Raw genomic sequence first — 144,179 nt, 5'->3', positions numbered from 1 at the left:
AACTACTTCTGAGATTACAGAGCTATTTCTGAGGTTAGAGAACTACTTCTGAGATTACATAATTACTTCTGAGATTACAGATCTACTTCTGAGGTTACAGAATTACTTCTGAGATTACAGAACTACTTCTGAGATGGCAGAACTACTTCTGAGATTGCAGAACTACTTCTGAGATTGCAGAACTACTTCTGAGATTGCAGAATTACTTCTGAGATTACAGAATTACTTCTGAGATTACGGAATTACTTATGAGATTACAGAATTACTTCTGAGATTGCAGAATTACTTCTGAGATTACAGAGTTACTTCTGAGATGACAGACCTACTTCTGAGATTGCAGAACTACTTCTGAGTTGACAGAATTACTTCTGAGATTACAGAATTACTTCAGAGATTACAGTATTTCTTCTGAGATTCCAGAACTGCTTCTGAGATTAAATACCTAGTTCTGAGATTACAGAATTACTTCTGAGATTACAGAATTACTTCTGAGATTACTGAAATACTTCTGAGTTTACAGAACTACTTCTGAGATTACAGAATTACTTCTGAAATTACGGAATTGCTTTTGAGATTACAGAGCTACTTCTGAGATTACAGAACTACTTCTGAGATTATAGAATTACTTCTGAGATTACAGAGCTACTTCTGAGATTACAGAATTGCTTCTGAGATTACAGAGCTACTTCTGAGATTACAGAACTACTTCTGAGATTACAGAATTACTTCTGAGATTACAGAGCTACTTCTGAGATTACAGAGCTACTTCTGATATTACAGAATTACTTCTGAGATTACAGAGCTACTTCTGAGATTACAGAATTGCTTCTGAGATTACAGAGGTACTTCTGAGATTACAGAACTACTTCTGAGATTACAGAATTACTTCTGAAATTACAGAGCTACTTCTGAGATTACAGAATTACTTCTGAGATTACGTAACTATTTCTGAGATTACAGAGCTACTTCTGAGATTACAGAAGTACTTCTGAGATTACAGAACTACTTCTGAGATTACAGAATTACTTCTGAGATTACAGAACTACTTCTGAGATTACAGAATAACTTCTGAGATTACAGAATCACTTCTGACATTACAGAATTATTTCTGAGATTACAGAATTACTTCTGAGATGACAGACCTACGTCTGAGATGACATACCTACTTCTGAGATTGCAGAACTACTTATGAGTTGGCAGAATTACTTCTGAGATTACGGAATTACTTCTGAGATTACAGTAGTACTTCTGAGATTCCAGAACTACTTCTGAGATTACAGAGCTATTTCTGAGGTTACAGAACTACTTCTGAGATTACAGAATTACTTCTGAGATTACAGATCCACTTCTGAGGTTACAGAATTACTTCTGAGATTACAGAACTACTTCTGAGATTGCAGAACTACTTCTGAGATTGCAGAACTACTTCTGAGATTGCAGAACTACTTCTGAGATTGCAGAATTACTTCTGAGATGACAGACCTACTTCTGAGATTGCAGAACTACTTCTGAGTTGACAGAATTACTTCTGAGATTACAGAATTACTTCAGAGATTACAGTATTTCTTCTGAGATTCCAGAACTGCTTCTGAGATTAAATAACTAGTTCTGAGATTACAGAATTACTTCTGAGATTACAGAATTACTTCTGAGATTACTGAAATACTTCTGAGATTACAGAACTACTTCTGAGATTACAGAATTACTTCTGAAATTACAGAATTGCTTTTGAGATTACAGAGCTACTTCTGAGATTACAGAACTACTTCTGAGATTACAGAATTACTTCTGAGATTACAGAGCTACTTCTGAGATTACAGAGCTACTTCTGATATTACAGAATTACTTCTGAGATTACAGAGCTACTTCTGAGATTACAGAATTGCTTCTGAGATTACAGAGGTACTTCTGAGATTACAGAACTACTTCTGAGATTACAGAATTACTTCTGATATTACAGAGCTTCTTCTGAGATTACAGAATTTCTTCTGATATTACAGAGCTACTTCTGAGATTACAGAGCTACTTCTGAGATTACAGAATTACTTCTGAGATTACATAACTATTTCTGAGATTACAGAGCTACTTCTGAGATTACAGAAGTACTTCTGAGATTACAGAACTACTTCTGAGATTACAGAATTACTTCTGAGATTACAGAACCACTTCTGAGATTACAGAATTACTTCTGAGATTACAGAATTACTTCTGAAATTACAGAATTGCTTATGAGATTACAGAGCTACTTCTGAGATTACAGAACTACTTCTGAGATTACAGAATTACTTCTGAGATTACAGAGCTACTTCTGAGATTACAGAATTGCTTCTGAGATTACAGAGCTACTTCTGAGATTACATAATTACTTCTGAGATTACAGACTACTTCTGAGATTACAGAATTGCTTCTGAGATTACAGAGCTACTTCTGAGATTACATAATTACTTCTGAGATTACAGAGCTACTTCTGAGATTACAGAATTGCTTCTGAGATTACAGAGGTACTTCTGAGATTACAGAACTACTTCTGAGATTACAGAATTACTTCTGATATTACAGAGCTACTTCTGAGATTACAGAGCTACTTCTGAGATTACAGAATTACTTCTGAGATTACAGAACTATTTCTGAGATTACAGAGCTACTTCTGAGATTACAGAAGTACTTCTGAGATTACAGAACTACTTCTGAGATTACAGAATTACTTCTGAGATTACAGAACTACTTCTGAGATTACAGAATTACTTCTGAGATTACAGAATTACTTCTGAAATTATAGAATTGCTTATGTGATTACAGAGCTACTTCTGAGATTACAGAACTACTTCTGAGATTACAGAATTACTTCTGAGATTACAGAGCTACTTCTGAGATTACAGAATTGCTTCTGAGATTACAGAGCTACTTCTGAGATTACAGAACTACTTCTGAGATTACAGAATTACTTCTGAGATTACAGAGCTACTTCTGAGATTACAGAGCTACTTCTGATATTACAGAATTACTTCTGAGATTACAGAGCTACTTCTGAGATTACAGAATTGCATCTGAGATTACAGAGGTTCTTCTGAGATTACAGAACTACTTCTGAGATTACAGAATTACTTCTGAGATTACAGAGCTACTTCTGAGATTACAGAATTACTTCTGAGATTACAGAACTATTTCTGAGATTACAGAGCTACTTCTGAGATTACAGAAGTACTTCTGAGATTACATAACTACTTCTGAGATTGCAGAATTACTTCTGAGATTGCAGAACTACTTCTGAGATTACAGAATAACTTCTGAGATTACAGAATCACTTCTGAGATTACAGAATTATTTCTGATATTACAGAATTACTTCTGAGATGACAGACCTACTTCTGAGATGACAGACCTACTTCTGAGATTGCAGAACTACTTCTGAGTTGGCAGAATTACTTCTGAGATTACAGAGTTATTTCTGAGATTACAGAAGTACTTCTGAGATTCCAGAACTACTTCTGAGATTACAGAGCTATTTCTGAGGTTACAGAACTACTTCTGAGATTACAGAATTACTTCTGAGATTACACATCTACTTCTGAGTTTACAGAATTACTTCTGAGATTACAGACCTACTTCTGAGATTGCAGAACTACTTCTGAGATTGCAGAACTACTTCTGAGATTGCAGAACTACTTCTGAGATTGCAGAATTACTTATGAGATTACAGAAATACTTCTGAGATTGGAGAATTAATTCTGAGATTACGTAATTTCTTCGAAGATTACAGAAATAATTCTGAGATTGCAGAATTACTTCTGAGATTACAGAATTACTTCTGAGATTACGGAATTACTTCTGAGATTACAGAATTACTTCTGAGATTGCAGAATTACTTCTGAGATTACAGAATTACTTCTGAGATGACAGACCTACTTCTGAGATTGCAGAACTACTTCTGAGTTGACAGAATTACTTCTGAGATTACAGAATTACTTCAGAGATTACAGTATTTCTTCTGAGATTCCAGAACTGCTTCTGAGATTAAATAACTAGTTCTGAGATTACAGAATTACTTCTGAGATTACAGAATTACTTCTGAGATTACTGAAATACTTCTGAGATTACAGAACTACTTCTGAGATTACAGAATTACTTCTGAAATTACAGAATTGCTTTTGAGATTACAGAGCTACTTCTGAGATTACAGAACTACTTCTGAGATTACAGAATTACTTCTGAGATTACAGAGCTACTTCTGAGATTACAGAATTGCTTCTGAGATTACAGAGCTACTTCTGAGATGACAGACCTACTTCTGAGATTGCAGAACTACTTTTGAGTTGACAGAATTACTTCTGAGATTACAGAATTACTTCATAGATTACAGTATTTCTTCTGAGATTCCAGAACTGCTTCTGAGATTAAATACCTAGTTCTGAGATTACAGAATTACTTCTGAGATTACAGAACTACTTCTGAGATTACATAAATACTTCTGAGATTACAGAACTAATTCTGAGATTACAGATCTACTTCTGAGATTACAGAATTACTTCTGAGATTACAGAGCTACTTCTGATATTACAGAATTACTTCTGAGATGACAGAGCTACTTCTGAGATTACAGAATTGCTTCTGAGATTACAGAGGTACTTCTGAGATTACAGAACTACTTCTGAGATTACAGAATTACTTCTGAGATTACAGAGCTATTTCTGAGATTACAGAATTACTTCTGATATTACAGAGCTACTTCTGAGATTACAGAGCTACTTCTGAGATTACAGAATTACTTCTGAGATTACAGAACTATTTCTGAGATTACAGAGCTACTTCTGAGATTACAGAAGTACTTCTGAGATTACAGAACTACTTCTGAGATTACAGAGCTACTTCTGAGAATACAAAATTACTTCTGAGATTGCAGAACTACTTCTGAGTTGGCAGAATTACTTCTGAGATTACAGAATTACTTCTGAGATTACAGAAGTACTTCTGAGATTCCAGAACTACTTCTGAGATTACAGAGCTACTTCTGAGATTACAGAATTACTTCTGAGATTACAGATATACTTCTGAGATTGCAGAATTACTTCTAAGATTACAGAATTACTTCTGAGATTACAGAATTACTTCTGAGATTACAGAATTACTTCTGAGATTACATAATTACTTCTGAGATTACAGAATTATTTCTGAGATTACAGAATTACTTCTGAGATGACAGACCTACTTCTGAGATGACAGACCTACTTCTGAGATTGCAGAACTACTTCTGAGATTACAGAGCTACTTCTGAGATTACAGAATTGCTTCTGAGATTACAGAGCTACTTCTGAGATTACAGAACGACTTCTGAGATTACAAAATTACTTCTGAGATTACAGAGCTACTTCTGAGATTACAGAGCTACTTCTGTTATTACAGAATTACTTCTGAGATTACAGAGCTACTTCTGACATTACAGAATTGCTTCTGAGATTACAGAGGTACTTCTGAGATTACAGAACTACTTCTGAGATTACAGAATTACTTCTGAGATTACAGAGCTACTTCTGAGATTACAGAATTACTTATGATATTACAGAGCTACTTCTGAGATTACAGAGCTACTTCTGAGATTACAGAATTACTTCTGAGATTACAGAACTATTTCTGAGATTACAGAGCTACTTCTGAGATTACAGAAGTACTTCTGAGATTACAGAACTACTTCTGAGATTACAGAATTACTTCTGAGATTACAGAACTACTTCTGAGATTACAGAATTACTTCTGAGATTACAGAATTACTTCTGAGATTACAGAATTATTTCTGAGATTACACAATTACTTCTGAGATGACAGACCTACTTCTGAGATGACAGACCTACTTCTGAGATTGCAGAACTACTTCTGAGTTGGCAGAATTACTTCTGAGATTACAGAATTACTTCTGAGATTACAGAAGTACTTCTGAGATTCCAGAACTACTTCTGAGATTACAGAGCTATTTCTGAGGTTACATAACTACTTCTGAGATTACAGAATTACTTCTGAGATTACAGATCTACTTCTGAGGTTACAGAATTACTTCTGAGATTACAGAACTACTTCTGAGATGGCAGAACTACTTCTGAGATTGCAGAACTACTTCTGAGATTGCAGAACTACTTCTGAGATTGCAGAATTACTTCTGAGATTACAGAATTACTTCTGAGATTACAGGATTACTTCAGAGATTACAGTATTTCTTCTGAGATTACAGAATTACTTCTGAGATTACTGAAATACTTCTGAGTTTACAGAACTACTTCTGAGATTACAGAATTACTTCTGAAATTACGGAATTGCTTTTGAGATTACAGAGCTACTTCTGAGATTACAGAACTACTTCTGAGATTATAGAATTACTTCTGAGATTACAGAGCTACTTCTGAGATTACTGAATTGCTTCTGAGATTACAGAGCTACTTGTGAGATTACAGAACTACTTCTGAGATTACAGAATTACTTCTGAGATTACAGAGCTACTTCTGAGATTACAGAGCTACTTCTGATATTACAGAATTACTTCTGAGATTACAGAGCTACTTCTGAGATTACAGAATTGCTTCTGAGATTACAGAGGTACTTCTGAGATTACAGAACTACTTCTGAGATTACAGAATTACTTCTGAGATTACAGATCTACTTCTGAGATTACAGAATTACTTCTGAGATTACAGAACTATTTCTGAGATTACAGAACTACTTCTGAGATTACAGAAGTACTTCTGAGATTACAGAACTACTTCTGAGATTACAGAATTACTTCTGAGATTACAGAACTACTTCTGAGATTACAGAATAACTTCTGAGATTACAGAATCACTTCTGAGATTACAGAATTATTTCTGAGATTACAGAATTACTTCTGAGATTGCAGAACTACTTCTGAGTTTGCAGAACTACTTCTGAGATTGCAGAACTACTTCTGAGATTGCAGAATTACTTCTGAGATTACAGAAATACTTCTGAGATTGGAGAATTACTTCTGAGATTACAGAATTTCTTCTGAGACTACAGAAATACTTCTGAGATTGCAGAATTACTTCTGAGATTACAGAATTACTTCTGAGATGACAGACCTACTTCTGAGATTGCAGAACTACTTCTGAGTTGACAGAATTACTTCTGAGATTACAGAATTACTTCAGAGATTACAGTATTTCTTCTGAGATTCCAGAACTGCTTCTGAGATTAAATAACTAGTTCTGAGATTACAGAATTACTTCTGAGATTACAGAATTACTTCTGAGATTACTGACATACTTCTGAGATTACAGAACTACTTCTGAGATTACAGAATTACTTCTGAAATTACAGAATTTCTTTTGAGATTACAGAGCTACTTCTGAGATTACAGAACTACTTCTGAGATTACAGAATTACTTCTGAGATTACAGAGCTACTTCTGAGATTACAGAATTGCTTCTGAGATTACAGAGCTACTTGTGAGATTACAGAACTACTTCTGAGATTACAGAGCTACTTCTGAGATTACAGAGCTACTTCTGATATTACAGAATTACTTCTGAGATTACAGAGCTACTTCTGAGATTACAGAATTGCTTCTGAGATTACAGAGGTACTTCTGAGATTACAGAACTACTTCTGAGATTACAGAATTACTTCTGAGATTACAGAGCTTCTTCTGAGATTACAGAATTTCTTCTGATATTACAGAGCTACTTCTGAGATTACAGAGCTACTTCTGAGATTACAGAATTACTTCTGAGATTACAGAACTATTTCTGAGATTACAGAGCTACTTCTGAGATTACAGAACTACTTCTGAGATTACAGAATTACTTCTGAGATTACAGAACTACTTCTGAGATTACAGAATTACTTCTGAGATTACAGAATTACTTCTGAAATTACAGAATTGCTTATGAGATTACAGAGCTACTTCTGAGATTACATAACTATTTCTGAGATTACAGAGCTACTTCTGAGATTACAGAACTACTTCTGAGATTACAGAATTACTTCTGAGATTACAGAACTACTTCTGAGATTACAGAATTACTTCTGAGATTACAGAATTACTTCTGAAATTACAGAATTGCTTATGAGATTACAGAGCTACTTCTGAGATTACAGAACTACTTCTGAGATTACAGAATTACTTCTGAGATTACAGAGCTACTTCTGAGATTACAGAATTGCTTCTGAGATTACAGAGCTACTTCTGAGATTACAGAACTACTTCTGAGATTACAGAATTACTTCTGAGATTACAGAGCTACTTCTGAGATTACAGAGCTACTTCTGATATTACAGAATTACTTCTGAGATTACAGAGCTACTTCTGAGATTACAGAATTGCATCTGAGATTACAGAGGTTCTTTTGAGATTACAGAACTACTTCTGAGATTGCAGAATTACTTCTGAGATTGCAGAACTACTTCTGAGATTACAGAATAACTTCTGAGATTACAGAATCACTTCTGAGATTACAGAATTATTTCTGATATTACAGAATTACTTCTGAGATGACAGACCTACTTTTGAGATGACAGACCTACTTCTGAGATTGCAGAACTACTTCTGAGTTGGCAGAATTACTTCTGAGATTACAGAATTACTTCTGAGATTACAGAAGTACTTCTGAGATTCCAGAACTACTTCTGAGATTACAGAGCTATTTCTGAGGTTACAGAACTACTTGTGAGATTACAGAATTACTTCTGAGATTACAGATCTACTTCTGAGATTGCAGAACTACTTCTGAGATTGCAGAACTACTTCTGAGATTGCAGAACAACTTCTGAGATTGCAGAATTACTTATGAGATTACAGAAATACTTCTGAGATTGGAGAATTACTTCTGAGATTACAGAATTTCTTCGAAGATTACAGAAATAATTCTGAGATTGCAGAATTACTTCTGAGATTACAGAATTACTTCTGAGATTACGGAATTACTTCTGAGATTACAGAGCTACTTCTGAGATTACAGAGCTACTTCTGATATTACAGAATTACTTCTGAGATTACAGAGCTACTTCTGAGATTACAGAATTGCTTCTGAGATTACAGAGGTACTTCTGAGATTACAGAACTACTTCTGAGATTACAGAATTACTTCTGAGATTACAGAGCTTCTTCTGAGATTACAGAATTTCTTCTGATATTACAGAGCTACTTCTGAGATTACAGAGCTACTTCTGAGATTACAGAATTACTTCTGAGATTACAGAACTATTTCTGATATTACAGAGCTACTTCTGAGATTACAGAAGTACTTCTGAGATTACAGAACTACTTCTGAGATTACAGAATTACTTCTGAAATTACAGAATTGCTTTTGAGATTACAGAGCTACTTCTGAGATTACAGAACTACTTCTGAGATTACAGAATTACTTCTGAGATTACAGAGCTACTTCTGAGATTACAGAATTGCTTCTGAGATTACAGAGGTACTTCTGATATTACAGAACTACTTCTGAGATTACAGAATTACTTCTGAGATTACAGAATTACTTCTGAGATTACAGAGCTTCTTCTGAGATTACAGAATTTCTTCTAATATTACAGAGCTACTTCTGAGATTACAGAGCTACTTCTGAGATTACAGAATTACTTCTGAGATTACAGAACTATTTCTGAGATTACAGAGCTACTTCTGAGATTACATAAGTACTTCTGAGATTACAGAACTACTTCTGAGATTACAGAATTACTTCTGAGATTACAGAACTACTTCTGAGATTACAGAATTACTTCTGAGATTACAGAATTACTTCTGAAATTACAGAATTGCTTTTGAGATTACAGAGCTACTTCTGAGATTACAGAAGTACTTCTGAGATTACAGAACTACTTCTGAGATTACAGAATTACTTCTGAGATTACAGAGCTACTTCTGAGATTACAGAATTGCTTCTGAGATTACAGAGCTACTTGTGAGATTACAGAACTACTTCTGAGATTACAGAGCTACTTCTGAGATTACAGAGCTACTTCTGATATTACAGAATTACTTCTGAGATTACAGAGCTACTTCTGAGATTACAGAATTGCTTCTGAGATTACAGAGGTACTTCTGAGATTACAGAACTACTTCTGAGATTACAGAATTACTTCTGAGATTACAGAGCTTCTTCTGAGATTACAGAATTTCTGCTGATATTACAGAGCTACTTCTGAGATTACAGAGCTACTTCTGAGATTACAGAATTACTTCTGAGATTACAGAACTATTTCTGAGATTACAGAGCTACTTCTGAGATTACAGAACTACTTCTGAGATTACAGAATTACTTCTGAGATTACAGAACTACTTCTGAGATTACAGAATTACTTCTGAGATTACAGAATTACTTCTGAAATTACAGAATTGCTTATGAGATTACAGAGCTACTTCTGAGATTACAGAACTATTTCTGAGATTACAGAGCTACTTCTGAGATTACAGAACTACTTCTGAGATTACAGAATTACTTCTGAGATTACAGAACTACTTCTGAGATTACAGAATTACTTCTGAGATTACAGAATTACTTCTGAAATTACAGAATTGCTTATGAGATTACAGAGCTACTTCTGAGATTACAGAACTACTTCTGAGATTACAGAATTACTTCTGAGATTACAGAGCTACTTCTGAGATTACAGAATTGCTTCTGAGATTACAGAGCTACTTCTGAGATTACAGAACTACTTCTGAGATTACAGAATTACTTCTGAGATTACAGAGCTACTTCTGAGATTACAGAGCTACTTCTGATATTACAGAATTACTTCTGAGATTACAGAGCTACTTCTGAGATTACAGAATTGCATCTGAGATTACAGAGGTTCTTTTGAGATTACAGAACTACTTCTGAGATTGCAGAATTACTTCTGAGATTGCAGAACTACTTCTGAGATTACAGAATAACTTCTGAGATTACAGAATCACTTCTGAGATTACAGAATTATTTCTGATATTACAGAATTACTTCTGAGATGACAGACCTACTTTTGAGATGACAGACCTACTTCTGAGATTGCAGAACTACTTCTGAGTTGGCAGAATTACTTCTGAGATTACAGAATTACTTCTGAGATTACAGAAGTACTTCTGAGATTCCAGAACTACTTCTGAGATTACAGAGCTATTTCTGAGGTTACAGAACTACTTGTGAGATTACAGAATTACTTCTGAGATTACAGATCTACTTCTGAGATTGCAGAACTACTTCTGAGATTGCAGAACTACTTCTGAGATTGCAGAACAACTTCTGAGATTGCAGAATTACTTATGAGATTACAGAAATACTTCTGAGATTGGAGAATTACTTCTGAGATTACAGAATTTCTTCGAAGATTACAGAAATAATTCTGAGATTGCAGAATTACTTCTGAGATTACAGAATTACTTCTGAGATTACGGAATTACTTCTGAGATTACAGAGCTACTTCTGAGATTACAGAGCTACTTCTGATATTACAGAATTACTTCTGAGATTACAGAGCTACTTCTGAGATTACAGAATTGCTTCTGAGATTACAGAGGTACTTCTGAGATTACAGAACTACTTCTGAGATTACAGAATTACTTCTGAGATTACAGAGCTTCTTCTGAGATTACAGAATTTCTTCTGATATTACAGAGCTACTTCTGAGATTACAGAGCTACTTCTGAGATTACAGAATTACTTCTGAGATTACAGAACTATTTCTGATATTACAGAGCTACTTCTGAGATTACAGAAGTACTTCTGAGATTACAGAACTACTTCTGAGATTACAGAATTACTTCTGAAATTACAGAATTGCTTTTGAGATTACAGAGCTACTTCTGAGATTACAGAACTACTTCTGAGATTACAGAATTACTTCTGAGATTACAGAGCTACTTCTGAGATTACAGAATTGCTTCTGAGATTACAGAGGTACTTCTGATATTACAGAACTACTTCTGAGATTACAGAATTACTTCTGAGATTACAGAATTACTTCTGAGATTACAGAGCTTCTTCTGAGATTACATAATTTCTTCTAATATTACAGAGCTACTTCTGAGATTACAGAGCTACTTCTGAGATTACAGAATTACTTCTGAGATTACAGAACTATTTCTGAGATTACAGAGCTACTTCTGAGATTACATAAGTACTTCTGAGATTACAGAACTACTTCTGAGATTACAGAATTACTTCTGAGATTACAGAACTACTTCTGAGATTACAGAATTACTTCTGAGATTACAGAATTACTTCTGAAATTACAGAATTGCTTTTGAGATTACAGAGCTACTTCTGAGATTACAGAAGTACTTCTGAGATTACAGAACTACTTCTGAGATTACAGAACTACTTCTGAGATTACAGAGCTACTTCTGAGATTACAGAGCTACTTCTGATATTACAGAATTACTTCTGAGATTACAGAGCTACTTCTGAGATTACAGAATTGCTTCTGAGATTACAGAGGTACTTCTGAGATTACAGAACTACTTCTGAGATTACAGAATTACTTCTGAGATTACAGAGCTTCTTCTGAGATTACAGAATTTCTGCTGATATTACAGAGCTACTTCTGAGATTACAGAGCTACTTCTGAGATTACAGAATTACTTCTGAGATTACAGAACTATTTCTGAGATTACAGAGCTACTTCTGAGATTACAGAACTACTTCTGAGATTACAGAATTACTTCTGAGATTACAGAACTACTTCTGAGATTACAGAATTACTTCTGAGATTACAGAATTACTTCTGAAATTACAGAATTGCTTATGAGATTACAGAGCTACTTCTGAGATTACAGAACTATTTCTGAGATTACAGAGCTACTTCTGAGATTACAGAACTACTTCTGAGATTACAGAATTACTTCTGAGATTACAGAACTACTTCTGAGATTACAGAATTACTTCTGAGATTACAGAATTACTTCTGAAATTACAGAATTGCTTATGAGATTACAGAGCTACTTCTGAGATTACAGAACTACTTCTGAGATTACAGAATTACTTCTGAGATTACAGAGCTACTTCTGAGATTACAGAATTGCTTCTGAGATTACAGAGCTACTTCTGAGATTACAGAACTACTTCTGAGATTACAGAATTACTTCTGAGATTACAGAGCTACTTCTGAGATTACAGAGCTACTTCTGATATTACAGAATTACTTCTGAGATTACAGAGCTACTTCTGAGATTACAGAATTGCATCTGAGATTACAGAGGTTCTTTTGAGATTACAGAACTACTTCTGAGATTGCAGAATTACTTCTGAGATTGCAGAACTACTTCTGAGATTACAGAATAACTTCTGAGATTACAGAATCACTTCTGAGATTACAGAATTATTTCTGATATTACAGAATTACTTCTGAGATGACAGACCTACTTTTGAGATGACAGACCTACTTCTGAGATTGCAGAACTACTTCTGAGTTGGCAGAATTACTTCTGAGATTACAGAATTACTTCTGAGATTACAAAAGTACTTCTGAGATTCCAGAACTACTTCTGAGATTACAGAGCTATTTCTGAGGTTACAGAACTACTTGTGAGATTACAGAATTACTTCTGAGATTACAGATCTACTTCTGAGATTGCAGAACTACTTCTGAGATTGCAGAACTACTTCTGAGATTGCAGAACAACTTCTGAGATTGCAGAATTACTTATGAGATTACAGAAATACTTCTGAGATTGGAGAATTACTTCTGAGATTACAGAATTTCTTCGAAGATTACAGAAATAATTCTGAGATTGCAGAATTACTTCTGAGATTACAGAATTACTTCTGAGATTACGGAATTACTTCTGAGATTACAGAGCTACTTCTGAGATTACAGAGCTACTTCTGATATTACAGAATTACTTCTGAGATTACAGAGCTACTTCTGAGCTTACAGAATTGCTTCTGAGATTACAGAGGTACTTCTGAGATTACAGAACTACTTCTGAGATTACAGAATTACTTCTGAGATTACAGAGCTTCTTCTGAGATTACAGAATTTCTTCTGATATTACAGAGCTACTTCTGAGATTACAGAGCTACTTCTGAGATTACAGAATTACTTCTGAGATTACAGAACTATTTCTGATATTACAGAGCTACTTCTGAGATTACAGAAGTACTTCTGAGATTACAGAACTACTTCTGAGATTACAGAATTACTTCTGAAATTACAGAATTGCTTTTGAGATTACAGAGCTACTTCTGAGATTACAGAACTACTTCTGAGAATACAGAATTACTTCTGAGATTACAGAGCTACTTCTGAGATTACAGAATTGCTTCTGAGATTACAGAGGTACTTCTGAGATTACAGAACTACTTCTGAGATTACAGAATTACTTCTGAGATTACAGAATTACTTCTGAGATTACAGAGCTTCTTCTGAGATTACAGAATTTCTTCTAATATTACAGAGCTACTTCTGAGATTACAGAGCTACTTCTGAGATTACAGAATTGCTTCTGAGATTACAGAACTATTTCTGAGATTACAGAGCTACTTCTGAGATTACGTAAGTACTTCTGAGATTACAGAACTACTTCTGAGATTACAGAATTACTTCTGAGATTACAGAACTACTTCTGAGATTACAGAATTACTTCTGAGATTACAGAATTACTTCTGAAATTACAGAATTGCTTTTGAGATTACAGAGCTACTTCTGAGATTACAGAAGTACTTCTGAGATTACAGAACTACTTCTGAGATTGCAGAATTACTTCTGAGATTGCAGAACTACTTCTGAGATTACAGAATAACTTCTGAGATTACAGAATCACTTCTGAGATTACAGAATTATTTCTGATATTACAGAATTACTTCTGAGATGACAGACCTACTTTTGAGATGACAGACCTACTTCTGAGATTGCAGAACTACTTCTGAGTTGGCAGAATTACTTCTGAGATTACAGAATTACTTCTGAGATTACAGAAGTACTTCTGAGATTCCAGAACTACTTCTGAGATTACAGAGCTATTTCTGAGGTTACAGAACTACTTCTGAGATACAGAATTACTTCTGAGATTACAGATCTACTTCTGAGATTGCAGAACTACTTCTGAGATTGCAGAACTACTTCTGAGATTGCAGAACTACTTCTGAGATTGCAGAATTACTTATGAGATTACAGAAATACTTCTGAGATTGGAGAATTACTTCTGAGATTACAGAATTTCTTCGAAGATTACAGAAATAATTCTGAGATTGCAGAATTACTTCTGAGATTACAGAATTACTTCTGAGATTACGGAATTACTTCTGAGATTACAGAGCTACTTCTGAGATTACAGAGCTACTTCTGATATTACAGAATTACTTCTGAGATTACAGAGCTACTTCTGAGATTACAGAATTGCTTCTGAGATTACAGAGGTACTTCTGAGATTACAGAACTACTTCTGAGATTACAGAATTACTTCTGAGATTACAGAGCTTCTTCTGAGATTACAGAATTTCTTCTGATATTACAGAGCTACTTCTGAGATTACAGAGCTACTTCTGAGATTACAGAATTACTTCTGAGATTACAGAACTATTTCTGATATTACAGAGCTACTTCTGAGATTACAGAAGTACTTCTGAGATTACAGAACTACTTCTGAGATTACAGAATTACTTCTGAAATTACAGAATTGCTTTTGAGATTACAGAGCTACTTCTGAGATTAAAGAACTACTTCTGAGATTACAGAATTACTTCTGAGATTACAGAGCTACTTCTGAGATTACAGAATTGCTTCTGAGATTACAGAGGTACTTCTGAGATTACAGAACTACTTCTGAGATTACAGAATTACTTCTGAGATTACAGAGCTTCTTCTGAGATTACAGAATTTCTTCTGATATTACAGAGCTACTTCTGAGATTACAGAGCTACTTCTGAGATTACAGAATTACTTCTGAGATTACAGAACTATTTCTGAGATTACAGAGCTACTTCTGAGATTACATAAGTACTTCTGAGATTACAGAACTACTTCTGAGATTACAGAATTACTTCTGAGATTACAGAACTACTTCTGAGATTACAGAATTACTTCTGAGATTACAGAATTACTTCTGAAATTACAGAATTGCTTTTGAGATTACAGAGCTACTTCTGAGATTACAGAACTACTTCTGAGATTACAGAATTACTTCTGAGATTACAGAGCTACTTCTGAGATTACAGAATTGCTTCTGAGATTACAGAGCTACTTCTGAGATTACAGAACTACTTCTGAGATTACAGAATTACTTCTGAGATTACAGAGCTATTTCTGAAATTACAGAGCTACTTCTGATATTACAGAATTGCTTCTGAGATTACAGAGGTTCTTCTGAGATTACAGAACTACTTCTGAGATTACAGAATTACTTCTGAGATTACAGAGCTACTTCTGAGATTACAGAATTACTTCTGAGATTACAGAACTATTTCTGAGATTACAGAGCTACTTCTGAGATTACAGAAGTACTTCTGAGATTACAGAACTACTTCTGAGATTGCAGAATTACTTCTGAGATTGCAGAACTACTTCTGAGATTACAGAATAACTTCTGAGATTACAGACTCTCTTCTGAGATTACAGAATTATTTCTGATATTACAGAATTACTTCTGAGATGACAGACCTACTTCTGAGATGACAGACCTACTTCTGAGATTGCAGAACTACTTCTGAGTTCGCAGAATTACTTCTGAGATTACAGAATTACTTCTGAGATTACAGAAATACTTCTGAGATTCCAGAACTACTTCTGAGATTACAGAGCTATTTCTGAGGTTACAGAACTACTTCTAAGATTACAGAATTACTTCTGAGATTACAGATCTACTTCTGAGTTTACAGAATTACTTCTGAGATTACAGACCTACTTCTGAGATTGCAGAACTACTTCTGAGATTGCAGAACTACTTCTGAGATTGCAGAACTACTTCTGAGATTGCAGAATTACTTATGAGATTACAGAAATACTTCTGAGATTGGAGAATTACTTCTGAGATTACAGAATTTCTTCGGAGATCACAGAAATAATTCTGAGATTGCAGAATTACTTCTGAGATTACAGAATTACTTCTGAGATTACGGAATTACTTCTGAGATTACAGAATTACTTCTGAGATTGCAGAATTACTTCTGAGATTACAGAATTACTTCTGAGATGACAGACCTACTTCTGAGATTGCAGAACTACTTCTGAGTTGACAGAATTACTTCTGAGATTACAGAATTACTTCAGAGATTACAGTATTTCTTCTGAGATTCCAGAACTGCTTCTGAGATTAAATAACTAGTTCTGAGATTACAGAATTACTTCTGAGATTACAGAATTACTTCTGAGATTACTGAAATACTTCTGAGATTACAGAACCACTTCTGAGATTACAGAATTACTTCTGAAATTACCTAATTGCTTTTGAGATTACAGAGCTACTTCTGAGATTACAGAACTACTTCTGAGATTACAGAATTACTTCTGAGATTACAGAGCTACTTCTGAAATTACAGAATTGCTTCTGAGATTACAGAGCTACTTCTGAGATTACAGAACTACTTCTGAGATTACAGAATTACTTCTGAGATTACAGAGCTACTTCTGAGATTACAGAGCTACTTCTGATATTACATAATTACTTCTGAGATTACAGAGCTACTTCTGAGATTACAGAATTGCTTCTGAGATTACAGAGGTACTTCTGAGATTACAGAACTACTTCTGAGATTACAGAATTACTTCTGAGATTACAGAGCTTCTTCTGAGATTACAGAATTACTTCTGATATTACAGAGCTACTTCTGAGATTACAGAGCTACTTCTGAGATTACAGAATTACTTCTGAGATTACAGAACTATTTCTGAGATTACAGAGCTACTTCTGAGATTACAGAAGTACTTCTGAGATTACAGAACTACTTTTGAGATTACAGAGCTATTTCTGAGGTTACAGAACTACTTCTGAGATTACAGAATTACTTCTGAGATTACAGATCTACTTCTGAGTTTACAGAATTACTTCTGAGATTACAGACCTACTTCTGAGATTGCAGAACTACTTCTGAGATTGCAGAACTACTTCTGAGATTGCAGAACTACTTCTGAGATTGCAGAATTACTTATGAGATTACAGAAATACTTCTGAGATTGGAGAATTACTTCTGAGATTACAGAATTTCTTCGGAGATCACAGAAATAATTCTGAGATTGCAGAATTACTTCTGAGATTACAGAATTACTTCTGAGATTACGGAATTACTTCTGAGATTACAGAATTACTTCTGAGATTGCAGAATTACTTCTGAGATTACAGAATTACTTCTGAGATGACAGACCTACTTCTGAGATTGCAGAACTACTTCTGAGTTGACAGAATTACTTCTAAGATTACAGAATTACTTCAGAGATTACAGTATTTCTTCTGAGATTCCAGAACTGCTTCTGAGATTAAATAACTAGTTCTGAGATTACAGAATTACTTATGAGATTACAGAATTACTTCTGAGATTACTGAAATACTTCTGAGATTACAGAACTACTTCTGAGATTACAGAATTACTTCTGAAATTACATAATTGCTTTTGAGATTACAGAGCTACTTCTGAGATTACAGAACTACTTCTGAGATTACAGAATTACTTCTGAGATTACAGAGCTACTTCTGAAATTACAGAATTGCTTCTGAGATTACAGAGCTACTTCTGAGATTACAGAACTACTTCTGAGATTACAGAATTACTTCTGAGATTACAGAGCTACTTCTGAGATTACAGAGCTACTTCTGATATTACATAATTACTTCTGAGATTACAGAGCTACTTCTGAGATTACAGAATTGCTTCTGAGATTACAGAGGTACTTCTGAGATTACAGAACTACTTCTGAGATTACAGAACTACTTCTGAGATTACAGAATTACTTCTGAGATTACAGAATTACTTCTGAAATTACAGAATTGCTTTTGAGATTACAGAGCTACTTCTGAGATTACAGAACTACTTCTGAGATTACAGAATTACTTCTGAGATTACAGAGCTACTTCTGAGATTACAGAATTGCTTCTGAGATTACAGAGGTACTTCTGAGATTACAAAACTACTTCTGAGATTACAGAATTACTTCTGAGATTACAGAGCTTCTTCTGAGATTACAGAATTTCTTCTGATATTACAGAGCTACTTCTGAGATTACAGAGCTACTTCTGAGATTACAGAATTACTTCTGAGATTACAGAACTATTTCTGAGATTACAGAGCTACTTCTGAGATTACAGAAGTACTTCTGAGATTACAGAACTACTTCTGAGATTACAGAATTACTTCTGAGATTACAGAACTACTTCTGAGATTACAGAATTACTTCTGAGATTACAGAATTACTTCTGAAATTACAGAATTGCTTTTGAGATTACAGAGCTACTTCTGAGATTACAGAACTACTTCTGAGATTACAGAATTACTTCTGAGATTACAGAGCTACTTCTGAGATTACAGAATTGCTTCTGAGATTACAGAGCTACTTCTGAGATTACAGAACTACTTCTGAGATTACAGAATTACTTCTGAGATTACAGAGCTATTTCTGAGATTACAGAGCTACTTCTGATATTACAGAATTACTTCTGAGATTACAGAGCTACTTCTGAGATTACAGAATTGCTTCTGAGATTACAGAGGTTCTTCTGAGATTACAGAACTACTTCTGAGATTACAGAATTACTTCTGAGATTACAGAGCTACTTCTGAGATTACAGAATTACTTCTGAGATTACAGAACTATTTCTGAGATTACAGAGCTACTTCTGAGATTACAGAAGTACTTCTGAGATTACAGAACTACTTCTGAGATTGCAGAATTACTTCTGAGATTGCAGAACTACTTCTGAGATTACAGAATAACTTCTGAGATTACAGAATCACTTCTGAGATTACAGAATTATTTCTGATATTACAGAATTACTTCTGAGATGACAGACCTACTTCTGAGATGACAGACCTACTTCTGAGATTGCAGAACTACTTCTGAGTTGGCAGAATTACTTCTGAGATTACAGAATTACTTCTGAGATTACAGAAGTACTTCTGAGATTCCAGAACTACTTCTGAGATTACAGAGCTATTTCTGAGGTTACAGAACTACTTCTAAGATTACAGAATTACTTCTGAGATTACAGATCTACTTCTGAGTTTACATAATTACTTCTGAGATTACAGACCTACTTCTGAGATTGCAGAACTACTTCTGAGATTGCAGAACTACTTCTGAGATTGCAGAACTACTTCTGAGATTGCAGAATTACTTATGAGATTACAGAAATACTTCTGAGATTGGAGAATTACTTCTGAGATTACATAATTTCTTCGGAGATCACAGAAATAATTCTGAGATTGCAGAATTACTTCTGAGATTACAGAATTACTTCAGAGATTACGGAATTACTTCTGAGATTACAGAATTACTTCTGAGATTGCAGAATTACTTCTGAGATTACAGAATTACTTCTGAGATGACAGACCTACTTCTGAGATTGCAGAACTACTTCTGAGTTGACAGAATTACTTCTGAGATTACAGAATTACTTCAGAGATTACAGTATTTCTTCTGAGATTCCAGAACTGCTTCTGAGATTACAGAACTATTTCTGAGATTACAGAGCTACTTCTGAGATTACAGAAGTACTTCTGAGATTACAGAACTACTTCTGAGATTGCAGAATTACTTCTGAGATTGCAGAACTACTTCTGAGATTACAGAATAACTTCTGAGATTACAGACTCACTTCTGAGATTACAGAATTATTTCTGATATTACAGAATTACTTCTGAGATGACAGACCTACTTCTGAGATGACAGACCTACTTCTGAGATTGCAGAACTACTTCTGAGTTGGCAGAATTACTTCTGAGATTACAGAATTACTTCTGAGATTACAGAAGTACTTCTGAGATTCCAGAACTACTTCTGAGATTACAGAGCTATTTCTGAGGTTACAGAACTACTTCTAAGATTACAGAATTACTTCTGAGATTACAGATCTACTTCTGAGTTTACAGAATTACTTCTGAGATTACAGACCTACTTCTGAGCTTGCAGAACTACTTCTGAGATTGCAGAACTACTTCTGAGATTGCAGAACTACTTCTGAGATTGCAGAATTACGTATGAGATTACAGAAATACTTCTGAGATTGGAGAATTACTTCTGAGATTACAGAATTTCTTCGGAGATCACAGAAATAATTCTGAGATTGCAGAATTACTTCTGAGATTACAGAATTACTTCTCAGATTACGGAATTACTTCTGAGATTACAGAATTACTTCTGAGATTGCAGAATTACTTCTGAGATTACAGAATTACTTCTGAGATGACAGACCTACTTCTGAGATTGCAGAACTACTTCTGAGTTGACAGAATTACTTCTGAGATTACAGAATTACTTCAGAGATTACAGTATTTCTTCTGAGATTCCAGAACTGCTTCTGAGATTAAATAACTAGTTCTGAGATTACAGAATTACTTCTGAGATTACAGAATTACTTCTGAGATTACTGAAATACTTCTGAGATTACAGAACTACTTCTGAGATTACAGAATTACTTCTGAAATTACATAATTGCTTTTGAGATTACAGAGCTACTTCTGAGATTACAGAACTACTTCTGAGATTACAGAATTACTTCTGAGATTACAGAGCTACTTCTGAAATTACAGAATTGCTTCTGAGATTACAGAGCTACTTCTGAGATTACAGAACTACTTCTGAGATTACAGAATTACTTCTGAGATTACAGAGCTACTTCTGAGATTACAGAGCTACTTCTGAGATTACAGAATTACTTCTGAGATTACAGAACTATTTCTGAGATTACAGAGCTACTTCTGAGATTACAGAAGTACTTCTGAGATTACAGAACTACTTCTGAGATTACAGAATTACTTCTGAGATTACAGAACTACTTCTGAGATTACAGAATTACTTCTGAGATTACAGAATTACTTCTGAAATTACAGAATTGCTTTTGAGATTACAGAGCTACTTCTGAGATTACAGAACTACTTCTGAGATTACAGAATTACTTCTGAGATTACAGAGCTACTTCTGAGATTACAGAATTGCTTCTGAGATTACAGAGCTACTTCTGAGATTACAGAACTACTTCTGAGATTACAGAATTACTTCTGAGATTACAGAGCTATTTCTGAGATTACAGAGCTACTTCTGATATTACAGAATTACTTCTGAGATTACAGAGCTACTTCTGAGATTACAGAATTGCTTCTGAGATTACAGAGGTTCTTCTGAGATTACAGAACTACTTCTGAGATTACAGAATTACTTCTGAGATTACAGAGCTACTTCTGAGATTACAGAATTACTTCTGAGATTACAGAACTATTTCTGAGATTACAGAGCTACTTCTGAGATTACAGAAGTACTTCTGAGATTACAGAACTACTTCTGAGATTGCAGAATTACTTCTGAGATTGCAGAACTACTTCTGAGATTACAGAATAACTTCTGAGATTACAGAATCACTTCTGAGATTACAGAATTATTTCTGATATTACAGAATTACTTCTGAGATGACAGACCTACTTCTGAGATGACAGACCTACTTCTGAGATTGCAGAACTACTTCTGAGTTGGCAGAATTACTTCTGAGATTACAGAATTACTTCTGAGATTACAGAAGTACTTCTGAGATTCCAGAACTACTTCTGAGATTACAGAGCTATTTCTGAGGTTACAGAACTACTTCTAAGATTACAGAATTACTTCTGAGATTACAGATCTACTTCTGAGTTTACATAATTACTTCTGAGATTACAGACCTACTTCTGAGATTGCAGAACTACTTCTGAGATTGCAGAACTACTTCTGAGATTGCAGAACTACTTCTGAGATTGCAGAATTACTTATGAGATTACAGAAATACTTCTGAGATTGGAGAATTACTTCTGAGATTACATAATTTCTTCGGAGATCACAGAAATAATTCTGAGATTGCAGAATTACTTCTGAGATTACAGAATTACTTCAGAGATTACGGAATTACTTCTGAGATTACAGAATTACTTCTGAGATTGCAGAATTACTTCTGAGATTACAGAATTACTTCTGAGATGACAGACCTACTTCTGAGATTGCAGAACTACTTCTGAGTTGACAGAATTACTTCTGAGATTACAGAATTACTTCAGAGATTACAGTATTTCTTCTGAGATTCCAGAACTGCTTCTGAGATTACAGAACTATTTCTGAGATTACAGAGCTACTTCTGAGATTACAGAAGTACTTCTGAGATTACAGAACTACTTCTGAGATTGCAGAATTACTTCTGAGATTGCAGAACTACTTCTGAGTTGGCAGAATTACTTCTGAGATTACAGAATTACTTCTGAGATTACAGAAGTACTTCTGAGATTCCAGAACTACTTCTGAGATTACAGAGCTATTTCTGAGGTTACAGAACTACTTCTAAGATTACAGAATTACTTCTGAGATTACAGATCTACTTCTGAGTTTACAGAATTACTTCTGAGATTACAGACCTACTTCTGAGCTTGCAGAACTACTTCTGAGATTGCAGAACTACTTCTGAGATTGCAGAACTACTTCTGAGATTGCAGAATTACGTATGAGATTACAGAAATACTTCTGAGATTGGAGAATTACTTCTGAGATTACAGAATTTCTTCGGAGATCACAGAAATAATTCTGAGATTGCAGAATTACTTCTGAGATTACAGAATTACTTCTCAGATTACGGAATTACTTCTGAGATTACAGAATTACTTCTGAGATTGCAGAATTACTTCTGAGATTACAGAATTACTTCTGAGATGACAGACCTACTTCTGAGATTGCAGAACTACTTCTGAGTTGACAGAATTACTTCTGAGATTACAGAATTACTTCAGAGATTACAGTATTTCTTCTGAGATTCCAGAACTGCTTCTGAGATTAAATAACTAGTTCTGAGATTACAGAATTACTTCTGAGATTACAGAATTACTTCTGAGATTACTGAAATACTTCTGAGATTACAGAACTACTTCTGAGATTACAGAATTACTTCTGAAATTACATAATTGCTTTTGAGATTACAGAGCTACTTCTGAGATTACAGAACTACTTCTGAGATTACAGAATTACTTCTGAGATTACAGAGCTACTTCTGAAATTACAGAATTGCTTCTGAGATTACAGAGCTACTTCTGAGATTACAGAACTACTTCTGAGATTACAGAATTACTTCTGAGATTACAGAGCTACTTCTGAGATTACAGAGCTACTTCTGATATTACATAATTACTTCTGAGATTACAGAGCTACTTCTGAGATTACAGAATTGCTTCTGAGATTACAGAGGTACTTCTGAGATTACAGAACTACTTCTGAGATTACAGAATTACTTCTGAGATTACAGAGCTTCTTCTGAGATTACAGAATTACTTCTGATATTACAGAGCTACTTCTGAGATTACAGAGCTACTTCTGAGATTACAGAATTACTTCTGAGATTACAGAACTATTTCTGAGATTACAGAGCTACTTCTGAGATTACAGAAGTACTTCTGAGATTACAGAACTACTTCTGAGATTACAGAGCTATTTCTGAGGTTACAGAACTACTTCTGAGATTACAGAATTACTTCTGAGATTACAGATCTACTTCTGAGTTTACAGAATTACTTCTGAGATTACAGACCTACTTCTGAGATTGCAGAACTACTTCTGAGATTGCAGAACTACTTCTGAGATTGCAGAACTACTTCTGAGATTGCAGAATTACTTATGAGATTACAGAAATACTTCTGAGATTGGAGAATTACTTCTGAGATTACAGAATTTCTTCGGAGATCACAGAAATAATTCTGAGATTGCAGAATTACTTCTGAGATTACAGAATTACTTCTGAGATTACGGAATTACTTCTGAGATTACAGAATTACTTCTGAGATTGCAGAATTACTTCTGAGATTACAGAATTACTTCTGAGATGACAGACCTACTTCTGAGATTGCAGAACTACTTCTGAGTTGACAGAATTACTTCTGAGATTACATAATTACTTCAGAGATTACAGTATTTCTTCTGAGATTCCAGAACTGCTTCTGAGATTAAATAACTAGTTCTGAGATTACAGAATTACTTCTGAGATTACAGAATTACTTCTGAGATTACTGAAATACTTCTGAGATTACAGAACTACTTCTGAGATTACAGAATTACTTCTGAAATTACATAATTGCTTTTGAGATTACAGAGCTACTTCTGAGATTACAGAACTACTTCTGAGATTACAGAATTACTTCTGAGATTACAGAGCTACTTCTGAAATTACAGAATTGCTTCTGAGATTACAGAGCTACTTCTGAGATTACAGAACTACTTCTGAGATTACAGAATTACTTCTGAGATTACAGAGCTACTTCTGAGATTGCAGAACTACTTCTGAGATTGCAGAACTACTTCTGAGATTGCAGAACTACTTCTGAGATTGCAGAATTACTTATGAGATTACAGAAATACTTCTGAGATTGGAGAATTACTTCTGAGATTACATAATTTCTTCGGAGATCACAGAAATAATTCTGAGATTGCAGAATTACTTCTGAGATTACAGAATTACTTCAGAGATTACGGAATTACTTCTGAGATTACAGAATTACTTCTGAGATTGCAGAATTACTTCTGAGATTACAGAATTACTTCTGAGATGACAGACCTACTTCTGAGATTGCAGAACTACTTCTGAGTTGACAGAATTACTTCTGAGATTACAGAATTACTTCAGAGATTACAGTATTTCTTCTGAGATTCCAGAACTGCTTCTGAGATTACAGAACTATTTCTGAGATTACAGAGCTACTTCTGAGATTACAGAAGTACTTCTGAGATTACAGAACTACTTCTGAGATTGCAGAATTACTTCTGAGATTGCAGAACTACTTCTGAGTTGGCAGAATTACTTCTGAGATTACAGAATTACTTCTGAGATTACAGAAGTACTTCTGAGATTCCAGAACTACTTCTGAGATTACAGAGCTATTTCTGAGGTTACAGAACTACTTCTAAGATTACAGAATTACTTCTGAGATTACAGATCTACTTCTGAGTTTACAGAATTACTTCTGAGATTACAGACCTACTTCTGAGCTTGCAGAACTACTTCTGAGATTGCAGAACTACTTCTGAGATTGCAGAACTACTTCTGAGATTGCAGAATTACGTATGAGATTACAGAAATACTTCTGAGATTGGAGAATTACTTCTGAGATTACAGAATTTCTTCGGAGATCACAGAAATAATTCTGAGATTGCAGAATTACTTCTGAGATTACAGAATTACTTCTCAGATTACGGAATTACTTCTGAGATTACAGAATTACTTCTGAGATTGCAGAATTACTTCTGAGATTACAGAATTACTTCTGAGATGACAGACCTACTTCTGAGATTGCAGAACTACTTCTGAGTTGACAGAATTACTTCTGAGATTACAGAATTACTTCAGAGATTACAGTATTTCTTCTGAGATTCCAGAACTGCTTCTGAGATTAAATAACTAGTTCTGAGATTACAGAATTACTTCTGAGATTACAGAATTACTTCTGAGATTACTGAAATACTTCTGAGATTACAGAACTACTTCTGAGATTACAGAATTACTTCTGAAATTACATAATTGCTTTTGAGATTACAGAGCTACTTCTGAGATTACAGAACTACTTCTGAGATTACAGAATTACTTCTGAGATTACAGAGCTACTTCTGAAATTACAGAATTGCTTCTGAGATTACAGAGCTACTTCTGAGATTACAGAACTACTTCTGAGATTACAGAATTACTTCTGAGATTACAGAGCTACTTCTGAGATTACAGAGCTACTTCTGATATTACATAATTACTTCTGAGATTACAGAGCTACTTCTGAGATTACAGAATTGCTTCTGAGATTACAGAGGTACTTCTGAGATTACAGAACTACTTCTGAGATTACAGAATTACTTCTGAGATTACAGAGCTTCTTCTGAGATTACAGAATTACTTCTGATATTACAGAGCTACTTCTGAGATTACAGAGCTACTTCTGAGATTACAGAATTACTTCTGAGATTACAGAACTATTTCTGAGATTACAGAGCTACTTCTGAGATTACAGAAGTACTTCTGAGATTACAGAACTACTTCTGAGATTACAGAGCTATTTCTGAGGTTACAGAACTACTTCTGAGATTACAGAATTACTTCTGAGATTACAGATCTACTTCTGAGTTTACAGAATTACTTCTGAGATTACAGACCTACTTCTGAGATTGCAGAACTACTTCTGAGATTGCAGAACTACTTCTGAGATTGCAGAACTACTTCTGAGATTGCAGAATTACTTATGAGATTACAGAAATACTTCTGAGATTGGAGAATTACTTCTGAGATTACAGAATTTCTTCGGAGATCACAGAAATAATTCTGAGATTGCAGAATTACTTCTGAGATTACAGAATTACTTCTGAGATTACGGAATTACTTCTGAGATTACAGAATTACTTCTGAGATTGCAGAATTACTTCTGAGATTACAGAATTACTTCTGAGATGACAGACCTACTTCTGAGATTGCAGAACTACTTCTGAGTTGACAGAATTACTTCTGAGATTACATAATTACTTCAGAGATTACAGTATTTCTTCTGAGATTCCAGAACTGCTTCTGAGATTAAATAACTAGTTCTGAGATTACAGAATTACTTCTGAGATTACAGAATTACTTCTGAGATTACTGAAATACTTCTGAGATTACAGAACTACTTCTGAGATTACAGAATTACTTCTGAAATTACATAATTGCTTTTGAGATTACAGAGCTACTTCTGAGATTACAGAACTACTTCTGAGATTACAGAATTACTTCTGAGATTACAGAGCTACTTCTGAAATTACAGAATTGCTTCTGAGATTACAGAGCTACTTCTGAGATTACAGAACTACTTCTGAGATTACAGAATTACTTCTGAGATTACAGAGCTACTTCTGAGATTACAGAGCTACTTCTGATATTACATAATTACTTCTGAGATTACAGAGCTACTTCTGAGATTACAGAATTGCTTCTGAGATTACAGAGGTACTTCTGAGATTACAGAACTACTTCTGAGATTACAGAATTACTTCTGAGATTACAGAGCTTCTTCTGAGATTACAGAATTACTTCTGATATTACAGAGCTACTTCAGAGATTACAGAGCTACTTCTGAGATTACAGAATTACTTCTGAGATTACAGAACTATTTCTGAGATTACAGAGCTACTTCTGAGATTACAGAAGTACTTCTGAGATTACAGAACTACTTCTGAGATTACAGAGCTATTTCTGAGGTTACAGAACTACTTCTGAGATTACAGAATTACTTCTGAGATTACAGATCTACTTCTGAGTTTACAGAATTACTTCTGAGATTACAGACCTACTTCTGAGATTGCAGAACTACTTCTGAGATTGCAGAACTACTTCTGAGATTGCAGAACTACTTCTGAGATTGCAGAACTACTTCTGAGATTGCAGAATTACTTATGAGATTACAGAAATACTTCTGAGATTGGAGAATTACTTCTGAGATTACAGAATTTCTTCGGAGATCACAGAAGTAATTCTGAGATTGCAGAATTACTTCTGAGATTACAGAATTACTTCTGAGATTACGGAATTACTTCTGAGATTACAGAATTACTTCTGAGATTGCAGAATTACTTCTGAGATTACAGAATTACTTCTGAGATGACAGACCTACTTCTGAGATTGCAGAACTACTTCTGAGTTGACAGAATTACTTCTGAGATTACAGAATTACTTCAGAGATTACAGTATTTCTTCTGAGATTCCAGAACTGCTTCTGAGATTAAATAACTAGTTCTGAGATTACAGAATTACTTCTGAGATTACAGAATTACTTCTGAGATTACTGAAATACTTCTGAGATTACAGAACTACTTCTGAGATTACAGAATTACTTCTGAAATTACAGAATTGCTTTTGAGATTACAGAGCTACTTCTGAGATTACAGAACTACTTCTGAGATTACAGAATTACTTCTGAGATTACAGAGCTACTTCTGAAATTACAGAATTGCTTCTGAGATTACAGAGCTACTTCTGAGATTACAGAACTACTTCTGAGATTACAGAATTACTTCTGAGATTACAGAGCTACTTCTGAGATTACAGAGCTACTTCTGATATTACATAATTACTTCTGAGATTACAGAGCTACTTCTGAGATTACAGAATTGCTTCTGAGATTACAGAGGTACTTCTGAGATTACAGAACTACTTCTGAGATTACAGAACTACTTCTGAGATTACAGAATTACTTCTGAGATTACAGAATTACTTCTGAAATTACAGAATTGCTTTTGAGATTACAGAGCTACTTCTGAGATTACAGAACTACTTTTGAGATTACAGAATTACTTCTGAGATTACAGAGCTACTTCTGAGATTACAGAATTGCTTCTGAGATTACAGAGGTACTTCTGAGATTACAGAACTACTTCTGAGATTACAGAATTACTTCTGAGATTACAGAGCTTCTTCTGAGATTACAGAATTTCTTCTGATATTACAGAGCTACTTCTGAGATTACAGAGCTACTTCTGAGATTACAGATTTACTTCTGAGATTACAGAACTATTTCTGAGATTACAGAGCTACTTCTGAGATTACAGAAGTACTTCTGAGATTACAGAACTACTTCTGAGATTACAGAATTACTTCTGAGATTACAGAACTACTTCTGAGATTACAGAATTACTTCTGAGATTACAGAATTACTTCCGAAATTACAGAATTGCTTTTGAGATTACAGAGCTACTTCTGAGATTACAGAACTACTTCTGAGATTACAGAATTACTTCTGAGATTACAGAGCTACTTCTGAGATTACAGAATTGCTTCTGAGATTACAGAGCTACTTCTGAGATTACAGAACTACTTCTGAGATTACAGAATTACTTCTGAGATTACAGAGCTACTTCTGAGATTACAGAGCTACTTCTGATATTACATAATTACTTCTGAGATTACAGAGCTACTTCTGAGATTACAGAATTGCTTCTGAGATTACAGAGGTACTTCTGAGATTACAGAACTACTTCTGAGATTACAGAACTACTTCTGAGATTACAGAATTACTTCTGAGATTACAGAATTACTTCTGAAATTACAGAATTGCTTTTGAGATTACAGAGCTACTTCTGAGATTACAGAACTACTTCTGAGATTACAGAATTACTTCTGAGATTACAGAGCTACTTCTGAGATTACAGAATTGCTTCTGAGATTACAGAGGTACTTCTGAGATTACAGAACTACTTCTGAGATTACAGAATTACTTCTGAGATTACAGAGCTTCTTCTGAGATTACAGAATTACTTTTGATATTACAGAGCTACTTCTGAGATTACAGAGCTACTTCTGAGATTACAGAATTACTTCTGAGATTACAGAACTATTTCTGAGATTACAGAGCTACTTCTGAGATTACAGAAGTACTTCTGAGATTACAGAACTACTTCTGAGATTACAGAGCTATTTCTGAGGTTACAGAACTACTTCTGAGATTACAGAATTACTTCTGAGATTACAGATCTACTTCTGAGTTTACAGAATTACTTCTGAGATTACAGACCTACTTCTGAGATTGCAGAACTACTTCTGAGATTGCAGAACTACTTCTGAGATTGCAGAACTACTTCTGAGATTGCAGAATTACTTATGAGATTACAGAAATACTTCTGAGATTGGAGAATTACTTCTGAGATTACAGAATTTCTTCGGAGATCACAGAAATAATTCTGAGATTGCAGAATTACTTCTGAGATTACCGAATTACTTCTGAGATTACGGAATTACTTCTGAGATTACAGAATTACTTCTGAGATTGCAGAATTACTTCTGAGATTACAGAATTACTTCTGAGATGACAGACCTACTTCTGAGATTGCAGAACTACTTCTGAGTTGACAGAATTACTTCTGAGATTACAGAATTACTTCAGAGATTACAGTATTTCTTCTGAGATTCCAGAACTGCTTCTGAGATTAAATAACTAGTTCTGAGATTACAGAATTACTTCTGAGATTACAGAATTACTTCTGAGATTACTGAAATACTTCTGAGATTACAGAACTACTTCTGAGATTACAGAATTACTTCTGAAATTACATAATTGCTTTTGAGATTACAGAGCTACTTCTGAGATTACAGAACTACTTCTGAGATTACAGAATTACTTCTGAGATTACAGAGCTACTTCTGAAATTACAGAATTGCTTCTGAGATTACAGAGCTACTTCTGAGATTACAGAACTACTTCTGAGATTACAGAATTACTTCTGAGATTACAGAGCTACTTCTGAGATTACAGAGCTACTTCTGATATTACATAATTACTTCTGAGATTACAGAGCTACTTCTGAGATTACAGAATTGCTTCTGAGATTACAGAGGTACTTCTGAGATTACAGAACTACTTCTGAGATTACAGAATTACTTCTGAGATTACAGAGTTTCTTCTGAGATTACAGAATTACTTCTGATATTACAGAGCTACTTCTGAGATTACAGAGCTACTTCTGAGATTACAGAATTACTTCTGAGATTACAGAACTATTTCTGAGATTACAGAGCTACTTCTGAGATTACAGAAATACTTCTGAGATTACAGAACTACTTCTGAGATTACAGAGCTATTTCTGAGGTTACAGAACTACTTCTGAGATTACAGAATTACTTCTGAGATTACAGATCTACTTCTGAGTTTACAGAATTACTTCTGAGATTACAGACCTACTTCTGAGATTGCAGAACTACTTCTGAGATTGCAGAACTACTTCTGAGATTGCAGAACTACTTCTGAGATTGCAGAATTACTTATGAGATTACAGAAATACTTCTGAGATTGGAGAATTACTTCTGAGATTACAGAATTTCTTCGGAGATCACAGAAATAATTCTGAGATTGCAGAATTACTTCTGAGATTACAGAATTACTTCTGAGATTACGGAATTACTTCTGAGATTACAGAATTACTTCTGAGATTGCAGAATTACTTCTGAGATTACAGAATTACTTCTGAGATGACAGACCTACTTCTGAGATTGCAGAACTACTTCTGAGTTGACAGAATTACTTCTGAGATTACAGAATTACTTCAGAGATTACAGTATTTCTTCTGAGATTCCAGAACTGCTTCTGAGATTAAATAACTAGTTCTGAGATTACAGAATTACTTCTGAGATTACAGAATTACTTCTGAGATTACTGAAATACTTCTGAGATTACAGAACTACTTCTGAGATTACAGAATTACTTCTGAAATTACATAATTGCTTTTGAGATTACAGAGCTACTTCTGAGATTACAGAACTACTTCTGAGATTACAGAATTACTTCTGAGATTACAGAGCTACTTCTGAAATTACAGAATTGCTTCTGAGATTACAGAGCTACTTCTGAGATTACAGAACTACTTCTGAGATTACAGAATTACTTCTGAGATTACAGAGCTACTTCTGAGATTACAGAGCTACTTCTGATATTACATAATTACTTCTGAGATTACAGAGCTACTTCTGAGATTACAGAATTGCTTCTGAGATTACAGAGGTACTTCTGAGATTACAGAACTACTTCTGAGATTACAGAATTACTTCTGAGATTACAGAGTTTCTTCTGAGATTACAGAATTACTTCTGATATTACAGAGCTACTTCTGAGATTACAGAGCTACTTCTGAGATTACAGAATTACTTCTGAGATTACAGAACTATTTCTGAGATTACAGAGCTACTTCTGAGATTACAGAAGTACTTCTGAGATTACAGAACTACTTCTGAGATTACAGAGCTATTTCTGAGGTTACAGAACTACTTCTGAGATTACAGAATTACTTCTGAGATTACAGATCTACTTCTGAGTTTACAGAATTACTTCTGAGATTACAGACCTACTTCTGAGATTGCAGAACTACTTCTGAGATTGCAGAACTACTTCTGAGATTGCAGAACTACTTCTGAGATTGCAGAATTACTTATGAGATTACAGAAATACTTCTGAGATTGGAGAATTACTTCTGAGATTACAGAATTTCTTCGGAGATCACAGAAGTAATTCTGAGATTGCAGAATTACTTCTGAGATTACAGAATTACTTCTGAGATTACGGAATTACTTCTGAGATTACAGAATTACTTCTGAGATTGCAGAATTACTTCTGAGATTACAGAATTACTTCTGAGATGACAGACCTACTTCTGAGATTGCAGAACTACTTCTGAGTTGACAGAATTACTTCTGAGATTACAGAGCTACTTCTGAAATTACAGAATTGCTTCTGAGATTACAGAGCTACTTCTGAGATTACAGAACTACTTCTGAGATTACAGAATTACTTCTGAGATTACAGAGCTACTTCTGAGATTACAGAGCTACTTCTGATATTACATAATTACTTCTGAGATTACAGAGCTACTTCTGAGATTACAGAATTGCTTCTGAGATTACAGAGGTACTTCTGAGATTACAGAACTACTTCTGAGATTACAGAACTACTTCTGAGATTACAGAATTACTTCTGAGATTACAGAATTACTTCTGAAATTACAGAATTGCTTTTGAGATTACAGAGCTACTTCTGAGATTACAGAACTACTTTTGAGATTACAGAATTACTTCTGAGATTACAGAGCTACTTCTGAGATTACAGAATTGCTTCTGAGATTACAGAGGTACTTCTGAGATTACAGAACTACTTCTGAGATTACAGAATTACTTCTGAGATTACAGAGCTTCTTCTGAGATTACAGAATTTCTTCTGATATTACAGAGCTACTTCTGAGATTACAGAGCTACTTCTGAGATTACAGAATTACTTCTGAGATTACAGAACTATTTCTGAGATTACAGAGCTACTTCTGAGATTACAGAAGTACTTCTGAGATTACAGAACTACTTCTGAGATTACAGAATTACTTCTGAGATTACAGAACTACTTCTGAGATTACAGAATTACTTCTGAGATTACAGAATTACTTCTGAAATTACAGAATTGCTTTTGAGATTACAGAGCTACTTCTGAGATTACAGAACTACTTCTGAGATTACAGAATTACTTCTGAGATTACAGAGCTACTTCTGAGATTACAGAATTGCTTCTGAGATTACAGAGCTACTTCTGAGATTACAGAACTACTTCTGAGATTACAGAATTACTTCTGAGATTACAGAGCTACTTCTGAGATTACAGAGCTACTTCTGATATTACATAATTACTTCTGAGATTACAGAGCTACTTCTGAGATTACAGAATTGCTTCTGAGATTACAGAGGTACTTCTGAGATTACATAACTACTTCTGAGATTACAGAACTACTTCTGAGATTACAGAATTACTTCTGAGATTACAGAATTACTTCTGAAATTACAGAATTGCTTTTGAGATTACAGAGCTACTTCTGAGATTACAGAACTACTTCTGAGATTACAGAATTACTTCTGAGATTACAGAGCTACTTCTGAGATTACAGAATTGCTTCTGAGATTACAGAGGTACTTCTGAGATTACAGAACTACTTCTGAGATTACAGAATTACTTCTGAGATTACAGAGCTTCTTCTGAGATTACAGAATTTCTTCTGATATTACAGAGCTACTTCTGAGATTACAGAGCTACTTCTGAGATTACAGAATTACTTCTGAGATTACAGAACTATTTCTGAGATTACAGAGCTACTTCTGAGATTACAGAAGTACTTCTGAGATTACAGAACTACTTCTGAGATTACAGAATTACTTCTGAGATTACAGAACTACTTCTGAGATTACAGAATTACTTCTGAGTTTACAGAATTACTTCTGAAATTACAGAATTGCTTTTGAGATTACAGAGCTACTTCTGAGATTACAGAACTACTTCTGAGATTACAGAATTACTTCTGAGATTACAGAGCTACTTCTGAGATTACAGAATTGCTTCTGAGATTACAGAGCTACTTCTGAGATTACAGAACTACTTCTGAGATTACAGAATTACTTCTGAGATTACAGAGCTATTTCTGAGATTACAGAGCTACTTCTGATATTACAGAATTACTTCTGAGATTACAGAGCTACTTCTGAGATTACAGAATTGCTTCTGAGATTACAGAGGTTCTTCTGAGATTACAGAACTACTTCTGAGATTACAGAATTACTTCTGAGATTACAGAGCTACTTCTGAGATTACAGAATTACTTCTGAGATTACAGAACTATTTCTGAGATTACAGAGCTACTTCTGAGATTACAGAAGTACTTCTGAGATTACACAACTACTTCTGAGATTGCAGAATTACTTCTGAGATTGCAGAACTACTTCTGAGATTACAGAATAACTTCTGAGATTACAGAATCACTTCTGAGATTACAGAATTATTTCTGATATTACAGAATTACTTCTGAGATGACAGACCTACTTCTGAGATGACAGACCTACTTCTGAGATTGCAGAACTACTTCTGAGTTGGCAGAATTACTTCTGAGATTACAGAATTACTTCTGAGATTACAGAAGTACTTCTGAGATTCCAGAACTACTTCTGAGATTACAGAGCTATTTCTGAGGTTACAGAACTACTTCTAAGATTACAGAATTACTTCTGAGATTACAGATCTACTTCTGAGTTTACATAATTACTTCTGAGATTACAGACCTACTTCTGAGATTGCAGAACTACTTCTGAGATTGCAGAACTACTTCTGAGATTGCAGAACTACTTCTGAGATTGCAGAATTACTTATGAGATTACAGAAATACTTCTGAGATTGGAGAATTACTTCTGAGATTACAGAATTTCTTCGGAGATCACAGAAATAATTCTGAGATTGCAGAATTACTTCTGAGATTACAGAATTACTTCAGAGATTACGGAATTACTTCTGAGATTACAGAATTACTTCTGAGATTGCAGAATTACTTCTGAGATTACAGAATTACTTCTGAGATGACAGACCTACTTCTGAGATTGTAGAACTACTTCTGAGTTGACAGAATTACTTCTGAGATTACAGAATTACTTCAGAGATTACAGTATTTCTTCTGAGATTCCAGAACTGCTTCTGAGATTAAATAACTAGTTCTGAGATTACAGAATTACTTCTGAGATTACAGAATTACTTCTGAGATTACTGAAATGCTTCTGAGATTACAGAACTACTTCTGAGATTACAGAATTACTTCTGAAATTACATAATTGCTTTTGAGATTACAGAGCTACTTCTGAGATTACAGAACTACTTCTGAGATTACAGAATTACTTCTGAGATTACAGAGCTACTTCTGAAATTACAGAATTGCTTCTGAGATTACAGAGCTACTTCTGAGATTACAGAACTACTTCTGAGATTACAGAATCACTTCTGAGATTACAGAGCTACTTCTGAGATTACAGAGCTACTTCTGATATTACATAATTACTTCTTAGATTACAGAGCTACTTCTGAGATTACAGAATTGCTTCTGAGATTACAGAGGTACTTCTGAGATTACAGAACTACTTCTGAGATTACAGAGCTTCTTCTGAGATTACAGAATTAATTCTGAGATTACAGAATTACTTCTGATATTACAGAGCTACTTCTGAGATTACAGAGCTACTTCTGAGATTACAGAATTACTTCTGAGATTACAGAACTATTTCTGAGATTACAGAGCTACTTCTGAGATTACAGAAGTACTTCTGAGATTACAGAACTACTTCTGAGATTACAGAGCTATTTCTGAGGTTACAGAACTACTTCTGAGATTACAGAATTACTTCTGAGATTACAGATCTACTTCTGAGTTTACAGAATTACTTCTGAGATTACAGACCTACTTCTGAGATTGCAGAACTACTTCTGAGATTGCAGAACTACTTCTGAGATTGCAGAACTACTTCTGAGATTGCAGAATTACTTACGAGATTACAGAAATACTTCTGAGATTGGAGAATTACTTCTGAGATTACAGAATTTCTTCGGAGATCACAGAAATAATTCTGAGATTGCAGAATTACTTCTGAGATTACAGAATTACTTCTGAGATTACGGAATTACTTCTGAGATTACAGAATTACTTCTGAGATTGCAGAATTACTTCTGAGATTACAGAATTACTTCTGAGATGACAGACCTACTTCTGAGATTGCAGAACTACTTCTGAGATGACAGAATTACTTCTAAGATTACAGAATTACTTCAGAGATTACAGTATTTCTTCTGAGATTCCAGAACTTCTTCTGAGATTAAATAACTAGTTCTGAGATTACAGAATTACTTCTGAGATTACAGAATTACTTCTGAGATTACTGAAATACTTCTGAGATTACAGAACTACTTCTGAGATTACAGAATTACTTCTGAAATTACAGAATTGCTTTTGAGATTACAGAGCTACTTCTGAGATTACAGAACTACTTCTGAGATTACAGAATCACTTCTGAGATTACAGAGCTACTTCTGAGATTACAGAGCTACTTCTGATATTACATAATTACTTCTTAGATTACAGAGCTACTTCTGAGATTACAGAATTGCTTCTGAGATTACAGAGGTACTTCTGAGATTACAGAACTACTTCTGAGATTACAGAGCTTCTTCTGAGATTACAGAATTAATTCTGAGATTACAGAATTACTTCTGATATTACAGAGCTACTTCTGAGATTACAGAGCTACTTCTGAGATTACAGAATTACTTCTGAGATTACAGAACTATTTCTGAGATTACAGAGCTACTTCTGAGATTACAGAAGTACTTCTGAGATTACAGAACTACTTCTGAGATTACAGAGCTATTTCTGAGGTTACAGAACTACTTCTGAGATTACAGAATTACTTCTGAGATTACAGATCTACTTCTGAGTTTACAGAATTACTTCTGAGATTACAGACCTACTTCTGAGATTGCAGAACTACTTCTGAGATTGCAGAACTACTTCTGAGATTGCAGAACTACTTCTGAGATTGCAGAATTACTTACGAGATTACAGAAATACTTCTGAGATTGGAGAATTACTTCTGAGATTACAGAATTTCTTCGGAGATCACAGAAATAATTCTGAGATTGCAGAATTACTTCTGAGATTACAGAATTACTTCTGAGATTACGGAATTACTTCTGAGATTACAGAATTACTTCTGAGATTGCAGAATTACTTCTGAGATTACAGAATTACTTCTGAGATGACAGACCTACTTCTGAGATTGCAGAACTACTTCTGAGTTGACAGAATTACTTCTGAGATTACAGAATTACTTCAGAGATTACAGTATTTCTTCTGAGATTCCAGAACTTCTTCTGAGATTAAATAACTAGTTCTGAGATTACAGAATTACTTCTGAGATTACAGAATTACTTCTGAGATTACTGAAATACTTCTGAGATTACAGAACTACTTCTGAGATTACAGAATTACTTCTGAAATTACAGAATTGCTTTTGAGATTACAGAGCTACTTCTGAGATTACAGAACTACTTCTGAGATTACATAATTACTTCTGAGATTACAGAGCTACTTCTGAAATTACAGAATTGCTTCTGAGATTACAGAGCTACTTCTGAGATTACAGAACTACTTCTGAGATTACAGAATTACTTCTGAGATTACAGAGCTACTTCTGAGATTACAGAGCTACTTCTGATATTACATAATTACTTCTGAGATTACAGAGCTACTTCTGAGATTACAGAATTGCTTCTGAGATTACAGAGGTACTTCTGAGATTACAGAACTACTTCTGAGATTACAGAGCTTCTTCTGAGATTACAGAATTACTTCTGAGATTACAGAATTACTTCTGATATTACAGAGCTACTTCTGAGATTACAGAGCTACTTCTGAGATTACAGAATTACTTCTGAGATTACAGAACTATTTCTGAGATTACAGAGCTACTTCTGAGATTACAGAAGTACTTCTGAGATTACAGAACTACTTCTGAGATTACAGAGCTATTTCTGAGGTTACAGAACTACTTCTGAGATTACAGAATTACTTCTGAGATTACAGATCTACTTCTGAGTTTACAGAATTACTTCTGAGATTACAGACCTACTTCTGAGATTGCAGAACTACTTCTGAGATTGCAGAACTACTTCTGAGATTGCAGAACTACTTCTGAGATTGCAGAATTACTTACGAGATTACAGAAATACTTCTGAGATTGGAGAATTACTTCTGAGATTACAGAATTTCTTCGGAGATCACAGAAATAATTCTGAGATTGCAGAATTACTTCTGAGATTACAGAATTACTTCTGAGATTACGGAATTACTTCTGAGATTACAGAATTACTTCTGAGATTGCAGAATTACTTCTGAGATTACAGAATTACTTCTGAGATGACAGACCTACTTCTGAGATTGCAGAACTACTTCTGAGTTGACAGAATTACTTCTGAGATTACAGAATTACTTCAGAGATTACAGTATTTCTTCTGAGATTCCAGAACTTCTTCTGAGATTAAATAACTAGTTCTGAGATTACAGAATTACTTCTGAGATTACAGAATTACTTCTGAGATTACTGAAATACTTCTGAGATTACAGAACTACTTCTGAGATTACAGAATTACTTCTGAAATTACAGAATTGCTTTTGAGATTACAGAGCTACTTCTGAGATTACAGAACTACTTCTGAGATTACATAATTACTTCTGAGATTACAGAGCTACTTCTGAAATTACAGAATTGCTTCTGAGATTACAGAGCTACTTCTGAGATTACAGAACTACTTCTGAGATTACAGAATTACTTCTGAGATTACAGAGCTACTTCTGAGATTACAGAGCTACTTCTGATATTACATAATTACTTCTGAGATTACAGAGCTACTTCTGAGATTACAGAATTGCTTCTGAGATTACAGAGGTACTTCTGAGATTACAGAACTACTTCTGAGATTACAGAATTACTTCTGAGATTACAGAGCTTCTTCTGAGATTACAGAATTACTTCTGATATTACAGAGCTACTTCTGAGATTACAGAGCTACTTCTGAGATTACAGAATTACTTCTGAGATTACAGAACTATTTCTGAGATTACAGAGCTACTTCTGAGATTACAGAAGTACTTCTGAGATTACAGAACTACTTCTGAGATTACAGAATTACTTCTGAGATTACAGAACTACTTGTGAGATTACATAATTACTTCTGAGATTACAGAATTACTTCTGAGATTACAGAATTATTTCTGAGATTACAGAATTATTCTGAGATGACAGACCTACTTCTGAGATGACAGACCTACTTCTGAGATTGCAGAACTACTTCTGAGTTGGCAGAATTACTTCTAAGATTACTTCTGAGATTACAGGAGTACTTCTGAGATTGCAAAACTACTTCTGAGATTACAGAGCTATTTCTGAGGTTACAGAACTACTTCTGAGATTACAGAACTACTTCTGAGATTGCAGAACTATTTCTGAGATTGCAGAACTACTTCTGAGATTGCAGAACTACTTCTGAGATTGCAGAATTACTTCTGAGATTACAGAAATACTTCTGAGATTGGAGAATTACTTCTGAGATTACAGAATTTCTTCTGAGATTACAGAAATACTTCTGAGATTACAGAGCTTCTTCTGAGATTACAGAATTTCTTCTGAGATTACGGAATTACTTCTGAGATTACAAAATTACTTCTGAGATTGCAGAATTACTTTTGAGATTACAGAATTACTTCTTAGATGACAGACCTACTTCTGAGATTGCAGAACTACTTCTGAGTTGACAGAATTACTTCTGAGATTACAGAATTACTTCTGAGATTACAGTATTTCTTCTGAGATTACAGAGCTACTTCTGAGATTACAGAATTGCTTCTGAGATTACAGAGCTACTTCTGAGATTACAGAACTACTTCTGAGATTACAGAATTACTTCTGAGATTACAGAACTAATTCTGAGATTACAGAACTACTTCTGAGATTACAGAATTACTTCTGAGATTACAGAACTACTTCTGAGATTACAGAATTACTTCTGAGATTACAGAATTACTTCTGAGATTACAGAACTACTTCTGAGATTACAGAGCTACTTCTGAGATTACAGAACTACTTCTGAGATTACAGAATTACTTCTGAGATTACAGAGCTACTTCTGAGATTACAGAATTGCTTCTGAGAGTACAGAGCTACTTCTGAGATTACAGAACTACTTCTGAGATTACAGAATTACTTCTGAGATTACAGAGCTATTTCTGAGATTACAGAGCTACTTCTGATATTACAGAATTACTTCTGAGATTACAGAGCTACTTCTGAGATGACAGAATTGCTTCTGAGATTACAGAGGTTCTTCTGAGATTACAGAACTACTTCTGAGATTACAGAATTACTTCTGAGATTACAGAGCTACTTCTGAGATTACAGAATTACTTCTGAGATTACAGAACTATTTCTGAGATTACAGAGCTACTTCTGAGATTACAGAAGTACTTCTGAGATTACAGAACTACTTCTGAGATTGCAGAATTACTTCTGAGATTGCAGAACTACTTCTGAGATTACAGAATAACTTCTGAGATTACAGAATCACTTCTGAGATTACAGAATTATTTCTGATATTACAGAATTACTTCTGAGATGACAGACCTACTTCTGAGATGACAGACCTACTTCTGAGATTGCAGAACTACTTCTGAGTTGGCAGAATTACTCCTGAGATTACAGAATTACTTCTGAGATTACAGAAGTACTTCTGAGATTCCAGAACTACTTCTGAGATTACAGAGCTATTTCTGAGGTTACAGAACTACTTCTGAGATTACAGAATTACTTCTGAGATTACAGATCTACTTCTGAGTTTACAGAATTACTTCTGAGATTACAGACCTACTTCTGAGATTACAAAATTACTTCTGAGATTACAGATCTACTTCTGAGGTTACAGAATTACTTCTGAGATTGCAGAACTACTTCTGAGATTGCAGAACTACTTCTGAGATTGCAGAACTACTTCTGAGATTGCAGAATTACTTCTGAGATTACAGAAATACTTCTGAGATTGGAGAATTACTTCTGAGATTACAGAATTTCTTCTGAGATTACAGAAATACTTCTGAGTTGGCAGAATTACTTCTGAGATTACTTCTGAGATTACAGGAGTACTTCTGAGATTCCAGAACTACGTCTGAGATTACAGAGCTATTTCTGAGGTTACAGAACTACTTCTGAGATTACAGAATTACTTCTGAGATTACAGATCTACTTCTGAGATTGCAGAACTACTTCTGAGTTGACAGAATTACTTCTGAGATTACAGAATTACTTCTGAGATTACAGTATTTCTTCTGAGATTACAGAGCTACTTCTGAGATTACAGAATTGCTTCTGAGATTACAGAGCTACTTCTGAGATTACAGAACTACTTCTGAGATTACAGAATTACTTCTGAGATTACAGAACTAATTCTGAGATTACAGAACTACTTCTGAGATTACAGAATTACTTCTGAGATTACAGAACTACTTCTGAGATTACAGAATTACTTCTGAGATTACAGAATTACTTCTGAGATTACAGAACTACTTCTGAGATTACAGAGCTACTTCTGAGATTACAGAACTACTTCTGAGATTACAGAATTACTTCTGAGATTACAGAGCTACTTCTGAGATTACAGAATTGCTTCTGAGAGTACAGAGCTACTTCTGAGATTACAGAACTACTTCTGAGATTACAGAATTACTTCTGAGATTACAGAGCTATTTCTGAGATTACAGAGCTACTTCTGATATTACAGAATTACTTCTGAGATTACAGAGCTACTTCTGAGATGACAGAATTGCTTCTGAGATTACAGAGGTTCTTCTGAGATTACAGAACTACTTCTGAGATTACAGAATTACTTCTGAGATTACAGAGCTACTTCTGAGATTACAGAATTACTTCTGAGATTACAGAACTATTTCTGAGATTACAGAGCTACTTCTGAGATTACAGAAGTACTTCTGAGATTACAGAACTACTTCTGAGATTGCAGAATTACTTCTGAGATTGCAGAACTACTTCTGAGATTACAGAATAACTTCTGAGATTACAGAATCACTTCTGAGATTACAGAATTATTTCTGATATTACAGAATTACTTCTGAGATGACAGACCTACTTCTGAGATGACAGACCTACTTCTGAGATTGCAGAACTACTTCTGAGTTGGCAGAATTACTCCTGAGATTACAGAATTACTTCTGAGATTACAGAAGTACTTCTGAGATTCCAGAACTACTTCTGAGATTACAGAGCTATTTCTGAGGTTACAGAACTACTTCTGAGATTACAGAATTACTTCTGAGATTACAGATCTACTTCTGAGTTTACAGAATTACTTCTGAGATTACAGACCTACTTCTGAGATTACAGAATTACTTCTGAGATTACAGATCTACTTCTGAGGTTACAGAATTACTTCTGCGATTGCAGAACTACTTCTGAGATTGCAGAACTACTTCTGAGATTGCAGAACTACTTCTGAGATTGCAGAATTACTTCTGAGATTACAGAAATACTTCTGAGATTGGAGAATTACTTCTGAGATTACAGAATTTCTTCTGAGATTACAGAAATACTTCTGAGTTGGCAGAATTACTTCTGAGATTACTTCTGAGATTACAGGAGTACTTCTGAGATTCCAGAACTACGTCTGAGATTACAGAGCTATTTCTGAGGTTACAGAACTACTTCTGAGATTACAGAATTACTTCTGAGATTACAGATCTACTTCTGAGGTTACAGAATTACTTCTGAGATTACAGAACTACTTCTGAGATTGCAGAACTACTTCTGAGATTGCAGAACTACTTCTGAGATTGCAGAACTACTTCTGAGATTGCAGATTTACTTCTGAGATTACAGAAATACTTCTGAGATTGGAGAATTACTTCTGAGATTACGGAATTTCTTCTGAGATTACAGAAATACTTCTGAGATTGCAGAATTACTTCTGAGATTACATAATTACTTCTGAGATTACGGAATTACTTCTGAGATTACAAAATTACTTCTGAGATTGCAGAATTACTTCTGAGATTACAGAATTACTTCTTAGATGACAGACCTACTTCTGAGATTGCAGAACTACTTCTGAGTTGACAGAATTACTTCTGAGATTACAGAATTACTTCAGAGATTACAGTATTTCTTCTGAGATTACAGAGCTACTTCTGAGATTATAGAATTGCTTCTGAGATTACAGAGCTACTTCTGAGATTACAGAACTACTTCTGAGATTACAGAATTACTTCTGAGATTACAGAGCTACTTTTGAGATTATAGAGCTACTTCTAATATTACAGAATTACTTCTGAGATGACAGAGCTACTTCTGAGATTACAGAATTGCTTCTGAGATTACAGAGGTACATCTGAGATTACAGAACTACTTCTGAGATTACAGAATTACTTCTGAGATTACAGAGCTACTTCTGAGATTACAGAATTACTTCTGATATTACAGAGCTACTTCTGAGATTACAGAGCTACTTCTGAGATTACAGAATTACTTCTGAGATTACAGAACTATTTCTGAGATTACAAAAGTACTTCTGAGATTACAGAACTACTTCTGAGATTACAGAGCTACTTCTGAGAATACAAAATTACTTCTGAGATTACAGAATTACTTCTGAGATTACAGAACTACTTCTGAGATTACAGAATTACTTCTGAGATTACATAATTACTTCTGAGATTACAGAATTATTTCTGAGATTACAGAATTACTTCTGAGATGACAGACCTACTTCTGAGATGACAGACCTACTTCTGAGATTGCAGAACTACTTCTGAGTTGGCAGAATTACTTCTGAGATTACAGAATTACTTCTGAGATTACAGAAGTACTTCTGAGATTCCAGAACTACTTCTGAGATTACAGAGCTACTTCTGAGATTACAAAATTACTTCTGAGATTACAGATATACTTCTGAGATTGCAGAATTACTTCTGAGATTACAGAATTACTTCTGAGATTACAGAATTACTTCTGAGATTACAGAATTACTTCTGAGATTACAGAATTACTTCTGAGATTACAGAATTACTTCTGAGATTACATAATTATTTCTGAGATTACAGAATTACTTCTGAGATGACAGACCTACTTCTGAGATGACAGACCTACTTCTGAGATTGCAGAACTACTTCTGAGATTACAGAGCTACTTCTGAGATTACAGAACTACTTCTGAGATTACAGAAATACTTCTGAGATTACAGAACTAATTCTGAGATTACAGAGCTACTTCTGAGATTACAGAATTACTTCTGAGATTACAGAATTACTTCTGAGATTACAGAAATACTACTTCTGAGATTACAGAATTACTTCTGAGATTGCAGAACTGCTTCTGAGATTACAGAACTACTTCTGAGATTGCAGACCTGCTTCTGAGATTACAGAACTACTTCTGAGATTACAGAAATACTCCTGAGATTACAGAAATACTTCTGAGATCCTTTCAAGTGACCTCTTATCTACACAGCAGGAAACTTCTCCTGCCCTGGTACAGAGAAAGGGGGAGAGGGGGCGGTGGCGCAGTTACTGGGACCCCATGACAATTGGGAATCAAGGGGAGACAGATTTAAGAGAGAGTTATAGGGAGAGTCACAGGGAGGGACAAAGTAAGAGAAAGAGTAACGGGGAGAGTCACTAAGGTGGGAAAGGGATACGGGAATGGGGCAATTTGGACAGCGAGTCACCGGGAGTGGAGAGTCACGGGGAGAGTCACGGGGACAGTCACGGGCAGTGGAGAGTCACTAGGAGAGTCACGGGGAGAGTCATGGGGAGAGTCACGGGGGAAGGAGAGGTAAACGGGGATAGAGCAACGTGGAGAGAAAGAAATAGTTACAGGGAGAGAGTCAAGGGGAGAGGAGAGTCACGGGGAGAGTCACGGGGAGGGTAACGAGTTAACGTGGAGACAGGGTAACGAGAGGACAGGGTAACGAAGTCGGAGAGAGATTCCCTGTTTTGTAGGACGACAGAAGTTGACCAAACGTCTGTGCTCATCTGTCGAGCATTGAGCAGCTCCATTGACAAAACCCCGTGGCAGAGAAGAGTCATTCATAAACAACAACAACAACAAATCAGGTGCGGGGGGTGGGTAGAATCGCATCCCTGCAAATGTCTGGCTCTGGCCCCCGCCGGCAGAAGGACTTCCACGAGACGGCAGCTCTCAAGAGGGCCCTCTGCTCTGGGTCCACTCTGTCCAGCTGGCCACTGCGTCCCGGCATGAGATGGACAGTAAACCCACGCGTGTACCCCCCCCCCCATCCCACCAGACGCGACCTCTCGACTGCAGCCGAACCCGATGACGACTACGACGACGACTACAGCACTCCTCGGTGGCACAGAGGCGGCGGAGATGGAGGGGAGGGGGGCACATTAAACAAAGCATTGACAAAAAAACGAAATGATGAACGAAGCAAAGTGCCGACTACACCAAGCATCTTCTTGTTGCCTCTGATCGTAAAATAAAGAGAGGGGGGGGGCGGTGGTGGTGGTGGTAGAGGGGGGAATTGAAGACGCTTGCACCGGGAGACGGAATCTAAACGCGTTCGACTTTCGTCGTTCGCGTCGCAGAACGCGGCAGTGCGAAGCCGCAGCGCCACCACCGTCAGCGACACTCACAGCACGCCCCGACTCTTGGGGACGTCCGTAGATTGAAAGGGGGGGGCGGGGGCAACTCACACCGTGTGGAGCCCTACCGACTAGTGCCGGATGAAGCGAGTGCGGGGCCTGTAACATGTGATGTTATAAAGGGGCCCTGAATGGAACGAAAAAAAAGACACGTAAATATAAAAAAAAAACTTGCACAGTAAAGTAATTGTATTTTTTTATTGCTATTACAGCCAGATAATACGACCGATCTTTAACCTTAAACACCCAGTTGTTCATAAAAGTTGAAGGCGGTATAGTACTATAGTAATAGAGCAAGTGCAGAATCACTGAACCGGGATTGATAGCGTGAAAGCATTTAGCGCGGGGCCCTTGAAAGTAGTAGTAGCTACTACATATGTAGTAGTAGCTACTACTTCTACATATGTAGTAGTAGCTACTTCTATATATGTAGTAGCAGCTACTTCTATATATGTAGTAGTAGCTACTTCTACATATGTAGTAGTAGCTACTTCTATATATGTAGTAGTAGCTACTTCTACATATGTAGTAGTAGCTAATTCTATATATGTAGTAGTAGCTACTTCTATATATGTAGTAGTAGCTATTTCTACATATGTAGTAGTAGCTACTTCTATATATGTAGTAGTAGCTACTTCTACATATGTAGTAGTAGCTAATTATATATATGTAGTAGTAGCTACTTCTACATATGTAATAGTAGCTACTTCTACATATGTAGTAGTAGCTACTTCTACTACTTCTGAGATTAGTAGCTACTACCGCCAGCACCACCAACCGCCAGAGGATAATCCGGCTCTGCTATCGACGCCTTCAATCTCAGCCGGAGAGTGTTCCGCCTGACACCGTGACGTCGACTCGTGCCCTCCACCCACAATGCGCGGGTCCCGGGGCGGTCGCCCCGATGCCGCCATACCTCGAGGGACGGGACGGCGACGCTTACTCTTATTGTTCTCATCAGTGTCATATTGATTACAAATCGACCTTAAACAAATAATTGCCCTGACGTTTAAGCCCTACCGCAAATCGTCCCTGCGTGAGTCGGACTTGCCTCGGGTTTCAACGCAAGCGAGAGAGAGGAGGAAAAAAATAGAGAGGACACCAGAGAAAGGGAGAGAGAAAGAGAGAGAGCGTCTCATCGTCTTGAAGCCATCGATTACCGCTCGATGGGGGCGGAGGGGGCGCCCATTAAAAGCAATAAGGGAGCTCTTTGAAGTAAATAGCTTCGACTCCAAAACTAAATTGCGTTTCCATTCATGAGATTTAATCCACAGAAGCTTCACACAAACCACCCACCCATTCACTCCCCCCACACCACCACCATCAGCACCAACACCACCACTAGCACCATCGACACCACCACCACCGCCAGCACCACCGCCACCGAAACCACCACCGCCACCAACGCCAGCACCGCCACCAACGCCAGCACCACTAGCACCATCGCCACCACCACAACTACCACCACCACCGCTACCACCACCACCGCAACCACCACCGCAACCACCACCGCCAGCACCACCACCACCGCAACCACCAACACCACCAGCACCACCAACGCCAGCACCACCACCAACACTACCACCACTGCCAGCACCGCCAGCACCACCACCGCCACCATCACCGCGAGCACCAGCACTGCCAACACCACCACCACCGCCAGCACCACCACCGCGAGCACCAGCACCAGTCGACCCCCACCCCCCTTCAAGAAGAGCATTTACGGAGGATAAAAAGTGGTGACACAGGCTCGGTGGGAATTTCTTCTCTGTCGCTTGCACCGATCAATGGGCGCAATTGTTGTAATTCCTCGTGTGTTGATTTTAGTATCGTGTGCGGTTCACGGGGGGGGGGGGTGTTTCTGACTCATGACGTGCGGTTTTGTTCGTGTTATTGCCACGGCGTGGTGTACAACGATATATGTGTGCGTGGTGCTGCTTGCGAGATGGGTTGTTGTTGTTGGCCGCCAAGTTGAGGGAGCAAGGTGAACGCACGCATGCGTGTACAAAGACAAAGGTCCTCGTATAGCCTGTAACAGAATGTTCGGACAAGTGCTGTTAGCAAGCACCTACGAAGGCGAGCGCGGCACGCCCGGCCGCTTTTGTCTTCCCAATGTTTACACATCGCGCCGGGTACTCATTTGAGGCTGAGTCGACCTAGTGGGACCGGTTCAGATATTCGCGGGCTTGTGTTGGCCGTGAGCGGTAATTGAACTCGCGTCCGCTGGGTTCGTAGCGCTGCGCGCTAACCGCTACACGACCGCTCCCCTTATACCCACACGTGTGCTGACCCATCCACTCGTACATGCACAGAGTGAATATACCCTGGTTAGTATCGTTGCCAGTCTTGTTGAAATGCACACGAATTCAAATGTTCGCTTGCATGTTCTCTACCAAACGCATTTCAAACATCACCTACCACCACATTTCTGAAATTAATTAACACAATAATAGTTAAACAATTCGTTGCCAATCCACTGCTGGATGAAGCCCCCCCCCCCCCGCGTCATGTATCTACCACGTGTTTTTTCACCATACTTCACCACGCTGCTGGCCAATGCGAGGAGTGGATTCCGACGAACAGTCTGAATGTGAATCGCCACTGACGTTATTCGTTTTTGGTTTTCTTTTTAAATGTACTGGGTGCAATTGTGAACAATAGCCAATACCAGACATGAGTGTATCTACATCGGCATCACCACTGGTTCACTACAAGGCGTGCGGTCAAGTTAGGAGATGCCCCGCGTGTCTGTGTGCTCGCTCGCCATTTGATTGAAGTAACTGAAGACCAGAATCGGTGATTTCGCCGGCAATGTATTAAGGGACGCAGCTCCGTATGGGGACAGCAGAGTGGAGAAGGAAGCGCGGAGCTTCTGTCCAGGGAGCGACGTTCTGGAAACTGTTACTACATCTGGCTGCTGTACCCTCTCTCTCTTCCGTGTCCGTCTGGCTAGCGTCGAAAGAGTTGACCAACCACCACTCTAGAAACAGCTCTCTTTATGTATTTATATATATATTAATAACTTGTTTTTTTTACATATCATTCCCATCTCTCGCCTTGCGCGGAGGCGTACTGTACACACAACACGTGAACATTCCTAGGTGCGCAAGCCGCTAGACGTGTAAAGCCAGTTGCAAGGTGGTGGTGGGTGAATGGGTGGGGGGCTTGCCTGGTACCAGCGGTGTCAAGATCAGCCTCTGTGGAGGAGGCTCGTGAAGGACACTACTGGGCAGTTGGAGGCAGTCGCCCTCCAGCAACATCGGAGGGCAGAGGAGTGACACTCACAACAACGAGCGGAGCGCCGGGTGGATAAACACACAGCGAGTTGGCAGAGTAGGGGGCACAGGTGGTGCATCGGCCACTCATCTCAGTCAGTCGACCCGTGGCACCTGCTGGGTCTGCCCCGTGGCACCTGCTGGGTCTGCCCCGTGACCTCCTGCCGACGGGCGTTTGACACTCCACGTGGCCTCAACGTGCACCTAGCCTGGCACAAGCGCCATGGTGACTTCTCCGCCACTTAGTGGCGAATGGAGGTGGTTGTTGTTGTTGGGGTAGGCTTGCCACCTGTCTGTATTTGACCGGGACAGTCGGGGCGGCAGGGGTGGTGGCGATTGGCATCTTGCGTGGCAGGAATTGACTTTGTACCGACGTCTGGAACAGTGCCGGATTATCCTCGTAGCAAGTGTAGCTACATATGTAGTAGTAGCTACTACTACATATGTACTACTGCTACATATGTAATAGTAGCTACTATTACATATGTAGTAGTAGCTACTACTACATATGTAGCTATTACTACTACATATGTAGTAGTAGTAGTAGCTACTACTACTACTACATATGGAGCTACGGGCCCCGCACTTTCAAGGGCCCCGCGCAAGCTATCAATTCCGGTTCACTGATTCTGCACTTGCTCTATTACTATAGTACTATACTGCCTTCAACCTTTATGAACGACTGGGTGTTTAAGGTTAGCGATTTGTCGTATTATCTGGCTGTATAGGAAATGAAAAAATACAATAACTTTACTATGCAAGTAAAAATGTGTGTTTTTATATTTGTTTTTTTAATGTAGGGCACCTTGATAACATCACGCTACAGGCCCCGCACGAGCTTCATCCGGCACTGGTCTGGAACCGGTGTCGAATTTGACTCCACGTGTTTAATGTCACGCGCTTTGTGAGGGCCTTCGTGTGGAATGACGCCGTGTTTTAGTTCCCTAGGCGAGCGGTCTGCAACCAAAACATAACAACGAGAAGACAATTTTGTTATGGGGCTTTCGCGAAGACCACTAATTAAACAATTATCCACGATAGAGGTGTTTGGGTCAGATCGGGGAAACTTCACGGCACTCGAATGGTAAATGTCGCGGGCTCACTCTCCAGACACCCCCGGTGTTGCTGTACGAGTACCGACCTGGCAACCCCTTTTGTTCACGTGGCAGAGCCTTACTAATGTAGCTGCGTTGGGCAGGTGGCGGGTTTCACGACTCATTGACGTTTACGCCATCTAACCCCACCCCCCCAAAGACATATATAAGAAACCAAAAAACTCTTCAGTATCGTGGAATTAAAAACAAGTTATGAGTACTTTTCGAATTCAGAAACGAAAAAACAAACGAAGAAGAAAAAAAGCAACTCAATATCTGAAGAGCCGCGATGCACGCCGGTGAATACGGGACGGCGGCTCGTGAATAAACAACAAAGCCGGGCCCCCTTAAAGAGCCTTGTGCGGCGCCGGGTTCCACAGGTTGCCACACCCCCTTGACCTCGGCTGACCGAGACACGTGACTGGGTTAGCGTCCGTGGAGAAGGGTGGCAACCCCCACCATCCAAAAGATCCCCACCCCCCGTGCAGCCTTCAAAGACTGTCGGGGCAAGGGCTGTGAGCGAGTAGCCGACCGTGCTCATCGGAGGTGCGGGGGGAGAAGGGCAATCGACGTCGATGACTTTGATGACCCGGAGCCTCCCGATCACAAGACGCAACTCAAAACCTCGTGGCCGGTGTCAACGCAGTTGTACGGGGCCGGTCTCTCGCGCGAACAAAAGCGACAAGACCGTCGGAGCAAGTGCTGTTAGCGAGCACTTGTGATGGCCGGCAAGGCGCCCGACGGGGTTGGGTGTGTCAGCACCACGCCCGGCCGCCTTTGTCTCCCCGGCGGTGGCCGTCAGCGGGAATCGAACTCGGGTCGCCGGGTTCGCAGCGCAGCGTGCACGACGAACTGCGAGCATGCACGGCCACTTTGTCAGCGGTTGTAATGAGCGCCTCTCTTCACCATAAAGGACACGCAAGAGAGAACACATCCACCCGTGGAGACGGAGCGACGGCATGGGCCGGTGAGCAGATGCAGCCGTATTCTCCGGATTGTAAGACGCTCCGGGAAAGTTAGACGCACTGCCACACTCGTGCCCGATGTCAATAAAGTTATCATAATCAGAAATGTGTATTTAGACTGGAGGAATCTAGTTTGAGCGCGCACGCACGCACACAGACACGCCTAGCAGACTGCAAGACGCACCGCCGAGTTTTGCTTTAAAATTCAGATGGGGGGGGGGGGGGGAAGTCCACGTTATAATCTGGGGCATACGGGAGGTGGATGAGAAGATCGCAGGACCGCGAGAGATGGCAGCGGCTTTGGGAGGCCTTCATTCAGCAGTGGATTGACCACGACTAACAGTTGATTGGTGAATTATCCAGATGATGGTCATTCATCCAGCAGTGGATTGACTACGGCTGACGGTCAATTATCCAGCTGGTCAATTGTCTAGCTGGTCAATGTCCAGCTGATCAATCATCCAGCCGTGGAATGACCACAGTTGATGAGTCAATCATTCAGCTGATGGGTCATTCATCCAGCAGTGAATTGAGCACGGCTGACGGTCAATTATCCAGCTGGTCAATCATCCAGCAGTGGCTTGACCACAGTTGATGGGTCAATCATTCAGCTGATGGGTCATTCATCCAGCAGTGAATTGAGCACGGCTGACGGTCAATTATCCAGCTGGTCAATCATCCAGCAGTGGCTTGACCACAGTTGATGGGTCAATCATTCAGCTGATGGGTCATTCATCCAGCAGTGAATTGAGCACGGCTGACGGTCAATTATCCAGATAATGGTCATTCATCCAGCAGTTAATTGGCTTCGACTGATGGGTCATCCATTCAGCTGATGGGTCATTCATCCAGCAGTGGATTGACCACGGCTGATGGTCAATTAGCCAGATTATGGGAATTAATCCAGCAGTGGACTGGCCACGACTGACGGGTCAATCATTCAGCTGATGGGTTAATAATCCAGCAGTGGACTGACAGGCCACGGCCGACGATCACTCGTCCAGCTGATGGTTAGTCGTCCAGTAGTGGATTGACCACGGCTGGCGGTGAACTTCTTTCGCACCGTGCGTCCGATGCACTCCGCTCACCGCTCCTGACGCGGCTGGCTACCTACTGGCTTGACCACCCGAATGTGAATTTGGAGTTTGTCGCTCTGCCATCTACATCGGCAGCCCCGTACGAAACGAGAAGACGATCCCCCCCCCCCCCCCCAAATGCATAAAGCAATGCCGCTCTGCTTTGTCCGTGGCCTCGGAGCGAGCCTCTGGAGAGCATCTCCCCGTGTCACGTCCACGCCGTCGGTCAACGCAACCGCAGCCGCGTGGAAGAATAACAAGAACAACAAGAACAACAACAATAAGAACAACAGGCGCGTCACCGACGGGGGGCGAGAGCGCACGCACACACAAAGACGCAAAGACAGCAATTTCCATTGAGCCGCGGCGTATTTAACCAGGTGACAGCACGGCCAGACACGAGCCACTTCGGCGGCCGAACAAAAGAACGGGGCTCACACGGCCGGGCAAACAGCGGACTGACAACTCCCCCCCACCCCCTCCAACCCCCCCACCCCCTCCAACCCCCCCCCCCCCCAATCGCCCCCCCCCAACCACCCCACCAACGAATCCCGACACGGGTCTCGGGATTTGTTTTACTTTAATCGAAACATCCTCAGACAGCGACCACGTAGAGATGCGAATTAAAAGGCAACACGACCGCCTTTGTCGTTGACACCTGTCCCATCTCGGTTCGATTCCCGACACGGGTGCCTGCTGCCGTGTGTCTGTGTGGGGGTTTGTATGTTCCCTCTCGATCTCTCACGACCCATGTACGCCATGCGTTTCCTCCGGTGGCGAGATGTTAACTACCTCGCCAGGTATACAAGAGCGGTCGCGGGTTCGATCCCGACCCTGACGCCTGCTCTATATATGGAGTTTGCGTGTCTCTCTCCGTGATCGCGTGGATTTTTTTTCTCCGGGACATCTGGGTTTTTCCCTCCACAATTTAGTAGCGTGCGTTTTAGACTCTTTGGCTGCTGTACATTTCCACATGTTGGGCTATCATTTGTGGCCAGGTCGCTTCTCAAAAAGAGCTACATAGCTCAGTGGGTAATCTAAAAAGTGAGTAAATCGTTTAATAAGTTGATGTATATAGAAAAAAAACATACGTTAACTGGGTATTGGCCAAAACATCCCAACACTGAAAAATTACTAAATTTGGATCTCACACCACGCCAGTGTGCTCACCATTACAAAGACAAAGATCCCCCATACAGCCTTCAAAGACTATTGGGGCAAGTGCTGCGAGCGAACACCAATGAAAGCCGCCACAGCATACGAGGGGAGTATGGTGGCCTGCACCACGCCCGGCCGCCTTTGTATTCCCAGCGGCGATATTCACACATCACTCCGGGTACACATTTGAGGCTGAGTCGACCTCGGGGTAGGCGCAGAGGGCCGGTTTAGAATATAGTCACTGGCGGTGGCCGCGAGTGGGAATCGAACTCGGGTTGCTGGACATTACAAGCACAGCGGCAACTCAGAATGCGAGTCAGGCAAAACAAAAGGCAAGAACATCTCTGACTCCAGCGGGGGGGAAAAAAACCAGCCTCCCAAGCTGTCACGTTTATCTCTAAACCATCACTTGCGGTCACTTGAGGGGCAATTATGGCCGCGCTTCTCTGCACTGTAAAGTATAATACAGAGCAAAAAATAAAAAATATCCACGCCGAAGTGGCTTCTTGCTCAAAGCAGTATCGACAGCCCTGAGCCATATTCTCGGTTCTTTCGGTAAGTCACGTAGATGGGAAATAAAAATAAAATACAAAAATAAATTAACATTTATCATAAAAGCAAGAAAGCACGACCGCTTGTGTTGCGATCGAAACGTTGTGGTTTTTTGCTTTAATTAATTAAATAATTTTTCATTTGCTTTTTATTTCATTTTAATTTTCTATCTACGTGACTTTACCGAAAGAACCAAGAATATGATTCCCTGCAGTGACAAAAGTCTAAATTTAACCGCCCTGAGCCAACGGTGGTAATGGGAAAGGTGACCGACCACTCCCACAGGGGGTTGACAGGGGCACGGCTCCCCCACACGACTCACCCCACGTGCACGCTCGCCTCCCGATGAGCGCGGTGGGCGACGTACGGTGCGAAAGAAGTTCAACACGGCGTACAAAAACCGCCGTGATGTTCCCAGTGCGCGCGCAGAATGAACGCAGAGGCGCGCAGTCTTTGGGGGGGGGGGGGGACGACATTTAGCCATCGACGATTCGCACTGACAAGGGAAACGCACCTCGACTCCCTGAAAGCTCTTCACACCGCTCTCGACTTACATTTTGGTGATACATGGGCGAACTTGATAGATGGACGGCCCCGATGAATCCGGAGCGTGGCGGTTTAAAAATCATAATATACACACACACAGCACACAAATGTACTTTTTCGTATATCATCATTGCCCATTAGTAACTATAGGGAGTGGTGGCGCAGTGGTTAGCACGCTGCGTGGACAAAAAAACCCGGTGACTCGAGTTGGATGGCCGGTCACGGCTAACATCAGTGGCGGGTGGATTACCTGAACCGGCCCTGGCTTCCCTCCGTCACCACGACGATTTCACCAAAACCAAAGCTGACCAGCGTGAAGTATGGTCAAACGAACCTCTATGACCGGACACCATGCGTGGAAGGCATTCGTCTAGCAGTGGAGTGATAGGGCTGTAAATTATGAGCTGAACTAACTATTTCTTATTTATTTTACCACTGGGCCGTCGAGCTCTTTTGCAGAAGCGACCTGGCCCCAAATCATAGCTCAACGAATTAGAACATGACGTGGAAATGCTTAGCAATAGCCAAATACTCTAAACGCACGTCCATTCTAAATGTGGAGGGAACTACCGGAGGACCCGGAGAAAATTTCACGCGAGCATGGGGGAAAAGCCATGAAAACTTTAAATATACAGCAGGCATCAGGATCGGAATCGAACCCACGACCTCCTGTAGACCAGGCGAGGTAGTTAACATCTCCTAGCCACCGTGATGATGAGAGAGAGAGACGCAAACTCCAAATGTACAGCAGCAGGCATCAGGATCGGAATCGAACCCACGATCTCCTGTATACCAGGCGAGGTAGTAAACATCTCCTAGCCACCTTGATGAGAGAGACGCAAACTCCAAATATACAGCAGCAGGCATCAGGATCGGAATCGAACCCACGATCTCCTGTAGACCAGGCGAGGTAGTAAACATCTCCTAGCCACCGTGATGATGAGAGAGAGAGACGCAAACTCCAAATATACAGCAGCAGGCATCAGAATCGGAATCGAACCCACGATCTCCTGTATACAAGGCGAGGTAGTTAACATCTCCTAGCCACCGTGATGATGAGAGACGCAAACTCCAAATATACAGCAGCAGGCATCAGAATCGAACCCACGATCTCCTGTATACCAGGCGAGGTAGTTAACATCTCCTAGCCACCGCGGCGCCCTATGGAGAACCACAGGAGATGGGAATCGCTGCTGTGATGAGTAAACATCCTCTCCTTTGTAAACGCAACCCTTGCTGAAGTTGTTTTCAGCCAACACACTCTCACGGGATATAAGGTAAGGCCTCGACATTCGTTAGAGTTCGGTTCTTCAAGTCGAGACTACGACGTTTATATTTGGTGGGAAAAGGGGTGGGGGAAAGGGTTAGGTTCACGTGTCCGACTGAACGTAAGGCAGAAAATAAAAGTGTTTCATAATATGAATCCCTACCCATAAACAACATCCACATGTCGCTAATTCAATTGTACAACACAGACAGATAATAACGCAGGTAATAACGCGTCAAAATAAGTGAATACAAAAATACATCACAAAATTATAATACTGCACCGTACATTTGGGAAGCAGCATTTACCTCGGCACAAAAGGTCAATGATGCGCCTTCCAATGCGTTGGCTCAGGCACGTGCTCAGCTCGCGGACGCCGAGATGCGTGTGGCCGGGACTTGTTATTGGAAGGTTCTTACGCTTGCAGCGGACGCATCGAATTTGCACGCGCGATGATCAATGCTTGTCCGAGTCGAAATCTCGTGAGAAGTTGGTTCACGCGAATCCTCGGCAGCCTTCACGTTTATTTTACTTTACTGGGCAAGGGCCCCGCTGAGCTGGAAAGAGCTCTTTTTTTCAGAAGCGACCTGGCTCTCACAAATGATAGCTCAACAAAGTGGCTTATCATCACGTGGAAATGTATCGCAACGCAAATACTCTCTAAACCAGTGGTTCTTAACCTTTACTGCATCCTGCACCCCCCTTGAGATCCCAATGGTTATAACATTCATAATGTTCATAAACACATAGACATCGATTAAACTAACGAGTTACTTACGTGCCCGTGCTCAATTTGTCTTTTTCGATGATTTACCTTCGAAATAAATCTGACATGTCTCGCACCCCCAGAAAGGGCATCTCGCACCGCTGGTTAAGAACCACTGCTCTAAACGTACGTTTTTAAATGAACATGTATAACACAACTAATTCTTGATGACACCAGCATAGCAACAATTCCTCACATCGCAGGCGAGACAGTCATTGTAATCCACCCAACCAATACAACCGAGACACAGTCGGTCTGAACTCCCACACTCTGTACAAAACGGTCATATCGATTACGTTGGTTTACACGTCTGTGCTTCGCAACGCTTCCATTAATCGACAGCGTCCATCGTTCATGCAACATTTGCCTTCTCACGACTGCCGAGGAGCCGCAGACGAACTGGAAGGCAGCAACCAAGCTACCAACAATTGCCCAAAGCTCTGCAGTCCCCTATTCACGCAGATGCTTTCATACAATTAATTAGTGTATTGGTCTTTGATGTGTGTGTTGTCGGGTTGCGGTGCGGGTGCCACCACCCTCGTTTGCACGGAGAGCCTCTCCGAGTGCCCCACTTTCACCAGCCACGCGCGGAGTGATGATATCTTCTTGTCGTCTGGCCGATGTTAACATGGCAGAGCAACAACTACACTTTCACATCGATGGTAAGGCCAGATAGCCGCGTCCGGAGCAGCGAGGGGAGTGCTATCGCGGACGTCTCATTCGTATATATGTCAATGGGGCTGGGGGGGGGGAAATTGCGTCGTGATTTTGTACGGCCTGCTCTGGATGACCACAATGACACACTTACTGGAGAGTTATAAAGAGCTGTCTCTGGGTATTCTGGCTTCCATCCCGGAAGAAAATAAACAACCCCGCTCGGCCCACATCCACACACAGCACTAGCAGCAGCACGTGGCGACTCCTTTAAAATCGCGGGAGAACGCGAGCCGCGATCAAGTCAGTGCCCGAAGCAGCTCCACAAGCACGTGGAGCGAAACGTCGGGCGTCGTGCCGGACACGAAGTGGTACAATCAGAGGTCGCATTAGGAGGGCCGCGTCATCTCTTATCTTGGCGTTTTCCATTCGACTTTGCTTAAGCGATTTTTTTCGCGAACAAAAAAGCAATATCATCAAGATGAAAGGCGATCGCTTCTTCTATCGTGCTGTGTAATTATGGCTTAAACACTGTTGACGTCATTATATATAAAAAAATGACTTTTAATATTCTCATGGGCGATGCATCGCAATAACAGCGCTCACAAGAAGGACGCGCGCGGAGTGGGGGGGGGGTAACGGCAGACTTTCCAAATTTATTACTTTTTGCCGATTTCCAGCACAGAGAGACATTGTCACAACAGCAGGAGTAAAGAACAAAAAAAGAAACCACCATCAACATCACACACCTGTACACAACCTCACCGCGGCGCGCGTGTTTACAGTAAAATAACAACGGCGTACTTCGAAACGAACAAAGCAACGATCCTTTTTTATTGTTACACACACAAAAAAGCCCCAATACATTACGTTATCCCTCGCGGGGGGTGTTTGTGGTGTGCGAAAGCAATTTTAGAGGTGCGCCGGGTTGATGCACACAGTGACCAAGCAGAGAAATTCATTTCGTGGTGGTTGATGCATCGCGCAAAATGCATCCGCTCTATGCGGTCGGGACAAAAGTAAAACCATACGCACGCACGCACGCGTTTAATAAGTGGCACCAAATTCCTCGAAAGGGAATCAGATACAATGGGAAATTTCCCGGCAAAAGCTTCCCCAATGAAGTCAATAGATAGCGTTTTGCAAACAAATATACTTTGGACCAAAACAACTCACCTACTGGAATCGTTTGTTTAAATATGCTAACCCATACGCAAAATAGTATTTTGACGCAACGATGACGCCGGTTTTGTTTTCTCTCCGAATTTCTCTGCGGTTTCCGTGCAGCTGAACTTGACAAACATTCGAACAAAAACGAGAGAGAGGACCCCGCTTTGGTAGGCAAATGCCCTGCAGTGTCGAAAAGACTTACGGTAATTCCTACAAAATAACACCGGTCCGCCTTGAAAATATTTCACATCGAGAGCCGTCAGTCGCTCACGCAGCCGTGCCGAAAAAACACAAAACCGCTCCCCCCCCTCCGCCCCCCCCCCCCGCGCATGTCTCATTTGCAGCGGTTGGCCCAAAAAAAAGCTGAGCAAAACCACAACTTGACAGCGTCGTTCTAGACAGGCGGAGGAAGCGGCGACACCATCACCGGCACAGCACACGGGCACGCGTCGCCAGGACGATGACGCTTACGGCGAGGTGGTGCGCGTTGGCGTGAGAACCGACGAATGTGGATTTTATTCCGTGTTTAAGTCATTTGCATATCACAAAAAGCACCCCCCCCCCACCCCCCAACCCTTGAGGGAATTGATGAAGTGATTTTGGAATAAAACATTCACCGTCGCTTTGATTATTTTTTTGTTGCAAGTCCTTGGGGGCTGTTGGTCCGAAGAAGACTGGTCCCGCTCAACAGTAAGATCACACGTCAAGGAGGAATGGACAAAAAGGGGGGGGGGGTGGGGGTGTGCGTGGAAGTGTGGGGGGGGCAATGCTGAAACGTTGACGGCGGAAAAGCTGGGGTAGAAAAATTGTTCCGAGTCCAGCGAGCAATCATGAGATGGCGTGCGTGATCAGGAGGGGCCCCCCGCTTTGGAGTAACTCCGCGAGTCCTTCGCCAAAGGCAAACTTGCTCACAAGTCTCCCTTCTGCCGGCCCGTCGCGAGTCCTCCCAGTGGCCGTAGCGAGGGGCGGGCGGGCGGGGGGGCGACCGACGTCGGGAAAGAAAAATCGGCGGACCTGAAAAATCGGAACCGCGACAGAACGCGCGTGGCCGGGGAGATTTTTTTTATTTTCCCCGCGCGCAACGACAGTCCAGCTGTGATCCGAGTGGAAGAAAAGACATTCATCTTCATCGCCGCAGCAACCACCACCTTAAACGCACCCAACTCGACATCCGAAATCTTATTTGACTTTTCATCAAAACTTTGGTCCCCCCCCCCCAAAAAAAAATATATAGGGTAAAAGAAGTGTACACCTTGTCTAACCCCACCGCCCACGCGCGTAAAACTGTACATCTTTAAAGACCGCAGGGTGGTTGGGAAATAACGCGAGCCCAAACTCCTCCTGCTTGTACCGACATTTTTAAACGCTGTTGACACGCAAACCTCCCGGAGGAGAATAACACGTTAATCACGCCATAGGTACGTTTTACATTTGATTTTTTTCGCAAATACTAAACGTGTACCGTGTCAACTGTGTAACACCGCTGACGCCTAATAGGGACACTGTCGAAATACTGACGTAGATGATCACACATTTTACAAATAGAAAACATTTTAATTGTTTCGTCTGTAGGGAAGTTGGCTGCCTCAGCTGTCTTCGTGGGACGTCATTACCTCAACAGCACCATCAGCTGCGGACTCTGCGACCATCACGCGCCAAACGGTATTCAACACAGTCCAAACAATTGCGGAAGTACGCGTGTAAAAAAAAAATCACGTGCAAAAACGTATGTTGAAATGAACATTCTTGATTTACCGAGGCAGGATAACTCTGGAACTAAAACGCATCACGCCAAAAGGGGTGAGGGGGGGGGTGATGAAATAACATGAATAAACCGTGTAGCGGGGCCACACACTGCTGATGAGACTCATTAAGTCAACAAACCAAAGGATTTGCGCGGCTAAATGCTGCCGGAATACGCTGGGTCGTAAAAGTCCCAAGGAGGCATCGACTAAAGGGGTTTTACTTTCACTGCTGTTACTTCGTAGGAAATGGGAGTATTATAATTGAAAATATTTTTTGTAACATTGCAATGTGCTGCAAGAATAGAAAGCTGCTGTGTATAATTTGTGTCTGTCCAAGACGAGAACACGACGTGCATTGAAGTCTCGACCTGGGATTTTGGCCACAGTGAACGTTGTAAAACGGCGCGGTGCAAAGGTGGAGGCAGGGTGACACCGTGTGGCTACAAGCGGTGCCTACACGCAAACGAACACGCGTTACGCAAACAAAGACAATGATCCCCCGTATAGCCTGCCCACACTGTTGGGGCAAGTGCAGTTAGCGAGTAGCGCCCATTCAAGGCCGGCACGGCACACTTCGGGGGTTGGGTGGCCAACACCACGACCGGGTCGCCTTTGTGTCCCGAGTGACGATGTTTACACACCGCACCAGGTACTTATTTGAGGCCGAGTCGACCTCGGGACGGCCCATGACCGGTTCAAATAATCGTTACTGGTGTTGGCCGTGAGCAGGAATCGAACCCGAGTGGCCGGGTTCCTAGCACAGCGCGCCGACCGCAACACTACCGCTTCCCACAACGCGCATTACACACACACACAAACCCTCTAACCAACGACTGGACAAGGTAGAAGTGCAGCCCCTGCAACTCCCTGTTCATGCCACCGCTGGCCGAAAGACCTCCAACTCACAGGAAGCTCTACAAACTTTAAAAGCCCCGCTCTATCGGGAATTTTGGTCGACTATTCCACGCTGGCAAGACTAGAGGTGGTCGACTGAAACCAATATAATTATATAAGCGTAGCCGTCCGTCCCTTGAGAGGGGGGGGGGCCCACACAGTGCGATTTGTCCTGGGCCCCCCCCAACCCCCAACTATGAACGGCCCTCCCCACATTTTACCCCACCTACACGCGCGGAATTGTCGTGTCGATCGAGTGCGATGTACAACATTCACGCTGCTTGGGTGGACGGAAGTGGGAAGCGGCGGGGCGGAATTTAAGAAGCTTGCCTCATCATTTCACCTACAGCGCCCCCCCCCCCCCCCCGCTAGTGGAGATCGTCGAATCGGCAACCTCTGGATCGCAAGTCCAGCCGCGTGCCAACCGCTACACACCGCCGTTGGCAGCGCCAACCAGCGTTGTGACAGCGCGAACTAGGTGGCGCGTGACTCGTGACCACAGTCGCAGCGAGAGACGTACTGCGTGCTGCCGAGCCAGGTGCAGAACCGTTTTACACGTCCCCCTGACATAGCACGGGCCAGATATATTCACCGAACGAGCAACGGGTGTTACATCACGAAAATTCATCGTTCAGCTCGTTCGCACCACCAGCAACTCCGTGGTCAGTCTAGGCTTCTCGATTGCTTCATTTCGTCGAAGCGGCAGCCAAAGGAGGTGACCCAAGAAATTGAGCGATGGGATGGGCGCTTGTACGGGAGCTAGACCTGATCCGTTGCATCACGTGACTCTGTGGGCGGGGGGGGGGGCAGGTGGCGACGGACTTGGGCAGGCTTTCATTCAGACGTGGACGGAACACGTCTGGTCATAACAATGAACCTCCCTCTCTGTCCCGCCAACTCACCTCTAAAAGCCATCCAGCAATGGACACATCATTCATCAATTGTCACAAAAAAATCGATGAGGAATGGCACTCCCGTCAGAAAAGCGAAAAATGTGGATGATTGTTAAGCGCATGGTCTTATTCGGCTAGAAATCTACGGGATAGATGGCATGGCAGATGGTAGAATGGCCGACGTGGGTTGTGAAGGTGGAACTTGCTGCTATAAAATTAAGTGATGGAGTTGAATACACTGACAAAATTGGGGCGTTCAACTCCTAAACAATTTTCAAGCATCAATGTATTTTCTGTGAATCAAATGTGGCTTTTCTTTCCGTGTATTTGCCTATATCTGAGAGCAAAAGGTTGGGGATGTGTCTTATCATCTGCTAGGTATGTGTGTGTGTGTGAGACCCAAGCTGCGGAACTTTATAGACATTTGACTTTGTGAGGAGCATCTTGCAATCCACAGAATATGCTTCCATTCATCAACTATTGTTTCCGAACTACAAACACGTTTAATTTATAAAACAAGCAAAAATCGATCCTCACAATCACGATACGTGCATCACATTTTGCGCACAATAATTATTCACAATTCGCACGCGTTCACAACCTTAAAACCTTTGGAGATCGTATCGACCCATGCCCGCTGCAGACTCGACACGCGCCGCGAGGACTACAAATATACAGCACCAACGACGATGACGCGGATTTGCAATCGTCGCCACGAATATCGACAAAACCATCGAATTGTCGAGTGGCCCCCGAATGACTACGTCCACCGTACGTGCCCTTACCCCTCTTGCCTCTTTCACAAAAATCCCTCCAAGTGGATTGGCGCCAACCTCTCACCAGTTGCCGGCGGCAGAGCGGCGCCCAGTCTCTCTCCCCGCACCTCGACCAGAACCCAAACGCGGTTCGCACAAAGCTTAAATTACCGGCGACTCAACGAGCAAAGGGGTACAAAACACGAACACTCTTGATACGCGAATGCCAGAGCCTCTGAAAAGGCCCCCCCCCGGCAGGGAGAGGAAAAGAGAGGGGAGTTACCGACTCATCGCGCGCGCAACCCGTGCCTATCCACACGGACCACAGACACCCCCTTTCGCCCCCCCCCTCGCCGTAATTACACGCAGGAGAGACGCACAGCGCTGTTTGTACATTTAAAAAAATATACAATCGACGGTGAGAGAAAATAACTGAAGACACCTATAAAAATAACTATTCGTGCAGCAGATTTTTTTTGTAGCTTCCTGCGGTCGACCGGAGGAGTTTCCTGCATTGATGAAGGGCACCAACCACCCCCCCCCCGCCCCAAACCACCGTCCACGTGGCTTTGGACGGACAGGACCTGAAATCACCGCAGCGGCGGGATGGGTGGGGGCGCCCCTCGCCGCATCGGAATGGAATCATCTGCAAGAAACAAGAGCAGCGGCGACGTTCAGTGTCAGTGGGGGGCAACGCGGAGGCGCCATGGGGGGGGGGGGGGGCGGGCGATAACCAAGCGGCAATGGACTGTGCGTAGGGCGTTCGTAATTGCGCGAGTGTGCACACGTGCGATTGTGCGCGCATGCGTGCAGATAAACGCGCGAGCGCTTTTTTGCGATAGTGCAAACATGCTGGCGTGTGTGTGGGTGTCTGGCGATTGTACGAGTGGTCTGGCGAGCGTGTTGGCGAGTGTGTTGGCTAGTGTGCGAGTGTTTGACGAGCGTGGCCTATAGGGTGCGAGTGTGTTGGCAAGTGTGTGAGTGTGTTCACTAGTGTGCGAGTGTGTTGGCCAGTGTGCGAGCGTGTTGACCGGTGCGCGAGTGTCTTGCGAGCGTGTTGGCGAGTGTGTTGGCTAGTGTGCGAGTGTGTTCACTAGTGTGCGAGTGTGTTGGCCAGTGTGCGAGCGTGTTGACCGGTGCGCGAGTGTCTTGCGAGCGTGTTGGCGAGTGTGTTGGCTAGTGTGCGAGTGTTTGACGAGCGTGGCCTATAGGGTGCGAGTGTGTTGGCAAGTGTGCGAGTGTGTTGGCTAGTGTGCGAGTGTGTTGGCTAGTGTGCGAGTGTGTTGGCTAGTGTGCGAGTGTTTGACGAGCGTGGCCTATAGGGTGCGAGTGTGTTGGCAAGTGTGCGAGTGTGTTCACTAGTGTGCGAGTGTGTTGACCGGTGTGCGAGTGTCTGGCGAGCGCGCTGGCGAGTGTGTGCGCGCCAGCGAACAAACGAGCGTGCTGTCGGCGTGCGAGTCGCACTCGGTCGGTTGCTGTGGCTCGGGTAGGTCTTGGGGAAGTTGTGGAACTGCTCCGGGGGTGGGAAGTGCTCCACCGGGTGGAAAGAGAAGCGTGACTCAAAGTCGTCTGCAGGGGCGGGGGGGGAAGGGCAGAGAAAATTTCACAACCCCATCGCAAACATCTCTCCATGGGTTACAAACATAGCACGCGGGGTCGCGCCATTGCTTCACACTCTCATGGAATTTCATCGTCATCATCATCATCAGCCACGATCGATCCACTGCTGGATGGTGGTCTCCCGCCGCCGCTGCCACATCCCACCACCCCGCGATGCGACGATCCACCCAGAACCTGCACGCGAACCGACCCCTTCGCCGTCCCCTGGGTGGAGCATAATCTCTCAAACAGCTTTCCTTTGGCTGCCACGAGATCCATTATTCCTGACCGCCCTCCATCGTGACTTCTAGCTGTGACGTGTGTCCTGCCCCAATGCCCCCTTCACCGTTCCCCCCTACGGCCAGAATTTTTTCTAATTAACCCAGTTGTGTTCTCCCCGATCCAAGCGTTCATTTTTTCCCCTCTCGCAAAGCTAATTCCCGCAAACGTAAAAGTAAGCGCGACCGTGAGGCTGCGAGCCATGCAAGGTTGCGCAATGACTCACCTGCTCAGTCATCCGAGTCTTTGTGGAAGTTGGTCGGTCGGGGGGGGGGGTCGCGATTTGATTCCAGAATGGTTCTTTGTCTCGTTTGCGGTCTTCCTCATTGTTATTTTTTTTGTTTCCTCGGTTTGTACACTTTCATTTGCCCCACCAACAGTCGCGCGTATATGATCGGCACAGACGTGTGTAATGTTTGCTGAACTAATTCCGCACTGCACGTAGCCAATCGCGCTAATGGGAGATCTCACAATCGATGCTCGCGCGTAATATTTGACGCACGCAACGCGAGCGTGTATACAAAACAAAAACAAATTATGGAAATTGAGGAATCACCGCATCATGACACCCCCATCATCCTCGCACAAAACCCGTTGTATCAATACCGTCTAGTCAGGGGTGCCACAGTGGCAAGATGTTAGCTACCTCACTTGATACACAGGAGGGTCATGGATTCGATCCAGACCCTGATGCCTGCTGTATATTTCGAGATTTCATATCCTTCCCGTAGCCGCGTGCATTTCTCCGGATCCTCCAATTTTTCCCTCCGCATTTAGAATCAACATGTGTTCGGAGTATCTGTCTGTGAAAATATTTCCCGTTGGTAAGCCACGTCGTAGAGCTAATCATTTTGGGTCGCTTCTGAAAAAGAGCTAATTATATTTGGTGGGCCTTAACTGGCAAAATAAAACTGTTTTAGTTTGACAGTTTATTCTAAAGTAAAAAATCAGATTCAAGGTCAGAGGAGTCCCGAGTCTCACCTCCCATGGGCGAAACGAGGCCGCCGGTGAACGGGTCCCTGGGGCCGTTCCGGACGTGCGGAGGGGGAGGAGGGGCGGGACCGAAGCCGGTGGGGCGGCTGGATGGAGGGGGCGGCGGTGGGCCCCCGCGGCTCCTCCCGGGGGGAGCCTCGGAGGTGAAGGGGGAGCGGCCGGAAGTAGGCTGGGGCGGCGGCGGCGGCGGCGGCCCCCTCAACGTAACGCCGCCGCCGTTCCTCGACGGCGGAGGTGGGGGCGGCGGGCCTACGGGACGATCGTGAGAGGTGGGGGGGGGGGGGGTGGGTGGGGGGGTCAGACCGACGGACCGTCGAGAACTTAGAGGCTTCCTTTAGTCAATACCACCCAGCCTCCGCTGGACGCCACCACGTTGCGGGGGGTCGTTGGGTCAGCGCGGGTTGGAGAAGGGACAGGTACCAAAACAGGAGCACCGGTCCAGATGTCACTCAATCGATGGGTAGCTCTGGCCGGGGTTTGAACTCATGTTGGGCAGGTTTCGTAGCGTGGCGGCTGCGACACCATCGCTTCTCACCACCCGGGACAATGTGTTTATAGTTTACAATTAGCAGGTGGGGAGTGAGGGTGTGACACGGGAAGAAGAGGAGAGAGAGCCACACGGCGGGCAGAGGCCCGAACAGAAGCTACCGCAGCCCAGCAACAACGACAATAACAATGACGTCAACAACGACAACGATGACGACAACAACGACAATGACAACAATGACAATAACGATGACAATGACAACAGACAAAAATGATGACAACAATGACGACAATGACAAAGACAACAATGACGCAATGATGAAAAACGACCACAATGACAACGACTACACCAATTGACGACCACAACGATGACAACGACAACAGCGACAACAGCAGCAGAGACAATAATGACGTCAACAACGATGACATCGACAACGATGACAACGGGCAACAACGATCCAGGGGAGCAGCAGCTGCACCATCCCTCCGGGATGAATAAAACCACGACTGCGCCACCGACTCACCCGACCGGTGTGGAGGTTCCCGGCTGGGAGGGGGTGGCCGGCTGTTGCTGCTGCCCACGGGCGGAGGAGGGGGCGCCGCCGATCTCGGTGTGCCACCGCCGCCCGAGGGGTGGTACAGCGAGTTCTGCCTCTGCGGCAGCGCCGGGCCGTCCGACACGGAGTGCCGGCTGGGCGGGGGCGGGGGCGCCATGCCCCGGCCGGACTCTCCCCGGTGAGCGGGCGGAGGCGGAGCGCCATTCCTACGCGCGGGGGGCGGTGGAGGGGAGGGGGCAGGTGGCAACGCGCGGTCACCCGGGTGTCACGCCAGGGTCACGCCAGCGTCACGCCAGGGTCACGCCAGGGTCACGCCAGCGTCACATCGACGTGCGCGTGGTGGTGGGGGCGAGGGTGAAGCCGTGCCCGCCGCCGGGTACCGCTTCTGCTGTGCCAATTTGCCGGGTGCGGTCGCAGGCAGCAAAGTGGCCTGGTCAACACACCAAGAAGCGCGAAGCGCAAACAGCGCACGTGCTGCGAATACGGCAACCCGAGTTCGATTTCCGCTCTCAAACAATAACGGTGGCCATTCATCTGAGCCGTTGCTGGGCTCCCCCTAGGTCGACTTAGCCTCAAATGCGTACCTGGTGCAATGTGTAAACATCGCCTCTATGGGAGTGGTGCTGGCCACCCACTCCCCTCTTGTGCCGTGCCAGCCTTCATAGCTTCTCACTCGCCGCACTTGCTCCAAAAGTCTGCGAAGGCTATACGGGGGGATCTTTGTCACAATTCGTCCACCCAAACAAAACACAAAAAGGCTCTCTTATCTTATAAGAGCTCCTGCCAAGTGCAAAAAGATAGAGACAGAGCGAGCCTACCATGAATTATTCTACCCCGTTCCAGTGGTGGAGTCTGGCACACTCGGACAAGATGGACATACTATGCGCACATTAAAACACTGCTTGTGATCATAGTCTACCACTGCGACTACCACCACCACCACCACTATGGTGTCGTGTTCCCGTGAACTTGACTCATTGATTCTTCCACCCGTGTCGAGGACTCGATCTCTACCAGACGCTGACTGCTTCGTCTCATCCACCACACTGTGTCCAACCACCACCACTACCACCATGCTGCAGGCCAACAAAAATGAATTTTACAAAAAAAACATGTGAAACGAGTAGGGAGGGTTTCTCAGATATTTCACTCCCACACCAGTGAGATTAAAGTTTAGCCACCCTTAAAGAATTGACTTCAATGGACGAATCGGTGCATCGTCAACACGGCTGTCGTCCGCGTTTAGGCGTCTGTGGCGTCAGCGCCAGGGTGGCGAGATGTTATCTCCCTCGCCTGGTGTGCAGGAGGTCGTTGACTCGATCCCGACCCTGACGCCTGTATATTTGAAGTTTGCATCTTCTCCCCGTGGTCACGTAAATTTTTCACCTGGTCCTCCGGTTTTTCTCTCCAACATTTAGAATCAGCGTGCGCATTTGGCTGCTAGAAATTCCCATACGATAAGCCACATTTGTGACGGCCAGGTCGCTTCTGAAAAAGAGCTGTATAGCTCAGTGGTGCAGCACCTGGCAAAACAAAATCAGTTGAGTTGCTTCGTTCACGCAAAGATAATTATCAAAGGGGCACGACGATCGAGAGGGCGCACGGAATGCGTGAGAAACGGGTGCCAAAAAAAGACACCGCGGCCACGTGGCATTTAAAAGTCGAGGTGCAAGCCGGGGGGGCGGGGGGGGGGCGTTACTCTCACAAGCCGCTGTTGTGTGTTTGTCTCCGGAGGCTGGACAAGCGTGCGGATCTTGCGTACGGCGCGGTTCACAAAAAATTTCACAATTCGTCACGCTCTGGGCAATGTGGAGAATGCCAAAATTTAAGTTCTGCAAGCTAACAGTTTTGCAAAAAAAACACACGACCGTGCCACGGCGTTGGGAGCGGGGTGGGGGGGGGTGGCCCTGGAGGGGGTTAGAATAACCAGCAACGAAAACACGCACATTGTCACGACACCCTCGAAAAAAACCTTCAGTGCCAAGGGCTCCAAAGGTGAACAATTAAAAAATATGTTTTAAATCCTGCGCTTGTTCGGCCGCCTATAACCAAGCTGGGCTTTTCATGTATGTATGTTGAACTTCTTTCGCACCGTACGTAGCCAACCGTGCAACCTCGCAAGTATAGAAAGTTTATGGTCTCGGTTTGGTTATTCATGTACAGTGGAAAACAAGATAAAAGTCTACAAAGACAAAGATCAGATCCCCCATAGAGCCTGAACAGACTTTTGGGGCAAATGCTGTTAGCGAGCACCTATGAAGGACAAAAACGGCACACGATGGAGTGGGTGGCAAGCTCCACGCCCGGCCGCCTTTGTCTCCCCAGTGGCGATGTTTACACACCGCACCATTTACTCATTTGAGGCTGAGTCCATCTAGGGGAGGCCCAGGACCGATTCAGATAATCGTCACTGGTGTTGGTGGCCGTGAGCAACTCGGGCCACCGGGTTTGTAGCTTAGCACGCGAACCGCTACACTACCGCTCCCCGGCGTGGCTCGGTTGCACAGCAGAAAAAAAAAAGTCTCCTCACACAGACACACAAATACACACACATACCGATCGTTCTGTAAATGGACAAACGGCCACGACGCTTGCAAACCCCCATGGCCGGGCCCCCCTCACCTGCTCGAGTAGTGGGGGGGTGGCGCGGGGGGGCCCCCCTTTCCGTACGAGTGGGCCGACGGCGTCAAAGGCTCCCGGTACGGTGGGGGAGCGTCCCTCCTCATCGATGTCCTGTGCGGGGGCGGCGGTCTGTCCCTGCCTTGCATGGGGGGCGGCTGACTGCTCTGACGCTGCTGCTGCTGCTGCTGCTGGCTGTTGTTGTTGTTGCTACCGCCGCTGCCGCTGCCGTACTGCCCTCCCGCGCCCGCGTACGACGAGTGGAGTGACGAGGCGGGCCTGGGCGTCGCCGGGGACGCCGGGTAGGAGGGACGACGGGCGCCGGGGGACGCGGCCTTGGTGCCGTGCGGCGGCGGCGGCGGCGGGGCCACGTGGTGCGGCTTGCTCTGGCCGGCGCCGCTCCGGTAACCGGCGGGGTTGCCGGCGCCGTACGCCTGGTGGGCCGACGACGACGACGGCACCGACGGTTCGGGCGCAGGGCCGTTCAGGTTGGAGCCGACGCTGCTACTGTACAGCGAGGAGCGGGGGCGGCCAGGAGGGCTCGGCATTCGACCGCTGCTGCCGCTGCCGCTGCCGCTGCCGCTGCCGCCGGCGCTGGAGAACGGCCGTGGCGTCAGGGAGATGCCGGCGGGACGGCCGCCCGGTGGGGGGTGCATCGCTCCTCGGCTCCCTGCACCACCACCACCACCGCCGCTGCCGCCGCCGCTGCTGCTGCCGGAATCTTTTGTAACGGATAAGGGCGGAGGCGAAAGTCCGTAATTCAGTAGGAACCCCGTTTAACGACAGTAATTTGTTCCAGTGATTTGGTCAATAAGAGAGTACAGGAAAGACACGTTAAAGGCTTAATTCTTTCCAATAGCATTGAAAGTTATCCTTTTTCACAGTTGTGTCGCAGTAGTGGGGGCGATGTTGCTACGCGTAACCCCAATGGCCTACTGTTTTCAAGTCATGACCTCACGGGATCTCTAACGTCCGCTGAGAACGGAGGTGGCGTGCCCCAGCGACACGCGCAAACACGGACACACGAACACACTCACAGCCCTTCTTGTGCCATAACCACGCTCCCGCTTACCTCCATTGTCACGTGCCGTGGTAGGACGCAGTTGAGGGACGCCACCGGAAAATAGCCCGCCAACACCACCGCCACCACCACCGCCGCCGCCCCCTCCCTTGGGTTCTGCGATGTTGAAACCACCGTGTTTCAGGGACAAGTCAGCACAGAGTGCCAGTGCAGCAATGGAATTTCAACAGGATGCGAACAAGTCAAACTGGCTTCTCTGTGCCAAATGGAGATGCGTGTTCGAGCGTGCAAGCGTTCAATTTATCGCCCTTTTGTCAATCCACTGGCGGACGGAGGCCTCCCCTCGCCCGCCGGTCGTAATGGGGTTGTTTGCCCATCCTTCACCGCGCTGATTAGTGCGGCGTTGGTGAACTCGGGTGGGGGCGGTTGTGCACCCACGACCGGTTGAGATATCGCTCGCCACCGATGTTAGCCATGGCTGCGAAACGACCTCGGGTTGATGATCGGCCAGTGTGCTACAAAAACCCAGCATCCCGAGTTCGATTCCCAGCTGCGGCTAACGTAGTTGTGTATATCTAAAACCGGTGTTGGGCCTCCACTAGGTTTACTCATCCTTAAAATGAAAACCTCGTGCTGTGTGTAAATATCAGCATTGGGGAGATAAAGGTGGCCGGTTGTGGTGTTGGCCAACCTCCCGCTCGTGCTTGGATCCGGCCTTCATAGGTACTCCCCTCAAAGTAACTGTCTCTATAGTCTGCTAAGGCTATACGGGGGATCTTTGTCTTTGTCTACGTACAGGCATGTAAACTCGTGTGTGTACGAGTACGCGTGCTTGTACAAGCATGCGTGTGCACGTGCTCAAAAATCCTCGCCGCATGGTCTCAACATGCCGTGACACGGAGGAGAAACACACACCGCCCGGGAGGAGCACGCGTCCCTCAATCAATCCATTCCTATCCCACCCCTCAATCTATCCCACCCTCACTCTCTCCCTGTTCCTGTCTCCATCCCCCCCAAAGACTCCCTCCATCTCTCCCTCGCTCCCTCTTCCTCCAGCCCTCACTCCCTTCACCTCTTCTCTCTTACATTCCCCTCCTGTCATCTCTCCATCCCAGCCACCCACCTTCCCATCCCGCCCTGCCAACCCCCCAGCGCTGACTCACTGTCTAGGAGGGGTGCACTGCGGTCGTTTGTCACGATCTTCTTCAGACGCGCCCCACTTTGAATCTCGGAGAGCAGCGCTCCCCTGCCCCTCTGCTCCGTGCGCGATAGCCTGGGAGGGTCAGTGTTGGCCTGGAGACAGACGAGCAAGCAAGCATGCTGATTGCTGGGGCTGTGTTCTTTATAAATATGGAAGACACAAACTTATATTTAGATATATAATAAAAAAACAAAAACCTCACCACATTCGTCAATAACACTGTTGTGACGTTAAAAAGATAAAGTATATGACAGGTGATGTTTTTTTTTCCAATGGCCCTTCCTCAGCGCATAGAGGCCATAGATGGAGAGTTCATCTTATGCTGGAGCCAACACACCTAGGCTGCATCCGAATTAGTTTCGGATATAGAAGACTTCATGTGAGATTTTAGTTTGTTTTTTTTACGGCAATTTCAGAAATCTTCGAGTTGGATTTTAAGGTCGTTAACGTCGCAAAATAAGTTTGCCGTGCCTCCGTGCTAACAAAGTGACGTCACCTCGCCGCCACGTGATATCCCCCCCATTCTGCCCCCCCACCATTAAAATGACAATTCAGCCACTGCCCCACACTGCATGCAACCGAGCACTATCCAGGCGCAAAACCCTGCTCAACTTCCGAGATCCGGTGCGATCCAGAAATCAGGTGCATTCCAGGCGGTTTGTGGTCATGCTTGTAACAAAAATGTACTTCCAGGGAATTTTGAGTCAATTAGCAATAGCCACACGAGATGAAGTTGCACGGTGTTGCGATGATGGCTTCAGGAAGGGAGGGCAGAGGAGGAGCAAGCATGGAATGTACGTAGAACTTTTTTATGCACCGTACATAGCCCCACCGTGCTAAATGTGACATCATTACATTGGACAAAAAGACAAGTAGCTGTGAATGCTGGTTTTTTACCGATGTTCTGAGAGAAATCCTTTGGTCAATTTAAGGCCAATTAGCAACACAACTTTACGCAAAAAACTGTATTCACAATGGATCACGTTTACCAGGATTATCGTGAGCCTCGCAAAGCAGACGAGACAAGCAGGCGGGCACAAAGACAGACGCACAGAGACAGGACAGACTGACAGATGGACAGACAGGGGACAGACGGACGGACAGAGATATGGACAGACGGATGAACACATGGACAGACGACGAAGAGAGGGGAAGAGATGGACAGAGCGACAGACAGATTAGCCAGGCAGACAGAGCCAATTGCATTCACGCCGTCAACCTTTGCTCGAAGGCTTTAAGAAAAAAAGCACCCTGGTACGGTGAAAACAGTTGTTGTTGTATTCCGAGTCATAATCCTTGACGTTTTCATTATTTATTTTTGGCTGCAAACTTCCAGAGGAACGCGAAGACACCCGTGTGGTGGCTTACCTGCGAGAAGGTGGGGGGCGGGGGAGCCGCGGGGGGTGGCGGGGGTGGGGGAGGGACTGGCATTGTCCGCTTACGACTTCTAAAACGCAAATCACCCGAGAGCCGGGGGGAGGGAGTACGGACGCGTCTCTCTGTCTCGCCTGCCGATGCCGCTCGCGGATCGTCGGCCCGCCTCCCCGCCCCAACCTGCAAATGGCAGCGAAAGCACGGGGGGGGGGGGGGGGGGCACTTCCGTTTAGCTGGTGGGGGGGAGGGGGGCAGGTGAGCGCGACCGGCCGAAACATCGATACGTGATCCTTCCGCGCATTCAAATCGCCTGCATGAGAATACACTGCTTAAGGGAAGCGGACGGATCTCTTCCCTTACGGGGCTCGTCGCTGGGCTGAACGAACAGAATCGACGATAGGCAGAAGGAAGAGCTGAGACAGACAGAATGAATGAGACAGAACGAAGGAAACAGCAGGACAAACAAGACCGCCAGTAGCAACAAAACAGAGGTAACACAAACAGGCAAGAATACAAAAGAGAGACGGTACAAACGAGACAGACAGAACAGAAAAGACTGAACAATTGAAAAGAAAGCTAACACGAGGCATCGAGCACAAACGAGACAGACAGTTACTAAGGACGAGGAAGCACGGATGAGGCTTCGAGTACGAACAGGAACACCGCGTACGGACGAGACGATGCAGACAACCCGGACGGGACGTGCAGCGCGGCGCAAACCAGACGGGAGGGAGCCCAACCGATTACACCAACTGAGCCACGAGCGCCGAATCGCGACGAGCAATCCAAGTCGCGAGGAGGAGAGCGTGCATGGACACGCGCCCGGCGTTTGGTTTTTACCGAAGTTTTGAGAAACCGCACGGGAGCGGCTTGGAAAACAGACGGACGCACGACTGGCGAGGGAGGAGGAGGAGAGCTGGCAGGCGCTGGAATTACACTCGACGGCACAGTAAATAATTTAAACTGCGTGCGTGCAAACACCTCGCTGCCGCGGAGCACGCGGAAACCGTGCACTGGGATGGCATGCTGCCGCACGACATTGTCATGGTCGACATTCGCAGCCCATTGATCTTTGCCCAACAATCCATATACGCTGCCCTCTCCGTCACCTTGGGCTAGATTTTGACAGTTTGTGTGTGTTGTTTGTGTGTGTTGTTGGTGTGTGTTGTTGGTGTGTGTTGTTGGTGTGTGTTGTTAGTGTGTGCATGCGTGCACGCTTGTCTATGGGGGAGCGGTAGCGCAGCGTTACGAACCCGGCCAAACGAGTTCGATTCCCGCTCACGGCCAACACCAGCAATGATTATTTGAACCGGTCCTGGGGCCTCCCCCCTGGGTCAACTCGGACTCAAATGAGTTCCTGGTGAAATGTGTAAAAACATCGCCGCTGCGGAGACAAAGGTGGTCAGGCGTGGTGCTGACCATCCACCCCCTCGTGTGCCGTGCCGGCCTTCATAGGTGCTCGAGAACAGCACCTTCCCCAAAAGTCTGTTCAGGCTATATGGGGGATCTGTGTCTTTGTATGCATGTGTATGTTTTTTTGTCTATGCGCGTTTGGGTGTGTCTACGTGTGTGTCTGTGCATGTGAATTCGAATGAGGGTTCGCTTCCCGCCCACGGCCAACATCAGTGACGAAGCCGAGCCCTTTTATCAACTCGGCATGAAATGAGCAAGTGGTGCGGTGTGGAAACAGCAGCGATGGGGAGACCAAACCAGCTGGCTGTGGTGCTGGTCACTCACCCCCTAAGGTGCCGTGCCGGCCCCCTCACTGGTGCTCGCTAACAGCACTTGCCCAAATCGTCTGCGAAGGCTATACGGGCCGTCTTTGTATGTGTAGTGTAGTCCTTCGGCCTATTGGCGCTACAACGTCCTTTGGTCTCTTTGCTCTACAGACCAATATCATCCAGCAGGAAACTATGGACCGGTTTTTTTATGCAATGGATGTCACTATACACGAGTTGTTTTGCGTGTTAGTCGATAATACACTGAAGTGTATAACACAGATAATGGTTGTCTTGAAACACTTTTTTGAGATTGAAATGTTGATACCCAAGCACAGTAAAAACATTCCAGCAGAACTCCTTTGTGCCAATAAATTGTCCATCCAGATCAATTGAATTTACAAACACTGCCTTTACAGACCAATGACATCTGACAGCATTTGTTTAAGCAAGTAAACTCCGGACCATTTTTCGACCTTGTGGGCATTGCAGGCGTGTTAAACAAATACTGCCTGCCTGGTCAGACATTATTGACAAGAGCACTCCATCTAAACAACGGGGGGGGGGGGGGGGGGGTGTCGTACTCGCTTCAACTGTTCTCGTTTACGCCGTTGGCACCTCGCGACCTGTTTTATACTGGTCGCGAAAGCCTACGTGTTAAACTGTTTCATACTTGTGAAAGGTGTGATATCAATTCTTAACTAATAATGATCACAATGACGATGATAAAAAGAGATGTTATTCAAAGGCTCGCAGACCAAAAGAGCAGGCAAACACAACCCTCGTGAACATCGCTCGTTTCCCCATGCAAATTAGACAACATTCTGCTTGACGTTCAACTCTTTCCGTGCGCCGTGTAATGGTTGGAAAACTGGACTTGCAGTGCAGAGGTTACCAGTTCAATTCAATTTGATGATACCACCACCGCAGTTGGTACAATGTGAAAGTATTTATTTTTTTGCTATTCCCCCACTGCCTCTGTCCACCCCAGCGGTACAGATGGGTGCATCCCAGTTGGTCGACCAGCAGGTAGCGTGTGTGGTTGGCTAAAGCGTGGGCAAACTGCCATCTCTTCCATGACGCCTGGCCAGCGCGAAAGTGTAGGCCAAAACACCGAACCCTCTAAGGGTAGAAGCCATTCCCGTCAGCGATGGTGTCGTGTCGTAAGCTGGCGCCTCTACACCTCTCTCTATCAGGAAGTGCGTGTGAGGTACCGAACTCTCACAATAAATGCCAGGGTCTTGCAACCTGCATGGTGGAGGCAAAGTGTTTATGTATGTATGTTGAACTTCTTTCGCACCATACATAACCAACCGTTGCTAATCGGAGGTGCGGGGGAAGGACAACAAACGAAACAAAAAAAGCAGATCTAAAGAAATTCGCTATCAATCTAGATGATTTAAAAGTGCATAGCTCCAGTGGCTTCCTAATATCAGAAGGAAGAGCGTTCCAGATAGCCGCAGAAGCGCATCTGAGAGCGCGCGGTGACCGTCTTTGTTCAATGGCGAGCCAAAGGCCGTTGCGAGGATGACTGGAATTCACGTGATGGTTTATGCTCCTCGACTAGATCAGCAAGGTATTGTGGTTCATTCGTGACAAGCACTTTCTCTGCGATGACAAAATTATTGCGTATTCGCTCGGCAACCGGAAGCCAATGCTGCTCGGCGAGCACCAGATGGACATGGTGGTATCTTGCGGTACCCGTCGCGACACGAGCCAAGGAATTTTGTACACGCTGCAGCTTCGCGACTTTGTTTACAACTGACGCGCATTGCGCCATTAAGAGGAACCAAATATCACGTTCCTCGTTTGTCTGATGGAGGCATAAAAGATAGCAACACAGGAATTTAACTCGATGCCTATCGAGTTAATGGCGGCGGACACAGCAGAGCGGTTGAGCCCATTTCACGCTTGTTTACGGAGGTTTGCTGGTTCGAGAAGAGCGGCAACCCCGGTTAATCCCGTGGGGGGAATGACACCAGAAACGTACCCCGCTGTCTGCACCGCAGCAAGCATCATTCAAGATCCCGTGTGCCAGCATCACGCGGACACAAAATCATATAATTAACATGAACCAAAGAATCTTACTGGTTATTGGCCAAACACTATCCCCAGATTCTGAAACGTTGCCAGCAAATCACTTGATTGGTATTGCACAGCAGCAGCAGCAGCAACATCATCCCTTACTGCGCAAACTCGGCAGGACCCACCTGGTCTTTGGACTCGGCGAGCCTTTCCTGAAAAATAAGTTAATACCTCAGTGGCCTTTGCCGAGTAGGATGGGGATGGTTTAGTTTTATGTTTCATGTTTTTGGGTGATTTTTTTTCCTTTCCTGCGCTGTTGTCGAGTTTCTTGTATTGTTTATTGTTGAAACATTCTCACGTGCCCCAAATAAAAGAGCTTTATAGCTCATCGGATTCCTTCAGAAGGAATACATATTCCGATTCTGAAAACAAATGTAAATAACGTACTTATAGAAATTCTACAACTACCTGCCAATCACTTGTTTGCATCGAGCCACGGAGCAAATATCGACGCCCTGTGAGCAAATGCCGACCGTAATCGTCCATGGGAAACGCAGCAGTGCCTTTGTTGACGGGCCTTGCGCCGCCGTTAAGAATGGCGAGAATTCCGAAATGTACTTGGGGAAAATAATTTGATCTCCCCTTGTTGAGGGGGCCCGTGCTTTGTGTTGCGCTCACAAACAGCATTTAGTTTTCTCTCCACCACCACCACCCCACCGCCATCCTCGGCCACGCTTCTAAAAAAAAAGCGAACTCACGCGGTCAAAAAATAAATAAAACCCACACGGTTAAAAATAAAATCGGGACTCCCGCAATTTTGGGAACAAAACAAAGCAACGTGTTCAAACGGTCGTCGATACAATTAACTTCGCGTTTCTCTGCGGCGGGGGGGAGTGGGTGGGAAAAAAACACACAAAATGCAGATGCGTTTCCAGATATACATTCGTCCTTCCTCAAGCGGGACGCATTTGCACATGAAGGAAACAAACAGGTCGCGCGCAACGATCATGGTGGCACGTGCGTTTCTCTCCGCGAGTATTTAATTAGCGGTGCACCGAAGCCGGCGGGCGGGCGTCAGGGCGAAATAGAACCGTGCTGCCGCTAGAAATAATGTCCACGCGATAAGCCACTTGTCATTGGGCTGCTATCATTTGTGGCGAGGTCACTTTTGGAAAAGAGCTACGTAGCTAAGGTGGGGGGGGGGGGGTCTTACCTGGGAAAATACGAAGAGTAAAAAGAGATTTAAAAATTAGTTTGCATGTTTGCAAATTGTAGGGGGGGGGGGTTTTGCCCTGTTTTCGGGCCTCTCAAGATTAGAGCAACCATCTTTAAAGCAAATATGGACAGTTTTCACTCGGGTAAGACCCTAATAGCAACACGACTTTATCTAAAGCTTAATTCACTTTGGAGCATGTCTATAAAAGTTATGGGTACCCCCCCCCCAATCCAGTTACCGACGAACGGACGGACGGTGCAAACACATAAACGCTTCCATCGAGAGCTGTGGAAGGTTAAAACGGCAGTTTGTTACTTCATCCAGAGAGGACAGCGGAGAAAAATACATTTTTGCATTGTACTTTGCTGCAACGTTAACACTCCCCCGGCATCACCAACCCGCACTGTCTAGCATGGTATGGTCGAACGACCCTGCGTGAGACACACAGCATGAGACCCTCATCCAGCAGTGGATTGACATGTACGTTACACGAAAGAAGACCAATCAAACATCTCACGATGTTGGCGTGATGTTAACTACCTCACTCCGTATACAGGAGGTCGTGGGTTCGATCCCGACCCTGACGCATATATATTTGGAGTTTTCATGTTCTCCCCGTGGTCACGTGGATTTTTCTCCAGGTCCTCCCGTTTTTCCCTCCACATTTAGAAAAATTAGTTTTAGAGTATTTGGCTGCCATAAATTCCCACATAAGCCGCTTTGTTGAGCTATCATTTGTGGCCAGGTCTTTTCTTAAAAAGAGCTGTATAGTTCAGTGGGCTTTATCTGGTAATAAAAACAGTTTATCTTAATTCGTAGTTTAGTTTACGTTTTTTTAAATATTATTTCTCTTATTGGTACCGTAGGTGAAACTTTTCAAAGCAGATGGACCACTGTCAGCAATTGTCACAAGGATAGCCTTTGGCTCAAACGAGCTCAGCTGGATGTTTAGTTTATGCACGTTTAATTTCAAAGGGCCAAACAAACACGAGAGGAATTCAGTGTCGGCTCCGTGCGGCGTTACGCAAGTCGAGCGCCTTCATTCTCACAATGCCGTGCCCACGATGGTACAGTGTGGCTTGCCTTTTAGAGAACAAAAAATTACCGTCGTCATCACCCACAATCTGTCCACTGCTCAATTGAAGGCCTCCCCCTCCCCACCCCCACCAAGTGATCGCCATCTCTCGCGGTCTTGTGATGCAGCAATCCGTCTCGTAGGGGCCGGCAACCTGCGGCTCCGGGACTGCTTCGTGGCGTTATTTATTAAGGACCGCTATCTCGTATTCACGTGCATTGCGGCTCTTGAAATATTGAGAGGGGTTTTTTTTTTCCCCCCAATTAGAAAAAAAATGGCTCTTCTTGTTATTTGGGTCGCTGATCCCTGACATGCACACGAGCTGATTTCATCGCTCCTTCTGAGCGGTTGCAACATTCTGGCTGCATTTACTCCTTTGGCTGCCACTCCTTCGTTAGTCTCGACCACGATGCGGATGTTAGGAGTGATTATATTTTGCAAATCTTGGCCAGTTCCGGGTCCACAATAGATTATCTCCTTAACGTGCTGGTGAATGTATGTATGTTGAACTTATTCTGCACCATACGTAGCCAACCGTACCAACTGGACATGCGGAATTAATGTAGTGGCCTCCAGTAGCTGCAGGAGCCATGTGAACCCATCACGCACCCGTACAACATACACACAGAGATTCAGTGCACATTTCGTTATTAATCCACGCATCGATGAGCAGTCCACCCCCAAAAGATGGAGAATCACTGTGATAAGAAGAAACCCGAAGCTAAACAGGCCTCCTGTCAATCAACGCTGGGTGAAGGCCTACCCTCACCAAGCAGGTCACGGGGGTTATTTGGCCACGCTTCATCACTCGTCTAGTGCGGGCCTGGAGAAATCGAATAGGAGCGTGAGCGTGGCATGGTAACACAGCGTAACAATTATTTTGTATCATGTATAATGTAGCTCCCCCCCCGCCCCAGCGTGTAAGGCCTGTTTTACGCACAGTGGTCGGCCCAACCTGAGAAATATCCAAGACCTGACGGAATTCAGGTGGCTCTCCAGGTGATTTGGTCACAAGCCATGTTAAAACTAGTCACAACAAAAGTCTCCGGATAAGACGTTTTTTTATTTTATTTTGCCGTATCTTAAGGAAAGAGTTGGGGGGAGGGGGGATGAGTGTTATAATCCAGTTGTGTGTGACCACATTTGTCTAAATGTACTGACACCGGACACAAATAAGAAACGAGTCTTACTTTCCGGAGCATGTTATCATCCGGAAAACAGGGTAATAAATAAGTAATCCGCATCGCAATATACACTGCTGAGAGAAACGTGGGTCCAAGGTACACAGTGATCGTCACACGCACTCTCAGGTCATACTCAGGTCACACGCACTCTTAACGCCATTACACCATCACGAGTTTCATCATCATCAACATGCTCACCGCTCTGACGCATACTTGCCAAAGCGCAAAAACAATTAACAAGCTGGAAAACCCATCACCCGCCCGTGAACAACGGCCACACCACCTTCCAAAGTTGTCACACGCAACCCCACACTCCTCACCATGTGCGTGGATTCCCATGCAGTCCCCTGGAGGTGTTTTATTGGCCAACGCTCAAGCAAAAAACAAAGTGCGCCCCCCAAATGCTATGCACGGCAACACAAGTCATTTGGGGAAGGTGACGTGGCCCCAGTGGTAGCGCATTCGCTCGATTGTTGCAGAGGCTATAGGTTCGAATCCGGCAGCCCACCCTGGTTATTGCCGCGGGTGTATTAACCACAAAATACGTGGCCGTCCGTTTCACAATGGACGTGAAACATCAGCTGGTGTCATTCAAAATGAGTAGGCCTTTCATTGCGTAACGGCATTCATTGTCCAAATTTGAGAAATTTGAGATTACAGCGAGCAACGTCGCCCCCTACTGTGAAACTCCTGCAGGCTGTGTCTGTGAAACACCGCCTCTTCGTGATAGCCTTGCACAATACGAATGGCGCAAACACCAAAAGCACAAAATTATTGACGTTCCGCATACTAACTGCGACTCCTTTATATTTTTAAATAATTATCTGCCAATCAGTATTGTATGAGCAACCATACTCGTTGCTTAAAACAAAACTTATATGAATGCGAGTGCTTATTAAACTATACTGACAGGACTCAATTTCTCACTGTATCTTTTCCGCGGACGCAGGTAGACTGGAGTAGTCCACGTGACTTGTCGCCACAACCATAACAGAGAAAGGTACACTAGATGCAGAAGTATTTCCAGGTTGCCGAAGCGTACATCACGCAATCCGTCCTCAAAGAACGATGACCTCTCTCGCATCGGGAGTCGGTAATCCTTTGGCATATTAACACGGTTGGTACGACTGGTTCGCGCGAGTTCGCTTGAGACTTAGTAGGACCAGCGTTTGAACGACACACACCCTTCCATTGAGAGCACACGCCCGCACACACCGCTGAGATCCAGCTTCACCGGTCGACACAGTAACCACCTCGTCCCCTGGCTTATTGTTCTTTTCTCCCTGTCTTCAAGACGCTGTCTCTCAAGCAACTGAGTGGCTTGAGCCAAGGCTGCGCGCAACTGTCCGTTTTTAGCGAACTGTAGACAACCCATTCATAATAAAGGTTTTTGGGTTAGAGCGCGTTATTTATAAATATGTCGCAACCCTCCACCACCCGACACGGCCAATCCGTAAAAAAATAAGTGTCACGTTGACAAAAGACAAATAGTTCGCTAATTTAGCCCACCGGCGTGTTGAATAGTGGATCCACAATATTTACAATTTGAGTAGGACGTTTCGCTGGAAATTACATCCAGCATCTTCGGGCGATTTGCCAGAAAAGTGAAGCCATCCACCTGCTTCCGGTCTTAAATAGTGCAGGATAACGTCATCATTGTTGAACCCCATTAGGATTCGAGATCCGAAGCCGGGGTGTCGGTAGGGGGTGTATGCAATTACATAATAGATCAGTAATCAGCCACGTAGCATGTGACTCACCTGTAAGACCGGAAGCAGGTGGGTGGCTTCACTATTTGGCAAATCGCCCGAAGATGCTCCAGCGAAATGTCGTGCTCAAATTGTAAATGTTGTGGATCCACAATTCAACACGCCGGTGGGCTAAATTAGGGAACTATTTGTCTTTTGTCAACGTGACACATTTTTTACGGATTGGCCATGTCGGGTGGTGGAGAGTTGCGACATATTTATAAATAACGCAATCTAACCCAAAAAACTTAATTATGAATAATACTGGTCGCGAAAGCCTACTACGTGTTAAACTGTTGACAACCTGGCTAAAATGATAAACTATAAACTTTTTTTCATTTACCAAGTAAGGCCCACTGAGCTATGTAGCTCTTTTTCAGAAGTGACCTGGCCACAAATGATACCTCAACCAGGTTAATAATCACGTGAATTTTTATAGTAGCCAAAGACTCGCATGTTGATTCTAAATGTGGAAAACCCAGAGGACCTGGAGAAAAATCCACATGAGCACAGGAAGAGAGACGTGCAAACCCCAAATATACAGGCGTCAGGGTCAGGATCAGGATCGAACCCACGCACTGTGATAATTTTACAAAAATAAATTATATTATTAAGAAAGGAGTAAGGCCATCAGGAAACTCCCATGCAGATCTTGTGTGGCGTGGACATGCAAAAGAGAACGGGAGGCCAAACTAATTACAACTAATTACAGAGAGAGAGAAGGCTGCTGGCATTTGAATTGTGCGTGATAACACGTTTCTATTTTATTTTTTATCTTACACGCTTTTATTTAACTCACTGTCTGTCGTTGTTGTTGTTGTATCCTCAAATCTTGTAACTCAATTGTAACCCACTTTCCAATGTGGTATCGACTGCAAACTTGGTATACTTATGTCATACTGATGACAATACTATATTCTATCAAAATATATTTTTTTAAACATTATTTTCTGTGTTACGTTTCGCCTTGGGTCTAATTGTCCACGCTCAACTGACGTTGGCTGTAAATCACCACGGCCACTTACGTTGTGGCAAGCTTTGCGGCCACTTCCTGGAGTCGTGGAGTTCTGCCATTACTCGTACGGTACATTTAATTAGAGCGTGTTTTTAAAAAAAAGTATTTTAAAATATTACTTACTCATTATTTTCTCCGCTACCCCAGACGCAATTATCTGGCTCGACCACCACAACGTGAGGTTACAGTTGTTGTGCTACACCAACATCATACGAAGAGAGGGGCAACCACTTGTTTCTATCAGATATGTTCCGTAATGCTTGGTGTCTCAGATCTCCGTTGAAAAAGAAGACGTTTCATCTCAATGGACTCTTGCCGAGCGTTAAAAAATGGCAATGATTGATCGGCAATGGTTTAATTAGCCAAGTTTAATTAACGTGACTGAACATTTAATATACGGAAAGGGGAGAGGTCACATTGCTACGTTTTCATTAAATTACAATAACAATGGCATTTATTTGCTTAGCGAGTCAAATCTATTTTTAAGGCTGGTCCTGCTACATCGGAATGTTTCGTTTATTCTCTCAAATGGAGTTTGTTAAGTGGAGTGAAAACCTGGAGAAAACCTACGCGCATGAGGGAACACCACTTAAAACTCCACGTGGATGGATTCAGGAATCCATTGTGATGCTGCGGTCTGGTAATTATCCATGTAAACTAGTGGGCAGACGGTCGGACGGACGAGGTGTGCGACACTCACCTGACACTCACCACTTAACTGGAAGAAAAAAAACCTCACCACTCACTGTTCACCTGTCATTCACCATGCACTCAATCGTAAAACTCACTATTTTTTCCTAACGCTCCACTGAAAATAACCACTTACCTGACATTCACCACTCTCTCCTCACTCACCAGACAATTACCAATCATTTGATACACTCACCAACACTCACACCTACTACCACTTAGCTAACAATCACCCTTTACCTAACAAAGATCCCCCGTATAGCCTGTAAAACTGTTGGGGCAAGTGCTGTTAGCGAACACCTATGAAGGCCGGCACGGCACACAAGGGGGTGGTGGGTGGCCAGCACCACGCCCGGCCGCCTTTGTCTCCCCAGTGGCGATTTTTACACACACCAGGTACTCATTTGAGGTTGAGTCGCCCTAGGGGAAGCCTAGGTCCGGTTCAGATAATCATCACTGGTCTTGGCCGTGAGCGGGAATCGAACTCGGGTTGCCAGGTTCTTAGCGTAGCGCTAACCACTGCCTTAACACAACCCTACCATCCACTCACTCACCAACTCATTCATTTGTTCACTCCTCGTTCATTGGCCAAGTCACTTCATTATTAACCCACGCACCAAATCGCTCACGCACTCATTAACTGGTGTTGGCCATGAGTGGGAATCAAACTAAGGTTGCCAGGTTCGTTGCGCAGCACACTAACCGTTGCACTACTGCTCCCCACGACACACACTACCACACACACACTCGACACTTAACCGAGACTATAGTTTTGCCACTTCACATGGTACCAACAAACTAAAGCATCAAGTCCGGGTCAAATAACAACATGTGACAAACATCTCCATATTTGCCAGCGCCCGCCTACCCAGAGCAACGGGCATTCAGTACATGGTAACCGCACCCCTAACAGACGCGTCTGTGGTAACACCGGTACAACGATAGAGCCCGTCAACCAGACTTTCAAAAGGGACCCTCTTTAGCTTTCCTGTTTGCATTGAGATCACCAAACACAAGCAACGCATTGTGACGCTCTTGGAAAGTAATTCCTCACCAGCCCAGCAAGCCTGCTGGCTCACATTACAATATACAACAACTTTGATGATTTACAACCCTTTGTCAATCAAAGGCCTCCCCACGCCTTGTCATCTTGAGTCGTTTCACCATATTTCACCAAGGTGAGTCAGTGCGATGGTTGGAAAAATACCAGGGGGGTGAGGACAGATTCAGATACCCCGTCACCACTGACGTAAGACATTGCGCAGAGAATTCAAACTCTGCGCGGTAACCGTTGCGCCACCGCTTCCCCCTGCCATCGGCCCACTTTGGCACTCGGCAAATACCCAGGGGGCTTACCGTTCCACCGGAGCGCACCGGGATTATCGTCTAATGCAGAAGTGGGAGCTGGTGGTGGACGGCATCTGAAATATTTTACAACTAGGGGTTGTTTGGGTTGTGCCCATGGAGCCCCTCAAAACCATTTACAGCCTTCGGCCAGGAAAGTCACAAAATGTGCACACCAACGACGCATTCATGCAAGCATCCGATGCTCCGTTTTGAAATTAAACATCTTTTAATTTTATTATGTTTTGAATTAGATAATTTTATTTCTTCATTAAAAGCTTATATCATTTTACATATGGAAGACTTAATTGAAAATGACATTTCGTGTGAATTTTCTCTCGTCGTTAAGTAGATGGCCTTGCTGGGGGTTCGGTTCAATGCCGACTTTCACCTGTTTGGGATTGCGGGATCGAGATAAGGCGACATAGAGCTGGCCGTGCGAGAAGACCGCCGTCTGCATATCGATTCCAACGTATTTGAACGTCTGTCCCTGCGACTTGTTGATTGTGATAGCGTATGCGGGGAGAATGGGAAATTCTAGATTTAAAGCTTTCGTGACTGCTAGGATCCATACTCTTTGGTTCTATTGGGTAAAGTCACGTAGGTGAAAATAAAATAAAATCACGTTTCGGCCACAACACAAGCGGCCTTCATCAGGTGAAGGGACGAGACTGTCTGGCCGAAACGTCGTGATTTTTTGTTATTTTATTTTCACCTACGTGACTTTACCCAATAGAACCAAAGAGTAATAATGGGAAATTGTCGTCGTCGCAAAACAAATGGCAAAGTCGTGTCGGTGGGGGCCAAGTCGATTCTGGGAATCGATTCTGGGAATCAAGACCGAATCGCCTAGTTCTCTCTCAAGCGTTCATCATGTTCAACACAGATAGATACAGTTGGACGTTTAATTATTAATTACAAATATTTTTATTCTTTGGGTGTATGTTTATTTTTATTAATTTGAACCTATCTACGTGACTTTACCGAAAGACCCAAAGAATATGAATTTATGCAGTCACGAAAGTTTTAAGTCAAGATTTACAAATATTTTTGTTATTGTACCAGGTTAGGCCCCACTGAGCCTCTGTAGCTATTTTTCTTGAAGCCACCTGGCCATGACAAATGATAGCTCAACGGAAGTGGAAATATACTCTGAACACGTGACATTGATTCTAAATGTGGAGGGAAAAACCGGAGGACCCAGAGAAAAAATCCATGCGACCACGGGCAGAACATGCAGCCTCTAAATATACAGGCATCAGGGTCAGGATCAAACCAACATCTAGAAACATGCGTTTAGAGTATTTGGCTGCTATGAATTTCCACGTGATAAACCACTTCATTGGGCTATCACTTGTGGCCAGGTCGCCTCTGAAAAAGAGCTATATAGCTCAGTAAGCCTTACCTGGTAAAAAAAAGTTTAGTTTATAGTTTAGTTTGGATTGTGTGGCCAAAATCGTGGCAGTCATTGGTAACAGATGGGAACACCAACTCACTTCACTTGAAAACCTGGTGTAACGACAGTTGCTCAAACCCAAAATGTAAAATTGTGCCAGCTCACTGCTCTGATCTCTTGAGCCACCTCCTCCTGGCTGTGATTTTAGTGTCCTGTTTCCCATGATTCAGAGTTCCATAGGGCGCACTGTCCGATTACATAACTACACGGGCAACTTGTTTTTCAGTTGCCTGTTCCTTTCACATATAACACACAACCACCACTGTAATAACTAGACATTACAATGGACATATTAACACCGTTCTCAATTAAATAAAACGATAAACTAGTAGAGGTATAAACAGTTCTCTTTAACGGGACAACGGCGTGGTTCAGATAGTACCCACAATGGTTTTTAAATGGCCAGTCAGCAGAAAGTGCAGTCAAAACCCACGTGTTAAAAAATAGCAATTACCCCTATTGTTGGACAAAATATCGCAAATTCCATCAAACTGTGGCATTCAAACAAATACCTTTTTTTCTTTCACTGTCAAACCCAGATTCCACTCAACACTATAGCATTCCATAAAGCAAGTATGCGCACATTCAAAAACACGACAAGACTTGTAAACAGAAAGGGCAGTTAGCAAGCACCTATAAAGAACAGCACATGACCATCCGTGTATTTGCAATGGCTCACGTTCAAACACTGCACATGTGACCTTATTCAGGGCTGAGTCGACCTAAAGCAGGCTCAACGCTCAGTTTACATCCCACTTGCCACGGATAAAATGGCTTAATTTCCAAGTACATGTTTTTGATAATTCCGCATATAGTCTTGCCATTGATATATAAAGCACTGAATTGATCAGCATCAACATTATCTGTAAAAATGTTATCTGCAACAAATATAGTTTTGGTATTTGACATTGTGTTGAAAAATTATTCCACTATTGCTGATCCCACTTAGTACTTGGGTAAATCACAGAATGTGGCAGATCTCATTAGATTATCAGAAGATAAGCAGAAGATATAGGAATAGGTTTTACCCTTTTAACTGGCACAAAAACTGACACCTTTATTCAAGGCATCATGTTTGCAATAACCACAACACAAGCAGTCAAAATGCAAACAAAAAAGACAACTCTGATAATATGCACCGAGTTGTCTTTTTTGTTTGCATTTTGACTGCTTGTGTTGTGGTTATTGCAAACATGATGCCTTGAATAAAGGTGTCAGTTTTTGTGCCAGTTAAAAGGGTAAAACCTATTCCTATATCTTGTTTCTGGCAAAGGAGGTCTCATAATATAAGCAGAAGAGTCTGGATAGCACTTGAACAATAGGTGGCCATCACACACAGCAGGTTGTTGGAGACTGTGGGGCGATGTGGTAGGCAGCAGACCATACCGCAGAAATATTCATTTTTGTACTGTACCGTGCTTCAATGTCTATGCTCCCCCCCCCCCCATCTTAGCCACCAACCTGCAGTGAACAAGCATAAAGTATAGTCAAACAGCACCCACAAGACCGGCACTGCTTGGGTAATAAGTTCACCCAGCAGTGGATTCACTCACAAAGGGTCTACCAATTGATGTAATGTGCAGGTTTTCTTTCCAAATTGAGATCTCTCATGGGAAAAAGACTTAAGTTCTCAAATGAGGTGTCCCCTAATATACAGAAAGGTTCTGTTAAGCTGTGCAAAGGTCCAAAAATCCTACCAAGGTACCAGCTTTGACCACTACATGCCACTGTTCGCAACACACACATTACACACTTACCCATGTACTAAGTTACATAACACAAACACTCTTTCATGCACAACACACGCGAAGTTTTTATGTGCTGAATATCAACATGCACGTGTGTAATTAAAAGATCGTGTACGCAACACAAACAGCAGCTGAGCGTGAATAGCAGTTTTTTTAGAGCAAGTTTTGTTAGTGAGCACCTATTGAGGGGTGGTGGTAAGGCACAGACTTAATGTGAGGCCAGCCAGACGTACGCCTGGTACTCATTTTAGGCTGAGTCGACCTAGAAGAGGACCCTCACGGGTTTGGAAAAACATTCACCCTTTGAACGTGAATGATATTTTACACCCACCTCTGGCACACATCAACATAAAAAAAACTATTAGCATACGATGCAATGTATGTTGAGCTTCTTTTGCACCGTACGGGAAATGGTGGAGCTGCGGCACTGCGGTTAGCGCATTGGGGTTGTGACCACCGCCAACATGAGTTCACTTCCCAAACACGGCTCAACATCAGTAGACCAGCCTAGTGAAGTATGGTCAAACAATCTCCCACGAGCGGCATGGTATGGGGATGTCGTTCTTTCACCAATGGACTGACCGAGGATCTCAAAATCATTATCAACAGAATGCACACAAAAACAAATGCAGACACGAACATATCCGAACTCACATATTTCAATAAAGCAACGTATGCAAGTTAAAAAAGCTGTAGCCATGAATATAATACACAGTGCAAAGACAAGTAATATCTCCCGTTTGAAGCTTTGTAGGCCAAAGCAAGTGTTGTTACCGAACTATTCACCATTTATAGTCGTGTAGGGCAGGACAAGTGTTGTTACCGAGTATTTATGCCGCCGATTATAGCCTTAATGGCCATGGAAAGTATTGTTACTGAGTACCTATACCCCGATTATCGCCTTGTAGGCCTTGGCAAGTGCTGTTAGTTAGTATCTATATCCCGATTAAAGCCTTGTAAGGCCATGGTAAGTTGTTACAGAGTACCTATCCCCCTACTATAGTCGTGTAGGCCATGGTAAGTACTGTTACAGAGTACCTATCCCCCGTTTATAACCTTGTAGGCCATGGTAAGTACTGTTACAGAGTATCTATCCCCCGATTATAACCTTGTAGGCCATGGTAAGTTCTGTTACAGAGTACCTATCCCCGTTTATAACCTTGTAAGGCCATGGTGAGTTCTGTTACAGAGTACCTATCCCCCGATTATAACCTTGTAGGCCATGGTAAGTACTGTTACAGAGTACCTATCCCCCGTTAATAACCTTGTAGGCCATGATAAGTACTGTTACAGAGTACCTATCCCCCGTTTATAACCTTGTAGGCCATGGTAAGTACTGTTACAGAGTATCTATCCCCCGTTTATAACCTTGTAGGCCATGGTAAGTACTGTTACTGAGTATCTATCCCCCTACTATAGCCTTGTAGGCCATGGTAAGTACTGTTACAGAGTATCTATCCCCCGTTTATAACCTTGTAGGCCATGGCAAGTACTGTTACAGAGTACCTATCCCCCGTTTATAACCTTGTAGGCCATGGTAAGTACTGTTACAGAGTACCTATCCCCCGTTTATAACCTTGTAGGCCATAAGTACTGTTACAGAGTATATATCCCCCGTTTAGAACATTGTAGGCCATGGTAAGTTCTGTTACAGAGTACCTATCCCCCGTTTATAACCTTGTAAGGCCATGGCAAGTACTGTTACAGAGTACCTATCCCCTGATTATAACCTTGTAGGCCATGATAAGTACTGTTACCGAGTACCTATCCCCGTTTATAACCTTGTAAGGCCATGGCAAGTACTGTTACAGAGTACCTATCCCCCGTTTATAACCGTGTAGGCCATGGTAAGTACTGTTACAGAGTATCTATCCCCCGTTTATAACCTTGTAGGCCATGGTAAGTACTGTTACAGAGTACCTATCCCCGTTTATAACCTTGTAGGCCATGGTAAGTACTGTTACTGAGTAACTATCCCCCTACTATAGTCTTGTAGGCCATGGTAAGTACTGTTACAGAGTATCTATCCCCCGTTTATAACCTTGTAGGCCATGGCAAGTACTGTTACAGAGTACCTATCCCCCGTTTATAACCTTGTAGGCCATGATAAGTACTGTTACAGAGTATCTATCTCCCGTTTATAACCTTGTAGGCCATGGTAAGTACTGTTTTACAGAGTATCTATCTCCCGTTTATAACCTTGTAGGCCATGGTAAGTACTGTTACAGAGTATATATCCCCCGTTTAAAACCTTGCAGGCCATGGTAAGTTCTGTTACAGAGTACCTATCCCCCGTTTATAACCTTGTAGGCCATGGTAAGTTCTGTTACAGAGTATCTATCTCCCGTTTATAACCTTGTAGGCCATGGTAAGTACTGTTTTACAGAGTATCTATCTCCCGTTTATAACCTTGTAGGCCATGGTAAGTACTGTTTTACAGAGTACATATCCCCCGTTTATAACCTTGTAGGCCATGGTAAGTACTGTTACAGAGTACATATCTCCCGTTTATAACCTTGTTGGCCATGGTAAGTACTGTTACAGAGTACCTATCCCCCGATTATATCCTTGTAGGCCATGGTAAGTACTGTTACAGAGTACCTATCCCCCGTTTATAACCTTGTAGGCCATGGTAAGTACTGTTACAGAGTACCTATCCCCCGTTTATAACCTTGTAGGCCATGGTAAGTACTGTTACAGAGTATATATCTCCCGTTTATAACCTTGTTGGCCATGGTAAGTACTGTTACAGAGTATATATCTCCCGTTTATAACCTTGTTGGACAGGCAAGTACCGTACTGTTATTGAATACACTATGTAACACTATTTTTGTCCCTGGGAAGTAAGTGTTAGTTTCTCATTGCTTATGCCTCAAAAAAATATAAAATGGCTATTATTATTATTCCCCGCAAACTTTGCTTTTGTGACCAGGACTTTATGTGAAGGAATGACACAAATGCACAAGTTGAAAATAGGTAAATTTCAAAACATCACTGTCCTGCTCACAAAAGCAAAGTATGTGGGGAATAATAATAACCATTTTCTGTACCTTTGAGGCATAAGCAATTATGAAATAACACTTACTACCCAGGAACCAAAAAAAATGTGTTACACTGTTATTAATGGAGTGGATTATTAACTTTGCTTTTGTGTCCTGGTCACAAGAGCAACGTTTGTGGGGAATAATAATACCCATTTTCTGTACTTTTGAGGCATAAGCAATTAGAAAATAACACTTACTACCCAGGAACCAAAAAAAAATGTGTTACACAGTGATATCTATCCCCGATTATAGCATTGTAGGCCAGGGCAAGTACTGTTACTGAATATCTATCACCCAATTATAGCATTGTAGGCCAGGGCAAGTGCTGTTACTGAATATCTATCCCCGATTATAACATTGTAGGCCAGAGTAAGTGCTGTTACTGAATATCTATCACTCGTGTATGGGCTTGTAGGCCGGGGCAAGTGATGTTACTGAATATCTATCACTCGTGTATAGGCTTGTAGGCCGGGGCAAGTGCTGTTACTGAATATCTATCACTCGTGTATAGGCTTGTAGGCCGGGGCAAGTGCTGTTACTGAATATCTATCACTCGTGTATAGGCTTGTAGGCCGGGGCAAGTGATGTTACTGAATATCTATCACTCGTGTATAGGCTTGTAGGCCAGAGCAAGTGCTGTTACTGAGTACGTGTTAAGGTTAGGCACATGTATACCCGCATACGCACACATATGCAAGATAAACACCCTCTCTCTCTTACCTATATAGCCCTCTTGTCACGGCAGCCCTTTTGCCCACTTCAGCAATTGTTTCTTGCGATGGTTGTCCCACCTGATGATGGACGCTTGTGTTGTGCCCGAAACGTCGTGACTTATTTTATACCTACGTGACTTTACCGAAAGAACCAAAGAGTATGGACCCCTACAGTTTGAACATGCTCGGGGTAAGCGCTGTTAGAGCTCCTATGAAGGCCACATGTACACAAAGCTACAAATGTACGTGTGTGCTGCATGCGTAGATTAATATATAAAGACAATTAAACATCTATCTTGAACAGACTATTGAGGCAAGCGCTGTTAGCGAGAACCTACGGATGGCAACAATACGAGGGGGTGGGGTGGTCAGCATCGTGCCCGACAGCCTTCGTCTCCACAGTGAAGATGTTTACACACGAGTGGGATACGCACACAATGTAGGCAGCGTGCACGTAAACACTCTATACACAGAGACAAAAAACGACGAAAAGATCCCACTTACAGCCAGCCTGTAACAGAGTGTTGTGGGCCAAGTGCTGTTAGCGAGCAGCACCTATGAAGGCCGGCACGGCACACGGAGGGGGTGGGTGTCCAGCACCACGCCCGGCCGCCTTTGTCTCCCCAGTGAAGATGTTTACTACACACCGCTACACGAGGTACTCATCGTCACTGGTATTTGGCCGTGAGCGGGAGTCGAACCACGGGCGGCCAGGCTCGAGGCGCGTCGCGCTAACAGCTCCACCACCGCTCCCCACCAGCACGCAAACCACGCACCGACACACGCACTGTACACATCAAACATCGGAGGCGCCAACACCGCATTCTATCACTTGCGTTTAACACAAGTACCATCGCGAACTTAACGCTACTATGCATACGTAGATAATAAGAGCAATGCCCTGGCGACAAGGCGCACCGTTAACGTGCACAGTGCGACTCGGGATTATCCAAACTCGAGGCGAGCGCGCATACGTGCACACAAATTGACCATATCGCACCTCCTTAGAGACAGCGGGAATGCGCGGTGCGCGAAGATCGACGTCAACTGCTTATCAATCGCAAATTAATAGCGATTTAAGGTAAACAAAACCATCCTTCTAACACAGCAATGTTCAAACGGTCTCGTGGGTGAACTCACCTCAAGCGGGGCCTAGCCGAGAGGCGTCAACCATCAGCAAGCCCTCACAGCTACGCGCCTCAACAAACGAAAACAACTCCACCATCACCCATTTTACGGATAAACAAACACAAAAAAACCCTACTAAACAAATTATAAAAGGCGGTGACGACGACGTTTAATTGTAACGATTCATCAATTTAATTGTTTACGAAAATTTTTTGTTACCTTTAAGAATAAATATAAACGCCGAGACTGAGATGCGAACCCGTGGCCGCTAAACCGTTGTCTCCTTCGGTTCGGCCGCGCGGACCCGGAAGAGATCCGGGGGCAGAGGACGACCCCCACCCACTCCAACTCCCCCCACCCCCTCCCACTACCCCCCACCCCCTCCCACTACCCCCCACCCCCTCCCACTACCCCCCACCCCCTCCCACTACCCCCCACCCCCTCCCACTACCCTCCACCCCTCCCACTACCCCCCACCCCCACCCCCTCCCACTACCCCCACCCCCTCCCACTACCCCCCACCCCCTCCACTACCCCCCACCCCCTGCTACTACCCCCCACCCCCTCCCACTACCCCCACCCCCTCCAACTCCCCACCCCCTCCCACTACCCCCCACCCCCTCCCACTACCCCCACCCCCTCCAACTCCCCCTCCCACTACCCCCCACCCCCTCCCACTACCCCCACCCCCTCCCAATACCCCCTCCAACTCCTCCCACCCCCTCCCACTACCCCCCACCCCCTCCCACTACCCCCCACCCCCTCCCACTACCCCCACCCCCTCCCACTCCCCCCACCCCTCCAACTCCCCCCACCCCCTCCCACTACCCCCACCCCCTCCCACTACCCCCCACCCCTTCCCACTACCCCCCACCCCCTCCCACTACCCCCACCCCCTCCAACTCCCCCCACCCCCCTCCCCTACCCCCCACCCCCTCCCACTACCCCACCCCCTCCCACTACCCCCACCCCCTCCCACTACCCTTACCCCCTCCAACTCCTCCCACCCCCTCCCACTACCCCCACCCCCCTCCCACTACCCCCTCCCACTCCCCCCACCCCCTCCACTCCCGCCACCCCCTCGCACTCCCCCCACCCCTTCCAACTCCCCCCACCCCCTCCCACTCCCCCCACCCCCTCCCACTCCCCCCACCCCCTCCCACTACCCCCCACCCCCTCCCACTACCCCCACCCCCTCCCACTACCCCCTCCCACTACCCCCCACCCCCTCCCACTACCCCCCACCCCCTCCCACTACCCCCCACCCCCTCCCACTACCCCCCACCCCCTCCCACTACCCCCCACCCCCTCCCACTACCCCCACCCCCTCCAACTCCCCCACCCCCTCCCACTACCCCACCCCTCCCACTACCCCCCACCCCCTCCCACTACCCCCACCCCCTCCCACTACCCCCCACCCCCTCCCACTACCCCCACCCCCTCCCACTACCCCCCTCCCACTACCCCTCCCACTACCCCCCACCCCCTCCCACTACCCCCCACCCCCTCCCACTACCCCCCACCCCCTCCCACTACCCCCCACCCCCTCCCACTACCCCCCACCCCCTCCCACTACCCCCTCCAACTCCTCCCACCCCCTCCCACTACCCCCCACCCCCTCCCACTACCCCCCACCCCCTCCCACCTCCCCCCACCCCCTCCCACTCCCCCCACCCCCTCCCACCCCCCCCACCCCCTCCAACTCCCCCCACCCCCTCCCACTCCCCACCCCCCCTCCCACTCCCCCCACCCCCTCCAACTCCCCCCACCCCCTCCCACACCCCCCACCCCCTCCCACTACCCCCCACCCCCTCCCACTACCCCCCACCCCCTCCCACTACCCCCACCCCCTCCAACTCCCCCCCACCCCCTCCCACTACCCCCCACCCCCTCCCACTACCCCCCACCCCCTCCCACTACCCCCCACCCCCTCCCACTACCCCTACCCCCTCCAACTCCTCCCACCCCCTCCCACTACCCCCACCCCCTCCCACTACCCCCCACCCCCTCCCACTCCCCCCACCCCCTCCCACTCCCGCCACCCCCTCGCACTCCCCCCACCCCTTCTAACTCCCCCCACCCCCTCCCACTCCCCCCACCCCCTCCCACTCCCCCCACCCCCTCCAACTCCCCCCACCCCCTCCCACTACCCCCCACCCCCTCCCACTACCCCCACCCCCTCCCACTACCCCCCCCCCTCCCACTACCTCCACCCCCTCCCACTACCCCCCACCCCCTCCCACTACCCCCCCCACCCCTCCCACTACCCCCCACCCCCTCCCACTACCCCCACCCCCTCCAACTCCCCCCACCCCTCCCACTACCCCCCACCCCCTCCCACTACCCCCCACCCCCTCCCACTACCCCCACCCCCTCCCACTACCCTTACCCCCTCCAACTCCTCCCACCCCCTCCCACTACCCCCACCCCCTCCCACTACCCCCTCCCACTCCCCCCACCCCCTCCCACTCCCGCCACCCCCTCGCACTCCCCCCACCCCTTCCAACTCTCCCCACCCCCTCCCACTCCCCCACCCCCTCCCACTCCCCCCACCCCCTCCAACTCCCCCCACCCCCTCGCACTACCCCCCACCCCCTCCCACTACCCCCACCCCCTCCCACTACCCCCTACCCCCTCCCACTACCCCCCACCCCCTCCCACTACCCCCACCCCCTCCAACTCCCCCACCCCTCCCACTACCCCTACCCCCTCCCACTACCCCCCCACCCCCTCCCACTACCCCCCACCCCCTCCCACTACCCCCCACCCCCTCCCACTACCCCCACCCCCTCCCACTACCCCCCTCCCACTACCCCCCACCCCCTCCCACTACCCCCCACCCCCTCCCACTACCCCCACCCCCTCCCACTACCCCCACCCCTCCCACTACCCCCACCCCCTCCCACTACCCCCTCCCACTACCCCCCACCCCCTCCCACTACCCCCCACCCCCTGCTACTACCCCCCACCCCCTCCCACTACCCCCACCCCCTCCAACTCCCCCACCCCCTCCCACTACCCCCCACCCCCCTCCCACTACCCCCCACCCCCTCCCACTACCCCCCACCCCCTCCCACTACCCCCCACCCCCTCCCACTACCCCCTCCAACTCCTCCCACCCCCTCCCACTACCCCCCACCCCTCACCCCCCACCCCCTCCCACTACCCCCCACCCCCTCCCACTCCCCCCACCCCCTCCCACCCCCCCCCACCCTCCAACTCCCCCCCCCCCTCCCACTCCCCCCACCCCCTCCCACTCCCCCCACCCCCTCCAACTCCCCCCACCCCTCCCACTACCCCCCACCCCCTCCCACTCCCCCCACCCCCTCCCACTACCCCCCACCCCCTCCCACTACCCCCCACCCCTCCCCACTACCCCCCACCCCCTCCCACTACCCACCCCCTCCAACTCCTCCCACCCCCTCCCACTACCCCCACCCCCTCCCACTACCCCCACCCCCCCCTCCCCCCACCCCCTCCAACTCCCCCCACCCCCTCCCACTACCCCCACCCCACCCCCTCCCACTACCCCCCCACCCCCTCCCACTACCCCCCACCCCCTCCCACTACCCCCTCCCCCTCCCACAACCCCCACCCCCTCCCACTACCCCCCACCCCCTCCCACTACCCCCCACCCCCTCCCACTACCCCCCACCCCTCCCACTACCCCCCACCCCCTCCCACTACCCCTACCCCCTCCAACTCCTCCCCACCCCCTCCCACTACCCCCACCCCCTCCCACTACCCCCCACCCCCTCCCACTCCCCCCACCCCCTCCCACTCCCCCCACCCCCTCCCACTCTCCCCACCCCTTCCAACTCCCCCCACCCCCTCCCACTCCCCCCACCCCCTCCCACTCCCCCCACCCCCTCCAACTCCCCCCACCCCCTCCCACTACCCCCCACCCCCTCCCACTACCCCCCACCCCCTCCCACTACCCCCCACCCCCTCCCACTACCCCCCACCCCCTCCCACTACCCCCTACCCCCTCCCACTACCCCCCCACCCACTACCCCCACCCCTCCCACTACCCCCCACCCCCTCCCACTACCCCCCACCCCCTCCCACTACCCCCCACCCCCTCCAACTACCCCCACCCCCTCCCACTACCCCCACCCGCGCCCACTCTCCCCACCCCCTCCAACTCCTCCCACCCCCTCCCACTACCCCCCACCCCTTCCAACTCCCCCCACCCCCTCCCACTCCCCCACCCCCTCCCACTCCCCCCACCCCCTCCCACTCCTCCCACCCCTTCCAACTCCCCCCACCCACTCCCCCACCCCCTCCCACTCCCCCCACCCCCTCCAACTCCCCCCCCCTCCCACTACCCCCCCACCCCCTCCCACTACCCCACCCCTCCCTACCCCCCCCCTCCCACTACCCCCACCCCCTCCCACTACCCCCACCCCCTCCCACTACCCCCACCCCCTCCCACTACCCCCACCCCCTCCCCCCACCCCCTCCCACTCCCCTCACCCCCTCCCCCCACCCCCTCCCACTCCCCCCTCCCACTCCCCCCAAACCCCCACACCACCCCCACCACCCTCTAACCACCCTCCAAACCCTCCCACCCGCCGCCCCCATCACAGGGGCGGCCATCTTGGTTAAGGTTAATTCCATTCACCTGTTTAACACGTGCTAGTTAGTGGTAGTAAGGCGTTCACGATCAATATTAGGGGCCGTCCATAAATGACGTCACGCGATTTTGGACAATTTTTAACCCCCCCCTCCCTTCGTCACACGGCGTCATAAAAAGTCAGACCCCCCTCAAATATGACGTCACAAAGCTCTGCCCCCCCCCATAAAAAATATAAAACATGCTTCAAATCGCTTTAAACTATTGTCATTGTAGTGCGTATTTAATGTGGCGCTGCACTCTGATGTTGTAGGATAAAACATCTGTTAAAAAGTCTATTTAATTAAGTAGAACGTGTTGTCTATATTTATTTAAAGTTGCGCATTTTGATGTGACGTCATATTTCTCAACCCCCCCCCCCTCGTCACACATCGTCACAAATGTCTGACCCCCCCCCCCAGGTGCGTGACGTCATTTATGGTCGGCCCCTTATCCATAATAAAGGTTTTCTTTTTTTTTGGGGGGGGGGGGGAGGGGTGTTTGCGTAAATATAAATGCGTCGTTAAACCTGCTACCCACCCGGCACAGCCAATCAGTAAAGGTTTAATACTTTATTATCAGTAAAGGTCTGTCACGTAAACGAAACGTCCCAATTACATGATGCAAAGACTCCTCGACCTACGAACGAGTTAAGTTCCAGAGGCCTGTTCGCAAGTCGATTTGTTCGTAAGTCCAACTTTGTCGATTCCAAACAGGTTGTACGACATGTACACTAAACACGGGGAATGGCGTTTAAGGTTGTATAATCTGTAGATGCTGATGCCACTGGTTTTTCGTGTCTTGCAGATCTAGATGGCACTGGTCCTTCATGTTCTGCAGATGTAGATGCCACCACCGCCGTCTATTGCGCGGTGGTTGAACTTACGACTCTCGGTATGAACAGGCAACTGGACAAACGGACAGGTTTGTTCGTATCTCTGAAAGTTCGTAAGTAGAATGTTCGTAAGTAGAGGACTCCCTGAACCACTTCGCACTGATGACATCACCTTTTTTGCGCCTGATAAAGCTGGTTGTTGTAATCACCACCAAAACGTCGTACTCGAATTGTAAACGTTCTGGGTTTACTCTCCAAATGCACCGGTGTGCTGAAGTAACTAATTGTTACGTTTAAACACATAGGCTTTCGCGACCAATATTGTTCATAATAAAGGTTTTTGGGTTAGATCGCGTTATTTATAAATGTGTCGTAACCCTCCACCACCCGATACGGCCAATCAGCAAAAAAGTGTCACGTTGACAAAAGACAAATAATTCACTACTTTAGCCCACCGGTGTGTTGAAGAGTGAATCCACAACATTTACAGTTTGAGTACGACGTTTCGCTGGTAATTACATCCAGCATCATTGGGCAATTACTAAAAACGAATAATTTAAAAACAAAACCGTAATGAACTTGACTAACAATGTTTTAACCAGTGACATGATCTCTGTCCTTTCTAAAGGCCTTAACTTTGCCGTTACCCCACGCACAATTTCAGTGGATGAGATAATTGCTGAGGTAGAATCAGCAGTAAGACTCCTTCCACATAATGCGGCAGAGATGACTAGACATGAGGTTGCCAAAATAATTGAGAATAGCAAAGTTTCAAAAGTAAATATTAGCTCTAACGAGGCAAAAGCCTTAAGAGAGCTGCGTGTAAATAAGGATGTCCAAATCCTGGCAGCTGATAAAGGCCGCACTACTGTAGTGATGTCACGAGCCGATTATGATAATAAAATTAGAAATTTAATAGAGGAAAGTACCTACATTACTTTAGAACGTAAGACTACTGCAATAATTGCAAATTAATTAATCCCTAAGAATGAGCAATACCAAATTAAGCCAAGGGCCTCAAAACCACCTAGACTCTATGGGCTACCAAAGATTCTTAAAATCGGCATCCCATTACGACCCATAGTCAGTACAATTGGCTCTGCCACATATCAATTAGCAAAATATATAACGAAACAAATACGGCCCTACATCGGTAGGACATCTTCATTCATAAGAAATTCAGAACATCTTGTGAATGTGATTAAAGATATTAAACTTAATCCTAATGATATTCTGGTAAGTTTTTATGTGATTTCTCTATTCACCAAGGTTCCAGTGAACGAATCACTTAAATTACTTGATACACTAGTAAAGAATACAGGTTTACCAAAAGATATTCCGAAACTTGCTGACCATTGTTTAAATAACACTTCTTATGGAGAGGGGATTTCTTTAAACAAAAGGAAGGAGCAGCAATGGGCTCTCCTTTATCCCCTGCTATAGCAAATTTGTACATGGAAAACTTTGAAATAAGAGCACTTGCCTCGAGCACATTTAAACCATCTTTTTGGTTTTGATATGTGGATGACACTTTGGTTGTCTGGCCAAAAGGTAAAGATACACTTAATGATTTTCTAAATCATCTCAATGCACAAAACCCGGCCATCCAGTTCACCATGGAAATGGAGGTGAATAACACACTCCCATTCCTAGATATTTTGCTTGGACTTGGCCTAAACGGTAAAATAACACACAGCGTTTACAGAAAGCAAACGCACACTGATGCCTATCTGAATGCAGATTCGCATCATGATCCAGCTCAGAAATATTCTCTTATCAAGACGCTCATACATCGGGCTAAAACAGTGTCAGATGGTGAGAGTCTAGTGAGAGAGATCAAACACGTTAAAGATGCACTACGAAAGAATGGCTACAATAATGCTCAAATTAACAGAGCACTGAATGCCAAATCACGATCGCAAAGCAATACTGCTGAAAGCGATCAGATTGTTAAAACAATAAAAATTCCATATATCTCAGGAGTAACTGACAAATTAGCCCGTGTTTTGCAAAAGCAAAACATTACAGTAAAATTTGGTACAGTACACAAAATTCAAAAACTAGTATCTTTCACTAAAGACGCATTACCTAAATTATCAACAGAAGGTGTATATCAGATTAATTGTTTATGTGGCAGATGCTATATTGGACAGACGGGACATAACATCAGCGTAAGACTAAAAGAACATCAAAGAAGTATTAAATTATCTCAAACACAACTGTCGGCAGTGGCAGAACATGCTTGTCAACAAGGACACTCAATTGATTTTGATAACGTTGAAGTGTTGTGTAAAACTAATTATTACTGGCAAAGACTAATTAGAGAATCCATTGAAGTTGAGAGGAATAAAAATAACTTGAATCGTTCTGATAGCTATAGGCTTAGTGTGGCCTGGAAGCGTATTATTAAATAATACATATTACAATTCCTTATAGGGGAAACACATACTAATTAACGGATTACTAACATAGCATATAATCACTAACACACATTACAACTAATTACTAATCTACAACTCATTACTAATCATAACCATTGACTGATTACTAATCGATTATATAATTACAATACCCCCCTCCCCTCCGCCTCAAATCATTGCACCTGATATGAGTTAAATGATGACGTCACCCTGCTGCTCTATATAAAACCGGGAGCAAGCGAGGGCTTTACCATTCTGGCGAATTGCCCGATGATGCTGGATGTATTTACCAGCGAAACGTCGTACTCAAACTGTAAATGTTGTGGATTCACTCTTCAATACACCGGTGGGCTAAAGTAGTGAATTATTTGTCTTTTGTCAACGTGACACTTTTTTTTTTGCTGATTGGCCGTGTCGGGTGGTGGAGGGTTACGACACATTTATAAATAACGCGATCTAACCCAAAAACCTTTATTATGAATTGTTACGTTTTGTTTATGCGACAAACCTTACTCGTTAGCTGTGTCGGGTTGGTAGCGTTCTAAACGACACATGTTTATATTTAGGGGCCGTCCATAAATGACGTCACGCACCTGGGGGGGGGGGGGGTCAGACATTTGTGACGATGTGTGACGATGGGAGGAGGGGAGGGGGGTTGAGAAATGTGACGTCACATCAAAATGCGCAACTTTAAATGTAGACAACACGTTCTACTTAATTAAATATACTTTTTAATAAATGTTTTCTCATACAACATCAGAGTGCAGCGCCACATTAAATACGCGCTACAATGACAATAGTTTAAAGCGATTTGAAGCATGTTTTATTTTTTGGGGGGGCAGAGCTTTGTGACGTCATATTTGAGGGGGGGTCTGACTTTTTGTGACGCCGTGTGACGAAGGAGGGGGGGGTCAAAAATCGTCCAAAATCGCGTGACGTCATTTATAAGCGGCCCCTTATGCAATCTTTCCCAAACAACAACAACAACAAAACCCGCTTTATTCTGGATATTGAAGTTTACTTTAACAGCACGTCCGATGACACGTCCGTTGAGTCGGTTGGAAGGGGTGAGGAGTGATTTGGTGGGTTGGCCGTCGTCACGCGGTGATTATGGAGAGGAGAGTGTACTCTAGTTTTAATCTGATGTTTTTGAAGGAAGGAAACGCACCGCACTTATTGCAATTATGATAAACTCTCAAAAGTTTACAAGTTTGGCAGTCGTAAAGAACAACTCGCATTTAACCTCTCTTGTGAAACGTGTGTATGTGCCATCATCTTATTTGTCTGTCCACCTCATAATCAGCCATGAATAATCCACTGCTGGATAAAGGCTTCAGCTCCCCCCCCCCCCTCCTCAATACTGGTACCCGTCATAGGAACGAGTAATTTCCACCACTGGGATGTAAATAGTTCAAATAAGCGAGAAAACATCCGTGAATTGTTATTTTTTTGCACACACTCTACGTATCAAATGTATGCATTTCTAGTTGCGTAATTTCTAATGGACGGCGACGACTTTCATCCAGCAGTGGATAAGGTCATGGCTAATCGTGAGGGAGTGTTGTAGTATATAGTTGTCTATGTTTATTGCACAAAAGCACGGAGAGAGAGAGAGATGCGTGCTTGACATTGCACTGAGACAGAAAGAGGGCACACGTGGATTGGATAACACAAGACGGTGTGGGATTAAAGTCAACATATTTATTCTGGAGGAATCCTATGAGCTCTAAAGCTCTTTTTCACAGATATCCAGTGTAGGGGCGGGTCAAAACGTCACAACAACAAACAGTACAAAGACACGAAAGGAGTGCAGTAGTATAGGAAGAATAAATAAATCACTTACTATATATACACGAATAAAACTACTATATATTTTTTGTATCTTGTCAGTTAAAGCCCACTGAGGAATTACCTTGTTTTTCAGAAGCGACCTGGCCATGAAATGATCGAAAATTGTTTCTTTGGCTTGGCCAGGACAAAGTCATGGAAACTATATTGTGGGGTGGGGGGATGATTTCAGGATAAAAGCGGCGTGGCAGCCAAGGAATGGAACGCGTCTGAGATGGCATTAGGCCGAGGAAGACTAAGCAATCCGTTCAGCTGGTAGCCAATAAGCTTTCGTGACTGCAAGGATTCATGTTCTTGTTTATTTTATCGTTTCCCTTCTACGTGACTTTACCGAAAGAACCAAGAACAGTCAATGGATTGTTACTTCGCAGAGTCGTGAGAGAGGTGGAGGTGACTTGAGGGGAGGGGGGGGCCTTCATCCAGCAGTGGATTGAACATGGGCAATTGGCATTCGTCACGGCTGCATGCATCGCAATGTTTAAACGAGGCCTCAGTTTTCACTTAAAGCTTTCGCGACTGCAGGAATTCAAATTCTTTGGTTCTTTCGGTAAAGTCACGTAGATAGAAAAAAATAATAAAATAAAAAAACTACGACGTTTCGATCACAACACAAGCGATCGTCTTATTAATATTATTATTTTCTATCTACGTGACTTTGCCGAAAGAAACCAAGAGTATTGAGGCCTCAGTTCTGGATTGTAAGAGGCACGCTGAGCCACTGGCAGAGGAAGTTAATCATTTACAAAATCTATATTTGCATATACTGTACAGCATTTTATTTATGTGGGGCGGGGAGGGCGTGTAAAGACTACCAGTTTGTTGGAAGTCAACAGTGGTTATGTATGGATATATTGTATAGTAGAACCCTTCTTAACGACGGGAATTGCTTCCACGAAAACCGGTCGTTTAGTGATTTTGGGCATTAAGCGAGTATTAGGAAACTCGCTTTGTTTCCCGTCTTAAGGACTGGCCTATATTGCAGTTAATATTGCAGTTAATCTGAAAAATATTCAAGATAAAAATTGTTCAGCTCATGATTGTTAATGAGGGGGGGGAGGGGTTGCCCTATGTGGAGTGACGTCACCCGCTAATGGTTATTGGGGAGGGGTGCGGCATGTGGAGTGACGTCACTCGCTCATGATTATTAATGAGGGGAGGGGCGCGGCATGTGGAGTGACGTCACTCGCTCATGATTATTAATGAGGGGAGAGGCGCGGCATGTGGAGTGCACGACCTTCTTGTGCGTTCGTGTAAATTTCCACGCGGGCATGAATATTAATGAGGGGGGGGGTGGGCCTCATGTGGCGTGACGTCACGCGGGGGGGTGGGCCTCATGTGGCGTGACGTCACGCGGGGGGGTGGGCCTCATGTGGCGTGACGTCACGCGGGGGGGTGGGCCTCATGTGGCGTGACGTCACGCGCGGGACGGACAGACATTTCTGGGTGATTTTCGTAGGTGATACACGTTAAAGGCTTAATTCGTTGCGATAGCATCGAAAATTACAACCCTTTTCACCCAAAACACGTACTTGATCATATTTAAACAATGGATATTAATGCATAAAGATATTGACAACATTATAAACGTGATGTTAAAATAAACACGGTTAATCAATGCATGAATTAATATTTACTGTACCTACAACAGCCCGTCGTTAACAGGGGAATGGTTGGTAAGCGAACACATTGGGCTCTATGGCGGCACTACACTACTATACACTACACTATACACTACACACTACATTATACACTACTATACACTACACTATGCACTACACTACACACTACTCTACACACTACACTATACACTACACATTGGGCTCTATGGAGGCACTACACGACTATACAATACACTATACACTACACTATACACTACACACTACACTATACACTACACTATGCACTACACTTTGGGCTCTATGGAGGCACTACACTATTATACACTACACTATACACTACACTATACACTACACACTACACTATACACTTTGCACTACACTTGGGGCTCTATGGAAGCACTACACTACTATACACTACACTATACACTACACTATACACTATGCACTACACTTTGGGCTCTATTGAGGCCCGTCGTTAATCGATTAGTAGTTAACAGGGGTGGTCTTTAAGAGAGGTTCTACTCTACACTACTATTCACTACACTATACACTACACATTGGGCTCTATGGAGGCCCGTTGTTAAACGATTAGTCGTTAACAGGAGTGGTCGATGAGAGAGGTTCTACTCTACACTACTATACACTACATCATACACTACACATTGGGCTCTATGGAGGCACTACACTACACACTACACTATACACTACACTATACAGTACACTACACACTACAGTATACACTACACTATACACTACACTATACACTACACTACTATACACTACACTATACACTACTATACACTACACTATGCATTACACATTGGGCTCTATGGAGGCCCGTCGTTAATCGATTAGTCGTTAACAGGGGTGGTTTTTAAGAGAGGCTCTACTCTACACTACTATACACTACACTATACACTACACATTGGGCTCTATGGAGGCCCGTCGTTAATCGATTAGTCGTTAACAGGGGTGGTCTTTAAGAGAGGCTCTACTGTTGTGGCTCAAGGCATTGTCACGTGGAATTTGCACCAGTGGATCATGAACCGCTGAATTTCGATGTGCGTTACCCGTCACTCGGCGACATGTTATCGATCGTACGTTTTAACCTGCCTCTCTCTTGGCTTCTCTACGTGTGTGCTGTGACGAAGGGTCGTTGCCCCAAAACGTCGCCTGTTAGGTCATTTTTCTTTTAAGTCCACGCGCAGTGTTATTGTCGAGTGCGTTGAGTGTAATCGCTGTGATTTCTGCTTGTGCACCACTGCTCAAGCACCAATAGCAGCATCACCAAATAATTTGTTTAAATCGAATAAAGTCTAAGCAATCAAATTCCAATACGTAACGTTGGACCTTTAACGTCGGATGTTGGACAGAACATCGCGGTGCCGACCGACGCTGTCTCTATGCACTCAGCCACATTTTGCAGTGTCGAGAAGTACACGCTAGATGGCAGTGCTGCTGTTGCCGTGTTGAAAGTGGTGCACGATTATATATCAATAAAATAAACTCAACACATTAGTCAATAACATTGTGGCTTTAAAATAAAAATATATAATGGGCGACGTTTAAAGTCAACGCCCTTCTTCGTAGCACGTGAATAGAGATGACAGAAATACAGAGTGGGTAATACGAGTTGGAGATGACACTTTACACCAATGTGGCATGATGAGAATTAACAATTAAATAAATGTGTTCTGATTCCCTGAAGACCATGTAACGGTCCGTTGAGAACTTGAGAGCAATAATCATCTGTGAAACTGTAAACGGATTGTTCTCGTGCAAAAGCTCAACATTCAGAATGAAACCTAATAACAGATGAGTCCAATTCTTATTTGAAATTAAGGCTAATGCATCATGCACTTCAGCCGAATCTAGAATTCAACATCATTATCCCAAACGTTACAACAGTTAAAGGTTAAAAAAGGACGAATTTAAAATGCGAACAGATGTCAGTGCAACAGATTATAAAATAACAATTACACAAGTGAAATCATAATCAGGGCTCCCTCTAGTGGAGGGCCTGCTGGAAGCAGCGAAGTGGTCTACGTTATTACGACAGAACTGCGTGTTTTAGAACAGCGTACATCAACAGACACGGTCAACATCAACAATGACAAGTGTAAAATAAAACACAACACAATCCTAGGGCTAAAACTAAATAGAGAGGCATAAACGAAGCGGAATATCGTACGTTCTACATACAGCGGCGATCGAGCCGCGGTTGGAGTTTATGAGATCACCGTTGATTTGTTACACGGATGATCCCCTTCAGCCAGAGACCCGGCTATTTGACGAGGGAGATCCGTGGCACATGAGCGCAGCAGCAACAAAAGCAGGAGACAAAAGCATAAACATTACAGAGAACGAACACAGGGTCCTTGAGGGGCAATTTGTGGTTAGCGCAAACTTAGCGCACTCCATAACAAAGCCGGGGACTTGAGTTCCAAATGTTACGTTTATCCCGTTTGTTCGGCACCGACCCAAAAGTCAACAAAACGCCAAGCAGCCGACAACTAAAAGCACGGCTGACATCGGTTGCGAGTTAGAGATATGACCCAGTCTTATGGCACCTCCTTTCACCAGTCCAACACTGAACAGTGGTTTCAACATCAACCCGTGACCAACGTGGCCTGGGGGAGGCTTTCATCCGCCAAATTAACCGACAGAGGTCTTTCGAATTACGCGTTTTATTAATTCTCCACCGCGGCGCACAATGGGTGTATTTGACAAGACATTTGTTTTCCTCGTTTGTAGTAGCGCACCGCAGCCCCGCCAAAGGCGTTCGCTCAGACTGGGACATTTCATTTGAACCAAAATGAAAAAAAAAATCACCAGCGCAGACATGGACACGAGAAAATGCAAGTGACAAGAAACATCTTTGACACGGGGAAACCACTCGTGCAACACAGGCCCGCGTTCTTAGCAGCTCCCCACGTGCTCCGGAGCCAGCCAGAGGCCCACAGCTTCCTGACCTCTTGGCCTGTGGGGGTTGTGAGATGTCAAGAGGCCCGGTGGGTAATTTTCAGGGATTAAGATGCCATCAAATTCCACCACGGACAGCGGTGCCGTGGGGCAACTGAAACACAGGGCGCCTGCCAACAGCGGTGGTGCAAACGAAACCCGACGGAGCGGCGAGAACCGACAAGTTCGCCAGCGCGTTTTTGCGGGGCGACCACGCGCCATTGTTCGGGGCGCGGGAGCATTCTCACGCTTTGTTGTGTGTATGTGTGTTTAACTTATTTCCCATTGCACGTAGCTAATCGTGCTAATTGAAGGTGCGGGGGGAAAGGGCAACAAACTAAACACAAAAAGCAGCTTTAAAGAAATTCGTTTTCAATCTAGCTTTCAAAGTGCATAGCTCCAGTGGCTTCCTAACATCGGAGGGAAGAGCGTTCCAGACGGCCGCAGAAGCACGTCTAAAAGCGCGCGATGCAAGTGACCGTCCTTGTTGGATGGCGAGTCGAAAAGCCACTGCGAGGATGCCCGCAGTTGGCGTGATGGGTCAATGTTCCTCGACGAGATCACAAAGGTTCAGAATAGCTGCCAGCAAGTGCAGCGAAACGTCGGACATCGTGCTGACCAACCATCAGAGAGCCGTGCAGCAGCACAACCGTGAAAAAAACACTCGTGCAGCTGGAAAACTGACGTGAACGCTATATTTAAAGGGATACCACCTATAGCCAGACGTAAAAATAGAGTTTAACCCTTTCTGGTAATACAACAGCTGTGTTAAGATGTTTCAACACCGAGCTGAAACCTTTTTTCAAGGAATCATGTCTGCATTGACCACATATACTTGTGGTGAACACGCGAACCAAAACACTCATGCTCTGTAGTACATGATGATGCATTGTCATTGAAACTGATTGATCCACACCAGACAGCTTTTTTTCGAGTCCAGTCTCAAACAGTAACAGCTAGAGGTGTTGAGGTTAGGGCTTGGGTTGAGTTTACGATGACTAGTTAGAAAACTGGCAGCTGGTTGGCTATTTTTAGTGACAAATTAGCTGGTTGATTAGGGTTAGGGTCAGTATTATGGCCAGTAGTCGGTATCTCGTTGTCCACTGAGTTAAGGAGGGCTATTTCTAGTGGCTGGTTGACTCGTCCTAGCGGCTGATTGACTAGTACTAGTGGATAGTTGACTGGTTAACTAGGCTTAGCGTCAGTATCAGGGCTGTTAATAGTGCCGGGTTGGTTAGTTAGCTAGGGTTAGTGTCAGTATTAGGCCTGGTACTCGTATCTGATGGGACTAGTTGGTGCGGGTCAGCATTACGACCGGCGTTAGTGGCTGCTTGACTATGCACGAGTTGCTTAGGCTTCGCATTTGGGGACTAGTTTCTGATGGTTTGGGTGACGAGACAAGCAATACAAGCGGACCGCCCTGTTCAGTCGAATGTGCGTGACACAGCTGCACACGGTGACGCGCGGCTGTGATGAGAGCGTCGTTCAAGGGCCCCTCCTGCTTCCAAAGGCAGCAACAGCAGCAGGGGCAGCAGCAGCAACAGCGGCAGCAACAGCAGCAGCTGCAGCAGCAGGGGCAGCTGAAATGACCCACGTATCATCTTCGTCATCATCATCATCCACTGGAGCATCTGCATCGACTTAGCAAGCACGGCTCCAGACAATCATTCGCACGTGCAGCAGCAGCACCCACGTGCAAGAAGGACACGTGGGTCGGCCTGCCAACCGCAGTGGGCGACTCCGGTGCAATGTGCCATAAGGTTATTGACCTCTCCGTGCGGTTGGTTTTTTTTAGGTTCGTTTTTTTTAATCGATCAGTGAAAAGTGTCGCGGATAACGAAGCCACCGGCCCCCGACAAAGAACGTGGAGCAGATTTATTGCGGTTGGCTACGTACGGCGCGAAAGAAGTTCGACGTGCATGCACGCAAAAGTGTGCAGCGAACGCGTGGACTGGGTTTCAGAATCAGAACATTTTATTTTATATATACTGGAGGAAGTCCGATGAGCTATAAAGCTGTTTTGCACAGATGTCCAGTAGGCACGGGAGCCAGGAAAACCGCCCCATCTCCTCGTCCAGCAACGAGATGGGGCGATGGAATCAGGTCGTGTGCAGGTGCTGGACGGATTGTTACATCGCTGGCTCGCAGGAGATCAGAATCTTTATTTATCCCGGAGAAATCCGATAAGCTGTGAAGCTCTTTTTCACAGATGTCCAGGAGGGACACGGGGTCTGAACGTTCGAATGACAAACAGTACAAAGACACGAGAGCAAGTGCAAAAGAACTGTGTAGGAAAGTGTTGGGTAGAGGGGATGGAGGGGATGGAGGGAATGGAGGGGGTAGAGGGGATGGAGGGGATGGAGGGAATGGAGGGGGTAGAGGGGATGGAGGGGATGAATGGGAGGGATGTAGCGGTGGATGGAAGGCATGATTATGGGATGGGTGGCTTAAAGGAGGGGGGCGAGGGCGAAAGGAAAGAATGATGGCTGCAGGGATGGGATCAGAATCGTAACTAGCGTGGGGGGTAGGGGGTGCCATGCCCCCCCCCCCCACCCTCACCCTGGTGGCCAAAGCTACCAGTTGGGACCCCTCCACCCTGACAAGCAGCATGACTGTTGTTTTAAACAACAATGTAAAAGTTGTTTTAAACAACAGTGTAAACGTTGTTTTAAACAACAGTGTAAAAGTTGTCTTAAACAAGTGTAAAAGTTGTCTTAAACAAGTGTAAAAGTTGTTTTAAACAACAGTGTAAAAGTTGTCTTAAACAAGTGTAAAAGTTGTCTCAAACAAGTGTAAAAGTTGTTTTAAACAACAGTGTAAAAGTTGTCTTAAACAAGTGTAAAAGTTGTCTTAAACAAGTGTAAAAGTTGTCTTAAACAAGTGTAAAAGTTGTCTTAAACAACAGTGTAAAAGTTGTTTTAAACAACAGTGTAAAAGTTGTCTTAAACAACAGTGTAAAAGTTGTTTTAAACAACAGTGTAAAAGTTGTTTTAAACAACAGTGTAAAAGTTGTCTTAAACAACAGTGTAAAAGTTGTTTTAAACAACAGTGTAAAAGTTGTCTTAAACAAGTGTAAAATTTGTCTTAAACAAGTGAAAAAGTTGTCTTAAACAACAGTGTAAAAGTTGTTTTAAACAACAGTGTAAAAGTTGTTTTAAACAACAGTGTAAAAGTTGTTTTAAACAAGTGTAAAAGTTGTCTTAAACAACAGTGTAAAAGTTGTTTTAAACAACAGTGTAAAAAAAATTTAAACAACAGTGTGAAAGTTGTTTTAAACAACAGTGTAAAAGTTGTTTTAAACAACAGTGTAAAAGTTGTCTTAAACAAGTGTAAAAGTTGTCTTAAACAAGTGTAAAAGTTGTCTTAAACAAGTGTAAAAGTTGTTTTAAACAACAGTGTACATTTTTTTTTAAACAACAGTGTGAAAGTTGTTTGAAACAACAGTGTAAAAGTTGTTTTAAACAACAGTGTAAAAGTTGTTTTAAACAACAGTGAAAAAGTTGTCTTAAACAAGTGTAAAAGTTGTTTTAAACAACAGTGTAAAAGTTGTCTTAAACAAGTGTAAAAGTTGTCTTAAACAAGTGTAAAAGTTGTTTTAAACAACAGTGTAAAAGTTGTTTTAAACAACAGTGTAAAAGTTGTTTTAAACAACAGTGTAAAAGTTGTCTTAAACAACAGTGTAAAAGTTGTCTTAAACAACAGTGTAAAAGTTGTCTTAAACAACAGTGTAAAAGTTGTCTTAAACAAGTGTAAAAGTTGTTTTAAACAACAGTGTAAAAGTTGTTTTAAACAACAGTGTAAAAGTTGTTTTAAACAACAGTGTAAAAGTTGTCTTAAACAACAGTGTAAAAGTTGTGTTAAACAACAGTGTAAAAGTTGTTTTAAACAACAGGGTAAAAGTTGTTTTAAACAACAGTGTAAAAGTTGTTTTAAACAACAGTTTACAAGTTGTTTAAAACAACAGTGTACAAGTTGTTTTAAACAACAGTGTAAAAGTTTTGATTTAAAGCTTTCGTGACTGCAGTAATTCATATACTTGGTTTTTTCGGTAAAGTCACGTTGAAGGGAAACAACAAAATAATAATATATATTATTATTTTTAATATTTTTATATATATTTTATTATTTTGTTGTTTCCCTTCAACGTGACTTTACCGAAAAAACTAAGATTATAGTGTAAAAGTTGTTTTAAACAACAGTGTAAAAGTTGTTTTAAACAACAGTGTAAAAGTTGTTTTAAACAACAGTGTAAAAGTTGTTTTAAACAACAGTGTAAAAGTTGTTTTAAACAAAAGTGTAAAAGTTGTCTTAAACAACAGTGTAAAAGTTGTTTTAAACAAGTGTAAAAGTTGTTTTAAACAACAGTGTAAAAGTTGTTTTAAACAACAGTGTAAAAGTTGTTTTAAACAACAGTGTCCAAGTTGTCTTAAACAACAGTGTAAAAGTTGTTTTAAACAACAAGTGTAAAAGTTGTTTTAAACAACAGTGAAAGTTATTTTAAACAACAGTGTACAAGTTGTTTTAAACAACAGTGTAAAAGTTGTTTTAAACAACAGTGTAAAATTTGTTTTAAAAAACAGTGTAAAAGTTGTCTTAAACAACAGTGTAAAAGTTGTCTTAAACAACAGTGTAAAAGTTGTTTTAAACAACAGAGTAAAAGTTGTTTTAAACAACAGTGTAAAAGTTGTTTTAAACAACAGTTTACAAGTTGTTTAAAACAACAGTGTACAAGTTGTTTTAAACAACAGTGTAAAAGTTTTGATTTAAAGCTTTCGTGACTGCAGTAATTCATATACTTAGTTTTTTCGGTAAAGTCACGTTGAAGGGAAACAACAAAATAATAATATATATTATTAAATTTTTATATTTATATATATTATTATTTTGTTGTTTCCCTTCAACGTGACTTTACCGAAAAAACTAAGATTATAGTGTAAAAGTTGTTTTAAACAACAGTGTAAAAGTTGTTTTAAACAACAGTGTAAAAGTTGTTTTAAACAACAGTGTAAAAGTTGTTTTAAACAACAGTGTAAAAGTTGTTTTAAACAAAAGTGTAAAAGTTGTCTTAAACAACAGTGTAAAAGTTGTTTTAAACAACAGTGTAAAAGTTGTTTTAAACAACAGTGTAAAAGTTGTTTTAAACAACAGTGTAAAAGTTGTTTTAAACAACAGTGTGCAAGTTGTCTTAAACAACAGTGTAAAAGTTGTTTTAAACAACAAGTGTAAAAGTTGTTTTAAACAACAGTGAAAGTTATTTTAAACAACAGTGTACAAGTTGTTTTAAACAACAGTGTAAAAGTTGTTTTAAACAACAGTGTACAAGTTGTTTTAAACAACAGTGTAAAAGTTGTCTTAAACAAGTGTAAAAGTTGTTTTAAACAACAGTGTAAAAGTTGTCTTAAACAACAGTACAAGTTGTCTTAAACAACAGTGTACAAGTTGTTTTTAACAACAGTGGAAAAGTTGTTTTAAACAACAGTGTAAAAGTATGAATCCTAGCAGTCACGAAAGCTTTAAATCTAGAAGTGTAAAAGTTGTCTTAAACAACAGTGTACAAGTTGTTTTAAACAACAGTGCAAAACTTGTCTTAAACAACAGTGTAAAAGTTGTTTTAAACAACAGTGCAAAAGAACAACCAACGTGTGTAAATGATGTGATTAGGCAAGAGGAGTCCGTGATACACACACACCCCCTGAGCTGATCATGCCGTGACTACGCAAACCGGTTGGGATGGATGGATGAGAGGAGCGATTGGGGTGGGTGGTGGTCGTGCAATGCACAGGGAGCACAGAACTACGCGCAAGTTAAACTCCTCCTGCTCCTTCTGCTCCCATCCCGCGAGCGGCTCCCCCCAAATTGATCTCAGGCTGATCTTCGATCCCGTTCCAAACCGACAAGAAAGAGCGCGCGTGGAAGTCTCCGCTGCCAAATCCCATCGCCAATCCGCGTTGGCGACGGACGGCACGGCACGCTACGTGTCCCGCGACATTTGGCGAGGCCGAGGGAGGGGAGGGAGGGAAGGGCTATGGGGAGCAGAGCTTGAAATCTATTGTGAAATATTTCATTTAATATAAAGCAAAGCATTAACAAAACAAAACGAAATGATGATCGAAGCAAAGTGCCGACTACACCGAGCATCTTCTTGTTTCCTCTGATCGTACAAAAAAAAAGAGGCAGGGGAGGAGGGAGGGGAGATGCTCCGCGGGTATCGGACTGCTGTGCGTGTGCCTCTCAAATTCAGAATGATTTTTTTTTTACTGGAGGAATCCGATGAGCTATAAAGCTTGTTTTGTTAAACGAGAGATGTCCAGTAGTTTCACAAATGTCCAGTGAGGCTGGCGGTGTAGATTCCCGCCCACGGCCACCAACACCAATGAGCCGATAAATATCTGACCCGGGCCTGGACCTCCCCTCCTAGATCGACTCAGCCTCAAACGAGCACCTCGTGCGCTGCGTAAACATCGCCACTGGGGAGACAAAGGCGGCCGGGCGTGGTTGTTGCCCCCCCCCCCACTTGTGCCGTGCCGGCCTTCATAGGTGCTACTCGCTAACAGCACTTGCCCCTAACAGTCTTGTTGAAGGCCACACGGGGGATCTTTGTCTGTGTAGAAGGGGGGGAGTGGTGGCGCAGTAGTTAGCGCACTGCGGCTCCGAACTGGGTGACCCCGACTTCGATTCCCGCTCACGGCCGATATCGGTGATGAATGTCTGAACCGATCTTGGTGCTCCCCTAGGTCGACTCAGCCTCAAATTAGTACCGGGTCCTGGTGCGTAAACGTCGCCATTGAGGAGACAAAGGCGGCCGGGTATCGCGTTGACAGCAACCTCGTGTGTCGGGCTGAACGATTTTGTGGAAAATATGAAATTGCGATTTTTTTTTGACAGATATTGCGATTGCGATTTGATTTGCGATAAAAAAAAAACTTTAAGTCAGGCTTTAGTTCAATATTCACTGTGTAATAGATTTAAAACATGTGATGGAGCGTTACCACGTGATACCATCACAATATGAACTGCTCTATACATTCTAATGCAAGGATAAGAACCTGAAAGATATTTATTAAAATGTTTTAATTGAAATGGAACAATCAAACATTGAAAAAATTAAGTTAAATAAAGAAAGTTCTAATAATAAAAACTGAAACAATTCCAATAAGCAAGCAATAGGACTTTTCAAATCGCAAAAAATCGCAGCCTTCGCGATTTATAATGGCATTGTTTCAAATTGCGATTTGAAATCGATTAATCGTTCATCGCTCCTCGTGTCGGTGCTACTCGCGATCAGCGCTTGCCCCAAGTCTGTCCAGGCTGCACGGGAGGAGGAATCTTGCTGGCGGTCGGAGTGCATGCGTCTGTGTCCAGTAGCGGCATGTGTCTTTGTCCTGCGGGAGGTGGAGGAGTCGTGGCCAGCGGACTGCGCTATCGGTCTGGTGACGGCGGCCTGTTAATCTGGCCCCGAATATCTCGAGGCCAGAGCGCGGCGTGTGATCACCGCTGCGCCACCGCTCCGCCTTCGTTTAAACGAACATATTTCATATTCTTGGTTCTTTCGCTAAAGTCACGTAGAAGGGAAACAATAAAATAATAATAAATAAATATATAAAACAATAAAATTCTCACAACGTTTCGACTGCAACACAAGCAATCGTCATCAGGTGTGAAAACCACAGCAAGAAAATTTGAAGGGGGGGGGAGGGGGTAATATTTTACTGTGGGTTTCACACCTGATGATGGTTGCTTGTGTTGCAGTGGAAACTTCGTGATAATTTTATTGTTTTATATTCTTTATTTTTTATTTTATTGTTTCCCTTCTACGTGACTTTACCGAAAGAACCAAGAATATGAATCCCTGCAGTCACGAAAGCTTTAAATCAAAATAGAACCTATTTTAGTTATAACAGCACCAAAAAGTACACGGTATAAACGGTGAAGTTTCAACGTGTCCTCCTCTGCCCGTTGCCAAGATTCACGCGGAATTCAAACCAGACCCTACGAGCGGGCGGCGATCATAAAATATTTAACATCAGAACGAATAAATAATAAAATAAAATAACAAAAATCTGGAGTTAAGAGCGGGAGTTGAAAGGAGCCAAGAGGAGGAGGGGAGGGGGCAGTCATAATTTTTCCCAGAAGGCTCTTCCTTCCGTTCTGTAGATCTGTAGACACCCCTCGCCTGCCCCCACACCTGACAAAGATAAAGCTCCCACGGATAGCTTACATAGACTCTTGGGGCAAGTGCTGTTGTTGTCAACATATAGCTTTCCAATGCTGGGCAAAAGCCTTCCCCCCCCCGTCATCTTCCATGCATTCCTTTTGTAAGACTCTCACAGAAACCCACAGAGACCCATCGTCTCCCACAGGGCCCTATATGCTCTCACGGAAGCCCATAGACTCACACCGAGGCCCATAGACTGGGAAAAAAAACCCATCGACTCACACAGACACACATAGACTCACAGAGAAACCCACCTACTCCCACAAAGAGACCCACAGACTCGCACGGAGACCCACAGACTACCACAGAGACCCGTATATTCACACATATCCAGAAACTCTCACAGAGACACACATACTCCCGCAGAGAAACCCATAGACTAGCGCAGAGACCCACAGACTCCCACATAGACCCACAGACTGGCACGTAGCCCATAGGCTCACACGGAGGCACATAGACTCCCACAGAGATCATCATACTCACATAGAGACCCATAGACTCAACACAAACCCACAGACTCCGGTTGATGTCGACAGCCAATAACTTTCCAGTGCTGGTTAGAGGACTCCCCGCGGTCTCTCCCGCTCCTCCCTTTGGCCAGCTTCTCCTGTCAAGCAGTGGCCTCCGAACTCTGCGACTTCCGCTGTCTTCCCTCCGCTTCTCTCTCTGGGTCTCCCCTCCGCGGTGAACGTTATCTCTCACCTCTCGTCATTCATGATTTACCGGTGCAGTTAGCGAGCACCTATTTAGGGCGGGGACAGAAACTCGATCGACTGTTTGTGCGTGTTTAGTGTTCGTTGTCTTTCCCCCCGCATCTTCGGTTAGCACGGTTTGGCTATGCACGGTGCGAAAGACGTTCAACACGTTGGCATGCATATGTACATAGCGTATTCAGCACCTGAAAATATCGATTAGTTTCCGCATTCGCCTCCACTCTGTTGACAAAACTAAACTATTTAAACTACTTTTAGTATTTCACCAGTTAAAGCCCACTGAGCTATATAGCTCTTATTCTTGGTTCTTTCGGTAAAGTAACGTAGATAGAAAGTAAAAAATATAAATTTTAAATAAAAAATAAATTTTAAGTTAAAGCAAAAAAACCACGACGTTTCGATCGCAACACAAGCGGTCTTCATTAGCGGAGAGAACTGTTATATAGCTCCTTTCAGATGCAACCTTGCCACAAATGATAGCTCAACCAAGTGGCTGATCACGTGTAAATGTACAGCAGCCAAATGCTCTAAACGCGTGATGTTGATTCTAAATGTGGAGGGAAAAACCGGAGGACCCGGAGAAAAATGCACTGGGAGAAAGAGACACGCAAACTCCAAATATGCAGCAGGCATCCGGGTGGAGATCGTAGCCACGATCTCCTGTATACCAGGCGAGGTCGTTAACATCTCCCCACCGCGGCGAGATGGGATGTGACGCTTACACATTGAACACCGGGTACTCATTTAAGACAGAGTTGACCTAGGAGACGCCCACAGATGTCGTGATATTTAGTCGCGAGCGGGATTCAAACTCATACTCGCGGGCTCGGTCGTGCAGTGCGCTAACCGCTGAGCTACCGCTCTCATTCACACGCACACAGGCCTATCAATTGCATCATCCCTCCTTACCCACCTCACTCGCCCCCACCCCGAGTGGAGGAGGATAAATCCCAAAGCCCAGACATCTGAGAGCAATTGAGATCCTTGCTCCCATCAATGACACCGCAACAGCAGGGGTCTTATTCTGATCATGATGATGATGAGTAACAGCAGTTCGCCTTGTCACTATCAGTAGTCGCAGCAGCAGCAGCAGCAGCAGCTATTGGTGTCATCAACGCCAGCATCAGACCTGTCAGCAGTGTCAGCTTCATCGGCAGCAGCAGCGGTAGGAGTACAAGCCATCATCATGCCATCATCATGCCATCATCATGCCATCATCATGCCATCATCATGCCATCATCATGCCATCATCATGCCATCATCATGCCATCATCATGCCATCATCATGCCATCATCATGCCATCATCATTCCATCATCATGCCATCATCATGCCATCATCATGCCATCATCATGCCATCATCATGCCATCATCATGCCATCATCATGCCATCATCATGCCATCATCATGCCATCATCATGCCATCATCATGCCATCATCATGCCATCATCATTCCATCATCATGCCATCATCATGCCATCATCATGCCATCATCATGCCATCATCATGCCATCATCATGCCATCATCATGCCATCATCATGCCATCATCATGCCATCATCATGCCATCATCATGCCATCATCATGCCATCATCATGCCATCATCATGCCATCATCATGCCATCATCATGCCATCATCAATAGCAGCGGTAGCAGCTGTCGATTCATCAACAGCGGCATAAAGAATCACCATTTGCCAAACATTGCAAACTTCAAAAAGGTAATTACCATTGAGGCTTGCCCAGTTATTCAAACGTGTGAGATGAAAACTACAACTCTTTAGAGTAAAACTATTTGTATGTGACCAGGTAAATCCCACGGAGCTTCAGAGATATTTTTCAGAAGCGACCTGGCCACAAACGAAAGCTCGACGGAGTGAAATTTTATCGCGGCAGCCACGAAACGCGTGGTCACGTTGATTCTAAATGCAAAAGGGAAAAAAAAACGGAGGACCCGGAGAAAAATCCACGCAACCACGGGGAGAGAGACACGCAAACTCCAAACATACAGCAGCAGGCGTCAGGGTCGGGATCGAACCCACGACCTCCTGCATACCAGGCGAGGTAGTTAACATCTCACCACGGAGAGAGAGAGACACGCAAACTCCACATATACAGCAGCAGGCGTCAGGGTCGGGATCGAACCCACGACCTCCTGTATACCAGGCGAGGTAGTTAACACCTCACCACTTATGCGAGGAGGAAACCTCATTACAATCGACTATTTAAGATGACACCGCGCCCCAAAAGCCCTTGGTGATCTATTACGACTACACATCGTGCTCCTTGTTGCTGCCCGCCTGGCGCTGTTGGCATGTGGGTCCCTTTTCTCAGCAGCAGTGATTTCAACAAAGATTACGGCAATTAAAAAAAAACATCTCGGCCGTATCTGTGCCCTACCCCCTTGTCCGCCCCACCTGCCCCCCACCCCCAATTTCCATCGTCCCAAGCACATGGCAAAGGTCACCAAGCGGTCCCCCCACACCCCACTACAGGGTTGGATCCAGATGATTGCTCTTAATGCTGAGCAGGGATTTCTCCGGGGGTATCACCAACTCTGGCCACCAGATGATGACGATGAAATCATTACAACAACAACAACAACGACAACAACTCGCAGGAACAAACCAACAGGCCAGTCCAACAAGGGAGCCTCGGTGGTGCTTATCGTCAAGTGTCCGTGTGGCTTTGTCTTTTGCCTCCCTCCCCGCCACCCTCCTACCAATATTACATTCCGCTTACATAAACTAAACTATTTTTGTTTAACCAGGTAAGGCCCATTGGGCTGTATAGGTCTTTTTCAGAAGCGATCTGTTCACAAATGATAGCTCAACGAAATGGCTTATCACGTGCAGATTTAGAGCAGCAGCAGCCACCAAATACTCGAAACGCATTGTTCAATTTTGTTATTTTTATTTTACCAGGTAAGGCTCACTGAGCTATGTTACTGTAGCTCTTTTGCAGAAGTGACCTCGCCACAAATGATAGCCCAACGAGAAGCGATTAATCACGTGGGAATGTATAGCAGCAGACAAAATACTCTGAAGACATGATTCTAAATGTAAAGGGAAAAACCGGAGGACCCGGGAGAAAAATCTACGCAACCACGGGGAGAAAGACATGCAAATATACAGGCGTCAGGGTCAGAATCGAACCCACGACCTTCTGCATACTAGGCGAGAGAGTTAACATCTCGCCACCGCGGCACCCCGGTATGTATGTATGTTTACAATTTTTTTGCACCGTACGTAGCCAACCGTGCTAATCGGAGGTGCCGGGTAAGGACAACAATACTAAAACACAAACGGCGGTTCTCACGAGATGAAGTTTTTCATTCGGAAGCGTCGCAGAGAAGTTCCACCCTCTACGTGTTATAGAACGGCCCGCTGAAGGAGATATCACAAAACTACATCTGAGATCCCTTTTTAAATTGACCTCTGGTTCATACCGCAAGAGGCCGAAGTTTCCCACCTGCCCTCCCACCGAGAGTAACATCTGTGGACAGACGGTCCAATCCAATATTTGTATGATTCTCATATGCTTAGGCAAATTAAGCGCAGAACAAACGTGAATGTGATAGGGGTTCCTTTTTACGTCATTAATGACCGAGATGAGACACCTAAAAATCACTCGCACTACTTGACAACAACAATTGATTCCAAATCCAGGTCTCAGCGGTGCCAATACCAACTATATGTCCACGAGGCATGTTCTGTTTGCAATCTCCTATTAATGTTAATAACCAACACACGTGCGAGCGGGTTAGTGTTGGGGAAAACTTGGATGACTGCGTGAATTTCCACTCAGGTCGAAATGTGTGTTTTTCTTAGTCTACAACGGCTATAGGTGTGGTGGTATGTGATATTCCTTCAATTGTTGGATGTCCCAACTGGCAAGGATGGAAACGGCTTGGGAAGGCCCTTAGATGACGTCGCGTGACAATGATACATTCGAGGTATGACCGTACAGTAGTTTATTGTCGGGGATTCGATTCTCGTGGAATATTTTACGTCTCCCCCAAACCCACGACAAGTACAATGAGGGAAAAAAGTATTGATCCCCTGCTGATTTTGTACGTTTGCCCACTGACAAAGAAATGATCAGTCTATAATGTTAATGTTAGGTTTATTTGAACAGTGAGAGACAGAATAACAACAAAACAATCCAGAAAAACGCATGTCAAGAATATAATAAATTGATTTGCATTTTAATGAGGGAAATAAGTATTTGACCCCTCTGCAAAACATGACTTAGTACTTGGTGGCAAAACCCTTCTTGGCAATCACAGAGGTCAGACGTTTCTTGTGGTTGGCCAACAGGGATTTTGTCCCACTCCTCTTTGCAGATCTTCTTCAAGTCATTAAGGTTTCGAGGCTGACGTTTGGCAACTCGAACCTTCAGCTCCCTCCACAGATTTCCAATGGGATTAAGGTCTGGGGACTTGCTAGGCCACTCCAGGACCTTAATGTGCTTCTTCTTGAGCCACTCCTTTGTTGCACTTGGCCGTGTGTTTTGGGTCAATGTCATGCTGGAATACCCATCCACGACCCATTTTCAATGCCCTGGCTGAGGGAAGGAGTTTCTCACCCAAGATTTGACGGTACATGGCCCCGTCCATTGTTCCTTTGATGCGCTGAAGTTGTCCTGTCCCCTTAGCAGAAAAACACCCCCAAAGCATAATGTTTCCACCTCCATGTTTGACGGTGGGGATGGTGTTCTTGGGGTCATAGGCAGCATTCCTCCTCCTCCAAACACGGCGAATTGAGTTAATGCCAAAGAGCTCCATTTTGGTCTCATCTGACCACAACACTATCACCCAGTTGTCCTCTTAATCATTCAGATGTTCATTGGCAAACTTCAGACGGGCATGTATATGTGATTCTTGAGCAGGGGGACCTTGCGGGCGCTGCAGGATTTCAGTCCTTCACGGCGTAGTGTGTTACCAATTGTTTTCTTGGTAACTATGGTCCCAGCTGCCTTGAGATCATTGACAAGATCCTCCCGTGTAGTTCTGGGCTGATTCCTTACCGTTCTCAAGATCATTGCAACTCCACGAGGTGAGATCTTGCATGAAGCCCCAGGCCGAGGGAGATTGACAGTTCTTTTGTGTTTCTTCCATTTGCGAATAATCACACCAATTGTTGTCACCTTCTCACAAAGCTGTTTGGCAATGGTCTTATAGCCCATTCCAGCCTTGTGTAGGTCTACAATCTTGTCCCTGACATCCTTGGAGAGGTCTTTGGTCTTGGCCATGGTGGAGAGTTTGGAATCTGATTGATTGATTGCTTCTGTGGACAGGTGTCTTTTATACAGGTAACAAGCTGAGATTAGGAGACTTCCTTTAAGAGTGTGCTCCTAATCTCAGCTCGTTACCTATATAAAAGACAACTGGGATCCAGAAATCTTTCTGATTGAGAGGGGGTCAAATACTTATTTCCCTAATTAAAATGCAAATCAATTTATAACATTTTTTGACATGCGTTTTTCTGGATTTTCTTGTTGTTATTCTGTCTCTCACTGTTCAAATGAACCTACCATTAAAATTATAGACTGATCATTTATTTGTCAGTGGGCAAACGTACAAAATCATCAAGGGATCAATACTTTTTTCCCTCACTGTATCGGATAGGAGAAGGGGTAGGAGCGGGGCTCTCGAGGGGGCGAGGAGAGAAATTAATTAATATTTTCCGGAGCTCCGCCCCGGACAGCTCTTGTGTATGTTTGTGTATGTATGCACAGTCGTCTCAGTCAGTCGACCCGTGGCACCTGGGTCTGCCCCGTGACCTCCTGGCAGGTGCACATAGCCTGGCACAAGCGTCGTGATGACGTCACCGCCACTTAGTGGCGAATAGCGGTTGTTGTTGTTGTACTGTGTGCGTATGTGTCTACTGTGGGGGAGCGGTGGTGGAGCGGGTAGCACGCTGCAAAATGAATCCGGTGACGATTGTCTGAAACGGCCCTGGTTGCTCGCTAACAGCACTTGCCCCAACAGTCCGTTCAGGCTATACGGGGGACTTTGGTTTTTGTTTGTCTTTGTACGTACTGCATGTTGAATTTCTTTCGCAGCGTACGTAGCCAACCATGCTAATCATGGAGCTGGTTGTTTATTACAATTATCAACAACAACATCATCATCACAATGAGCTGCGAACGATAAGGCTTGCCGAGTGCTCTCCTCCTTGACGGCACACCCGTGAGCGTCTTCTTTCTTTAAAACATTTATTTTTATTCTAATATACTTTTTAAAACTTGACGGATGTCTTATAAAGTCCCCTTTATGAGCTTCCTGCGCACATGACTTTGAGAACCACAAAGGACATCCAGATGTTCCAGAGCCTTCCCCCATCTGATGCCGATTACTGCCCTGAATCACGCGCACAAAAACGCCAGCCGTTGCTGCCACCGCTGCCGCTATGGAAGTTTTTATTTTTATTTCACAATCATCCTCATCATCATCACGGGCCATGAGCTATGATTAATTACATTAATATTGGTATATGTACGGGCGCCACGGTGGTGAGATGTTAACTCCCTCGCCTGGTATACAGGAGGCGTGTGGGTTCGAACCCGACCCGAACGCCTGCTGCTGTATATTTGGAGTTTGCGTCTTTCTCTCTCCCCGTGGTCGCGTGGATCTTCTCTCCGCGTCCTCCGGTTTCTTCCCTGCACGCTTCGAATCAACACGCGTTGAGGGTATTTGGCTGCTATACATTTCCACATGATAAGCCACTTTGGTTGAAGCTAATCATTTTGTGGCCAGGTCGCTTCTGAAAAAGTGCTATATGGCTCAGCGGGACTGTATGACTGCGCGTTTTATTTCTATTGTATTAAACTTGATAACATTCGTAACGCGATTCGTGCAATCGGAATCACGGATGCAAATCTGGCCGGGTAGCTTGAAAGGTCCATAGTGGCCATGCACGATGAAACCATAAAGATATCCTGGGTTCGAAATCTGGCTTCCAAATGTGCCGCGAGTTTATGGTCTCACCCCGGTCTCGGTCCAGGTCCAGCCACGAGTTACTTGCATAATAAAAGGACTCAACTTCATATGTTGTCGTGTATTTACTTATTTGGTTTTCGAAAGGGATCGAACCGAGTTCTCAAGTCCGAGTGAGTCGATGGTTCCAGGATGGTCACGATTTCAAAAAAGAATAAAAGCGTTTCGCGGAGCAGATGTGTCCTGGTTTTTGCAGAGGGGCGCTTTTGAAAATTCGCACGCGTTTCATCAAACCAGACACGCGTGCTCATACTCCTTTAACATCTTTCAACTACAAAGACTCATGGGCAGTTGAAAAATATCCACGTGTAGCTTTCAAATTCTATATATATGCTACAATTTCGCCGGCCTGCGGCCGCCTTAGTCTGGCTTCTGCCTGCAAATAAATCTGGACTCTATTGTATGTAGGCTGTCTTGGTATATATTCCTACAAAATACATTTATTTTATTTATTGGGGGGGGGGGGGGGGGGTCGGATCAACTTTTTACCCCCTCATCTTGAGGGGGGGGGGGGTCCACTTTCGATAACTTTTAGTTTCAGGCCTGCCTGAAAGGCCCTTATCATTTAGTTGACGAACAAACGGACGGACAAACGGAACCCTGGACTTGTATAATCGATATATACCATACAGACAGGCTGTAGGGCACTGTGCTGGTAGCGATTGGCACCAATGAAGGCCAGCACGACACGTGAAACGGTTTGGTGGCCAACACCACGCCCGCCTGCCTTTGTCTCCCCGGTGCTGATGTTTACACACCGCACCAGGTACTAATTTAAGGCGGAGTCGACCTAGGGGAGGCCCAGGTCCGTTTCAGATATTCGCCGCTGTAATTGGTCTACATATATATAAGACCAAATGTGCATAAACTACGTTCATAAAGGGTGTGGAGTGGTTGCGCAGTGGTTAGCGCAGAGCGTAAAAAGCTGTTAACTGAATTCGATTCCTAACCCAGGATGCGTGAGAGTCGTATGTATATATCTGCATGTTAAACTTCCTTCACACCGTACGTTGTAAGCTGCACTAATCGGAGTCCAACCAGGTCCTGGGTTTCTCCACACGATCGCACACTGCAGCAACCCGCACTAACCCACCGCGGTGAAGTATGGTCAAACATGACCAACGCGGCATGGGGAAGGCCTTCATCCAGCAGTGGATTTACATAGGAGCTGTACATATAAACTGTATGATTAAATACATGTCTACAAATTAACGTAATAACGTCATAGAAGGTATAGTCAGCATTTATTTAATACGTTTTATAAAGGCACGTTGGTATGCATGTATGTTGAACTTCTTTCGCACCGTACGTAGCCAACCGTGCCAATCGGAGGTGCGGGTTGGGGGGTTATGTTCCATTGCTATGAATCAGTCACAGTGAGAGACAAAAAGAGGAACACGTGGATCAGAGAACAACCCCTGCAGGTGAAAGGCATCATCACAGCCAGGGGTCGGCAACCAGCTGCTCCGAAGCCACATGCGACTCTTTAACGACTGCAGTGCGCGGCTCTTGAAATAAATAAAAAAAATACTGTTCCTGTTCTTTTGGTTGCCGACCCCTGAACGTGGCAGTCCAGTTCACCATGGAAGTTCAGTTCACCATGGAAGTCCAGTTCACCATGGAAGTCCAATTCACCGTGGAAGTCCAGTTCACCGTGGAAGTCCAGTTCACCGTGGAAGTCCAGTTCACCATGGAAGTCCACTTCACTGTGGAAGTCCACTTCACCGTGGAAGTCCACTTCACCGTGGAAGTCCAATTCACCGTGGAAGTCCAGTTCACCATGGAAGTCCCATTCCCATGGAAGTCTAGTTTAGTATGGAAGTCCAATTGACCATGGAAGTCCAATTGACCATGGAAGTCCAGTTCACCATGGGCAAGGGTCGGCAACCTGCGGCTCGGGAGCCGCATGCGGATCATTAAGGACTGCTTCATGAGGTTATTTATTAAAGGTCGTCTCGTATTCACCACAGTGCATTGCAGTTCTTGAAATGTATATTTTTTGAAATACTGAATTCGAAATAATTGGCTCTTCTAATTGTTTTGATTGGTGACCACTGATCATAGCTTTTCAGAAAAAGTAGATGGGGCTTAAGAAGGGCACGCCATTACTAGATAGAATCAGATTATATATATTTATACTGGATAAATCCGATGAGTTTCAAGCAATTTTTCACAATGTCCAGGAGGAGTGGCAGCCAAGAGATCACGGTGCGATGGAATCAGGTCGTGAGCAGGTGCTGGCGGATCGTTACATCGTTGGCTCGCAGGAAATCAGAATCTCTATTTAACCCAGAGAAAACCGATGAGCTATGAAGCTCTTTTTCACAGATGTCCAGTAGGGGCTGGTGGCGGCTTGTAAAGGCCTCCATCCAACAGCGGATAAACCAATCGCTGATGATGATTAATATGTAATGTGAGATATGCAACCACTTGAATGCCATAGCCCCGGATCGATCCCATGCGCTGGTTCACCACCGCAAATTGATCCCAGGGGGGAAAAAATGACAACTCCCCCCCCCCCGTGATCCCCCTAGAAGGGGTCTCACAAGGGTCAGTGACACGGGGGCATGTGGGGGACGAGAGGGTCAGGTGGAAGCAAGGGGAGGGCAGAAGACGTTGGGGTTGGTGGGCGGAGTGGTGAGCGCTGGGGGGTAGGGGGATAGGAATTGGCTGGCATGCGGGTCAGCCCACCCCGAATCGTGACCTGTGAGTGAGGAAAGTTTCCAAAGTGATGCTGAGAACAGCAGATAATCCTTTATGACCCTGACGCCTGCTCTATATTTGGAGTTCGCGTCTCTCTTTCTCCCCGTGGTCGCGTGGATTTTTATCTGGGTCCTCCGGTTTTCCCCTGCACATTTAGAAACAACAACAACAACACGCATTTAGAGTATGTGGCTGTTACAAATGTCCACGTGATAATTTACTTCGTTGAGCTATCATTTGTGGCAGCCAGGTTGCTTCTGATATAATTTTATAAACGATATCGTTTTATCCTTTTAAAAAAGGGACAAACATGGCCCGCGACTTAATTTTACACAGACTCGCAGCCACAGGAGACCTAACGGCTTCGTGAGGGCCACGAGAGACCTAACGGCTTCCCAACAGCTACGGGAGACCTAACGGCTTCCCAGTGGCCACGGGAGATCTAACGGCATCCCAAGGGCCACAGGAGATCTAACGGCATCCTAAGGGCCACGGGAGACCTAACGGCTTCCCAAGGGCCACGGGAGGCCTAACGGCTTCCCAAGGGCCACGGGAGACCTAACGGCTTCTCAAGGGCCACGGGAGACCTAACGGCTTCCCAGTGGCCACGGGAGACCTAACGGCTTCCCAAGGGCTACGGGAGACCTAACGGCTTCCCAGTGGCCACGGGAGACCTAACGGCTTCCCAGTGGCCACGGGAGACCTAACAGCTTCCCAAGGGCCACGGGAGACCTAACGGCTTCCCAAGGGCCACGGGAGACCTAACGGCTTCCCAGTGGCCACAGGAGACCTAACGGCTTCCCAAGAGCCACGGGAGACCTAACGGCTTCCCAGTGGCCACTGGGAGGCCTAACGGCTTCCCAGTGGCCACAGGAGACCTAACGACTTCCCAAGGGCCACGGGAGACCTAACGGCTTCCCAGTGGCCACGGGAGACCTAACAGCTTCCCAAGGGCCACGGGAGACCTAACAGCTTCCCAAGGGCCACGGGAGACCTAACGGCTTCCCAAGGGCCACGGGAGACCTAACGGCTTCCCAGTGGCCACGGGAGACCTAACGGCTTCCCAATGGCCACGGGAGACCTAACGGCTTCCCAAGGACCACGGGAGACCTAACGGCTTCCCAGTGGCCACAGGAGACCTAACGGCTTCCCAAGGGCCACGGGAGACCTAACGGCTTCCCAAGGGCCACGGGAGACCTAACGGCTTCCCAGTGGCCACGGGAGACCTAACGGCTTCCCAAGGGCCACGGGAGACCTAACGGCTTCCCAAGGGCCACGGGAGACCTAACGGCTTCCCAAGGGCCACGGGAGACCTAACGGCTTCCCAAGGGCCACGGGAGACCTTACGGCTTTCGAACGGCTACGGGAGACCGAACGAATTCGCAACGGCCCACAAAACGAAAGTGTATCAGCCACTGCAAGTATCTCAGCGGCCGCAATAATCGGGTGTTAGAGGGGGCATCATTGCGACGTGGCAACGACAGTGCGTGTCCAAGTTTAGCGCGATCGCATCTCACTTGTATATTCCGAGTGAGATGCGATCTATGTGTCTTAACACAGCCCCACCATCAGCACGTTTGGCTACGTGTGGTGCGAAAGAAGTTCAACATACGTACTGTTACATCAGCCTGCAACACCTGTTTCCATGCGTGGCGGTCGCCCATCCAACAAGCCTCCAGGCTCAACCCCTGCTTAGCTTCCGAGATCTGGTGTAATTGAGGAAGCATTCCAGTCTTCATTTGGTTATGAGGCAACGTTTGGAAGCAAAATCAATTGTTGTCCAGTGCTTGTATGCTCTCCGCATTGAACAGAGTGGTGACGGGCCCTATAGCACCACATTTGCGTATTCATACAAAAGATTCATACACAAAAGACAAGGATTGCCCCGTATAGCCTTCACATAACTTTGGGCCAAGTGCTGTTAGCGAGCAACTATGAAGGCCGGCACGGCACACGAGGCGGTTGGTCGCCAGCACCACGCCCGACTGCCTTTGTCTACTCAGTGCTGATGCTTGCACACCGCACCAGATACTAATTTGAGGCTCAGTCGGCTACGAACAGCGCCCAGGACTAGTTCAGATAATCGCCACTGATGTTGGCCGTGATCGGGAATCGAACTCGGTTCGTCGGGTTCGTAGCGCAGCGCGCTAACCGCTACACCGCCAACACCAAACACACACACGCATACATACATGCATACACGCACAGGCAAACACAGATGTAGCCCGTACAGCAGCTCTCATCACGCACGTGTCTTGTCTGAATTTAACATGTCAATTAATGCATCCGTTCAATTAGCTTGTTAAATTACGACTTTATTTCTCACGGCGTATTTTATAGCTGCTCCCTCCTCCCCCAAGATTCGTCCCTCCACCACCACCACCACCATCCCTGACAACTCGGGGTGGTGGGTGGGGACATATTTTCCGGAGCTCAGTCCCGGACAGTGCCGACGTCTGGTATTTATTCGCGTGCAGGGTCTTTTATTATTATTTTTTTCTCCCCCCCCCCCCCCGGCCGGAAGACGGAACCGCAGAGACGCTAAATGAGACGCAGGGGCGCGCGCGGCTCAGATGTGAATTGGTGCCAGCGGAGAGCTCCACGCCGACGCGTCGCCTCAGCACTCACAATCGATTTACCCCACCGCCCACACACACCCGAGACCGGGCACTCGAGGCGTCGGCTCGACTGGCACCCCCCTCCCTCCCTCTTCCACGACGGGTCTCTGGAAGCGAGCGGTGCACCACCCTGCGTGTACTGAACACCGCCCCCACCGCCAGCCCCCACCCCTCCCCTAGGAAGATGACGTCACGGAACTACGTAAGGGATTTTTGTTGTTGTTACATTTGGGAAATGTCTAAAAAAAGTACTGAATTATTCTAATGATTACAAACACCTTGTATAGTGAGAATAGGTTTTCCCCCTGTTGTCTGGCAACAGTTGTGTTAAGTTGTTAAAACACCAAATTGAAACCTTTTACAAGGAATCATGTTTGCATTACCACAATACTTGTGGTCAAAATGCAAGCAAAAAACATCCTCTGATAATATATGCATGGTCCACACCAGAGACGGAGAAAGCTGCCTCTGGTGTGGACCAATCAGTTTCAAAGGTAATTCATTTATTATCAGTGTTTTTTGTTTGCATTTTGACCACAAGTATTGTGGTTAATGCAGACGTGATTCCTTGTAAAAGGTTCCAGTTTGGTGTTTTAACATCTTAACACAACTGTTTTGTTGCCAGATAAAAGGAGAAAAAAAATATTCTCATAATTTTGGTACTGGCAAAGGAGGTCCCTTGAACTTGTACCGTTTTGTAAGGTGAAATCATAGGTGGGGGAGTGTTTGACCATACTTCACCACGGTGGTCAAGAGTGGGTTGGTGAAGGGACCCGGGAGTGGCTCAGAGATGTCACATGGAACCGGGAGTCAAACTCAGGTATTGGCCGGGTACAATGACGTGCGGTGAGGTCAATGGCTGGGGAGGCACTGGCGAGTGTCAAAGCCAGATTCACACACCGAGGGGGGCGTGGCCTCACGGAGGGGGGGCATGGCCTCAATTAGGGGGCGTGTCCACACTGAGGAGGGCGTGTTAGACACGTCCCCCTCAGTGAGGCAGATGTGATAGATGCCTCACCTGGTGCTTTTTCATTGCAGTTTCATGACGAGACCAGCGAGCCTAAATATCTTTATACACACACGTGAAATAAGTTACCTGGAGTATGGAAGGCGAGGACATGAAATGAAGGGGTCTACAAACATTACATTGGTGACAAACAGAGAGATAGTAACAGGCGCACGCTTATTGCCTGCGCTCCATCCAGTTACTGAGGGGTTGTGCAATCAGAGGGGAGGCTGAGCTCGTTGCTGCCTCACCGCTCGTCTCTTCCTGTATTTGCAGCGGAGCTCCGCAAATTTGGCGATTTTGACTCTAAAAATGATTGGAATCGTACATAAATTACATTTATAACACAGATCAGTGGAAATGTTTTTATATTTATTTCATTTTTTTTACTTTTCGTAACAGCTATTTTCATCGGAGTATGACAGTTGAGGCTCTGCCTCCTCTGCCTCTCCTGACCTCACGTCCCTGGCCGGGTACATAGCCGCACCTCCCAGCTCTTAATACGTGCCGATCCATTTAGAGACACCCCACTATAATAACGGGTACAACCCACCAATGGTTATACTGGTGGAGCTCGCCGTCACCAAAGATAAAAACATCTTCTCCAGCAGCATCGACGCGTCTCCCGGCAATCCCGAATGCGCGTATCGCATCTCTCGGAGACGTCGCCTCCACAAGCAGTCAATCATCGGACGTTGCGAAGACGTCGCTTCGACAGCTGACGGGGTGTCTACAAATGGATCGCTGCTGGATGAAGGTCTCGCCGCCGCCGCAACTCGCCGTCCTATGGATAATCATTCACGTCGTACCGGTGTCCAGACGGATTCTGTCACCCACCCCCGCCATCTCTCCCCTACGGCCGTCGTGCTCTCGGGCGAGTTCCTTCCCTTGGCTGCCGTTCCGTCGCCAGTCTCGGCCCTCTCCTGCCGTCCCTTCTGCCTCGAGCCACGGGCCGTGTCCCTGCCCCCGGGGCCCGCCAATCATTGTTTCTTCATCGCATCGTGCATCTGTTTCTTTGTATGTCTACGTGGCGCGCCTTCGCTCCAAGGCGCTTGATGGCGGAGCTGAACAAACCGGCGACAGAATGGAATGATCCATAATACAGGTTGTTGTTTTTTTGGAGGGGGGGTGGATCGTGTAAATATATAAATGTGTCGTCAAACCTGCCACCACCCGACACAGCCAACTAGTAAGGTTTGTCACGTAAACAGAACGTGCCAATTCGTCACGAGTACAGCACTAGTGTATAGTAGTGTATGGTGTAGTGTATAGTGTAGTGTATAGTAGTGTATAGTGTAGTGTATAGCAGTGTATAGTGTAGCGTATAGTAGTACTACTACAGCACACCGGTGTGTTGGAGAGCCAAGCCACAACATTAACAATCTGAGAACGACGTTTCGCCAGTAATTACAGCTATCTTCATCAGGCCGAGAGGTAGATTCATCTTTAGTGGCGACGATTTGTTTATTCGGCCAAATAAGAGTGAATTACTTACTTAATAAGAGTGAATTACTTAATAAGAGTGAATTACTAAATAAGAGTGAATTACTTAATAAGAGTGAATTACTTACTTAATAAGAGTGAATTGCTTAATAAGAGTGAATTACTAAATAAGAGTGAATTACTCGATAAGAGTGAATTACTTATTAAGAGTGATTTACTAAATTAGAGTGAAATACTTAATAATAGTGAATAAACTTAATAAGAGTGAATAAACGTACTTAATAAGAGTGAATTACTTACTTAATAAGAGTGAATTACTTCATAAGAGTGAATTGCGTAATAAGAGTGAATTACCTAATGATCGAATTACTTAATAAGAGTAAATTACTTAATAAAAGTTAATAAACTTACTTAATAAGAGTGAATAAACTTACTTAATAAGAGTGAATAAACTTACTTAATAAGAGAGATTTATTTACTTAATAAGAGTGAATTACTTAGTAAAAGTGAATTACTTGATAAGAGTGAATTACTTACTTAATAAGAGTGAATTACTTGATAAGAGTGAATTACTTAATGAGAGTGAATTACTTAATAAGAGTGAATTACTTGATAAGAGTGAATTACTTACTTAATAAGAGTGAATTACTTAATAATAGTGAATTACTTAATAAGAGTGAATTACTTACTTAATAAGAGTGAATTACTTAATAATAGTGAATTACATAATAAGAGTGAATTACTTAATAAGAGTTAATAAGCTTACTTAATAAGAGTGAATTACTCGATAAGAGTGAATTACTCGATAAGAGTGAATTAATCAATATTATTGTGTTATTTTATTTTATCAATTTATTATTTTATTCTCATTCTACGTGACTTTACCGAAAGAACCAAAGAAGATAATCAATAAGAGTGAATACACTTACTTAATAAGAGTGAATTACTCGATAAGAGTGAATTATATTATTGGTTCTTTCGGTAAAGTCACGTAGAAAGGAAACAAGAATATGAATCCCTGCAGTCACGAAAGATTTAAATCAAGAGTAAATTACTTAATAAGAGTGAATAAACTTAATAAGAGTGAATAAACTTACTCAAGCTGTAGCTGCACTCGTTTCAAGTGGTTAACCCAACAACAGGAAGACGTTTTCACAAATCTGGCTGCCACCTGATGAAGCTAGTCGTAATTCATGCCGAAACGTCGTACTCGGGTTGTAAATGCTGTGGCTTGGCTCTCCAACACACCGGTGTGCTGTACTAGTGACGAATTGGCACGTTCTGTTTACGTGACAACCCCTACGTGTTGGCTGTGTTGGGTGGTGGCGGGTTTTAATGACACATTTATATATATCTAACCCAAAACCCCAAAAAAATATTTGTTATGGATGACATCGGTCGCGAAAGCCTCCTGCTGCGTGTTAACCAAACGATGTTTTATTTGACCAGGTAAGCCCCACTGAGCTATACAGCTCTTTTTTCAGAAGCGACTTAGCCACAAATGATAGCTCAACTAAGCGGCTTATCGCGTAGAGACATACAGCGGCCAAACACTCTAAACGCGTGGTGATGTCCATCCTAAATGTGGAGGGAAAAACCGGAGCACCCGGATAAAAATCCTGGCAACCACGGGGAGAGAGACACCGCAAACTCCAAATATACAGCAGTAGCAGCAGGCGTCAGGGTCGGCATCGATCCCACGACCTTCTGTCTACCTGGCGAGGTAGCTAACATCTCGCCACCGTGGCGTAAGGGAAGGGGAGGGACGAGAAGGAGTGGAGGGGGCAACAGAGAAGAGGTGAGGGCTTTTAAGAGAGGAACGGAAGGACGATGCCTTTAAACCTGCGTTTGTCCTCTGATCCACTTATTCCTCTCTCTGTTCTCAACGTTATTCCCAGCATACATCTCTCCGTGCTTCGCTGCGTCACTTTTCAATTCCGTGAGCCCGGCATTATTTTACTGATGCACGGTGGCACGCCGAAGTGAATGAGTAACTAATCCACAGCAATTCCAACAAGGGCGTTACACTCATAACGTCGACATGCTCACTTTATTTGCAAAGTAACATTTGCGGTGGAATTAAATTCATGAAAAAAGAGTAATTTATGAAGCCTCGTCACTTCCGCATTAACCTTTAAAAACAACCATGACAATAACTGTCGACTAAGACTCGATACATCACGAACTCTGGCAATGCAATGAAACGCATGCATAAATGAGCACAAATTAGAACATGCATGCACATATACAGTATACATACAGACTGTATTTATTTCTTAAATAAATCTCCCCATGCTCGATAACCTCAACATTTCCCCCATTATTCTGCCCCCAAGGCCTCATTGGACATGAACATTTTTATGGAAATAAGCTGAGCAAGTAAAAATAAATCATTAAACATAAATAATTCTCGATGGCACGTGCACTGGCTGCTAAATGTCAAAGACTGCACAACCGGCCCCGTCCACGTCACGCCACGTGGGCCATGTATACTCATCATCGGACTGGTGCAGCGCGTGCAGATAATAATATTGAGTTGCTTTGAACTTCCTGAACACGTGGTCTTCTTTCCAAAAGCCCCCCCCCCCCTACCGTGTGTAGCTGTCCCTGTGCGGAGCACAGCTTGACTCAGCAGGTGGCCTTTAACACGGAGACGAGTCGGACCCGGGCTCAGAATCTTTATACTGAAGGAATCCGATGAGCTGTGAAGCTCGTTTTCAGCGGTGCCAGCTCAGTGCACTGACCCGTGAGGTTCCCGGCCATCTCAGATGATCACAGTTCCAGAGACAATGGAATGTGATTGGGGAAGGAACTTTCTGGAGAGGCTCTTATACATGCTATATAAACCATGTTTATACGTATAATTATATATACACTCTCACAAAGCACGTATACATATATAATTATGTATACATTTATATGCAGTATACATAGATAAGAACCTCTCCGAGAAAGATCCTCGTACACATATCTAGAATAATATCGAATAGTAGATATAATTATGATATATATGTGTGACTTCCGCTGGCCGGACTCTTGTTAGCACGTGGAGATTTCCGAATAGAAGTCTCCGTTTTGTGGAACAACCACGCCGAATCGCTTCGTTAGGGATAGAGTTGTGTAAAATAAAACACCGTCGTTGTGGCAATAACAATCTATACACATATCTTTTGCTGTGACTATTCCACATGAAGACGGAAGCTTGTATTGCCTCCGAAACGTCGTGATTTTATTTTTATTTTGTTTTATATTATTTTATTTTATCTACGTGACTTGACCGAATAAAACCAAAGAGTATGAATCCTTGCAGTCACGAAAGCTTCAAATCTAGAAATAATAATTATTGTCATGGACAGTTATTATTAATAGCACTAATTAAAAGTTCACAACGAATGCAACTCACCTCGCTCTATTTCGAACATCGTAAATCCTCAGCATGAAGCTAAAAAATAAATACATCTGAATTGTATTTCATTCATGAGGAGGAGGAAAATAAATACATCTGAATTTTATTTCATTCATGAGGAAAAAAACCCCATTTAAAATTCAGGCAACGGCCGATGCAAGATCGTCTGATTTTTTAGGATTTTTTATTCTCAAAACTTTTTGACCGTCCTAAACTCCGCTAATTTATGCCGACTATGTAAAAAGTAATAATAATTATATATATGGAGATAAGCTTAATGTCTCACTGAATAGGAAGTCGGTAGATGTGGTGTGCCGGTGTTTTCGAGCCCGCTGAAATAAAGCCCTGGCGATAACCAAATGCACTGTCCCACTCCCCACCTATAATTTCCTATAATCGATTATTTTAGTCGTTTCTTCTGCTTGTCTGGTTTTGTACTAAGTGTTCGCACCGTGAAACCTACACGGACTCTTTTTTTTTGTGAAAATCGTAAATAATCGATATCTTCAAACGAGAGCACGCGCGGAGCGTGAGCCTTGTAATCGATATTCATTGACGCGCTGCAATACCCCGAGTCAAAAAGCACACGAACTTTCAAAAGAATGTTAGGTTACTTAAAATCCGATACATATTTATAAAAGCGTATTGCATTGTCTCAATCGCATGCAAATGATGATACACAAACACGTTGCTGAGACCTCGGCGGTTTGTGGTACACACAATCACACACGATGACATTTGTAAAACAAAAGCAATATTTTGTTTTCGTGAGCATTTCGATTCCTGTCAACATTCACAAGTAAAAAAAAAAAATAAGTTGTTTATTAAATCTCAGACCGCGATGACTTCTCACGATCATTATCGAAGGCACGCGCGTGACAAGGAACATTTCATCGGCAGCTGAAGTGATACAAGGCGCAGCCCTGCAACTTGCCTGCTCGTTTCACTGCTGGCGGAAGGGGTCCCCACTAGACGTTATCTGTCCGACTCTTCCACTGCTGGCCAGTATGTCTCCGCAGAGGTGGCAGTGCCCACACTTGATCCCACCCACGAGGCGACCCGCCTGAGTTCGATTCCCAGCCTACGGCTAACATCAGCGACGAGTGATATCTGACTGACGGAGTCCTGGGTCTCACATCCCGCTTCGTCAACTCGCATTTAGCAGCGCGGTGAAGTATGGTCACGACAGCCTTCGTCCATCAGTGGATTGGCAAGAGTTGTAAATTTGCTATCACCATCAAATTATGGATATATATGCTTAACAATTAATATATATTGTATTTACACGCATGCATATATTTATTTTACTTTGGAACAAATTATTTGGTGATGCTGCTGCTGCTACTGCGATGGCAGTGTTGCACAATGACAATTAAAAAAAACAACAATAACATTCAACATGTTCATCAATAGCATCGAGTGTGGTCTTAAAAGAAGAAAAAAGTAGATAATCGGCGACGTTTCGGGCAATGACCTTTCCTCACGGCACGTGTTTAAAAGTGGAATTTAGTTTTCTTTTTTTTTAAATCGACGTTCGGAATATGATCAAACGCGTGTGCGTCCTGGATCGTCGATCGTCTAGATTTATTTATTTTAATATCAAAATCAAGGTGCTTTGTCGTTCCGTAAATTCTACTTCCCTTCGAGAATATGACCACACATCCGCGGAGCGCTCCCCATCTTGTCACAACCTTGAAGCTAAGCAGCGAATTAGTTTTCCAGCTGCTCTGGACAGTACGGCGCGCTGACCAGCGTGGTGAAGTATGCTTCATCAAAACGTTTATTTATACTGCAGGAATTCATATTCTTTGGGTCTTTCGGTAATGTCACGCACATGGGTTCAAAGAAAATTAAACAAAAAATAACGTGTTCATCATCATTATTTTGGTTGAACCTATCTACGTGACTTTACCGAAAGACCCAAATAATATGAATTCCTGCAAGTCACGAAAGCTTTAAGTCAAGATTTATACTGGAGGAATTTTACGAAGCTATTTTTTCACAGACGTCCATTCGGAACCCATTGCCGTCTACCCAGCGTGGGGGGAGGCCTCCATCCAGCAGTGGATCAACACGAACCGGGGCTGTGCCTCTAGACAAGCCGTGGTTCGAGTGGCCGAGACTGAAATTCAAGGTTCCGAATAATTCGGAATGATTCTCTCTCTCTCTGTCTCTGTCGTTCAGTGTGACAGCATCTTGAGATTCAGAGTGTATTCAATAACTCTGAAAAAATCCTCATTGCGAATGCTCATTGCAATATGCACCCAATGACCTTCAGTCAATCCAGAAGTTATAATATAGACACGACCTGGCAGTGCACATGTATACGTACATACAATTAACAATTATTATTTTATTGGTATTATTATTAATTATCCCATCCAATCAGCTCGTGTGCGGTGCCTAAGTGGATCGCTTCAATGCACGACCATGAGAGTTGGCGGCCGTTCCGAGGGGGCCTTCATCCAGCAGTAGATGGATCATGGCTGATCATGGTGATGAGTTGATTAACCTATCTTCCAGGTCTCCATTGAGAAAGCGACGCGCAGGAGTTCTCAACAGGCTCCCACGATCAACACCAGCACCACCACCCACCATCCTCACCCCTCGCCACCACTCACTATGCACAGTCCTCACCAGTACTCATCAATACCGTCATCAACCAACACTACCACACCCACCACCCTAAATCAATGTAACCACTCACCCACCAATCCTCACCACCACTCAGCAATCCTCACAATCAACACCAATCCTCACCAACACCACCGATCCACCCCACCACCGCCAATTATCACCACCACCAATCCTCACCACCAATCTTCACCACCACTAATCCTCACCACAACTAATCCTCACCATCACCACCAATCCTCACCACCACCACTACCACCAATCTTCACCAACACCAATCTTCACCACCACCAATCCTCACCACCACTACCACCAATCCTCACCACCACCAATCCTCACCACCACCAATCCTCACCACCACCACTCCTCACCACCGCCAATCCTCACCACCACCAATCCTCACCACCACCAATCCTCACCACCACCACTGCTCACCACCACCACCACTCCTCACCACCACCAACCAGCACGACCCTCCATCAATGCGACGCTGACATGGACCAGGCTCCCTCCATCCTCCAGACGGAGAAGGCGTAGCTGAGGCGCTCCGTGGCCGCGTAGCTGCAGCTGGGCACCGGCGCCCTTCCCTCGGCCGCGTCGCTCTGCAGCACTTGGTAGAGGAAGTCGATGTACCTCGCCGCGAGCTTCAGAGTCTGGATCTTGCTCAGCTTGTCCGAGGGCAACGTGGGGATGATCTTGCGCAGCGAGGCGAAGGCGTCGTTGAGCGACTGCGTGCGCTGCCTCTCTCTCACGTTCGCCACGAACCGCTGGTTTTGCGATTCCGGTTCATTTTGATTCTGCTGCTGCTGATGATGATGATGCTGCGGCTGCTGCTGCTGCTGGTGGTCGCTGTCCTGCCGATGCTGCTGTTGCGGCAGCTGATGATGGTTTGTCTGTAGCAGCAGCAGCTGTTGATGGTGATGGCCGATTGATCCGCTGACACCGCCAGCGGCGCTTCGTTTGCCCTTCTTGCATCCCGGAGTCACGGCCGCGTCGCCGCGAAGCCCGGAGCGCTTCCTCACCGCCGTCCCGCCAAAGGGGCTGCGGTATCTCCCCAGGGGTGCCTCTTCCTCCTCGTCCGTCACAAGACTCCTCGAGGGAGACGGAGGCGACAGGGAGTCCATCTCGTACATCGTTGGTCGCAGTGTTTCGAGGTCCCCGTCCACGACTCTCGACGGGCAGCGGACGAACGCGGGAGAATGATCGTCTTTGGCAGGGACGAGGATGTCACCGCTTGCTTGCTGCTGCTGATGATGCTGCTGCCACCGCCACCAGCCACCAAGCGCGGTGAGCAGGTGTGATTTTGTCTCGTTACGTTTCTGTTCCCTACTTTGTACCACGAGTGACGGCCGCTCAGGTGGAGGTTGCCAGAGTTGAAGCTCTCGAGGTGACACCGTCGCCTGTTCCTGCGCTAGCCCCCGGCAGTCTGTACGACTACACGGGGAATCTTTGTCCACAATGCAGCAGCAGCTTGTTTAATGTTTGCGCTGCAGGTGAATAACGGAAGACAACTCCCGAGAAAGACGATATTAGTTGTTTGCGTGCTGGGTTTTATCCGAGTGATTTTTGCGGCGTGGTCTGCCTGGGACGCAGGAGACGAGGTCGCGATATCTCCCTTCGATCTCCGCGCCTCGCTCCGCGCCTCGCTCACGCAGAGACGCAGCGAGGGACCCCCGCCGGTTTTATTCAACACCACCCCCCCCAGCTCCGGTGATGTTACTTGGACCCCATTGGCTGGCTATCGCGTTTGACGGGGGGGGGGAGCGGGGTCGGTTGACGACCACCACGAGGCAATGGGGTGGCGTGCGCTCGGCTGGGTTTGAAGTGCTCGGCATTCCGGGGTTTAACTGCGGGTTAAGTTGAGTTTCCGTAACAGAGGGGGAGTTAGATTCGCGTAAAATTATAAATGTGTGTCGTTAAAGCCCGCCACCACCCGACACGGCCCAATTGGTAAGGTTTTAAATATCGACTTAAAGCTTTCGTGACTGCAGGAATTTATAATTATTTGGGTCTTTCGGTAAAGTCACGAAGATAGGTTCAAAGAAAATAGGGAAAAAAACTACTAAGTTTGATCGTAGTCTTGCCTTCAGAGGCGAACCCCCTTTTCCTGATGACGACCGCTTGTGTTGCGATCGAAACGTCGTGGTTTTTTTGTTATTTTCTTTGAACCTATCCACGTGACTTTACCGAAAGACCCAAACTACATGGTGGAAGGTTTTGTCACGTAAACAAATCCGTGCCAATACGTGACGAGTAAGACCCACAACATGTACTATTCGAGTACGACGTTTCGCCAGTATTTCCAACTGGCATCAGCCGGGCAGCCAGAGCTGGGTCGGGTGGTGGCGGGTTTAACGACACATTTATACTTACGCGATCGAACCCAGAAAAAAACCCTCTTATTATGGATAACATTGGCCGTGAAAGCCTACAAGTCCGTGTTAAACCGAAGTGAGTTTGTTAACGTGGCTAGTGAGGTGTGCTGTATGCAGTAGGGGAGCGATAGTGTAGCGGTTAGCACGCTGCGCTACGAACTCGGCGACCTGGGTTCGATTCCCGTTCACGGCCATCAGCACACAGTGACGATTTATCTGAACCGGTTCTGGGCCTCCCTTAGATCGGCTCAGCCTCAAATGAGTACCTGGTGCGTGTGTGTAGTAAACATCGCCGCTAGGGAGACAAAGGCGGCCTTGGAGTGGTGCTGGTCTCCTGCCCCCTCCTCATGTGCCGGTGCTCGCTAACAGCACTTGCCCCAAGTCTGCTACAGGCTACACGGGGATCTTTTGTCTTTGTTTGGTGGGGGACGGCGCTGCGTTACGAACCCGCCAGAGAGCCGAGTTCGATCCTCAGCTCACGGCCACCAACTCCCAGCGACGATTACCCTAACCTGGTGCGATGTGAAAACATCGCCTCTAGGAAGACAAAGGCGGCCGGGCGTGGTGTTGGCCACCCACCCATTTCTCTGCTATACCGGCCTTCATAGGTGCTCGCTAACAGCACTTTCCCAAAAATTCTGCAAAGGCTATACCGGGGATCTGTTTTTTTTTTATTTTCCTGTTGGATGTATGGTGGGGCTTGTGTTGGCGAGTGCTGGGTTGCTAGTTGGGATGCATCGGGGTGGTAAGGTAGCGCAATAACGACTTAAAGCACTGTGTGAATCCTCTGCTGGATGACCACCGTGTCGGACATGGGGCTTGATTGACCATACTTCACTGCGAAGGTCGGTGTGGATTGACAGAAAATTGTTTTTGACATGTGGTCAGTTTAGGAGCAGAGATCCACGCAGTCGTGAGATGACGAGTTTCAAACCAGACCAGGGTTACCATCACCACCATCACCATAATAACAATGACCTTCATTACCACCACCGCCATCAACAGCGTAACAAGCCGACGACAACGTTTTACATCCTGGATTCGAATCTGGGTTTCAGCCACCTGCAATGAAACCCATATTTGAGTTCTCATATTTGAGTTCTCAAATATGGGTTTCATTGACACACGATACACACTTATGACAGTGGGAAACCGCGCCCCTTGCTGTGTACATAATTAAAAGGTCACTTTGCAGGACTTAACGGGACGGCCAGATGGCGAGACGTTATCTCGCCCGCCTGGAATACAGGAGAGGTCGTTATTCGATCCCAGAGCCTCACAACACCTGTGCCGTATATTTAAAGTCCGCGTGTTCTCGCTCCTCGTGGTCGTGCGTATTGTCCTCCGGTTTTGACCTCTACATTTCCAAACAAGAGTTAAGGTTTTTTTGGGCTGCGGCTATAAATCACGTGATGATGATGATATCAGCCACTTCAATGAGCTGTCATTAGGCGTGGCCAGGTCGCCTCTGAAAACGTGATAACTCAGTGGACTTTACTTGGTAAAGTACAGGCAGTCCTCGACTTACGAATGGGTTACGTTCCGGAGACCTATTCGCAAGTCGATTTGTTCGTATCTCAGAACGCAATATTTAATTGTACACACAGGTCTGTGTTGCAAAATGTTATCGTTCAACGAAAACGAGAAGCATTATTTTAAACTCATAAGAAATATTGTACATTTGCATGTAATGCTGTAATAAAAACTGTATAGTAATTATAGCATAAAATGACGTGACATGAAAATAAACAAACCAATTTCATCATTGTCTTGGATCCTGATTTCTGGCTTGCGGATTGCTCTGCTGAACAAAACATTTCCGCGGTTCGGTTCATAAGTATGGATGATTAAAAATAAAGTGGAAAGTTCGTTCGTAAGTGCAGATGTTCGTAAGTCGGACGTTCGCATCTCAGGGGCCTGCCTTGTAGTCGTAGGTAAGATAGTAAAGTATTGGGAGGAGCGTTGTGAAAACCCTCTGCCAATCTCCAACACAAATTATTTGAAAATGCTGCACAAGCAACGCATTACAAACAAAAAAACCTAAACGCATTCCTCAATTACACGGTGGCTTTAAAATTTCAATACATCGGTGTTAAGACGTTAAAACACCAAATAGACACCTATTGCACGGCATCAAATCTGCATTAACCAAATGACAGTGGTAAAACATTATATTATATGCATTGTCTTTGACATTTATTGGTTTCAAAGAGAACGCATATATTTCGATCTAAAACATTCGTGACTGTAGGGATTCATCTTCTTGGTTCTTTAATTATTTCCCTTCTACGTGACTTTACCGAAAGAACCAAGACAATGCATATATTCAGTGTTTTTGTTTGCTTTCTGACCACAAGCATTGTGGTTAATGCAGACACGATTCCTTGTAAAAGATTTCAGTTGGGTGTTTCAACATCTCAAACTGATTGGCCTAAACCAGAGGCATCCCACTTCATAGCCCTGTCTCACCACCAGTCAGCGAACAACGCCAAAAGGTAAACAGCGCAAATGCAAATATCAAAGTATCAAAAGCTAGGGTTGAGCAGTTCTATCTGTGGGATCTTTTTTGCCGATATAAAAATGCAAAAAAAGATTAGAATTTAGCTGGAAAGCTTAAAGCAAGATTCTTTTTTCATCGGATATAATTTAGAGTTGGAGACAGCACTTCACACCACGGAGCCCGATAGGAATCAATTTCTCCAACACAGGGCTCTGGGATATTTCCGAATGGATCCTTCATCTCGTGAAATGATGGGAATGCAAGGAAAAAAAAAGCAAAACACATTTCAAAGACATTCCTATTACGGGGTCTGGAATAGCCACATGATAGAGCCAGCCCCCTCCCTCTGCTCACGATACAGGCACCCAAATTGGTCGCATAAAAGAAAAACATCGATTTGTACATCAACATTTTTACGTTGTACGGAAGATGAGGATTTGCATAGTACAGTGCCTCTTGCTTCAATGTCTCGGCAACTTAGAAAGCGCCTCGCAAAACATCACTTCTCAACCATTCCAATGCCCTGCTGCATGCAGTCTAGCCCAGGGGAGCCCTCGTAGCAGCCGTCTGTGCGGCACGGCGTACGCAGCAAGGGCCTGCAAATGTGCGGTCTGCCAGCAGGAAATGTATTTTTTTCTAAGTGCGGCAAATTTTGATCGTGCTGCCAGGCCCCTTGTAACGATTTTTTTTCAATTTCGTGGGATATTTTTAAACTTCCACTGTAAAGGAGGCAGCGCGCGGTTTTTGCTGTCTGTATAAATGCAGCATTAACCAGGGCAGCCGTGGGGTTCGAACCGCAGACCCCTGCAACAAGCGGCGAGAACACGCTGCTGCTCGGCCACGTCACCACCCTGGGTTGACTGACGACGACGAATTTGTAAACAGGCCAACGACGTATTGTGTAACGGGTTCACGTGAACTCCCGCACCAGCTGGCAACTGCTACGTCCTCCGCCGGAGGTTAAAAAGCGGAACAGATCTTTAAATCGGAATGAAAATTTACCCTGGAGTTTGGGTTCGGGGAGGGAAGGAGGGTGGAAGGTGAAACTATTATGGTCACCCACTCTCCCGCAAAGGAACCCCGGCACAACCAAATTGCGCGTCGTCGAACATACAAAAACCTGAGCGGGCCCGTCACATTCCAACGCTGGCCAGGACACCGAAGTGCACACACACAAACAGCAGCCGTTTATAAGACTCATCTTTAATTTATAAACCGAAATCTTTCCATATTGAGGGTGTGGGTGGGTGGGGGGGGAAGGCGGCGGAGGGGAGAGCTTGGAAGTTGAGGAGTTGGTGTGGGTTGGTTGGTGCGGAGAGAGGGGGGTTTGGGGGGGGGGGGGCAGGGAGGGAGTGGCGAGCGGCGCGGGCGCTACAGTCCGTCCGTAACGCGGGTCGCGCGCACGCTCCGTTCGCTCCGCACCGTCAACGACCATCCGTCGTTCCCAATATTCCAGCAAAACCTGCCCAGGAGCGCTGGCGCCCTCTCAGGCCGTCGGCAACTTTTACCCCGGGGAGCGGCGGCGGTACAGGCGCGGCTGGCGGTGCTCTGGAAG

At 44.3% G+C, this 144,179-nt stretch overlaps 2 protein-coding genes across 3 annotated transcripts; both read right to left on the bottom strand.

Annotated features, from left to right (window-relative positions):
• Window positions 1-58,662: 58,662 nt before the first annotated feature.
• LOC116943813 (uncharacterized) lies at window positions 58,663-94,058 on the bottom strand. 2 transcript variants are annotated; one of them, XM_032957037.2, is made up of 9 exons: window positions 93,936-94,058; window positions 73,607-73,792; window positions 72,201-72,330; window positions 71,089-71,193; window positions 70,020-70,737; window positions 67,365-67,603; window positions 66,343-66,603; window positions 64,948-65,052; window positions 58,663-64,129 (listed from the first exon to the last, which is right to left on the bottom strand). In XM_032957037.2, exons 2-9 carry the CDS (start codon window positions 73,667-73,669, stop codon window positions 64,074-64,076), a joined length of 1,677 nt encoding a protein of 558 aa, XP_032812928.1. In that variant the 5' UTR covers window positions 73,670-73,792; window positions 93,936-94,058; the 3' UTR covers window positions 58,663-64,073. The 2 variants fall into 2 exon arrangements, with proteins under 2 accessions (XP_032812928.1, XP_032812927.1); XM_032957036.2 differs by having other exon boundaries at window positions 93,729-94,057.
• A 39,673-nt stretch (window positions 94,059-133,731) lies between these two features.
• Window positions 133,732-140,975, bottom strand: LOC103091686 (uncharacterized). The gene has a single exon (XM_032957038.2). The coding sequence runs from the start codon at window positions 138,880-138,882 to the stop codon at window positions 138,229-138,231; it is 654 nt and encodes a 217-aa protein (XP_032812929.1). The 5' UTR covers window positions 138,883-140,975; the 3' UTR covers window positions 133,732-138,228.
• Between the last annotated feature and the right edge of the window lie 3,204 nt (window positions 140,976-144,179).

This window comes from Petromyzon marinus, chromosome 19 (genome assembly GCF_048934315.1).
Source record: "Petromyzon marinus isolate PM22_M1 ecotype Great Lakes invasive population chromosome 19, UKy_Petmar_22M1.pri1.0, whole genome shotgun sequence".
NCBI classification, from domain to species: Eukaryota; Metazoa; Chordata; class Hyperoartia; order Petromyzontiformes; family Petromyzontidae; genus Petromyzon; species Petromyzon marinus.
Note: the sequence above shows the minus strand (reverse complement) of the source record. Positions and strands in the feature narration are given on the sequence as shown.

Bases quoted from the DNA above. Each gene is read 5' to 3' on its own strand.
- LOC116943813 (XM_032957037.2), bottom strand. From the start codon at position 73,669: ATGCCAGTCCCTCCCCCACCCCCGCCACCCCCCGCGGCTCCCCCGCCC. The intron at 70,738-71,088 runs GTAAGCGGGAGC...CCGTTACAAAAG, and splicing joins CACGGCACGTGACAATGGAG to ATTCCGGCAGCAGCAGCGGC. The intron at 64,130-64,947 runs GTGCGACTCGCA...TGTTTCTTGCAG, and splicing joins GAGCCACAGCAACCGACCGA to ATGATTCCATTCCGATGCGG.
- LOC103091686 (XM_032957038.2), bottom strand. From the start codon at position 138,882: ATGTACGAGATGGACTCCCTGTCGCCTCCGTCTCCCTCGAGGAGTCTT.